General features: G+C 38.4%; 4 protein-coding genes across 6 annotated transcripts; 1 reads left to right on the top strand and 3 right to left on the bottom strand.

Annotated features, from left to right (window-relative positions):
• Positions 1-23,879: 23,879 nt before the first annotated feature.
• Positions 23,880-35,629, bottom strand: LOC121909639 (ubiquitin carboxyl-terminal hydrolase 2-like). Its single transcript, XM_042430169.1, has 12 exons — positions 35,288-35,629; positions 29,708-29,755; positions 29,471-29,594; positions 28,436-28,547; positions 28,191-28,301; positions 27,711-27,775; positions 27,514-27,617; positions 27,172-27,252; positions 26,979-27,057; positions 25,674-25,781; positions 25,432-25,552; positions 23,880-24,873 (listed from the first exon to the last, which is right to left on the bottom strand). The coding sequence occupies exons 1-12, from the start codon at positions 35,483-35,485 to the stop codon at positions 24,768-24,770; spliced, it is 1,257 nt and encodes a 418-aa protein (XP_042286103.1). The 5' UTR covers positions 35,486-35,629; the 3' UTR covers positions 23,880-24,767.
• Positions 35,630-48,100: 12,471 nt separating this feature from the next.
• tecta (tectorin alpha) lies at positions 48,101-100,116 on the bottom strand. Of its 3 annotated transcripts, XM_042431542.1 has the most exons (32): positions 100,032-100,116; positions 98,729-98,797; positions 95,282-95,421; positions 92,794-92,933; positions 90,330-90,511; positions 89,498-89,754; positions 89,265-89,391; positions 89,020-89,154; positions 73,721-73,733; positions 73,626-73,634; positions 71,444-71,608; positions 70,998-71,285; positions 69,885-70,022; positions 69,603-69,768; positions 69,047-69,459; positions 68,272-68,842; positions 67,565-68,175; positions 66,919-67,489; positions 64,988-65,616; positions 63,638-64,295; positions 62,798-62,997; positions 62,099-62,479; positions 59,210-59,496; positions 58,080-58,360; positions 54,676-54,786; positions 53,378-53,580; positions 53,045-53,208; positions 52,647-52,895; positions 50,973-51,135; positions 50,787-50,871; positions 49,438-49,557; positions 48,101-48,849 (listed from the first exon to the last, which is right to left on the bottom strand). In XM_042431542.1, exons 3-32 carry the CDS (start codon positions 95,409-95,411, stop codon positions 48,746-48,748), a joined length of 7,551 nt encoding a protein of 2,516 aa, XP_042287476.1. In that variant the 5' UTR covers positions 95,412-95,421; positions 98,729-98,797; positions 100,032-100,116; the 3' UTR covers positions 48,101-48,745. The 3 variants fall into 3 exon arrangements, with proteins under 3 accessions (XP_042287476.1, XP_042287473.1, XP_042287475.1); XM_042431539.1 differs by lacking the exons at positions 48,101-48,849; positions 49,438-49,557; positions 50,787-50,871; ... (19 more) ...; positions 73,626-73,634; positions 73,721-73,733 and adding an exon at positions 81,457-84,692 and having other exon boundaries at positions 89,038-89,154; XM_042431541.1 differs by lacking the exons at positions 48,101-48,849; positions 49,438-49,557; positions 50,787-50,871; ... (20 more) ...; positions 73,721-73,733; positions 100,032-100,116 and adding exons at positions 81,457-84,692; positions 99,889-99,989 and having other exon boundaries at positions 89,038-89,154.
• A 2,348-nt stretch (positions 100,117-102,464) lies between these two features.
• Positions 102,465-110,205, top strand: plekhb1 (pleckstrin homology domain containing B1). Its single transcript, XM_042432270.1, has 6 exons — positions 102,465-102,819; positions 104,104-104,256; positions 104,870-104,972; positions 105,060-105,099; positions 105,203-105,293; positions 107,268-110,205. Exons 1-6 carry the CDS (start codon positions 102,783-102,785, stop codon positions 107,399-107,401), a joined length of 558 nt encoding a protein of 185 aa, XP_042288204.1. The 5' UTR covers positions 102,465-102,782; the 3' UTR covers positions 107,402-110,205.
• On the bottom strand, positions 108,434-115,103 carry sc5d (sterol-C5-desaturase). Its single transcript, XM_042432269.1, has 5 exons — positions 115,057-115,103; positions 113,018-113,235; positions 112,789-112,921; positions 112,571-112,671; positions 108,434-111,616 (listed from the first exon to the last, which is right to left on the bottom strand). Exons 2-5 carry the CDS (start codon positions 113,225-113,227, stop codon positions 111,152-111,154), a joined length of 909 nt encoding a protein of 302 aa, XP_042288203.1. The 5' UTR covers positions 113,228-113,235; positions 115,057-115,103; the 3' UTR covers positions 108,434-111,151.
• Between the last annotated feature and the right edge of the window lie 8,507 nt (positions 115,104-123,610).

The following is a 123,610-nucleotide window of genomic DNA, read 5'->3' as shown; positions in this document are numbered from 1 at the left end:
CAGAGAAACGTTCCTCCTTGAGCAGATTAATGTGAAAACAGCCTTCTAGTGTCAAACTCTGCACATACATCATTCTGCACAGTGAAGCTCAAACGTCCAACTGAAGCAAACAAGAAGAAAAACTACACAACCAGCAGACATAGTGTAACATTATCATTTATTTGGAATCATGTCTCTGTCTATCAGGCTAATTTCCGATATTCATGATATCATATTGTGTCTTGACTGTGAGAGAATGAGGTCAGTTTTTATTTACAACACCCAAATGCTGAAGTTGATGGTAAACATATAGCCTCCAAAATCCCATCAAGTTTGAAAATACATTAGATGATATTTGCACCAAAAGCTGTACACAGTGTTCTCAGTGGAGGGAATGATCTGATTACAACAGAATTAAACAATTTCTGGCCACAAGGGGGCAGAAGAACTTCACAGCAAGCTGCCAGACACACAGCACAGATAAATTCTTGTCTTAAATTAGGCTATAAGCTCTTATAGCTAAAGTTTTAGCAAACAACTGCTCACTGAAACATCCAGTTGACAAGGAGCAACATTAGTATTCATTTGCAGCTCCATTATGTTCACCAGCTAGTTGCTAATATTGTCTGTCTGCTGTTTGGTGCTGGGCATGTACCAAACACAAGCCTAAACAGTGCCATAGAGCTGCAGAGTTGGGAAGTAATTGTCAATGAGTTTGCCTCAAAAAGGAGCACAGTTGAATCAACACCTCTGACACAGTCTCTCTACCTGTAGTCCATCCATGCTAAGCTGAGGCTATCATCCATCAGGTGCTACTATCAGCTGTCACCTAAACGCTCTTTTTAAAGTCAATTGACCCTACTTCTCTGGCCTTGGTGTGTAGTGTCTGATGGCAACTTGTAAAAGAGTGTCTGGCATCAAGATTCACAATGACCCAAGTAAGCTCATAGTGTAGCTGTGAGTGGACATCTAGGTTACACCAATATACCACTTACTGCTCTGAACATTTGTTGAATGATACACATTCAAATTTTGTAGTAATGATATAATGTTTTGTGAATGGGAAATCATACTATTAAAATTGTAACATTTTAGACTAATGGTGAACAGTGCTAATAGTTGAGTTAAAGACTGTGTTCTTTGCAATAAAACTACATCATAAATGTCATTATGTATACTATAATGACACTGTATACCAAATATTAAAATTAGTTATACTCTATTATCTCTGAGGTGAAATTTCACTTGGGCAATAGTGCAATATAAAGCTGCAATCGACCTAAATACAACATATGGCCAACAAACAGTACAGTGTTACATAAAGACACAATAATATTTTGCATACAATAAAATAGGAATGAAATACAAAATACTGCATATGCCATGAGGGTTAAAAGATATAAATACCTTAATGTTATAAAATGAGGAATGAAATCATAGAAACCATAAGACCATAATTCATAATACATAAAGCTAAAGCAACAGTGCCTCCTTACTTATGAGGCACTACATGATGTTTGTTTGTTGAGAAGTGCTATAGATGTAGGGAGGAAAGAAAGCTTAAATGTTTTTTTTTCTTTCATTGTGTAAATCTTTTACAAATTCTGAAACTACAACAGGTATGTTAAAAGAGAATGATAATTGATAATGTGCTTGACTGACAGTTTCCTCCATAAGTCTCTTACCCATTAGCCTTGATTGTGGAACAGTTAAAAGCAATTGATCTGAGGATTTAAGAGGCCTAGATGTGGAGTAAGGGCAGATAAGTTCAGAAATGTACTCATGTGCCAACCTATATATGGCTTTAAAAACAAATAAAAGAACCTTGTACTCAGTCTTGTATTTGATAGCCAGCCAGTGAAAGGATGCATGTATGGGTGTAATGCTGTCTCTCTTTCTAGTTCCAGTAACTTAGTCTGATAATTATTTTTACATCACTATCAGACTGATTAAACAAAGTATAAAACAGTTTATAATTCTCCACCAGGTCTTGATTTGGGCGGAACACTGTTCTGCTTATCTGGTGTTTGTGAAGGAAACAAGGAGATAGCTAAAGATATTTTATTTATTTATTGCTGTCTTCACTGGTAGAACACTCCTCTTTGTATGAAAAACAAAGCATTTGACCATAACTGTAAGCAGAAAGTCATTTAAACTCATGGAATATAGCTCCCTAAGCAATCTATAGACTTCATGTACTCCTGATTTATCCATCACAGCTCAATTATATTATTCTTGCAAACGTAGCCAGAAAAAGATGACCTGCTGTATGCACTTGCATCAAGGTTGAAGGAACCGATATGAGGCAGAACAAAACCAAAGTTGTTTGTGACTTTATTCTGTAGCAGCTTTACCCACAATGAGAAAGGGAGTATTTGTGTCACATGTCTGCTCTTTTACAATTAATATCATATTGATCAGCATCATAAAAACAGCGCCTGAAATTTACAGGGGAGTGCTGTTTACTGCACCTCTGAACAGCTCCATAATTTCTCTGAGAAGCCATGTAATTACACAGGCAACTTACAGATGTTGTTGAGACATGTTACTGCATGTGCACAACCCAATATTAACCACAGCATAAATATGAGAAAAAAGCAAACAGTTGAGTAAAGCATGTCCATCATTTACAACACAGTTCCCGACAAAGCGTCACTGGTTTACCCTAAATGCAAATCTCAGGTGCCAGTTGTTTTGGCTATCTTGACCATAAATACACAGAACACACATACCTAAATGTAAACATCTCTACCCCTCGCCAAACCGAAGACTCAACCATTTCTAATGTATCATCTGTCTAAAACTAACCTATTTAATGGCCGGATTAACCGACTACAGAGTTGGTATGAGCTGTGGGACTATTAATCTTCCCGCTTCATGTACATTGTACCAATCAGGTTTGACGCACACAGCTCAAACTTAATTAATCATATTTTGCCTAAAACCAGCTGACAGACACACAGCCCTGACATATTGCCTTACAAAGTTTGTAGGGCTTACATTTTAGCAAACAATTGCCTACACTGGAATCATGTTTTAAAGGGCTGCAACTAACGATTATTTGGCATTACAGATCAAATTACTTGTTTGTCCTACCAACAATCCAAGACCCAAAGATATCAAATATCAAATAAGGCACTATTGAAAAGCTGGGGGATGTTTTAAGTTTTTGCTTGAGAAATAACTCGATCACATAGTTGCTGATTATTTTTCTGCAGTTTGGCAACACAATTAACCTATTTTTTCCCCATTTTTTGTCAGTCAAACAACACATGATGGGTTTAAAGAATAAGGGAATAAAGATCTCATGTTTTCTTCACCACGTAGAGCAATTAATGTGCAGACAACATTAAAAACATGCTATGAGACTTTCCGAGAACTGTTTTTAAGTCTTTTGAGGAAGGACTTCATATAACGCACGTCACCACACAAGTCTGTCAAATCTTTGAATGCTAACCATTCTCATTAATGACAGGGCAATAGTTATAGTGGGTTTGAGCAGGTTCCGTTCAAAACTGTTTTAGCCACAAGTTATCAGACTTTGTACATTTGTTACTTGTCACTAAAACACTAATTCCATACCCGTATCTCTTACAGAGTAAATTTACTCACAGTGAAACTTAAAATGTAAAATCAAATAAAACTAAATATCTTCAAAACGGCTAAATTGTGCAATTATAAACTACAACTGCAAGAACTTTTGGTGGCCTAATGCTAGCATGCTGATGTTTAGCAGGTATAATGTTTACCATGCTCAATGTGTTGGTTTAGCGTGTTAGCATGCTAACTTTTGCTAAAAAAAGTATAGCTGAGGCTTATGGGAATCATGAGTTTTGCAGGTATAAATATAAATATTGGACACAATTAAATTTTGACTATATGTTGGTGTTAGATAAGAAATCACCAATGTATTTTATTCAATACATTCTTCAACTGGGGACCATGAATGTGTGTACCAGATTTCTCATGGTGGTGCTAGAGGAAAAGTTGGAGGATTACCAAGTTGGTATGATTCATCTTCTGGGGACCATAAATATCTGTAGAATATTTCATGGCAATCCATGAAGATATTTCTTTCTGAGCCAACTGATAAACGTTAAGTTGAGCTAAGTTTTCAGGTCTGAAGTCTAAAGCTTTGAAGCTTTGTAATTTTCCATGACTCACATACTGTATGACAGTTACTACAAGGACCAGTACATCTGTAACTTCAGATAAGCTATAATTATCTTGGACAGTGCCAAAATCCACGTGATCATGGAGTTTGCCACCTGTATATTCCTGTCTTTATTGCCACTGCAACTATCATAAGAGTTGGTTTCATTTCATGTGAAAGAGTGATGCAGATAAAAACTGATACTGAATCCAGGGTCATCCGAGCACAGAGCACTTTTATTCGTTGTTTCAGGGTGTGTCGATGGCAGATCAATGTTTGTAAGACATGGCCCTTCGTGCATGACCCTTCATGTGATGTGCAGTTCAGACAGTGAGCAGTCAAGTGTCTGCTCAGTCTGCAGTGGCTGAGAGAGAAAAATTAGAAAGTAAAGATAATTTAAAAAAGAAACAAGGACCTTTTACGCCCTATGTGAGCCGGAGTTCGCTTTGTTTATGTCATGGTTTAACTGATCTTTTTACAGACACATTGTTACAGTAAATTGTCGTCAGTATAGATTTTTGAGGTGGGGTGGATTACAACTACAGCTATAATAATTTCAGTGTTGCATGATCTCACAACTTCAGATGTTATCTTAGATCCTCACCCATTCACTCTGATATTAAAGGAGTACTCCATAACTCTAACATTGTCATGACAACGGACAGTTATTTAAAAAATAATTAAATCGGATACAGCAGAGCCGTAGATATTGTCTTTTTTTTTATTCAATACATTCTTCTTCCTTGTAAAAACCTGGTACCTGCATGTACATTACCCACAATGCAACTTGATTCACTTGACTGTACATATTCAGGTGTGTTTGCTAGTAGTACGAAGATAAGGAGTCGGCTACAGAAGTCTGGTTATCTCACATTTTTCTAACTCCACACCCCCAGATTTTCAAACTTGTAGTTTTCAGCCCCAGCCGACATTAGCTCAAGTGATGTCACCTATCAGACTTTGTGCAGCTCTCTCTGGAGCCACAAAAGGCCTAATACAACATTTCCTCCACATATGCAAGACCTGTAAACTGTAAAAAAAAAAAATGTTGGAGTTTCCCTTTAAAATAGTCAAAACTCCCCCAAATCAAGTAAATGCTACAGCAGGCCAGATATTAAAGCCATTTTAGAGATCATAAGTAAAGCCTTTGATTTATCTTAGAGAATTATAGACTATCTATTTAAACAAGAGCACCGATTAGTCTGATTATTTATATAATACCTACTGTAGATACATGCAAATTTGACCGATAAGAGGCCAGACTGTCAAAATGTATCAAGAATTTATGATCAAGTTACAGAAACAGCTGGTAAACTGTTCTCTTGTTCCTGTTGTCATACAAGTGCTGAATGTCTTTTACAACACAATTAGAGAAAAAGTGACTTTAGTTCTGTTGCTATTACTAGTTTTTACTCCCAATGGAAGTTTTTTATTGTCCATGAGTGTGGTGTGTCTTAGTGTAACGATGTCAAGACAGCTGCCCCTATTATTTTTCTTCTGCAACTTGATATAAAATTGCAAAATTTAGTTGTGAATTAAGGCATTGCTGTACAATCTGTCTGCTCTCTCATCTGGCTGGTGATATTTTGGGGTATTTTGAGTCTACGTGTTAGTCTCATCAATTAATTGATTTAGATCGGCCCTATTTGTTTTATTTTACTTATTTTGGATTGTTTTCAGGAGTCTTTAGGCTGTAATGTTTTATATAAATGTATTGGAGATTTTATTCATGTGTTTCAGTCCGATATTGTGATGTATTTTGACACATATTTTGTGTTTATTTGTTTTATGTGCTTGTTGTTTTGGCCTATCTTGGCCAGGACACTATTGAAAAAGAGTTTTTTTTATTCTCAATGAGGTTTTCCTGATTAAATAAATGTTAAATAAAATACAAACATATTTTTCAATGGCCATCTACTGACTATAACAGTACACAGTGTATATGATGTGTACCAGTCAGGTTCAGAGCTGAAGAAGGTCATTGACCGAAAGTTGTATATATTAAAGTATCTTTATTGAGTAAGTGAAGACAGTGTGCGGATGTCCCGTCCTCTTTTTATACCACTAATTTTCAACAGCAAATGCAGTTTAAAAGGAAACGTAAAGCTGCCTCAGTTTTATCAAAGATAATGAGGAAACATTTTAATGCAAGTTGCAAAATGTTTAAACCGAACAAATCTGCAAAACGTTCAGTCAAAGTGCTTTTGTTGCGTAAATCTGACCATTATCAAAGTCCTGCATCTTCTACACTCCGACCACTTGTGTTGGGACTTTGGCACTGAACATAATCCAGACAGCAATTACTTTTCCCTCAAAATGTAATAGGCAAAAACAAATAAGTAGTGTTTAAATGTAATTTCTAGAGAGACAGAGTAGACTGATGTACAGATGACTTGCATTTTAAGTTTTTCATGTCCTCACTGCTGTTTGTGACACAGCTGATCATAATATCTTAATTCACAGAAATCTGGTTGTTTCTACCAGGTTTTCTTCCTATGTGAACAGATAGGAGCATCTATGTTTCCACTGGTATCTGTAAATTGGCTGAAAAGTATACTTTTCTCAGGTTTTCCACAAGGGGGTCAATCCTTGGACCTTTGCTTTTAAATCATACATGCTTCCACTTCTGCTAAGTAAAGATAATATGTTCAGTTTATCAGTTATACTGCAATGGCACACATTTTCCACTCATCAGGTTATCTCTGTTGTGTTAAGAAGCTTGTAAAATTGTGCTGAATTTAATCTAATAACTAGGACACACATTTTATCACTTGAAACATACAACCGAACAAGATTCATACATCAAAAATGAAAAGTGGATCATGTGTTTATCTCGAACGGGTTAGACTATTGGAACGCTGTGTCAGCTGGATTGTTTTCTGGAGAGAACAATCACAAGCATATAGATGCACACAAACATACTGTATTATCCCTCCAATAAACTTCTGACATGCTCACTGACTACAATCCAATTCTGTCACGACAGATCTTCATGTAGTGGTTGTGGTGAGAAGATAAGAAAAGATAAGAAGGTCTGGTGAGGAAGATTTTTGTCCTATCAAAACTGTGTCCACTTTCAAAAGTATTCTGTATGTTTGATTTTACTTTTACTTTTTTGTGTGTATTTTCTTCACATGAAATTAAATTTGCCTTATAAATAAAAGCTTTCCAGATTTTCCTACAACCAGGCTACCACATATTGACTTCTTCTGCTACTTTTGCTACTTTTTGGTTTTGTACTTGTCTCCTTGGATGATGAGAACATTTAAGGTACTGCTGTCGTACTATAATAAAGATAATATCAAAAGATTTGGTTGTACTGGTTATTTGGAGAACAGCGTCTTCTGTGATACTACTCCTGAGAGTTACTATAGTCAGAAAATTTCAAATCTGTCACACAGAGGCTTTATGAAGAATTAGAAGTGCAGCAAATGGTTCACCTGTTCATTTGAATGCAACTTGCTCACATAGTGCATGTGGCAAAAATGTCTCTCCTCCTGGTTAGTTTCCATGTTATGAGGCCAATGACACATGCTTAACCCTGGGCTAAAATTAAGTTTTTCTAATACAGTTTACATATCATGTCACCAATGTGTCTTTTATATTGGCCGTCAATGTGGAAAACACCCTGCTGTGCTGTGGAGGATTTTCTTAATTGCAGGTTGGTAAGTGGGAAAAAAGTGGAAAGAGGTACTATTACTGTATCCATGTCGATAACATGTCAAGAAAAGCTGCTGTGCTAATGGCAACCGTGTGTTTTCAGCTACAGTTGGCTGAACAGCTCACCAAGCAGAACAAACTATGGGACATTCAGACAGTAACTTTGTGTTTCTAGGCTGTGTTGTCTGTCGGATGAGTCTTTTCCCTCCAAGGTACTGCTGCTATTTGGCTAGGTTAGCTCATGTTAGTGCTGCTGACTCAAGGAAAAGCTAGAAGCTAAAAGAAACCAGCAAAAACAACTGCAAGAGAAGAGCAATTCACTATGTAAGTGTTTCTAGATCCTAAACGTTTGTACAGTATGGTTTTATTGTGTACATTGTTGGTACAGCTAATAGTAGTATTACGTTCTTGTTCAGACTTTTGCAAATCCTGGGTTTGCTGGCTCTCCAAGTGAGCGAGCGGAGAATTGGTATGTTTTTTACAACATGTCTTTGAAACTAAACAATAAAATTAAATTTGAAAAAATAAAGCATTAGGAAAAGAGTGTGGTCACTGTTAAATTAAAACAATGTTGACCTAAGGACCTTATTTACAACATCATGCAACTTCTTTTGCTTCTGAGACCCCAAATTCATAATTTTAAATGGTCACATACATTTACAAGTTACATTACACGTTAGATACATAGACATACGTATACACGTTACATTCCCAAATAGAATATGTTACATGGTTGGGATTGGCAAAGATACAGAGAAATTTGGCTGACTTTTCACAAGGTATTGATCATTTTTCTTCTTGTTAAAGACATGCAGTTGAACTTGGAAAAAGTGGAATAGCCTTCACATGTGACACAAATTCACCCCACGTTCACTTTCCATCAGGCCTCCTTTGCAGTTCCTTACTACTTTGTCCACCCACAACCCCAGCTCCTCCTTTAGGAAGATTGTGTTCTTCCTGACCAATGTCTACTGAATGTACAGCAATGAGGGAGCCATAAAAACAAATATAACACTGTGGTAAGCATTAATAAACCTCTTAAATCAATACATGCATTGTCTGAACAGTGGTAATATATTACAACACACACAGATGGGAGGGCTAAAGAGGATGTGGGGGGGTGTGATAAAGGGATCATAAAAGCAGGTATCAGATAATATCCTCTGGTCTTGCATGAGAAGGAGAAATCATCCTTGACAGCCACTCAGGTGAGTAACACAGCTTTCCTCACGGGAAAATATCTGGTCTTACACATGAACATTTGCATGCTGCACAGGTAAATCTATCTTAAAACACACCTGAAAATCAATATATCTTTGTATCAGTTCTGATTAATAATGCTGCAATCATAAACATCTTTTATGTGAAACAACAGTTGTAATTTAAGTGCAGGTGATTACTTATTATTCTTATGAGTTCTCTGATATGACCACAAACATATTAGTTTGAGAGTTAGATCTTTTTTTTGTTACTATATTTATAAATCAATTATATGTCTGGTTTCTTTTATTTGTCAGGAACAGTGATTTGTTGGGAAGGACGGGATCATCAAACAGCCACCAAAATTTTCTAATTTTAAATTTTAAATTTTAAAATATCTTAGAAATATTAGTAACATATCATTTAAGTTGATTTGAAACTACTTACTCTGACATGTAGTATATGTTTAACATAAATTATGAGTTTGGGTCTGCCTAAAATGGGGCTGTAAACTCTTTTCATCGAGTTAAAAAAATGGTAATTCAGGTGTTCTTTCTCCTAAGTTTGTTTTTGCGGACATGACAATGCTGAAGTGGGTGTAAGTTTTAATTAATGCAGTTTGTAGGCAAAGAATAAATTTCCTGTTTGTGACCTAGGAACGTTAGATAACGTGAACCAGAGCATATTGCATGTGTGCTTGAAGAGAAATTGACTAAATCTGTATGTTTGTGCTTTTGTGTTTCCAGCGGCACTGCTTGCCATCCAGAGAGCCTCCTTTAAGACACTGTCTGTGTGTTTTATTCCCTGCTTTTGTGGCGCTGACACTGACACACAACGCTGCAACAATGCGAGTGACTCTTCCTGTACTGACTCTTTGTCTACTTGGCGCAGGTAAAAAAACAATTTACTATGCAGATTTTTATGTAGATTTCTTGGGAACACAACTCATAAGCATTTATAATTTTTTTTATCGTTTTTATAGATTGTAACTACTGGCTTTACAAATGGTTACTTACATATTTACCAATGATTTATATAGATCAGGGTTTCTCTTTCTAATAATCCACAAATTCTGCAGGTAAAAAAGGTTAATAAGTCATCATCAACTCAGCAGTTGTCAGTGTTAATATGTTTAGTAGATTCTGGTCCAAATTGTTTGCAGAAGTTAAGAGGTCAAATGGTCCGGTAGTTAGTTTTTAATCGATGCTCATAACTGATCGATGAATATTTATTAGCATTAATAATAAAGAGTTACATTTGCCTTATTAGAAAGTGGTAAAACATGTTTTTTTAGGACACAACATATAACAGTAGAAGCTAATAACTTCCACATCAGTGGGTTCAAACAAGTAAAAATTGGCAATTTAAGTGAGCATAAAACACTAGCAAAGGGATGATAGTGATTACTTCTTTAGACGTTTCAAGCCTTCAAATGTCGTGAAAGATGTCATAAAGATGTCCTAAAGATAAAATATGTGCTGTGCAATAAACTGTGAGGAGGAAATGGAAAGTAAGTGCGTGGAGGTTAGATTGTGGAACAGTGGACATGCTCACCTTAAACTCCCACGTGTGACATTAGTAATTGGCCTGAGCAATACAAAACGCTACCCCCAACCTGTTGTACCATCTCATGTGATGGTATGATGATTATTTGTCATTTCATTTAACAGGAGAGAAATCCATTGCATGGTGTTGACACATTTTGTGGTAAAGGAATGTAATAATTGGAGGAATGTAATAAAAATATCATGGGACACACAGCAAAATTAATTACATTTTATGAGTCTGTACTATTACAGCGAGCTAGCTTACTTTTGTTCATTGTGAAAATAAATGTATGACTTTACAATTTGCCGTCGTATTTTGACGGGATGATAGAAGGATTGGGTTCTGGACAAATGTTGTAGCATTTCAGGTGAAAATTAATCAAAGATTCAGAGTCATAAATGCTGATATTGTTGGTTAAAAGGGTTAGTCATAGTCATATATAGGCTTAAAGATTAGGTTTATTATATTTGAGACTGTCCTCTTTATTAATATACTATCTCTTACACATACAGTTAAGACCACTGTCATTACTCTCGATCATTAAATTGCCCCATAAATACTGTTGATGATGATCGACTAAAAGACTTGCATCAGGACTTCATCTGAACAGCAAACATTTCAATAGTGTAAAAATCTCTAATAAAATTTTACAAAATCAAAGTTTAGAGGAAGTCAGTACTTGTGTACAGCTGATTCCTGAATTTGTGGAATCTTGAGCTAAATATTTTAAAGGGTTAATGCAAAATTTTAATGTGTTATTTGGAACATTTTTAATGATTCTTCTTAAACTGATTTCTTTCGTCTTTTTGCTTTTATTAATTCAGTAGCTCTGAGTACTGGCGCCCCCAATGTCCAACCCCGAACTGCGGCACCCATGCCACGCACTGCTGTCACACCCGAGGCAACCGCAACTGACAAACCCGAGGTAACTGCAACTGCCAAACCCGAGGTAACTGCAACTGTCAAACCCGAGGTAACTGCAACTGTCAAACCCGACGCAACTGCAACTGCCAAACCCGAGGTAACTGCAACTGTCAAACCCGACGCAACTGCAACTGCCAAACCCGACGCAACTGCAACTGCCAAACCCGACGCAACTGCAACTGCCAAACCCGACGCAACTGCAACTGCCAAACCCGAGACAACCGCAACAGTCAAACCCGGGACAACCGCAACAGCCAAACCCGAGACAACCGCAACAGCCAAACCTGACACGGAACTTACCCATGAGCCTGAGCCAGAACCATCAGGCGAGCTTTCACCTGGGGCCATTGCCGGTATTACCATCGGCTCTCTCGCTGGGGTGGCTGCTGTAGGTGAGTACAATACACAAGCACACCTTTTACGTAACACCTAATTTCTGCTTCCTCAATAAACATTATCCTGTTATCCATTAACAAGAACACACTGGAGATTTGATATTGGACAAAGCAGGGACAAAAAGTTTTCTTGGCCCTGCTGCTCCCTTATTGATCCTGAGGATATGGATTGATGCAAATCTTGCTATTGAAATCAACCTAACAGGAGATGAACAGTCACTGCCATTTCCACAAGCAAACAGAGAAGTGAAGAGAAGAGAGGGAAAGAGCAGGACTGACACTGTAATGTTAAGCAGAGATCGGGTTGTAGCAGCAAAATATTAAGATCCCTCACTGTTCCAAAGCTATGGAACAATCAGAATTATGATATTAAGATACTAAAGATAGATTCATACTAAAGATAAATCATACTGTAATTTAGAGTCAATAAGTAAAGATCATGAAATTTCAAAAAAATTTAAGATTTCTAGTTCAAAACGACAAATTATTGCATCTTAATTGTTTACTCACATCCCTATTTTTTTTTAAGTAAATCATAATTTTTCTTAGAAAGTCAAAAATCTGACTCACTATCTCATAATTTTTGACCTGTTATCTGATAATTTTGGCCAAATTAGTTTGATTTAGTATTTCATAAATTTGACTGACCATGTGTATTTTTTATCTTTTTTTTTTTGTATATTTGTATGGTTTTTTGGGTTTTTTTTTTTCATTTCCTGGTTGTAACGAGCCTCCATATAAATCAGCTTTCCATCTGAACAATGGATGTTGCTGTCAAGTTACAAGCAAACACATGCAAACTGGCAGTGATATGATAATGCAAAGAAAATTTGCAGAAATAATTAAAAAAAATAAAATAAATAAATGTAATCATATGACACATAAATCACGGCTGATTCCCGATGGGGTGTTACATACTTAGTTTATCCATGTTTTTATATTGTACATTCACACATAAAAAAGACAAATTGAAGAATAATTAAAACACCCAAAACAGTCCAAAATGCTTCAAACTCCATTTTAAGGTGATAAACATTTAAAAAAAAACCATTTATCTGTTTTTTTCAGGTGGTGGTGTCTTTGGTGCACTGAAGTTCACTGGGAGGATCTGAGAGAAGAAAGGATCCAAATTCAATTTTGACCCTTTTAACTGGACAGTGAAAAACTTATATTGTCTGAAAGGCCCAAATCGGAATACAGATGACATCATGGGCGAAGAGGAAGACATAAAGATAAATTTGACTTTGCTATTTTAACTGTCTGGCTACAAGTCAGGAAATAATCCTTAGATGATAGAAAATGTATTTTACATTGGGGATGTTATGTTTTTTTTAATTGGCAGAGCATGTGACATAATTTATATATGATAGATATATATATAAGTGTGCTTTTTGGAAAAGTATGGAAACTGCTTGTCTAATGGAATCAATATAACCAGGTGTGTTTGAAAGCGAATTTCTCTTAATGTTAATGTTCACTTGTTGGGATTTCTGTTAAACATTAACAAGATAGATTATGTAAGAAGTATTTTTTTATGATGGCAGTACATGATGTGTGCAGTTCCTGTAATCAGACGTCAGTGCCACTATGCCAATGATTAATTATAAACTGTAAGTTGCACTTTCTTGGTTGCACTAACTCTATGGAAGTTAACAGAAACACCAGAAAGTAGGAATTTATTGTAACTTGAACTATGGCCCATTTTTTCCCCACTGAACTCAAATAAAACAGCTTATTATATCAAACACTGTAAATATTATTAACCACTGCTCAAATATTGCGAAATCGAATTCACTGTATGCAAATCCCACAGGAAATGAGTCCATGTTAGAGCAGTGCTTGATGTATTTCAGAAATTATATATATGACTTACATATATTGTGATTTACAGGAATCGTTCTTAAGCTGAGTAACTTTATGGAGTTTTTGGTATGGGCTTTTGAACCTAATTTATGTATTTTCTTTAAGAAAACACTTTCAACTCACTGTGTTTAATACATATTTTAAAATGTATGAATAAAATATTTTAATACATTTTCACACTTTTTTTTCAATTGACTTCTGTGACATCACATCTCATCTTTATTATATAATGTAACAATAGCTTAAGCCCACTGGGTAAAGTCCAGGTGTTTATGATATAAGTGCTCCCCTGTAAACCTAAGTTGTTTGTTCATTTTTTATGAGCGTAATGAGGATACAGTATAATATGTGTACGTACGTCATGAAGATGAGACAAGATTAGAGTCTTAAATTAGTTGTTGCAGCACATAAGAACTTTCTGTCTAATTGTAGACAAACTAGTGTCCGGTCAGTGCTTCAGGTCAACATCGGTAAAGACTGAGCAATAAAGTTTGTTATTGACTTTGGAAAAAGCAGTCTGACAAAAAAACCCACTCGATTCCAGGGTCATGTCTTGGTGACGGCTGTCTAAAATTGTGGTAACTTGTCAAAATTTAACATCATGGTACATGCAACCTGATATTATTATCTCATCTTCTTGATAATGTATGCTGATTGACAAAGGTCGATCACAGGACATTTACCGTTACTGTATATTGTCATGACATTGGGGAGCAGGTGAACCCAAATGCAGAGACTGGGCAGGCACAAGGAACTGAAGAATATATTTATTAATTAACACAGGAACAGCAAACAGGAGTGCAGGCAGGCAACTAAACTGAACAAATGATCCAACAAGACTGAACTGAAAACCAGAAAACCAGGACTTCAATACAAAGTAAACTAATCAGACAACAAGGAACAGGTGACAAGACAAAGGGGCAGGCTGGGAGCTGATAGGCTGGGAAAACATCAGGGAACAGGGCAGGGCTAACAAACATGATGCAGGGCATGTGTGGAGGGAAAGGAATGCAGGAACACAGGAGGTAAACAGAGCAAACAGAAAACCAAAACCCAGAAAACACAATTAGGCTCAAGAAAGCCCCAAATGCCAGCAGGCCAAATGCAAACAAAACACACTCTGCTACTGTACAGAGCTAAGTGTGCTGCAAGATAAACTAAGACATGCAAACTCCTGAAGTCCAAAACATAGATCTCTTCCACAACCCAAAAACCAATTCACCACTTAGAGTGAGAACTGCATGAAAAGCATCAAACCTGGAAGTACAGAAAAACAAGCCCAAAACACATTCTCAGGTAGTAAAACAAACAAACTCATTCTGCATCATGTTAGTATTATTTATGAAGTATTACTTCAGCGCTGTATGCTCACATGTATACAAACTTAAATGTCAGGACAAAAGTTAACTACATTAAGCAATAATATCTCAAGGGGTCCTTCAATACAATACTATCTTATCTGTCCATCTTCCACTCAGTCCAGACTTAACATCACAGTCAGAGACATCAGGTCTCTGGTGGACTGATGGAGAATGGCAGATAGGGACACAGAATCAGATTGCAAACATATTCCACTCAAGTTCCTAACAAGGTATAATATCTACATAAGAGAAAGAGATAATCATGATTATAACTGTACTATTCTGTTTATATGCCTGTTTATTTCAGTCCCCATATAGTGGTTTAGGCCTCAGCAGAACTTAATGGACTCTGCTTGTTTGCAGCATGGAGGTATTGATCAATAACCACATCTTTCACTATTACACTGTTTACTAGAAGGCATGGTCACACTGATATACTGTCAGTATCATAAACAAAGCCAAAATCCGTTGTTAGCAAGGAATAAATATGATGATATTTATAATCAGTGCTGGGTAATTTTATACAGTCGGGGGATTTTTAATTTTTGGGTGCTGTAAGTATTGCTTTGTCACTCTATCATTTTCAGAGCTGGCTGTGTTTGCTGTCTTATCTTTGAGTGGGAGGCCCGACATCTGTACATTTTCACAATAGTTTCAGAACATGTTAGCTTAGTGCGGGGAATGGGGACATAGGGAGATTTGTAACCCTTGTCAAAAACTCCTGTAGGATTTTTGTCTTTTCCAATAGAGTCCTTTAGGATTTCTATACAGTTTAAAAAGCATTCTATACCCTTTATAAGAAAAAAGTTTGGTTCTATGTATCTATTTGGTTTCAATCAGATTTTTTGGGTTTTAAATTGTGTTTAAACTTTTTCCTATTTTAATTTCACTGTCTTTATGCTTGTATGTGTATACATGTGTGTCTGTCTTTGTGAAGCACTTTGGTGCAAAAGTTTTTAAAGTTTTTTAAAGTGCTATATAAATAAAATAAACTTGAAACGTGAAACTTCCTCCAGAATTTTCACAGTCCTATTGGAAATACTGTTTTTCTATTGGATCTTAAATGTATTTGAAAAGTCACAAATATGTTCTTTAATCTTTATTACTATGAAAATTAGCAATTTCACTCTTGTTCCTTAGTTATGATGGTTCTTGGAAAATCATGTAAAGTTTTGGGACTACTGCACCTCAGCTTATGTGCTTGACTTTGTCTGTTAAGGATTAAATTTAAGATCATAAATATATTCATGCCTACAATCATCATATAACTAGGGATTCTGTTTACAAGATACAGTGCAGGTTTGGTTGAACTAGTTTTACAGTTAAATTTTTACAATAAAAGTACACATTTTTCCACATTCAGATTGCACTTTAATACAATTATAGTGCAATTACAAACCTTCCACCAAAATAGAAGGAGTACCTATTTACGTGTCCTCATAGTTCGTTAGCTAGCTGCCAGTCTATGTAGGAAGTGTTATTATGGATCCCATTGCTTTTCTTGGCAAGACACGCCCTTGAGTAGTATTCAAGTGCAGGGATTGGCCAGGCGTCCACACTCACTATTTTCCAAACTACATATAATACAGCCTCTATGCTTGGCTCAAAGTGTTAACTCGTAGTCCTTCAGAATTGGTATTTCCCATTACTCAACACCAGACTCAATTTCCAATTTCCAATTTAATTTAGCAGACGCTTTTATCCAAAGTGACGTACATCTGACAGCTGATACAACACAAGCAGTCAGGAGACAACAACACGAGTGCCATAAAGTTAAGTTTGAGTCCAATAGGATGTAGATGCCAACAGGTGGTCCACCGAGGCAATGCATAGAGTACATAGAAGCAGATTTTGGGTTTTTTTTTTCTACCTTCAGTCCATCAAATCCAGAGTGCTCGCAAAAAAGCTGGGTCTTAAAGATTGAGAGGGACTCTGCAGATTGAACAGAGTTTGGTAAGTCGTTCCACCACTGGGGATCTACAGAGGAGAAGAGTCTAACTAGAGACTTAGGGCCCTGTTGTGGTGGTACCAGGCGCCTTTCATTGGCAGAGCGTAGAGCGGGAGGGAGCATAGACCTGAATGAGGGAGTTTAAGTAGGCAGGAGCCGTTTTAGTTGCTGTTTTGTAAGCGAGTGTTAGGGTTTTGAATTTGATGCAGGCATGACCTGTGCTGTTTTGGGCTGGTTGAAGACTAGCCATGCTGTCGCGTTCTGGATCATCTGCAGAGGTTTGAATGTACATACGGGGAGGCCTGCCAGTAAGGAGTTGCAGTAGTCAATACATGATATTATGAGAGCCTGTACTAGGAGTTGTGCTGCATGCTCAGACAGGTAGGGTCTGATCTTCCTAACGCTGTACAGGGCAAACTGATACGACCGAGCGATTGGGGCCACGTGAACCTTAAAGGTTAGTTGGTCATCGATCATGACACCCAAGTTATGGGCAGACTTTGTGGGCATGATCTGGATTGATTCGAGTTGGATGCTGATGTTCTGTTGTATATAGGGACTGGCTGGAATGATAAGAAGCCCGGTCTTAGAGACTTAGAGACCAGACACCCACTGAACATACAGTTAGGAATGGAGCATGGATGCCTGGCCAATCCTAGCGCTTGAATGCTATGCAGGCCATGTCTTGCCAAAAAGAACAGTTGGATCCATAATAATGCATCCAGGAATCAATCTGGCAATCGATAAGAAAACAGATAGCAATTTACAGCAGAAGCAAAAACGAGAAGGAGGGGAAGAAGCCATACTTACACTTTGTTGGACGTGAAGAAGCAAACGCATTCATAATATTTATTTGATCATCTAGAACTATAATAGGTAGCAAGACAAATCTAAGGCATCACAAGATGATTTACTCAATAGAAAAGTAGAAATTAGTGATTTCTGTTGCATCAAATAATGTTTATTTTCTTGTCCATTAACCCCCAAAAAATTCAAATAAAACAATATCAGTCTTTGGTTGAACTAGTCATAACTAGTAGATGCTACCAGAGAAGAGGGGTCACAAGTAGACTTTGTTTTCAGGGTCACAAGCCAAAAAGGTTGGGAACCACTGGTCTAGAAAACAAATAGCAATCTTGTAGTTTAGGTCCTTTAACATAGAGGTCATTACATTAAAAAAAAGTTTAAGTGTTCATAAAAATTATTCTATATAAATGGTCAATTATCAATGTTGTTTTCAGGTACATTAAACATGTTAACGTTTTAGCATTTTAACTTATATTGTTTTTGAACTCTTGAGGTCACTAGAACCTGTTGAAACTAAGCCCTGATATGATAACCTTATAAAGTCTTCAAAGAAACAAAGAAACATTAGCATTAATTATGTGTATTGTCCACCTGAAGAAGTCCATTCATTCTCATTTTGGCTTTCAACTCTAACTAGTTTGCTGTATCCTCAGTAATCTTCCTCAGTGAGTCAATACAGCTATCACCACTGAAACCAGAGAAATGAAACTTAATTCCTACTGTGTACTTGTACGGGTTGATAATACAGCTCTCTTGAGTCAACAACTTTGTCAGCCATTTCACTCTGAGCAGGTAATAAACAATGAGTTTATCACACAGCTTATTCATTATTTTGTTGCTGAAAAGCCTGGTAAGACTGAACCATAAATCCGGCTATAAAACCAAAACAATGAGTGTAAAATAAATTGTTGAGTTCAGTGGTAAGTCTGTGGGTTTGTCACTACAACGCCTTTCACATTACATGTCATTTAGTTTATTGTTAATGTAAAAAAAAAAAGATTAGATTAGCTTGGAGCTAATAGTACCTTTAACATTGGATAGTGAGTTAGTCATTAATGTACAATGTAATGATTGGTAAAATATAACTTGTAATAAGTGATTGTTAAAGACTAATACATTCTGACAGCTGATATAAACCAAAGGGAGGAGATTGGTAGAATATAACGTGCCATAAAGAATCCATTTGTCAGAGATGTTGGGCATAATATACTGATACAAAACACTATCATGAGTAATATAAATTCAGTGCTATAGTTTTAAGTAATTGTAGGTAATTAGTCTAAAGTTGCTTTTGGTGTTTGTTCTGTGGCCTGCAGTTAAATCACGTCTGACAAAAACATGCTATTTGTAATACATAAAAACTACTAAAGACATGATTTTGGCGCTATTCTTTCAGGTGATTGACCTTTGGGCCAAACTCCCATCATATCAGAGGTAGGGCTGTACTTTAAAGTGGACTTTAGAACACATGAGGCATTCAGGGTTTTATAGTGGGGCCATTAGCTATGGAAGTGTCAACATAGGGAGCGCTTGGTAACTACACCAAAAACAACACTGCTCTCATGCAGGAAAATGACTGTTAATACCCTGAGCTGTGTGATGAGCCCATATGGTGCGCATGGGAGCCAGGGGGATGTGCATGTGTGTGTGTGTGTGTGTGTGTGCATGTTGGGGGGAAGGGAGTGTCCTATCTACATGTATTTGCAAATATGAAAATGAAATGAAAATTTAATTGAAGTACAGATGATGGTTTTTACATATTATAATATGTTTTGTTTGACTAAGCTGCCAAAATTCTTGAGTAAATGTTATCTCACAAGAGTTCATCAGTGAGTGTGCATATATTTGTAAATGTATACAGCTTGTGTCCTTACAACCAGGGTAATAAATGAACTGCATATTTTTGTATGTATCTATAATTACATCTCTCTTTATCTTGCCTCTGTTTGATGAGTTTATAATGTTCTGATTATTTTACCCATTTTGACTTACCCCATACAGAATTTGGTTACATAAACACAAACACACCCTTTGTTAAAATTGCACATTATTGACTATTTCTGACTGTTTTGGGAATGTGACGTGTTCACATTTGCACACATGAAACTTTCAAATGTCACTAAAGTGTTGATTGTGGTGTGTTGAAGCAGTCATAGCTGTGTGTGGAAAAGGGGAGCTACAGCCTCAGGGGACTGTTGCATTTATTTGAACTCCTGTTTCTGGCCACCTGATGAATATAAGTCCAATATTCCAATATATTAGCTCTGTTTTGGTTTCCACAAACCCCCCTGAGGAAAATATTTGTCTCTTTAGCAGCTAAATGCTCCGCTATGTTCATCTGTTAGTCACTGACTTTGTGTGGCTGCCATTTGTTGATGGGCAAGTAATTTGTCAGAACTTTTTCACTGAAGACAGCTGGCTGCTTCAGTTGTAAATGTGGCTGATTAAGGTGGTGAGTGTCAACCAAAAGTAAATATGAGGGCCATAAAACCAAAACAAATAGCTGAAAGATGGTGTAATGTTCTGTACAGCTGAGGGGAACTGCACTAGGGACAACCCCTTTCACCTAAGTCATGTGATCCATTGTACATATAAAAACATGGAATATAACCACTTTAACATATATAATCAGTGCACTCTGATATTTTTAAAAGCAATATGAATGGGTTAGCACTCATATGATGAGGCTAACAAAGCATAGTCTCACAGACAGGAGCTTTTTAGTGCAGCTGAGCAGCAGAAGTTCATTAAAGATCCCTTCCAAACATGTTTTAAAATGTATAAAAATACTCTTCTTTGAATAAAAATGTGTGTGTAATATGGTTTTTCCGAAAAAGAAATTCAATTACCTTGTTAAAAATGCTTAAAATTACACTAAAAATCCTGAATCTATGAATATGCAAATATTTTTCATTTCAAAAGTTTAACTGCTGGACACAAGATGTCTCCTACCTCACTGAAAAGCCTGTTCTCAGTGTATGTGCACTGGGGGCTTCAAGTTTCCACATCACACTTATGTAGGTAAGCTACATACTGGACCACAATTGGATGAAAACTAGTTGTGATGTCACAAATCCTGCTTGATGGTACACGCCTTGAACTCAGATTTAAGGTTAGCACAGAGAAACTTTCCACTTTTCCACAGATGAATGTGAAAACGGCCCTCTAGTGTCAAACTTTGCACAGTGAAGGTCGACCATCTAACTGAAGATGTAACTGAATTGAATAGATGGGGGCTGTAATGTCATTATTTGCACCTGTGCTTTTGTAAAAAAAAAAAAAAGGCCTATCCATCTAATATTTGTCAAAAACCAAATATGTTTATCATCATTAGAGGCATTAGAGGAGATGTCAGAGGATCAAGCGTTTCATACCAATCCATCCAGTAGCTGTCGGCATATTTCAGTCTGAAACAAAGTGGTGGGCTGACCGACAGACTGACATTGCCATTACTAGAGCCACTGCAATAGAGTGGCAAAAAATAATGTTTTGATTTTCCCCCCAAATAAGGTTTGTCTAGGTTTTTTTTGACCGAATCACGGTGAGTAAGGAGAAATGTACAGAGTGCTGAGGTCACAGTGGGGCTTGTGGGAACCTAATACTTTTGAGATGAAGGCCTCGTTGCTCTGGACAACAGCTCCAGATAGATCTTATACCCAGTATTTCAGTTTACAGCTCCACAATAGATCAATTAATCAATTTTAATCAAATGAACTCTTCATTATTATAATAAACTTATAGGTAAATATCAGCCCAATATCCTTACGACCCTGATATCCCACTGTCAGATCACGCTCACTATGTGTATCTAAACTATCTCAGTGTTGTGGAAGAGGCCCAGTTAGCCCTGCTCCGACAACTTTATCTTTTCTACTCACAAAATGGCCTCGACACAAACAGCTCATCTGTCTAAGCCCCAGAGACCTAATCACACACACACACACACACACACACACACAGATTTCTTTTCCCTCGGGCGTTAACAAGCTCAGTGGCTCAAGGATAAGAGTTAACTCAGAGGGGAAAGAGAAGAAACATGGGGGAGGTGGCAGTATGTGCACTTTATTAAATATCAGGTATTAGCCAGGTGGTGTTTTTTTTTACTTGATGTGTTAGGACTTCCATCCTTCCGACATCATGCCTCTGAGAATTATTCTTCTTATTTAACAGATGATAGAAGTAGCTCAACAACTTATATTAGTTTAAGTGGAGAGTTTTAGTGCACTATGAGGGCTGTTTCAGAGGCTGATAAGGATAATATTCTTTAAGAAATACTGCACACTGGGGATTCTGGGGGAATAGAAATTACTAAATGTCAATCTATTAGGTTTAAAATATCATATTATATCAAAATATCATCATCAGTTCTTAAAAGCCCTCTTCTGTCTACACGTAATTATACACTCACACCTTATGAGACAGTAACACTGCACATAGCTCCATCTAGTGGGCACAGCAGGAAACGAGCTCCTTCGTCTGGTGGCCTTGTTTTATGTGGGTCAGAGGTGTTTCTGACATAAATCCAATGTGACCACAATCTGCTCATTTAGCCTGGAAGTTCACAGCAGGCAGTGTGCACTCATTGACCTCTGCTTGTTTTCATTATTATTACATTATTCAATGTCAGGTTGCGTAGCTTTATCAAAAAAACAAACTACATTAGGACTCACTACAATCCTTGTTAAGCCTTACAACCACTACAACTTAAAGCTACAATATTTTTTTATATTAATATTACTATCAGTATTATCAAATGTTTAATGTGAAAATAATTGCTGGTAGGGACAAACTAACAGAGAAATATCACCAACTCTGCAGTCCCGCTCACCTCAAGGGAGCTTTTTAGTCTATTTTTAGCTCTTTATTTTTTTCTTTCAGCCTGAAACTTTACACAAGTCAACCCGACAGGTAATAGCGTTATCTGCAAAAACTTTATGATGAACCCAGTGACAGACAAAGTTAGTGGCTAGCTACAAAACAGATATTGCCCTCAGGAGTCAGTAGGGACCAAACCAGAGCAAGAAGCAGAGTGAATATTGGACTTACATTCATCAGGTGGCCAGAAATACGACTCCAAATGAATGTTTATGCCGCTCTGTGTTTGCTAGATGTGTAAATACGTTTACCAACTGATGATGATGATGATATGTCAATGTTGCGTTTGCAGCTTGTTCCTCTACATCAGTTAATGCAGCTGTAAAGACTGGCAATATCTATATTTTTCATGTTTTTTAAACAAATCCCATCAAAAGACCTTTCTTACCCATCAACTGTGTGTGTATGTATTGATCTGGGTGATAAGCTGCTGCATACAATTCTACCCAATTGTATTGTAATTGTAATTATAGGTAGAAATAAAGTGGTTTTGAATTGAACTGAATTGTCTGTACATCCAAATCCTGGTATAGCTTAGTCCTCTTAGTCCTCCATAGAGCTCCGTTGTTGTCCAAAAATGATTGAAAACACATCAGTGAGCCGCACCGTTGCACTGGATAACATGTTCCTTTATTACCATGAACACAGCCAGTAGTTTATTTTGAGTCAATCCCACATACACCAACCTGCTGCAGTAAATACTCACTAGTGGAATAGTGCAACATACTGTATGTGTATTAATCTGGTGCTGAAAATAGTCCCCAAGAAACACAAAATGTATTCCTGTTGTTCTTGAGTAATATTTGCTCAAGACGAGTGTCCATCCGTTTACTGAGCATTTTTTAAAAATTGAAACTAAACATTTGTGAGCTGCTTTTAAAGATTTATGTCTTAAGTCGCAAAGCATTGAGAGATGGACTAACACATTGTTGGTTTTGGTGTTTTTATGGGATTTGCTGACAATAAGAATAGCACCAGCCTTATACTTTAAGTGTCACTGTAGTATTCTACGGTTTGTGTCTAATTTACTGTATGTGATACATGAGCTGAACGGTGAACAATGCATAAAACATACAGTATTTTGATTGCCATTACGATCATGGAAGCAGTAGCCATATGGCAGCCTGAATAACGGGTTGAATATAAAATAAACACATGATGCAGGGTAAGTCAACACTGAATTTTAATCATATACAATTCAATTATATACTCTGAACAGACTTAGATGAAAAGTCAGCTACACTATTCCTGGTAGAAGTATTGTTGTATATCTTACACAGCTGCTTTGGTATGTCTGGCTTTGCCACAGTAGTTACATTCACTGTGTTGCCTATAAATACTGTACAAAAATAAAATGTGCTTTGACATAAAGCAAACTCTCTCTGTTACTAGATTTCTATTAACAGGAAAACATAAGGCTTTAAATGACACACAGTATATGCATTTTCAATTACCAGCATCATATTGAACAGAATAAATTATAACTTGCAGTCGGTGTTTGAGACATTTTTCAAGTCTCTGTAATGTTCTCTCATAATATAATAATGTCCTTAAGGTTAATAGTCCATATTTAAAGTGCATAAAAAAAGAAAAAATATCCACTCAAATGACAAGAAAGGATATAAATTTAGGTCCAGGAACAGCTATGTAAAATGTCTTTTTTGTGAGTGAAAATAACCTAAAATATATCATTTTCTAAATGCACTGTTGCATGTGTACTATGAAGAGTATGTTCTTATTCTCCGATAAAGTATTTAAAGTTTGACTTGTAGCTGAGCCTGGAGCTGAATTTCTACTCTTTTGTTCCCAGTGTCAGTTCCAGCTTTAAGTCCTTAAGCATAAATATGCCTTCCACCCTCTAACCTCAAAAAAACATACTGAGTTGAAGGTCAGAGGGTGTTTTTCTTAGCAACATGTCTCTGAACTCCGTATTCACAGTCTGTAATGGCAGGACTCTCTCCACTAGATGGAGCTCTCTTCCAGCAGGCAGTTGTGACTCCACTTACTCCATTCTTAGGCTCAGGATAGGACAGTTTATCAGTCGTCTGCAGCATCTAGAGTCGACATGTCTGATATTTGCTGTGAGGGGAGGTGGCCAACTCGTAGAAGAGGACATAGGCGTTGCTGCTGCGAACTTGGCTGGAGGACATTGGGCTCACTCTGCACAGAACAAATGGTACACAATGTAGTTGTAACACTGAAGCATTATTTCTTATAGAACAAATGCTTGCATTTGGGTTTTTAAGATGTTTTTAAAATTCAATATAGCTGCATAAGGTGATAAAAGGGGTCCAAGCACATAATTTGACATACATATATTGTACAACTTTTAAACCACAACCGTTCACAACAGATGGGCAGAAACAGAAGGATGCACACACCTTGGTGGCAGGCTGATTTGAACAAGTAACCTTACAGGGCATGACCATCAGGACAACACAGCTGTCACTAACAGCAGCTTGCACTAAACAGAAACTTAGCTTTGCTGCTTGGACTCCTACATATCGGCACTGAAATTATCTTAAAACTACAGGCACGTACACGTAATCTGCACAGTTAATTTGCCATCAGTAAATTATGCCAACCAGTTGACACAACCTTTATACATCTAGAATGAGGTCACGTTATCTTGATAGCAGGCATATAAAGTCTTCTCCTTATCTGATAAGTAGTTGTGTGAGGTGATACCACATGAGGAGTAGATGTGAGAGTTGATACCTGGAGTCGTTGTAGCTGTACCACTCCCCCAGCCCCGGGTTCCTGCAGTAGGCCGTGTAATGGCCTCCCAAAGCGTTCCCCGAGTGGTTGGATACTGCATACAGGTTATACACAGCACGCTCTGCAGGGAGAGACAATACTGTCAGTCCTTACTTATCAAAATCCAGCTGACCTTGGAAAGTACATGAGTGTTTGTCCTCCTCTCCTCTGGTGACAGTGTGCCATCTTCGGCAAATACTCACCACTGTTCTCTGAGGTAAACTCCCGCAGGTCCAACTCTTTGAGAGGGAAGTTGACATAAGTGGAGAGTTTGCTTGCTCGGGTGTTTGAGTCTGAGAAACGCTTCAGGTCTGAGAGGAACGCTGAGTCAAGGAGCCAAATTATAGTACTTGAAGTGCAAATGTGTTTATTTTATTTACACAAGTAACTTCTTCTCCCCTTTATTTCAGATGGATTTATATTAAATAGGGCTGAAACGAACAGTCAAATAATCAGTTAGTCAATCGATAAAAAAAATAATCCGCAACTATTTTGATAATCGATTAATTATTTCAGTAACTTGCTACACAGTCACAGGTTCCAGCATCTCAAATGAAACAATTTGCTGCATCATATATAATAGCAAACTGGATATCTTTTTGTCAGACAAAACAAGACATTTGAAGACGTCACCTTGGTTGCTATAAAAAGCTGTAATTGGCTTTTTTTTTTTTTTTTTAATTCATAGAACAAACGATGAATCAAAGAAATAATCGCCAGATTAACCAATAATGAAAATAATTGTTAGCTGTGGCCCTAATATTAAATATAATAAATTGTACTTTTACTCCACAACATCTACTTGACAGTTTTACTTACTTTACTATTTACGTCAAAGGTTTTACATATGACATATACAGTATGATGCTTGCTAAATATGATGCATTGCTACAGTATACAGAGTAGTTAGACTTACAGTAGCACCACGTGGACCACCTTAAACATGAAAACTCTTTGTAGCATTGCTTGCTTTTTTTTTGGCCACTTGGGGGCAGCAGAACAAGATACAAACACAACACTGACATATTATGGCCTTATAAAGTTGCTGTGGCTAACAGATTAGCAAAATGTTGCTTATTTACAAATCCAGCAGACACAGAGTGACATTAGCATTCACTTGGAGTCATGTGTCTGACCACCTGATGAGTTTAAGTCCGATATTCACTCTCCTTTTAGCTCTGTTTTGGTCTCCACCTACTCCTGAGAAAAATATCTGGCTCTGTAGCTGCTAAATTCTCAGCTATGTTCACAAGCTTGTTGCTAGTTTTTATTTCGTTTTTGTTGCTGAAAACATTATTAAAAATTGGATTGATGATGCACACACAGCTTCTTCACTTAACTGGACACTGGCTCGCTAAGCAACTATAGATGACTGTTTGAAGTCCAAGTCCACCAAACTTATGCATATTTTTATCATAAGCAGACTGTTAGCATGGTGAATGCATGTACATGCTTTAAACAATAAACAAAAGGTGCAGCTGATGTCAAAAGTGGGAAAAAAAGGATACGAAGCACAAGAATCTGTGGGAACTTCTGGATGCTGAATCTTTTGGTGCATTTCCTTCTGGCATTGCAGCTGTTGCATGTCTGAGAGAGAGTGACAATCACAGATAAGCCAAATGAGATGCTGCTGCTGTATAATCCATATATCATCTTCACAAAGGAATGTGGAGCGTGGTGGTGTTATGTGAGCCATCTTACCGGTCTCTCTTCTCCATCCAACACATCTTCCTTTGTGAAGAGTCTAAGGCAGTCTTTGAGAGTCACCTCTCCTGAGCTCTTCTGCAGAGACACAGATTATGCCCAGTCAGAAAACAGCAAAATACATGAACACTAATCAAGTCCTTTACCCCTGGAGTCTTTCTGAGTTGGTCAAAATATGATCAGATTACTTTTAGGCACACAAAAGAAAAATTTTGAAGTGAAATCAGATAATATACTGTATATTATATTCATGGTCAAGGACTCCAGTGCAAAATAATCATCTTTAAGGTCAATTTGATATGTGAAAACCCTTTACAAAGCGTATGTGTGTGTACTGACCTGTACAATAGGTATTGATAGGTCCCAGAATGGATCAAACACGGTGGAGCGGAAGCCACAGACAGTGCAGGTCAGAGAGCTTTTCAGCTGTCCGACAAACAGATCTACAGGCAGAAACACGAGATGAAGAATTACATTTATTACATATGTACGTTCAAGGATGGATGAAGTTACAGCATAGCTGAAAAATCACTTACCCACTACTTTACTGTCCTCTCTCTCCAAATACATATTCCACATCCGTTTGCCTTTCTCTTCATCCCTGCGAAGGAAAACCATGAAGTATAGCTCAAGTTAAAATGTATTTTTTACTCCTAAACCTATACATGAAATACATAATGATGTTACAAATGTTTTTAGAAATAAATCTTGGATGTTGTCAAAAAAATGCAAATCCATGAAATTGTAGTTTGGAAAAATAAATATTTTCAAGTACTGGTGGTACAAGATTTCTTAGAAAACACATCCTTTTCACATAACAGGGGTATAAGGTCAGAATTGGCCATATAACTACAAAATCTTACGGCTAATTACTTACACCATAAATGTAAATAATTATACAGTTTATTTCCAACATGGCAGCCCGATCAGGCAGTGAAGTGAAGTGAGAGATTTCAGTGACATGGCAGTTTATGAGTGACATATTGGGGGCAGAGGTGGCTGGTATGCCGACTTACGAGAGGTGGTCAAAGTCCTCGACAGATATCTTAGGTCGGACCGTCACTCTGTTCACCTCATTATGGAGGCCATCCAATAAGAAGCGCAGAAACTCCTGGGCGTCCTGCTGACTGCAGAAGGACAACTGATTCATTATTTCATTATATAACTGATACATTTCTGACAACAGCTGTTTTTTTTTTTTACAGCTACATTTAGTTAGTGTAAATGAAAAGGCTTATAGTTACAAGGAGGGAAGACTTACTTGCAGCCCACAAATTTGGGAGCGCATCTCTGGATCTGGCTCCTGAAATCAGAGGGACTGATGACCTCGTTGTTCACAGAGGTCCACAGGTTCTGAGTCAGTTTAGCGAACTCTGAGATAGCGGGGCGAAAGAGAGAGAAAGACAGAAAGAAAATTAGACCATGTTTTTGTTTCCACCAATGTCTTTTACAAAATTGCTTGAGAGCACAAAATTCTTAATACTATTTTTTTAAAGGGAACTCCGCCAACTTTAACCCTTTATTGATAAAATGAAAGTATTCTCTTTTGTGCTTATTTGAATGAAAATAAATACTATAATTTAAACCTGATATGTATGAAAAAAGTGGCCTATGTGTGGAGATTTTTTATGGTAAAGTAACAAAAAAACATAACAAAAACCTTATCCTAACCTAAACTTGTACTTTTTGGGCATGGAAGTTCACTCTTGACTTTGGGATCAGTATGTATATCCAACTCACTAGCTTTCCCAGGGCTTTCAACTGTTTCTCACAGTATGTATCAGCAAAACTTCATACAAATTACATATAAACACTAAACCAAAACTGAAAAAAACCTGGTGAGGCAACTTTTTTGTACTAATTATAGAGAAAATACAAAGTTTTGGTACAAAAAATAGTGCATTTATGTATTAACTGTTGAGAAAATAAGGATATTCTGAGGATCTTCACACATGGAGTTACAGTGGTAACTTGTGAGAACATGCTGTGCAAACACACACTCTAAAAAGCCCTGCAGGAGTGAAATAGTCTGGTGCGAGCCCAAATTCTGCTGTGAATTATAATTAGAGTACAATGTGATCTACGTGTAGTTTGATCATTTTGTTCTGGTGTGTCTGCCCCGTGAAAGTGTGACTTTTAATAATCAGGGTATTAAATTGTCAGATGTTTAGTTGACAATCTGTGACATACTGCTGAACCATAAAGTGACTTAACATTGACAAAGCATTGAACAGGTCTACAGTGTTTCTCATTACGCAGCTAACTTGTGGTTTAACAGCTCAGAGGCTCATCCTACCTTCCATAAGAGCAGCGTTGGTCCTGCAGCTGCTGTTGAGGTCTGTGCGGTGTATGTCTCTCAGGCAGTAGTCTCTCAGCTCTGGAGTGTTACTCAGACATTGTAGGATTGAGTTCATGAAACACTGTAAATAAAAACAAGACAGAGAAAACCATAAGAATTAATTAAATGAAGATTTATTTGGAGGTTTGGTGGTGATATACCAGAAAGACCAGAAAGAAAAGTAAAAGCACTTACTGTGTTACCCAGGTTCCTCAGTCCCACCAAGCCTTGAGGATTCTTGTTCTGCTCAAAGAGAAAGAGAAAGGAGATTCTAGTTCACTCGTATATTTGTTTGGGGCATGATACATTTGACAGATATCACATTAAAACTTTAAACAGCCTGTAGAAACATTTGATTTATTATTCAATAAGTTCTGAAGGAAAGATGTGAGCATGCTACAAATGCAGATTCACTTTTTTTCATTAACTTTTTAGTTTTTTCAGCCATTTTTTGACCACTTTATTCACAAAAGTGCAAAAACATTGTTAAGCAAACACGTTGTCATGGGCCCAAATGGGACTGACACATAAAAATGTTCCTATTGGCCCCACATATGTGTCTGTCAATTGGGGTCAGTAAAGGGGCCGAGATCAGCTAAAACGTTTTTTTATTTTTTGTTTCTATGTTGGGCTTATGACTGGGTCAAAGTGGGCTACAAGTGGACCCACATGGACATGAGCCAAGATAAGCTGGAAGTGGGATTTTTATGGGCAAAACTGGGCCCTTAAAAGGATATGTTTGATTATTGTATGGGTAGAACGTCAGTTATAAGCCAGATTTAAACTATAAATTAATTAATAGAGGCTGACAGTTTTCTGAGCTATTGTCCTTTGTGTTCCCACAATTATATTCACGTCAAGTAGGACTGCAGCTAGAAATTATTTTTATTATCAATTAATCTGCCAAGGACTTTCTTGATTAATCATTTGATCTATGTAAAGTCGGAAACTAGTGAGAAAGTCAAAGATGAGATGACTTTAATGTTTAAATGACAAAGAAAAGCAATAAAATCATCACATTTGAGAAGCTGAAAACAGCAACGACGATGAATCGATTATCAAAATAGTTGCTGTAATTTTCTGTTGATCGATTATTCATCCATGTCCAGTGAATACATTAAGATGTATTGACGCTAAAGAGACACATGCAGCAGTTTTCTAAAAGTGCTCATATAAATTAAAGTTTTTGGGGTACAGATCCTCAGACCGGCTGCACATCCCAGCAGAGAAACACTTCAGCCTGCACACAGTCTCAGCATGATGGAAACTACTGTATGATAGCAACCCTGTCACATTTCTCAAGTGTGACTAAAGCCTCGAAGGACTGCGTAGCACTCATCTGACGCACACCACTTGATGGTCACATTGTTGGCAGCATCGCGGCACTGTGCTGTGGATACCAGCGACTGTTCCACATGCTCTGATGAAATGTCACAGTCCTGACCTCTGCGTTACACCGATGAGCCCACCAGCCACCACTCACACCGCGGTGACATCACACGAGCATGTGACGCAGGCCCGAGGAGAAAGGCTCTACTGAGAACCAACGGGACAGGACGCGGCGAACAAGTGTTTGTGTGAAGAGTTTCACATCACCGCCCGAGTAACAGATCAGCTGGTTTAGTTTCCGACATATCTGGTGTCACATGTAGTGAAGTGTTAATCATCTGTAGGCTCAGACTGATGCACATCTGACGATAGAGTTACTTTTAGATTGAGATGGTGGATGTATGTATGGCCACGAAACGCCAGAGCAATCACAAGTGTTCAGCATTTTCTTCAAAATTTGTCTTAAAGTTAATCTTAAAGACAAAATGAAATTTAGACAATGCTGGAACACTTACATGCTGTTCTATCACAGAACTGAGTATCTTTGGGTTGCGGACTGTTGGTCGGAACAAAAGAAGACATTCGAGGGCGTCACCTTGGGTGCTGGGAAACAGTGATTGATATTTATTTGATCATTTTCAGACATTTTTTAGACCAAACAACCAACAAATTCCTCAAGAAAATAATCAACAGATTAATCAAAAATGAAGTAACTGTTAGTTGCAACTTTAAAATCTATTCTTGATCCCTCTACCTGTGCAAAAATGAATACATAAATGGGTCTTGGGTAAAGTAAAGGCTTCATATTTGGCAGTACCGGTTGGGTTCAAGCTGGGTCTTAATGACAGAACTGTAGCAGGGACCCACTGGAACCAATTTAGTTAAAAAGATTCATAAAATGTACAAAAACAATAATTCCATGCTTTTCAAGCAGTTTTTAATGTCCCCGTTGTCCTATTGCTGATAGAATATATAGCTACCAATGCTTGATTTGGAGCAAAAACAAGAAATATTATCCTAAAATGACTTCCTCGTCTAAATCTAGTCACCTGTTGCTGAGATGTTTCACTGCGTAAGCTTTAGACAAAGTAGGAGAAAATTCTAAATATCACTTCTTTAAACAAAGTGAGTTGAATAATTGTGGTGAATAGATTTTACTCTTTGACACCCGTATGTGTATGTGTAGCGACGCCGGTATCTGAGTTTAAACAGGTGACATATTGGCTTGTGACCGGTAGCTCTTCCTGAATAAGGGAACATAGTAACAGAGTAACATGATGACTCTGAGCAAGTCAGCACAGTTACGCATCAACGCCTCTGCTGACGGCTGAGCAGATCCATGTGGAAATACCAGCGTCAAGGTAGCAGCGCGCTGATGGAAGCATAAATAAAGGAACAAATGTAAACATGGATTTGTGCAGCGACCCGTATATCACATAGATATATATGTTGTAGATTTTTTGGTTGTTAATTGTACTACTTGTGAGATCTACTGTGTCTTTCTTTCTTCTTTTGCTGTTGCTGGATAAAACATGTATCTGCAAAAAAAAAAGAGTGCATGTTCCCCTTTTATTGTGCAGTGTACTATCTTTACTTCACTCTATTATCTTAGCAAATGCATTACATTTTTGCTACAGTGCTCAGATTTTCAGATACAAGGTGTGATTTAAAGCACAGAGCTAAGCAGAGAGCTTGTATTTTGATAACAATTTGCTCACACTGCGCAGAAAAGACATTTTCAAGTAACTCTGAGTAGTTTTTTGTTTGTAACAAGTCTATTTAGCACATGATTTAGTACATCCTGGAGAGTGGAGAGATGTAGCGCCTCATGATGAGCTTTTCAACCCTGAAAATAGAGCTGTGACAATATAAGCTATTAACAGCCTGTTTGGCTTACATTTCATTTATTTTTTTTTTCCTTTTTCTTCTCTGCAGTGTTTGAAGGTGACCATATGGTTTGAGCCCCAGTCTGCTGCATTGCTCCGCTGAATACTGACCAGCAGGGCTCGGCACACTCAGCAGGTGGCTTGTGATTTAAAAGACCCGTCTAAAAAACCGAGGAAGCGAATCGTTCACGTAATCGCTGCGTTCTGAACAAGAACGCTCTCCACTTGTTGGCATGACTTCAGAGAGAGAGACAGAGCCAGAGAACGTAATGTCCTAAACCAGCTATGCATGCCTAGTCAAGGCCATATAACATGTGACGAAACAAGCAACACACACATGGTGCCAGATTTGCCACTCCCTTGGAAACAGTATAAACATAAATCTCTGCTACATGGCAGCCGGGCTGGGAACAGTCCAACATATAATACTCAAGTAGAAATATTGGTACTTTCCTGAACCTGTACAAAGTAGAGTAAATAGTACTGAAAAAACCCCAAAAAACTAATTTAAAATGTTGTTAAGTTGTTGAATTCATTTTTAAATCACTGACAATTCTCAAGATGTTTGAAAAGGCAGAGAAATCTTCTTTTCTCTGCTTCTGATGCTTGTGGAAAGATGACAAAAGTTGCACCCTGACAATGTAATGTAACAATGTAACCCTGCGTGTAACGACAACACTAAGAATCTACAGCCATACATGCTGTACTTAGTGGCGCTCGAAGATGAATGCTAACGTCAGCATGCTAACATGCTAACAACGACAAAATGCTGATGTTTAGCAGGTACAGTAAAATATTTACTATGTTCACTGTCAGTTTAGCGTGTTATGATAACATTTGCTTATAAGCCCTAAACTCAAAGTACAGTTGAGGCTGATATTTTGTAATGAACCAAAGTATTAGACAAATTGAAAGTCATTAGGAATCATCCTCTGGGGATCATGAATGTCTGCACAAATCTATCCAGCAGTTTTGTTGAGATATTTCACTCTGGACCAAAGTGGAGAAATGAGGAGCGACATGGAGTGGCTGCAACTAATGATTGTTTTCATTATTTTCATTATTGATTAATTAAAGAAAAATAAAGAAAAATGCCCGTTATAAATCTCAAAGAGATGTCCTCGATTATCCTGTTTTTTCTGATAAACAGTCCAAAATCCAGATATTCAGTTTATTATCATGTATGACATAGAAGAACTTCAAATTCTCACATTTGAGAAGCTCCAACTACTGAATATTTAGTGTTTTTGCTTAAAAAAAATGACAAAAACAATTATTCGATTATCAAAATAGTTGCGCATCATTTTTCTGTCAACTAATTATTGAAGCTGTGTCAATTACATGAAGAAAATCTAGTACAATCATATTTCCATCTTTCCATAACACCGTGGCAGAACATCAGTGCATACACGTCAGTAGTGAGAGCACAGATCCTCCGTGGAGACCAATAATATCCCCTACAGTACGAACAAGGACAAGGACGTGAAGTGATCTCATTCACACTACTGTAAACACATCAAACACCATGGACACAAATATGTGCAGGCTGTGGGCATCTCTGTGTATTAACAGAATGTCCTGTGCAGACGATAAAGGCATCAGTCTGGACACATTCCTTATCAGCAACGCTCCTTCCTATTACGCAACTAACGTCCCACTCAAGCTGTTATTTTGATGCAGGCACTGCTGTTCTTCTTAACTCTGCTGCATTGTGTTCCTGAATGTGTTCTGTGTGCTTACAGCTCAGTCATTCTCCACTTCAGGGCTGATAAAAGCCTAGAAATCAGATTTGGCCCTCCATAAAGCTCTGTTGGGACTTGCATATAGTTTCAAAGTTGAATAAGATGTAGAAAACTGATTTAGTGATCATTGTGATTTTATAATTTGTTCTTTTAAAGGCTGCACACAAAGACATTTTAGTGCACAACTCACTCATCTGCCTTTTTCACAGTTTTCATTCAACAGTAAGGACTAGCTTGTATTTTATGCTGTCTTTTTTTTTATTTCCTCAAGCATCACTACCTCAATGTTTCCATGGATATGAATCATTATTTATCATTTTGCACAGAAAAACCTTTTAAAAAACATTTTATGAGTGATCATAACACTTATATGAACATAGGATACGCTTACATCAATTTTTTTCTTTATTAAGAAGTAAATATGCAGTTTTTGCCAGTTATATAATACTTGAGTGAAATATATATTTTGCAACAATATTTAAAGTAAATTTAAGAAAACAAGTTGTTTTCCCCTGACTGAAAGTAAAACATTCAAACCAACCATCATATGGTTTAAATTCTTCATGTTAAAAGACAATATTTGACAATTCAGCAAAGCTAAATGATTTAATTTTAAGGCTGTTGCAGCCCTAAAATATATCTGTGGTACAAAGTAAAAATAAGCCCATAAGAACTTTATAAACTCTGTGTGGCAGCCAGAAAAAATGGTTTCTTTTTCTTTAGAAAGTTGAACAGGATGTAAGATAAGAGGAGGATGCTTTCACACACAGTTGAGACCGACAGAAGCAGGTGTGCAGTGGTGGTTCATATAGACTCACCTTGGCCTGGTTGATGATCAGACCCATGAACGTGGACACCAGCATGGACCGGGACAACGGCGGATTCTTGCGCCGCAGGTCAGATTTGTCTACGGGTAAAGCGGCCGGTTCCTCCGGTACTGTCACCGTGTAGGAGTGTCGCAGAGACGGCATAGTAGCGCTGTTGAATGCTTTCCGACACCAGGATGGTATTGTCATCCACTGAGAGGCTCTTTATTGAAGATGTTGTCAAGGAAAAATCAATCGCTTGTCGTTTTATTCTGTATTTCGGGGCTGTCAGTCTCTTCTGCTCCCGTACGCAACCTTCCTGTATTAGAAAATAACAGAGGTGGTATGTGTGCTGGAGTTTTTACTGCGTGCAGTGAACGCCCCCTCCCACCCGGAGAAGTCTGATGCTGCCTTTAGGTGCTGTAGGAAACATTAAAACTCTTACACAGCAGCGCGAGAAGAAGCTGTTATGTAATAAGAAGTGACTTGGTTGCATTAATATTAGGTTTTAGGACTGCAGGGATAAAAGCCATGTGCTTTTATCCCCCCCAAGAGAGTCACTCCTGATTTTAATTTAAGTTAAGTAGATAAGTTAATTTCGGTTTTTTAGAATATAAAATAAATGGTTTCTTGCCAGTTCTTGTGCAGGAAAATTATCCTGAATTTGAAACAATTGACACTGTTGGGAAAGATGTGTTGACACTTGTCAAAATGTTATACTCGGGGTGGACTGTTCACTTCTTTAAGCGTTTTCTTTGAAGAGATGGTTTCAAGAACATGGTTTGTTATTTTTGCAATCAAATATCTTACAGAGCAGAGCTGCAAAAGACAAAGAAGCTTTGAAAATTGCTAAAATTACTCTTTATGTGATGAGATGAGATAGTGACTTAGTTGCCTTAATATTATATTTTATTTTCACCAATGGCTTATTTTAGGATTAACAACACCAAGGAGAGTTACTGGTCTACTGATGAGTTTTCTCTGACACTTTTACACTAAAAGTCAACAATTAGTGGTTATGTAATTAGGGAAATTAATTACATTTACTCAAGTACTGTAGTGAAGTACATTTTTGAGATACTTAACTTGAGTAATTCAATTTCATGCTGCTTTGTACTTCTTCTCCACTACATTTCAGAGGAAAGTATTGTGCTTTTTACCCCACTCCTTTCATCTGACAGCTACTAGTTGCTTTGCAGATTCAGATTATTAATACAAAATATATAATAATCAACAAATAAATGGTGAAATAATGTATTATTAGAGATTAAGCAACATAAAGTGGTTAAAATTAGCTCCACGTTTACCAGCTGCAACATTAAAGTGATACTTACACATGAATGCATCAATAATTATAATCCAACTCTTGAAATGAGCCATTCTACATAATGAGTCATTTTACTTTTGGTACTTTGAATATATTTTGATTGAAATATTCAAATCTTTAACGCAGGATCCCGCTAAAGATACTTTTGCACATTTATTATACCTGTACAACAACTGCTAGCCGCTGAGAAAATTAAGAAAAAAGTATCCAGACACTGCAAGGGTCACAGAATTTACTAGACTGACCCGGCAATAAAGACACTTGATTAATGTGCTGAAAATGTTCTTCGCTACAATCTGCTGCTGCAGCCGTGTGTTTCAATACTCATCATATTTTTTCTTTCAAGTAAGCAAAAGTGTGTGACATTCATTGTTTATCTGAGATCTGGGTAGCTGGAGTTGAGAAGGAAGTTTGATATGTCTTCTGAAGAACTCTGTCTGTCTATTGTAGCTGTAAGAATACTAGTGTTAAAATGATTTTACTCTGCAGGTTTAGTTGTTTCAGCATTTTTTTATTAGCATCCCTATAGACTACATTTGTACGATATATAACAGTTATATAAACAGATAATGATATACTTTATGGAGTGAGCTGGTTTAGTGTCAAGGACACCAGTGGCTTGGGATTGCTCAGTCAGCACTTCAGTCAGCAAATCAGTACTGATAATGGAGAAGTAGCACAAGAAACTGAGGCACTATTTGAGCAGGATCATCGTTGTGTTTCAAGAATATGTTAAATTCTCAAGCGACTGCATCAAATCAGGCAGAAATAAAGGTATCGCTGTTCATGTTTGGGTTTTTTTTAAATCAGTAATTCCACTAAAACTTCTACAATTTTCACATTTGGTTGATAAGATGGTCTTAAGAATGTGGTGCAACCTTTACAGTTTTTTTTACTTCTTAAAAAAGGCACAAAAGATTTCATATGTTGGCAGAATATAAATCTTTCATCAGCTTTATTCCTTTTTTTTTTAAAAAAACCTCAACTCCTACTTGAGGAAGTTTCTTACTTTGACTTTGATCTTTGACTGTGGTTCTTACTTATTAACTTGACACAGAAAGAGCTCACAGACTGATAAGAAGCTTGATTGCTGCCTCGTAAACCTTCAACCATCTACATTCACCTTCATCTTCTTGCTATAACAGAGAATCACTGAGCAAAGTCTTTCAGACTCACGTAAAACATCATAATCAGCAGATGAATCAAGTTTTATATTATACCAATAATTGCATATGAGGAGGGTGAAACTGGGTTTTTTTTTTTTTTATCACAGACAGTATGTCACAACTAAAGGCCCTAGCATCTGTTGAAGGAAGTGAACAACATATGGAGCTAAAAAATTAAACATGATAAAATCAAAAGTGTTCATTCCCTCGGGAACATTACTTTATTGATTAAAACTCAAGGCAGTCAATCCATTATATTTAAATATTTCTATTCTACAAGGGGAACTTGTGGCCTGATTGTGGAAGAAAGGTCAGGTGGGTGATCACATTTGCAGTCATGTCCAGTGACATCTACATTACAAAGGACTACTCTCTGGAGACTAAAAACGTGATCACTGTTATTAGTCTATGGAGTCATTTCTAAACAAACTAATGTGACCAAACTCGTCATGGTGCAACGGCGTGGCTCACTGATGTGTTTTTAATAGTTTTTGGACAAGCTACAGCACAGAGGAATAAGATATATTAGGCTTTGGATACACACACAATATCTGTAAACAGATCTATTCAAAAATTTAAATTTAAAAATCTTATGCCAGTCTCAATAGTAACAGGCTAGCGGGACATTACATTTAAAAATGCAATCCCATTCACACTTGGCTGCTACACCATGGAAACAATTAATCTTAATAATTAATGGAAACAATTGATGTGCATACAATGCGTCAGCAAGGGAATATTTCAAACGGTAGTCATATCTCAACATTGAGTGAGGGAATCCCTCTCTACAAACCCTATAATTACCACTCACATGCACAGAAGAAGAATGTGACTTGCTAACTTTATCGCATTCCAGTCATGGCTGACTCTCACTGCAAGTTCAACAAGACAGACTTTTAATGAGATCTCATTCCAGGTTGATTGCGTCAGAAGGAGCTAGTTTATGTGACTGCCTTGAGGTTGGTGAATTAAGCAGATAGTCTGTAAGATATTTGGTTTCCTTCAATCTTGGCAACTCTTTCAGACATTGGACATTGATTTGAGTGTTTTACATTAAATGTTTGCTGTGGCTAGCCTAAAAGACAAAACAAGATATGTTGTTTTAGTTTGAAAATTTTTAGTATGGGGGAATATTGTGAGAAATGAATCTCCTTTTGACTCTGTTTGACTTTTTCTTCCTATGTTCAACCATGTAAGCTATCAATAGCAGTGAGGCTAAGGATGGTCAGTCAAGAATTTGTTACTTGGGTCACTAGTCAACTACTGGCCAGATTGACAGCCTAAGATTTTTGATAACCCCATGACCTTACTTGTACTGCCGCAATCATGTCAAAATGTCTCCTTGAACATGACAAGGTATCTGAAAACAAGATTAAATTAAAATTACTTGACAATGACAATGCTTACATGTTGATGTTTACCAGGTATAATGTTTACCATGTTCACCATCTTACTTTGGTTTGTAAGCATGCTAACATTTGCTAATTAGCACTTAGCACGAAGTATATCCGAGAGGCTGATGAAAATGTCATTTGTTTTGCAGGTATTTGGTCATAAACCAAAGTACAGTCCTCGTAAAATTGAAATTTTGACTTGATGATGGCGCTAGATGAAAGGTTAGTTATTACAGTTCATCCTATGTGGATCATTACCAAATATCATGGTAATAGTTTTTTCCAATATTTGTCGAGATATTTAACTAAAAACAAAAAATGACAACTTGGTGGCTTGGTGGTCTAGAAGTAAAGTCAGCGGTTCATCAGAATGAGTGTGTTTCGTCCTCTGGGGACCAAAATGGTGGACCTTCTGACCTTCCAACAGAGAAAAAACTAATGGCTTTTTGTAAAATTCATTCTTGATATCCATCATCCCCACAGGATGAACCCACTTCATTTTGGACATTCAAGCAGTGTTCCTACTCCAGTGTAATTTTGATGACCCCCTGACCTTTCTTGAAGCACCACCATCAGGCCAAGAATTCTACTTATACTATACTGAAATAGTAAAGCTACTACTACAGTATAATATTTGAAAATTGCAGAAAACTGAGAATAAAGGGATGAAAGCAACACGCAGACTGCACCTTTTTTTAATTGTCCATTGTCCAGATTTACATCATCAGAATAATCTGAAAGATGCTAGAATTACGTACAAATTCTACACATGGGGCTTTAACTTGTAATGGGCAGATTAGTATCAAATCTAGTCAGCACATACTTGCTACCCCTGACAATTTGGACACTCAATTAGCTTTCTTGTATTAATGCTAAAATGTCAACACTCCACACACAATATCTCACATAGACAGATTGTCATCGATTCACTCACTCATGTTCCCTGTTCCCAGGGTGACAGACCCATTGCCCCCCATGGCTTTTTGTTTTAATACAACCATGAGGACAGACTTTATTGAACCACTGATATCAAAAATGACATTCACCCATATGATCCAGATAGCAGCCATGTACAGTACGCTCCATGATAAGAACTACTGTTAATAATCACCTCTCAATGTCCTGTTATGCAACAAAAACAGAGAACATGCATGCAATAAAAATGAATTATATCACAGACATACATGTTTGAGGTTGCTACTGTCTTCAGCCAGTGAGAAAATTTCTATTTCTATCTCTCCCAAATAATTACTTCAAATACACACCCTCCACTTCAACAAAGCCCATCCCTTCATTCAGACACATGCAAACATGCACTTCATCCCCAGGCAATAGCTTTACGTCAATGAGGGAATACCTATGGCTGTACTCAGCAAACTCAGGGAATCCTTTTCTATAAACTCCCTTTAGTTTACAGTGAGTCACTCAATTAGCTGCCTTTACAAAGAGAAGTGAATCATCATCATCATCACCATGATACAATAAGTTACAAGATAGTCATGGAAACCTATCTTTAGTGTGGTTCGAGCAGAACAGCAACTAATGTTATAATTTCTGATCAAGTTGGTGAAGTTTTATTATAAACAACATGCTTTGGTAGATATTCGGTATTTTTCAAAAAAAGGTTATTAGTATTTAGTGCTAACTGGTCTGCCGGTGACAACAAAAGGGAGTCTGAACGGGGAATTTATTTTTGTGGAGGGGTCCAAAACACAGTTGCCCACTTTCATTCTGCACTTTTTTTTTTTTTGCACTGGCAATAGAGCCGCTTGCAGAAAAAATTAGACAAGAGCCAAATGTTACAGGTGTCAATATAGATAAACATTACAATAAAATGTATTTATTTGATGACCTTTTGAAATATTATACTAAAAAAAGGACCAGATTGCAGTGGCTAAACACAAAAATGTGCAACAAGTCAAAAGAAAACCATTAGATATACAAAGGACAGTCTGACACACACACACACCCATAAATACACACTCCTTCAAACTTATGTAACCACAGATACATAACAGGCTAAACATTCACGATAAAGGGAGAGCAAACGAGGACAAGAGGCCATCTTGTACTTTAGCAGTGTTTTCTGTACCAACATGTCAACAGAACACATTTGAATGGCATTTAAATAATCAGGCGTCCTGGCTGCTCCACACATGACAGAACATGCCTGAATGGGTTGAAATGATTTTAACTGTACTGTCAAACATGTCCCAGCATGATCTGCTTCTCTAAAGGTACAATTCTACATTGTTGCTGAATGTAACTCAGCTGAAAAAGAGATTTTTCATATTTAAACATTCAATTTTAAATGCCCTACTCACTTTCCACTACATTTATCTATATAAAGTCTTATCAGTCGGACGGTTCACCTTCAGTGTTTACTCGGTCAACCTGCCCTTGGCAGGTGCTTTTTATTTTGTGTGGTTGTCTTTCCATTTTATATTAATTAAATTAATAGTTCATTTATTATTGTATGTGATTTTCCTATTAATAAGTTGTATTGTTAATCTTCAATATTTTAAACATCAAAAATGAAACTAAACATTCAGAACATTTTATTTCTGTGCAAAAGAATCAAAAGAAATTCAGATTTCTTAATTGTTAAAACTTACAACTCTGTCTTTGTCTTGGCGGAAGCCCTCTAGTTTTAAGGCTGAAAATTTTAATTTGTATTCAGTTTGTTGTGTGTATTGCAGTGAAAATCACATGGTATGTGTAGTTGTTAATATGGCCTGTAACTAAACTGGGTCAAAGTCTCTTTATGACTCAGTCGCACAAGTTAATTTAAGACACTGTGCAAGGTTCTTAACCCTTACATACTGTTCGGGTCAAATTTGACCCATTTTGACATTTGAAAGCAGTAGAAATACCCTAAACAACATTCTTTAAGCCTGAAATTTTATGACTTTTCTCAAAGTGGCAGCTGGTATGAACGTTTGTACACAGAAGGCATTCCAGGTCAAATTTGACCTGTATTTATTCAAAGAGATTTTAAAGTCACTGGCGGCAGTCAAATCAAGGTAAAGAGTGGTTATGTGGAATCTTAAAACGGTGAAATTACAAATTGGGATGTTTGTGTATTTCTGTCATCGAGAACTGCACCCAGGTGGGCATCTGTACCTGCAAATAAGCCTGTACAAGGCAATGAATCAAATCCATCAATTCCCAGGCAACCAGCATAGTGGTTGCCCAACATGGTCCTCCCTTTAGTGGATTGCAGCTTTCATAGGACTATAAAAAGTACCTGAGACCCTGTTTCACTGATTTAGTGGAGTGGAAGGAGTGATTTGGTGGATCTGTTATTCCAAGATGACAGGAGACGGTGAGTTGAAGAGAAAGTATTAGAAGAGGAGGACAAACATAGAGAAAATGGAGGAAAGGCCACCTTCCCCACACGCCAGCCACAGCAGCACAGTAGTCCGAATCATGCCCTCATCTGTCAGAGTCTGCTCTCCCCCTCACCTGTTGCTGTGGGAATTATCCAATCATTCAGTCTCACTCTCTGCTCTGCCACACCCCTCATTAGTTCAACCACTTTCACCTGGCGCTCCCACCTGCTCATCATCTGCAATCAAGCCAGTATATAAGCTGCCTCGGCCCACTCCCTCTTTGTCAGATTGTCTATGCTACTATGCTAAGTCATCTTGCCTTCATCACTGGACTGCCTTCCTGGTTTCTGATCAGCTTGTCTTCGACCATCGCTCCTCATCTCTGCCCCGGTAAACCCACCAGCCTTCTGTTCCTGACTCTGAGTTCTGCCTGCCTGTTCCCTGGTCTTTGTCCGCTGTGGGAGTGGAAGATCGGGGTTCAATTTCCGATGGAGCCATACTCATCAGAACTGTGTTTCTCCGACTGTGCTACTATTGCCTTGACATTGTGTGAAATAAAGACTGCAAAATTTATACCAGTGTCATTTGTGCTGCTATTGGGTCCATTCTATACCCGTTACACTCATTGATCTGCAGTCCTACAGTCAGTTGCCACAAGGGGACAAAGGAGAGGGAGATGCAACTTCTGCACAGCAAAAAGGACTATAAAAATAAGTTTTTTTTGCAGTTTTGTTTGTTTGAAATTTGTAAACCAGTTTGTTGTTTTGTTTTATGACTAATACACTCAATGCAGAGTTCAACGTGTACAGTTGACAGAAAAGGGGGGACATGTGGTTTGCGGGCAGTGTTGATTGATGGTTTTAATGGTTATAATGAAACCTACCATCCAAAAATGTTGTATTATTCACTTTCAATAAAATTAATAGAAATAATTATATTATTATGTTATATTCTCCTGTTTTAGATAACATGAGATCATAATATAGTGTAATTGTGAATGTATTTTCTCTATAAATGAATAGTGTCAAACCTAAAAACACTCGCTTTCTGAAATATTAATGCAGGATAAATCACATGTTTATTAATGACTAATAAGATAAATATGGATGACAAATACATTTGTGATTAAAAATTTGGTATAACGACTAATTATAAAGAGATACTTGAGCTGGGTCAAAAATGAAGTATGTAAGGGTTAAACATCTGTGAAATTTGGACAATGAATAAGATATAACATAAATTCCAGGTGTTTATAAATTGTAGATTTGTAAAAAAGAATAAATAAATAGTGAAAGAAAAAATGCACCCATTGTTATTTCATGTATTTGGGTATTAGTCCTTGTGAAGTTTAGAAGTGGCCACATTTACTCTGTAAAAGGTATTGACTTATAAAGGAGGCCTGAGAACTGGAACATTTTCAAAGTAAATAATTACATATAAAGTTTTATAAGTCATTGCGTAATATATTTACTCACTTTGTTTGAACATTGCAGCCCAACCTACTTTCTTTCACTTACTCTTTCATTCATCATTCAGCTACTGTCAAATGTCACTAATAGCTGATGGATGATGACAGTGTTCATAATGTAAATACCTGGAAGGCACGGCACACACTCACCTCATGTGTAAGCGTGGAAAGAATTTATTAGGGACCGAGCCCAAAAGGCAGAGGACTACTGTAAAACAGTAGTAGTAGCCTAAAGGCGAGGACCCTATTGTTTTTCATGTGTATCTTTCTTTCTTTCTTTCTTTCTTTCTTTCTTTCTTTCTTTTTCTATTTGATAAAATGTAAAAATGAACCCCTGAAGTGCCAAAATGTGCTCTCTAGCGCCACCTATGTAACAAAATGGCCACGGCCTGTAGGAATGTCGTAGAGAGATCAAACCAAAACTCAATTATTTGTCTCATCAAGACCTACAAATCTTAATGCTGACACCCCTGACCTAAATCCAACAGGAAGTCCGCAATCAGCCTTTCAAAATAAGACTTTGCCCCAATTTTGGACCCCAAACCAACGCTATCTCCTCCGAGGGCGTTAATGGTATCGGCTTCAAACTTTGATACATGACTTCTGACACTATGCTGAAAAAAAGTTGTTAAAAACTTTGTAATAATTTGAACGGTTTGGATCTAATAAGCCCTGAAAGTTGCAGTGCCACATCACCCTTACAATGTAAACCAATGGGGAGGCAGTCTATGGGCATGAACTTTGTGTCAAACAGAGGCTTCTGATGTCTAAACTATAAGTCTGACCACTTTCAAACTTGTATCAATGGATTTGCCATGAAATTTCCTACTAAAAAATAATTTTTAATGTAAGATTTGACCGAAGTCATGGGATTTGAGGAGATTTCACCAGAAGTGTACTCTAAAATCCTCCTCTCCAACTGCTCCTGGTGACGTCACTCCCTCAGTGCTGTGAAACATTCCGCAATACACACTCATTATAAAATCACAGGAGGAGCAAGAAAAGACTTTAAAAGTCAAACTCTAATATCTCAAAAACAGTAAAAGATCGAAAAAACATGTAAATTCAAGATTTGTAGGTCAAAGTCTCGTGACTCATTTAAAGTTCAAATGAAGTCTGTATCTAAACCTATGTGGAAGCAGTAAATGTTCAAAACGGTGTGGGTTCGCTCACACTCTCCATTCAAATCAAACTTTGACCAGGTCATGTGGGTTAAAAGTCTTTCCTTTTCTAAAAATAGACTCGATGAAAATTAGGAAAATTATTTGTTTTACACACAAACTCATCAAGAGTTTTCAATTTACTAATTGAAATTCAAGTGAATGGGCCCTAAACTTGCATGATTTTGATGACACAGGTGTGAGCAAGACAGACATGTCTCACCCTGCAGAATATTCTCATCCTGTCAATCAAACTTTCAAAATAAAAGCACACCACACTTGTAAGAAATATCCCTCATTTTTAAAAAGCAAAATGATCTGATCCTGACGGGCCAGGGTGCGAGGTCCCGACCAACACTGCTTGCAGCTTTAATTTAAATTGATGTTTGCAACTTTCAAGTAACCACAAGGTGTGGTCTGAATGACACCAAGCTGCGTTGCTAGGAGACAGCAAAGTTTACTTCTTGTCAGCTACTAAAACATGGCAACAGGACATAAGTTAGGACTCATTTCATTTTAGAAATATATTTCATACAAAAAGTGCTCTGTTTGGTGTGTTGTGATACAATTGACAATGTGGTATTTAAAATAATTTATGATAATAAAATATGTTTCCCATGTGAAATAAAGCATCAAATAAACTTGACTCACACTGACTTTGAGAACTTCTTCATTTATTAAAGGTAGGGAGGTGCTGCTCTCAAAGAATAAAAAATCTTTTGGTCACGTTTTAAAACATTAAAAAAAAAAAAAGAAAAAAAAAGATACTGATTATCTGAAAATAAAAGTCATCACATAAACCACCAAATTGACAAGGACTGTACATTTGTACATAGAAGGCAGCCAAATAGGCCTCCCTATGAAAAACGGCTAGTTACTGAATGACTAATCCAAAACTGAGAATTTCAGCTGGCTTCAGTAAAACAACTTAAGGTTTACACAAGAGGTTTGGTGACATATATCAACATTTATAGGGTGCCAAATAGAAAACATTGACCAGGGACCACCTACTCATCATTATGTCCTCACATATCCATCCCAAACTGGTGTTCAGAATCAATCAATATTCATGGCTGGAGTGTTAGAAGTAAATGCAATGACATGAGAACATCATAACTGATTTATATAGAAACGACTGGAATGTAATTTTAATGGCACAGCTGATTTTACACATCATGGGCAGTAATCTATTGCACCAAAAATTTAGTTTAAAATAAAAGAGTATTCATTTCACAAGCTTCTCACACATAAATACTCACTCAATTCATAAACCCCACTTTGATATCCAGGATAAATGTAGGCCACCCATTATTTGCATTTTGATTTGTAATCAGAGTTTTAGCGTCTTTATTGCCACAGGCTGATGTCGAGTTTGTTGGTTTAGTGTAATAAACACTGTAATTACAGCAGTTGGTCTGGTGATCAAACAGGAAGTAAATAGATCAGCTTTGCACTGGTTAAAGCCGACAAACAGACAGTCAGGGGAATTAATATTTTAATTCCAGACACTTTCAGAGCAAGACACCTGGTATTAGCATGCAATCTGTTACTGAATATCTCAGCTAGATAAGGAAAAACATGTAAATGAAGGAGTAAATGCAGGTTGTAATAGGAATTCTATAAAACTAGCCAGTTCAGATCTGGAGTTGTTCCAGCTTGCATTGTGATTGGACCTCAGCCACGTGGACCAGTGTGTAAGATTTAGGGGGATCTATTGTCAGAAATGGAATATAATATTCATAAGTAATTTTCCATTAGTGTATTAACACCTGAAACTAACAATCATTGTGTTTTCGTTACCTTAGAATGAGCCCTTTATATCTACATAGGGAGAAGGTCCTCTTCCACAGAGCCCGCCATGTTTCTACAGTAGCCCAGAATGGACAAACCAAACACTGGCTCTAGAGAGGGCCTTTCTTGTTTTTCGTGAGTTTCGTAGCTACTGTAGGTTCTCCTACATGCTTGAAAGGGAGAGGTTGAGGGGAAGGGTATTCAGTTGGTTGCAATCTGCAACCTCACTGCTATATGCCACTAAATCCTACACACTTCACTTTTAAGTAAAATAAATCCTAAGAAAAGAATCTACCAAATATTACATTTTGGGCAAATTAAATAGTTGAAAGATCACCTAACTGTGCCTTTTCCTGCTTTTTTTAGCTTCCCATCAAAAAGTTAAAGTGCTGTCAACATGTCCAATAGAAAAAAGGCCTTTAAATTATCAAAAAAAAAGTCAAATAAAAAACTACAGACACACCCCTCCCTCTGCAAAAAGCCCATACAGCAGCATCACTTCAGGAGACTCTTGAGGTACCGCTACAATGTGCAATATGAGGGTCACATGACCAATGGGTGTACCTGAGCTAGCAATAGTGCTCGCAAGCCTCTCCACTGGCTCTGATCCTTCTTATTGTATATGTAACGTTAGCCTAGTAAGCAAAGTAGCCCACTGAAAAGAAGCAGCACACAGATGTCTTTAGCTGCCATGTGACCTTCATCCTCCAGCCTCTCAAGACTATCCTGAAATGCACCAGCTCCACCCATGTAATTTGCATATTGAGATCCAACCACAATGGTGGCAGTGCTTAGAGAACTAGAATGTTTATTAATACCAGGTGTCATTATATGGATAATGTTACCCTGTCTCCTTTATGTTAATTATTCTGTGTTAGTGATTTAGATTTGGTGGCAACGTTCAGTTGAAATCCAGAATGTAATGTGTTGTTCATAGAGGTGTAAAGTCAAGCTGGAATTATGCTTCTCCAAAGATGTCTCTGATGCGAACACCTTCCATGTCCACAACACATCAGATTATAAAACAATAAGCCATGCAAACGTCTCCAGGTGACTCTCCAGAGAGGAATAATTCCAGTTTAAGGCTGTGGAGGTTGAAAAGTTGAATGGTTATCTGGGTTCATATATTGTTTTTTTACTTGCAGTAAACCATCTTCTTTCCTTAACCTTAACCACATGGTTTTAGTTTCCTTACAAGGGATCTCTTAATGGCCAGTATGAACAGGAGGAATGATTACAGCAAGCAAAACCTGTTTCAATGTAAACTGAAATTTGTGAACTTATCCTCTTTACCATAGCTGAAACCCACTTTGTGTAGATAACAACATTTTTTTTGGCGCCATCCAGTGGTGATATAAAAAAAGACACTGTGGCAATATACTCATTTTTCTACAAAGAAAAACCATCAGAACATTTCAAAAGATGTTATAATCACATGAATCACAAGAGGAGGTGTTCTGCTGTATGTAAATAATGAAGGAGGTGGAGGTGAAGAGTAATATGATGTGAAGTGGAGCATCAGGGCTGTCTGTAAACACCTAAGCATCATCTCAAGCCAATTAATAACCAATTTTGATACAAATTGTGAATTAGAGTAACTTTTAAACCGTATATCTTGACAGCTGCTACACAAAGAAGCTGACTTACATTTTTGTTGTTGAGTGACGTACCTTCAGTTTGCATCAGTAATATGTGGACTCAAAGATTTGTGGATGTAAAATATATTCTGTCTAGATTTTCTGACTGGAACACAGCTGATCTAATGGCTAATCAATGCTGATACTTTGTGCATCTTCAAGTCTTTTCTGTGTTTGATGTTTGCTCACTGGGTGTTAGGAGAGGAAAGGAGTATGAACACGAGCCAGGAACACGGAGATCACGGCACTGACACTCAGCAGAGGAACCACAGGTGTAAGGCTGCAGCTCGAGCTCACAGCTGGGAAAAGAAGAAATAATTACTAAGGATGCAGTTTTTCTTGTGTTACAAAATGTAATACTACTTAGTTTGTATTAGGGCTGCAACTAAAGATTTTTTAAATTATCAATTAATCTGCCGATTATTTTCTTGATTAATTGTTTGGTCTAAAAAAATATTGGAGAATAGTGAAAAGTGATCGTTATAATTCCCCAGAGTCAAAGTTGACATCTTCAAATGTCTTGTTTTGTCCAACCAACAGTCCAAAACCCAAAGATATTCAGTTTACTATCATGTATGACAAAGAATAGCATTAATTCATCCTGTCTGAGAAGCTGAAACCAGTAATTTTTTGGCACTTCTGCTTCAAAAAATGACTAAAACGCTTATTCAGGTATCAAAATAGCTGCCAATCAATACTCTGACCACTGACGACATATCAGCATCTTTACTGGATACTGGGAACTGTATAGAACTTTGGAGAAAACGCTGTGTGTTCGGTCTGGATAGTTAATTGTAACACTAGTTAAACCCGATGTGCTATATACAGACCCTTAAAATCCCTTGTTTGTACACCTGTGTGTGTTATATGTGTATGCGTGAACTCACTCCGGCAGCTTTTCCTGTCTCGTTGCAACATCCCAGTCACACAGCTGCAGACTGGACCAGTCCCCTTACTGGTGCAGATCTGCTCACACCCTCCATTCTTCTCCTCACACCAGTCTGCTTCTGAGGACACATCAGAGTGGCGAGTCATGAAAATCCCAGAGAAGCTGTGGAATATGACTGAATAACTTTGAAAGTTGAAATTTCTATTAAGTTTACAGTGAACATAGACAGCTTCATATCTGTCTTCCAAATGTTGGTCTCCTTCTGGGATGAATCAGCCAGGGGGAGATTATTTTTTTTACACATTTCTAATCAGAATGAGTTGTAATATGAGAAATTAAATTATGACTTTCTGATATGATATAATATACCTGCTGCAGATGTCAAAGGAAAACCCCTGTGTGGTTTGTTTCCTCTAGTTGCTTATTGCATCAGTGAGCAACAAATGACAAATGTCTCAATGACAATGTTTTTCACTGGGATTTTTTGCGTCATATTAGCGAACCAGAGCTGACAGTTCAAAACGTTGGTTGTAGTAAACCTTTTTGGAAATGCGAGGACAAGTGCCACATACAAATCTACCTCTAAACAGTAATTTGACTGTTTTTTTGTCCAAACCAATCACACAAAGAGTTAGAATTTTATGTTATATCCATATAACACTGCAACTCCTTTTTAGGTGATTTGGATGTTTTAACACAAGCCGACAGATTTCCTTCACTGCTGTGAGTTGAGCTTTGGAAACCCTTCAAACTCCCACTGGATGATGTCAAGAATTCATTCATTCATTGATCATAAATTAACAAATGTTTGTGTCATGTTTTGACGAACAACTATTGATACATGTACAATGTAAAACACTGAGTAAGGCAAAGCCAAAGAACGCTACGATGTAAAACAGTATTTTCACACTTTCACCACTTGCCACTTACAGTATTACAGGCTAATTAAGAAGCTGTTGTTGAATTATTATTAGTTTTATCATTTATTTTTTTGTGATTGGTTTGACTAAAGCTTGAGTCTGTTCCACCAGTGAGAGCTAACTGGTAATGTTACACAAAGCATATTTTACTGTAGTTACCTGTATTACCTGATTTAATAAGGTGATTAACTGTCGACTGCAACTTTCAGGTGTCCTCATATACAATTTTAATGCCTGAGAATTTGAAACGAGTACTTTCTATGGCAATGAAAAAAATTCAGATTTGCCTGTCACATGTATTTAATAGAAACAACGAGGCACTAAAACTCACTTCTCTATCTAAAGCTAAAACCTGTGAGAAGTGCAAAAAACTATTTGGTCAGCTCGTTAAAGCAGAACCCGATTCGTTAAGTGAGACCATACTTACCTCTTCTTCTGATGGGTCCCACACTCAATATGTGCTCTTTATGGTCACCGTCCTCAGAGTACATTCTTCTCTTGTGTGGACAGTTCTGGATGTGCAACACACATGCATTATAACACAGCAGACATGTTCCATCACCACTTTGATTTACAATGCAGGTTTTTTTTTTTTTTTTTTTAAATTTCTCACCACTTTGCAGGCGTTTGTTTCTGAGTCACACAGGGAAACGTCACAGTGGAGGTGGACCTCATCGTAATCCCCGATGAACTTGAAGACAGTCACATGGAAGCGACAGGTGAGTGATACACCATTCTCTGCCATACCGATGGTGTTGTCCTTAATGTTTGGACACCTGGAGAGATTCAAATATCAAAGAAAAAGAAAGTACTGTTGAGTGTAGGCCTTTATCAGCCACCACTTTCACCTCCTATTGCAAAAAATAGTCCCTGCAACTTCCAGGCGTGTTGTTAAAAATGCAGCTGCAAAACATTCTCATTGTTTAACTTTTTGTCAATGTCACTGGATTGTTTTAATCACCACAGACATAACTAGACTGTTAACAAAGAGCACTGGAGCCAAAAATGACAAACAGAAATTTATTGTCTATATTCTCATCACTTGATAGGAAATCTAAAAATACACAAACTTCGTGTTTTCTTTTAACCTGTAGCTGCTCTGCTCTGTTTTCACTCTCTTTATTTACATTTACATACAAGAACAAGCTACACTACTCAGAAATGCCATGATGTGGCATGTGAGTGGTACTATACATGCTGCAGGACTGTTTATATATATAAAAAAGAGGTTTTAAGCAATTTTATTGATTTTTTTGCCTGTACTGTATGTCCATCTGTTTTCAACATAAATATCTGTATATGAATGGGTAAAAGAGAGTGTCAGTGTTCCAGGGATTTAATAGTATAGTGTTGATTAGACATTCTGAGCCTTAGCTTTGTTTATTGATTTATTGATAGTTTAAAATGAAAAGATGCATTTAATAGATGTAAATTACAGTTGTGTGACACTGCACCTATGGCAAAAAATAATGATGATTAAGTGGTCAAAATCCAAATTCACCACTCTACCTCTACCTTTTTGAGCGAAGCAGTGTCCACTTGTGATCCACTCCCTGGTTTAAAGCTGCATATATTAACCAACAAGTGAATCCCAAAGATGTTTTATTTTCACTAGAAAATAGCAATAATTATAGAAAAGTCTGAAAAATAAACTTTTTGTGTAGTACAATATGTTTTATATAATTGCAAGTCAAATAAGGCTACAACTAACAAGTATTTTCATTATCAATGAATCTTTGGATAATTTTCTTCATTAGTAATCAATTAGTGGTTTCGTTTATAAAATGTCAGAAAATGGTGGAAAACGTCGATCACTGTTTCTCAAAACCCAAGGTGACGTTCTCAAATGGGGTCCACAACCCAAAGATATTCAATTTACTGTCATAGAAGATTAAAGAAACTAGAAAATATTCACATTTGAGAAGTTGAAATCAAAGAATTTGGACACATTTTTATTAAAAAATACTAATCGATTATCAAAATAGTTGGCAATTAATTTTATAGTTGGAAACTACTCGATTAATTGACTAATTAGCTCTAAAGTCAAATATCTTTGGCTTTTGGATTTTTGGTTAAGACAAAACAAGCAATCTGAAGACGTCAACTTGGGCTCTGCAGTTTTCACTATTTTCTATAGATTTTATAGGCTTAACAATTATGTTAAAAAAACCAGACAGATTAATCAATCATTTAAATGATTGTTAGTTGCAGCAGCAGAAAAGTCTGCATGTGTGATGGGTGTTGATGTGTGTGTGTTGGTCTAAGACAGAAAAATCCTCCAGCCTACCCTCTTTCTATGATGATATAACGGAGTCGGTCACTGCTGTGACGGGACGGCGTGGCCCAGCACATGTTTACTATGAGGATGAGCTGGTTTTCATCTGCCCCTTCTACAAAGACGCCCACAAAGAGAATGTCCCGCGTACTGAGCACCACCTCCCCCTCCCTGTACGGATGCCGGTACGAGGAGTTCTTATAAAGAGCCATCTTGGTGATGAAGTTTCCTTCCTGGGTTGGTAGGGTGAGGTTAATCACACTAGAGGATGGTAGAACATGAAAAGGAGGATGAGAAAAGTAGCCAGTTGTTGTGTTGAGCCATAGCATTTTTATTTATTTAAATGTAACATACTACAGTTAATCCTTTTTTTTTTTCTCTGAGTAATAAAACAGAGGTGGATGTCTGACCTGAGCATGGGTTTGAGGACAGTCTCCAGTGAGATCTTCAGGTCCAGTTCGTAGGCGCAGGAAAACTCCACATTGATGGTTCTGTCTCTGGTGATAACGTTCCCGGTGTTGTTCACACTCTCTATCCACACAGTGTTTTTGTACATAATGTGTGTGCCATTTGACTGTCACAGAGATAAAGGGATTGACCAACAGGAAATAAATATGCAAGCAATTATAATTTGATAGTACACTTAAAGTTAAATATATTTATTTACTTTCTTTCGGAGAGTTAGATGAGAAGATTGATATCAGTCTCATGTCTCTGCGTTGAGTGCACTTGAGTTCACTGACCTGTACGATGGAGCCGCAGTGTCCTTTAGTGTTGTTGATGTGGAAGGAGATGAAGTCCTCTCCCTCGATGCCATTGCAATGCTCGTCGTTGATCCTGACGTCTTCCCGTTCAAAGCCCAACTGGAAGAGCTTACACTTGGAGATAGAAACCTCCATCTGAGCATGTTTACAGGTCACCTCCGCCTGGATAATGTCATCATCACCTGCCAGAAACAGACATACATCAACACTGAATACATGTATTTGGATATTTCTATCAAAACGGTTAAACTTATTATTATACATATTTAGCCTTTACATTTAACTGCTGAATAATTTGTAGAAGTATGGCGGGATTTTATTTTTAAAAACTGGGAGAGTTTAAACAATATGTGTGCAAATTACAACAGCAGTGTGATTTTAATATGAAATATTATGGAAAAGCATCATTTTGCAAATTTTAACATGTACAAACAAGTTCACAAGCATGGATTCAGTAAAAACAATTGACACAGTGTTAATGGGTTTTAGAATTAGAAGTAACTGATCAATTACCAAAAACCTATAGAAGATCATTTGAGACAGATGACTCTAAATTTTAGATCATTTGAGATTTTTAGAAGCTTATAATGTTTAATATGGTTATTGCTGAGAATAATTTAAAGGGAAATGAAAAAAGAATTGCTCAGCTATCATCAATAATCTGGCTGAATTGCTGTTTTGTTTCACTGAATACATTCAGCCTGAAATCATCTTCATGTTAGCCAAATTTTTTAGGAGGTTGGGTATTTTGTTTTCACTTTTGCCCCCAGTATCAGTATTGAGTGATGTATCCATCCTGCGGATATGATAGCAGTTGCTAGGAGACGTTATACTTAACATTTTTCATGATGATGGATGTTCAAGAGTTACTTCCATAAGTCGACTTACAACAACTTGCACAGCTGCTATTTTATTTTTTGCAACAAAGATACAGGGTTGGAATTGAACTGCGGTCACTGTGAATATGTGGCACACGTCCCAACCAGCAGGCTACCAGGATGCACCGTCTGTCTGCATTTTTAATAGACCTGGTCTGGAGCCAGGCTACATATGAAAAACAAAGCCCAGGAAAATGCAACAGATGCTAGGTAAGGTAGTGCTTAAAATATTCAATATTACCCTCTACTCATTTCCATTAAAATCAGGCCAACAGGTATGCCAACAATAATATATTTCAGAGTTTGTTAATGTCAAAGTATCATTTACAGCATATTGAAACAGACAGGATTAAAGCTGGAGGTGGATGATATGACGTTGGTGCAATACGAAGCACTTACCTCCAGTGCTGGTGGGTAACTCAGGACAGCCACAGAGGTCGCCTCCGTTCTCCAGCTCACAGGTGAAGTTTGTGCAGATCTCTCCTGCACAGGGGTCATAGATCCATTCTGCTAAAGACAGGTCCACACACAATGTTAGCTGTCACACACAAGGCTTCATTAAACATACAGTACATAGGGTACGCTAAATAACCGGTCAAACTGTGTCTGATGCAAAAACATTGTTTAAAATTGCAGTTAACTTTTGTGAAAGTGTTGCTTATTGTAAGAAAGAAAAAAATGCTAAAAGAAAGTGAAGTAGTTTGTCTGTTATTTGAAGTAAAAAATAGAGTTTGTCCAAAAACACAATAGGCCTAACCCTTATTTTAAATCTTATGCCAAAACTAAAAAATAACATAACCAAGTGTTTGGAGAACTTGTTGAGGAAGCACAATCTGGTGGCCACAGTAGAGGCCAACATGGCACCCTTAAAAACTCAACACAGTCTTAATCTTTATAGATTAATTATTAATTAACTTTAATAAGATCCAATGATTTCACCTCTAGTAAATCAGTTCAATTCTGTATTTAGATAATACAGAATATAATATAATACATCAATAAAAGGGAAAGTGGTAACATTAATAGAGTGGAATATTCATATGTTACCTGCAGCTAAATTAGCCTGTTGCTAGGAAGCTAGCGAACAAAGCTAAACACCTACAGACTGTTCAGGTTAACTTCAGCTAAGCTGAGAGTTTGGGGCTAAAAACAAGACAGTTAACTGAGTCAGTTACTTAAATTGCACAAATTTTGTGAAATTTGTGATGCCGCTGCAAAAATAAAAATATATGTGGTCTTATTGTTTGGTTGTATTGCATTACAGCACACAAAAGAATGAATGAAGTGTTAACTACATTACACACATTGCAGTGTTAGATTCCTGAACAGAGGGCATTGAAATCAGTCACCTTTTCAGTTGTAGTTTTAAAAATGTGATTTATTGTAGGGGAGAACGGGATAAAAAGAGCCAGTGGGTAAAATGAGCCACTCCCTTTATCTAGGTAACCATAAGCAAAAGTAATCATGTGATCACAAATTAAGAAAGTATAGTTCACATCACTCAATCTATCTTGGATTCAAGCACATGGAGAAAGTGGTCAGCCAATGGTCATGCCAAGTGCATTCATCATGTTACTAAAGTTATCAGTCTTGTATCTTAATTAAAATAGATACGTTTTGGACATTATTACATGTTAATTTAAATCAGTGTGAGCTACAAAACAAGGTCATAAACTTCCGAGCCACTGTGTGAAACAGTTTTGTCAAAATGGAGGTAGTGGGGTAAAACATGCCAGTGATGTTGGGGCAAGTTGAGTCAATGGCTAAATTTACCCCCCAAAAATTATTTTCTGATATTCTAGAGACTAGAGACCCTGTTCATGTTAATGTTTGATCACTGTAACAAGTTGCGGAGGTGGGCATGGTCGGTGTTTAGCTGCAGGAGAGAGAGGTGTGGAGATGGTGCAGGAGAGCAGTGCCAGATGAGTTGATTAGCACAGCTGATGCTGGCTAACTAATTGTACTCTCCCTTTCAAATGCAGTAGCATGCTGGAGCGCAGATGGCTGCACACACACGAGACACACAGGCCAGCTGTCAGGATTTGGTTGGCGAAAGCCGGAACTATTATTTGGGGAGCCTGAGGGACTCCAGGGACCAAACTGCATGCGCCAGAGGAAGCCCGGCGACCACAGGCGCATTTCACAGTTCTCTGTGACCCACCTGTCGTATTGGTGTTATATGCCGAGGGAACCAACAGTAGCAGCAATACGTGCTACACAAGTATTACAATGTTGATGAATAAATACCTAATTGTTGACTGATGTTAAGTTTAAGCCACACGCAAACATGCTGCACATATAGACGGGTGGCAAATTAAAGGAATAGCCGACAAAGTGTCTTAGAAAGGTCAATACACCTTGGCATTGATTCTACAAGTCTCTGAACTCTTCTAGAGGGATGAACACCATTCATCCAAAAGATATTCCCTCATTTGGTGTTTTGATGATGGTGGTGGAGAGCGCTGTTTAACACATAGGTTCAAAATCTCCCATAGGTGTTCAAATAGGTTGAGATCTGGTGACTGTGAAGGTCATAGAATATGATTCACATCATTGTCATACCCATCAAACCATTCAGCGACCCCTCGTGCCCTGTGAATGGGGGCATTGTCATTGAAATGGAAACATATACACTTATGTTATTGTCTTGAGATTATGTTACACTGCCTTATAGTCAAAAGTTCATTGTAAGACTTTATGATCTCTGCTTCCCGTGTGAAAATATTCCTAACAGGTACTATCAATGGTGTGGTGTGGGACTCGGTCACTGTTACTTTAGAGGGAATATCCAGTGAGGAAAGGCAGATAAGGATTTGGTGTTCAACTGTTAATTCTCAGCAGAGACCAAAAGAAACTCCCTAGAGATACGGTGAATTAATTAGAAATAACTGTTAGGGTGATGAATATGGGATGATTGTGATGCATGTGGCTGTATATGCAAGTACCGACACTGAACTTCATTCAATATCTCTTCAGCCTTCAATATCTCTTCAGCCTAGCAAACTGCGAGATCTGGACTTGCAAATATGTATTCTAGATATTGCAATAAAACTCTGCTCTCTGTGAATTCATCTTAAATTTCCATTTCCAGGTGGAAATGTTTGATCATCGGATAAAGGTGATCACTCATAACAACTTTGTATTGATTAATAGTGATCCTTCCCTCTAAGGGGACAAGTGGACCCAAACCATGCCAGCAAAATGCCCACCACAGCATAACAGAGCCACCAGATCCCCTCACTGTAGGGGTCAAGCAATCAGACCTGGACCAGTTTTTCCTTTAATTTATCACTGTCTGTACACACAAAAGCGCATTTACACACACGTTCTTTCTGTGGCTAACACACAAAGATCACAGTTTAATTTTACTGAAAAGTATGAGTTTTTGCCTTTGTTAAATTGATGGCATTAATAAAGTACAAAATTATCGCAAATTTGTTTGATTTTGTGTCATTTTTATATCAGTATTTAATCGTAACACTATTTACCCATAGAGCGCTAAATTTACCCCATCCCCATGCTCATTTTACCCCTACTTCGGGGTAAGTTGTGCCATAGGACTAACTTTTTTTGATGGGTCATTGTTCTAAAATAATTAGATAACTTGTTTTAATTTCCATGGGCACACAACAACCTGCGGTATATATAGTAACTATTATTTGAAACAAATACACTTTCATTTTGCAGTAAAATCATCAAATGTAAAAACTGGCTCATGTTACCCCATTCTCCCCTACAGAGTCTTGCAGTGCCATGTGTGTATGTCATGTGTCTGAGAGGCTGGTGCCTCGCGGTGCCCTTACAGCAGTTCTCCTGGGTGATCCATTTGGTGGTGAGGGTGCCCATAGAGCGGCAGGCCTCGGCGTAGGCTGCCAGCGAGCCACAGACCTGAGCCTTACGGTGATTATAGCAGCCGTCCAGGTAGCAGGACTGGTAGAAGGGTCGGGGATCCAGAAGGCCGTGGCACGGCTGGAAGAAGCCCTTCAGCTGAGTTAACTTCTGGCAGGCGTCTTCACCCTGCAGCGCCAGCACTGCTGTGTTGTCACAGGACTGGGCCAGAGCCACATACTGGGTCTCATCACAACTAGAGAAGAAAGACATCCCACCATCAAAGTTAATATTTCATTTATTATCTGTTATTATTTCCTGCAAATACTTGCTGAATGAAGGCACAGAATACATGGACTCAACCGATTCAAAGGTATCCAGTGGCAGAAATGAGGAGAACTAATTATCCAGATGTGGCTTTTATGTTTTATGTTTATAAGAAGATGAAAAAATATACTCAAAATCATATGTGGGCTACCAAAATTTGGATCACAGATTTAAAAAACTATTAGAAGAATACACTTACAGTAATCACATGTTGCATTTCAGAACCGTCTATAAATTTCATTATCACAAATGTTACTTATTACAGTTCTCCTGCCTTTTTTGTCATTTATGTTCACAAAAGACCCAATCAGTGCCCAAATACCATATCTCCCTGATGTTGTGTTGGGTGGGGGGGGGGTCACCAGACTGTTAAGAAGTATCTTCTGGGGACCATGAATATCTGCATCAAATTTAATGGCAATCTGGCTTGTATTTATTGAGATATTTAGCTCTGCGCCAAAAACAAACACTACTATCATTGCTTTAAAAGTTGCATTTATTTATTTTTTTTTTTTTGCAACTTTGGGTCAAAGGAAAAAGATGAAAACACAACACAACAATGGATATATATCATCGCCTTGTTATAGTGAGATATGGTGAGTTTGTTAGCATACAATGGCCTATTTATGCATTAGGCAACACAGAGCAACATTAACATTAGTGGAGCTTTAGTGTTCTTTTAAATATATTTCAGGATGATTTTCAGTTGGTTTTACAAGATTTGTACATCTGTAGAGTAAATAGTGCACTGTACATGTCTGTGCCAAGCCTCACCCACCTGTTCTGCATACCGTTGGTCTTCCAGCTCTGGGCCAGCTCTAGGGCGCTGACAGCCGGCTTGCCCCTGGAGGTTATGTAGTCATCACTGGGGTCTCCATTGAAATTGCCACAGAGGCCACACACCTTGTTCTGAAGACGCTGACCCATTGTGATGCTGAGGGTGTTGAAACTGTTGTATCGAACTTGGATGTCCTGAGGCGTGTCGATGACAATAAAGCCTTCGGATGTGGACAGACGTGTCATCAGCCCTGTCAGAAATGGTACTGATACTGGTGTACCATTGACCTGTGAAGACAGAGGAAACAGATATTTTTTAGATATTTTTAAGATAGGAGACACACACTCACAAAGTACTATTATTTCATTCATTTGAGTAAACAGCATAACATGTCATTACATGCTAAATTCAGACATTTCTCTACTCTCACCTAAGGTTTGTCCAGTGTAGGATAGTCTGAGTTCTGTTTTGACTGCAGGTGATAATTAGAATTGTGGAGCTGCAACAATTAGTTGATTGACATAAAAAATTTATCAGCAACCGGTTTGAAAATCAATTAATCATCATGAGTCATTTTTCAAGAAAAAATGTCCAAATTGTCTGATTCCAGCTTCTTGTCATAGAAGACTTTATTAAGTCTTCTATGAAAGTAAACTAAATCTCTTTGGGTTTTGAACTGTTGGTTGGGACAATAGAATATGTTTGAGGCAATCACTTTGGGCTTTGGGAAACAATGATCAATATTTTTCACAATTTTTGGACATTTTATAGACCAAACGACTAATCTATTACTCAAGTTGCAGTCCAGTACAGTTGCAGTACAGTTGTTTTTAAGTAACCCATGCAGCATTGTGTCACAAGCAACAACTTAAAACTATATATGGCTCTATTATGTATTGTATACAGTATATATTAATCAAATCTATTAGGGAGTCAGAGAAGTGAGGATGGAAATAGTGTCATATACTCAAATGTCTTTTTTGTGTTTTAATAATGTGTATTTTTAGCAAGTTATGTTATTTCGTTCTGTAGTTAAGAATTGTAAGTCTGAAAACAAGACATTACAGTAATTTAATCTAAAGTATACCAATGCATGAATAGTGGTTATGACATGCGGCAGTGTTTAAAATAGGCAAACACTATGGAGAGGGAAAAACTTTACAGTATGTTTGTTAAAAGTGAGGAAGGAACCAAATATGTCACCTAAATTTCTGAAAGCTATTGCAATTACCAGGGTGACATGGGTTTTTTTTTGGACAATATAGAGATATACTGTATGTTTCAACTTCTGGCTGAGATGTAACAACAAAGGAAAGGTCTTTGTCATCTGCATGAACTGATTTCATATTCTCAAAAGATATAGCTGAGCGGCGTACTGTATAACAGAAAACAAAGACAGTAGCGAAAAGCAAAGACTGCAAAGACTGTGACAATCTGAGATGGTGCTGTAATTACTCTGTGTTCTGGTAATTACAGCGTGAACTACTTCAATGCATTCTCATTGATGCCAACATAATTTGGTCTTCTTCAGGCAATTTAGAGAAATGCGGTCAGTGACTCGCACAGATTGAGCAGGATTAAGATTCATTGGGAACCACAGTTAGAGGCAATCAGCAGGTCATTAACTACCTCTGTGAGTGCACTTTCAGTGGAATTATATTGTCTACAGCCAGAACTGGAGGAGCTCTAAAAGACTATCAGTGCCAAGGTAATTGGTAAATTGGACTGCAAGAACTCTTTCAAGTATTTTGGAAAGGAAAGAGAGATTTGAAATGGATCTGTTTGTTTAGTTTTTTGAGAAGAGGTTGGATAATGGTGTCTTTGACGGCAGATGGCACACAGCCAGAAGAAAGTGAGGAGATTATCAGGTAAACAAAAACATCTCCTAATAGAGATAACAGTTCAATTAAAGTGAGACTATTTGGCATTTGAAATAAGACATAAAACGTACCCTTACAAATGAAAATTTACCTCAATTGACCCGTAGCTTATAATGTTAGCTAACTTTACTTCTTTACTCATGGCACTCTTAAACTGCGTTTTAGCCTTTACTATTTACTATTGTCCTATAATTCTCACCACAGTTGTTGCTGTTAAATTACAAAATTAAGCAGAAGTGCTTTAAAACTAGTCTGGCCTTTTAAAGTTGATATGGCTGACATGCTAGAAAACCATTGTCTGGTTATACATCCAGCAGACACAGATCAACGTTAGCATTAAGTTGGAGTCATGTTTTTGGTCAAGAAATGAATTTAAATCTATTATTCATTCTTGTTCTAGCTTTCTTTTTGTCTCCACCAACTCCTGAGAAAAATATCTATGTCTCTGGCTGCTAAATGCTCCACCAGGTTTACCAGCTAGTCACTTTGTCTGCCATTTGGTGGTACTGGACAATGTAGTGTACAGTTGGTTAATCTGAGATTTTTTTGGCTAGAAATATCCACCTGCTGTGGCTGAAAATGAGGTTGATGAGAGACTGAACCAAACAGTAAAGTTGCGAGCCATGAAACCAAAACACTGAGGGAACTGTAGCTGTTAGGAAGTTCTCTGTGGCTTTGTCACTACGTGCAACATCTTTCATATTACTCTCAGGAATTTGATCCATTGGTAAAATGAAAAAAATGATTAGCACAGCTTTAAAAGTTTGGCAAGAGGTCTGACAGGTAAATTAGCTTTAGAGCAATAAAGTTCACATAAGAATTTAAATAAGAAGTCAGGTGAAGAGTGTGGTTAGCTGTTTCCTGTAACATCTACTGTAGTATTGATCTAATTTTAGAATAAATGCTATGTAGTCAAACTCTTTAGTAAAAGTTATAGCAAGGTCAGTCAGTCATTTCCAATATTTGGCTGATATACTGTCAAACTCAAATGGTCCAGTGTTTCTCTCACCTTGACAGTGCTGCCAGAGATGAGTATATTCTCCTCATTGATGTAAAGGTAAACATGAGAGATGGTGGTGAGGTTGGGCGTGCTCCATTTATCAAAGTTAGCAATGAGCTGGAAGGAGAGGTCGGGCAGCTTGTGACAGTTTGTGGACAAGACGAAGGAGCAGGAGGCTGGGAGCCGCAGCGATGCCCCATCGAAAGTCCTGAAGACCCCACCGCCAGACGCCACACAGTGCTGGGAGCGCCGTGCAAAGCAACCCCGCACTCCATACCGCAGGGTGCACTCTTCTTCTGCCTTACAGCGCCTTGGATCGCACTGGATCAGGTTTCGTCCAATGCACTGGCAGCGTTTGGTACAGTCACTGTTCCAAAACAGCTGTTTGGGCTAAAATAAAGAGAGATTTCTTCTGTTAAAATCTAAATATCTATATCTTGATACTATAATTCTGGTGCAACCTTGCAACAAAATTGATTTAACAATCCAGTCATGATATATTCATGCAAAATGTCTCCCAACTGACATTTAACAAAACTTTTCAGTTCAGCGTTTTATTGCAGATTTGTAATACCAGCCTGAGTTAGCATTTACAAAATGTTGGTATCACCATCACATAAAAGACCTTTAATAAAAAGCCTGTTTTGGCTGCATACATTTAATAGTTAGATATAGTTTATTCCATGTAGTGCTAGATGTCAGACTGACCTCATAGTACTTGCCATCAGTGTAGCAGCCACAATTTTGAGGCAGGATGCAGCTCTTGCCATTGAGCACGTAGCCCTGGTCACACTGGCAGCCCTCCACACAGTCCTGGCTGCAGTCCCTCTGGCCACGGGCTGGGGCGCACTGGGGCGGGCAAACCGACATGCAACTGGAGTAATGGCTGTTAGGTGGACAGCTCTGGACTGGGAGTAGGCAGGTTGGCAAAGAAATTAGCTAAGGATTGTACTGACTACATTGTACACACAGGAAATTTTCTAGTGTTAATAGAGTGTTGATTTCTCAGGGGTAATTATTTGTGGAAAAGTGTTGACTGGAGAGTTTGTCCATTTTTAGCGCTTATGTAGCTTTACAGCAGCTGTTCCAAGGAATAGTTCAACATTTTGGGTTATATGCATATTCGCTTTTTTCCCTGAGAGTAAAAACTAAGAAAAATATAGAAAATCGCCAGCCACATCCTTTAAAACAGTGGAGTTAAATAGAATTGTGTTTGTAGTGCTCCTAGCACTGAAAAATTACATCAAGTAATTCAACAGTAATATGTCATAGGCACTATTTCTTTGACAGAAAGTTGTTCCAGTGAAAAAAGACATGATGCTAATGATTTTTAATGTAATTTGAGCACCACAAATGAGATTCCATTCACTTCCATTGTGTTGGGATGGATGCGGGAATCTCAGAGACAGATATCTTAAAACCTGCCCAAATAAAGGATTATCTGCATGGGTAGATACCATTAGAGTTAAGTGAGAAAATATGCTTTTTATTGTACAAGAGGAGACCATTGGACCACCAAAATTCAGGTCAGCCCAGACTCGTACTCACCACATGGTGTATCACTCCTCCAGCCAGTAACAGGCACTCCTTGGGTCTGACAGGTGCTGGCATAGATCTGCAGCCAGTTACAGATTGTATCCTGAGCTCCCTGGTCCAAACAGGTGTCCTGCAGGCAGCTTTGATAAAAGAACGCTGGCGCCACCTTGCTGTGACAGCGTGCAAACAAACCTCCTCGATCCACAATCAGCCCACACAGCCTCACAGCCTCAGCATCCACAAACACATACAGTCCATCTCCAACGTGGAAACGTATGCCCGTGTTGACTTCGTTCGCCCCATCATCGGTGCCTACGTTCATGTTGGCATCAGCTACCATGAGAGGGGCATCGTTTAGCGCACTTTTCTCTCCCAGGCCACAGCGTGGGCAGGAGTCTCCGCAGCCCACCTGGCAGAAGATGTCCCTCTCTGCCCAGGCCATACCCCAGTCAGTGGTGGTGAGGGTGGGTGGGGATAAGGGCATGCCCTGGCAGAGGCCGCAGGAGGTGTTGTAGAAGTCACGGGGTAAGGTCAACACGAGGAGAGTGTTCCAGTCAAATGCTACCTTCAGGCCGAAGTCTGTCTCCAGGATGAGCTGCAAGCCCAAAGTGAAGATGTTGACCTTTCCTGGTCCCAGCTTCAGAGGAAGGTACAAACGCTCCTTATTCACCTGCATGAAGAGAGATTCAATGAAAGTGTGTCTAGTTGGAACAGGTTTAATTAACTCTAGGATCTCTCAGTTGACACACTCACATAAATCTACAGAAGCATTTTAACACCAATTTATAGTTTCTAATCCAGCTGACCTTCCTGTTTCCAAAGTATGTGGGGAAATCCAGATGACCACTGGATAATGTTAAGACTCAGTGAAAGAGTGTTTCTCATATAATCTAATTGTATAAGAGAGAAAGACACAGAGAGCGACACAGAAAATGAGAGAAAACGTGTGTGTGTGTGTGTGTGTGTGTGTGTTTGGTTATGTGTGTAAGTGTGTGTCATTTCTGTTTCTCAGATCTTTGAGGCGGTTTGTGAACCCAGTCCAAATGTCGCTCAGGGTCAGGGTTTTGTCTGAGCCAAATCCAGCCTGATAAAAGATGCCCATTGAAATTAGATCCACCTTAAGCCAGTCAAAGAGGAATTCACTCTCTGCCTGGTTATTCTATCGGCTTGATTAGAAATAACATTTCCACACAAATACAACAACTGCGACCTTCATGGGTCATGCAAAAAATTGGTCTTAAGATATAAATATTCATAGTATGAACCAGGCCTTATAACAAGTTATTCTCTTACATGAACACAATATACATACATAATTATAGCTCTTGATTCATTTACTGTTATCTCTGTTCATGCACTCACCGTGACAGTGTTTTTGTAGCTTCGAGACACTTCAATCTCGTATTCATAGACCTCCAGTACAAAGCCCCTCACCCAAATTGCTTGACCTGTGTCCCTTTCCTCATTACGAGCTGCCAATTTAAATTGAGGAAAGGCTCCACTGATGGTCGGCGGGTCCCTGCTGTCTCTTCCACAGCTGGTGGTGGCCATCCTAAGAGTACAAGAGCTCTGCAGCTCAAATGGAACGCCACCAAATGGCAGAAAATGTCCATAACCAGCCACCACACACAAGGCCTCAGTGCGTGGCTGGCAGAAATATAGGCCATCAGTCTCCTGGCAGTACTCCTCAGGGTGGCAGGGTGCGAGCTGACAGTATACGCTGTTGTCAGAGCCATTGCAGTAGCAGCGTTCCTGGCACTCCCAGTCAGTCCAGAAAGTCTGATTAGTGGCCAGCTGGCGCCCATGGCTCATGCAGCCACAGTCGCTACGTGCCACACACAGGCCATCCCGCAGCGCAAAGCCATCCTCACACTGACATCCTTCCTGGCATGGCAGAGGGCACGGTTCCTCGGGTTCATCCAAGTTGGAGCAGGTCAGAGGGCAAGCGCTGGTGCACTCATCAAAATGACTGTTCTCCGGACAGGGAAGAGCTGAGACAGAGGAGAAAGCAAAAGAGAGGCAGTGCTCAATATTAAAAGAATAGTCTACCAAAAAGCTTAATTTTTTGTATCAAACACTCATCCCCCTGTAGGATTGGTGGCTTTTGTTTTTATCTCCAATCAGCTTGGACTCCCCACAGTTACAATGGATTCCAATATTGAGGTAGTAAATGGCACAAAAATAGTAAAAATATCCATCCGTGGCATAATTCACTACTCCACTGTCTATAGGCTCCATAGGCTCAGTATGTCCCAATATTTGTCAATATGCAAACATGCTATATACAAAGTTTTTGTTTGTCGCTAGCGTGATAAGTTAGATATTTTGATTAGTAAGGACAAACATGAGCTTACTAAACTAGCTGCTAAATGCTGTGTATTTAGCAAAAATCTGTTTTTGGGGAGCCTACTTACTTACTAACAATCAGCAGAGAAGTGGATTATGCTGACGGGGTCGTTTGAGAAGTTTCTACTGACATTTTGAAACTGGGTTGCTGTTGGAATCTGAGTATGAATCCGAGCTGACTATGGCTGCTGTTTGTCAAGGAGCAAGCTTTCAGAGCCACCTTCCAAGCCTACAATGAACAGTGTCATACTCCTTTTAAAGAAGAGGTAAATATTAGTTCATCACTATAGAGCGGTGTTGGAGTAACAGCAGACTTTTTAACTTGTCAAACACAGGTGTAACTAATAAGACAAACCTCTATACTGCATTGTAATAATTGCTAAAACAGAGCCATCATTGACCTGTTACACCTGCGGTTATCTTGCTATGACAAGTCAAAATTTCTGCCGTGAAAAAGGTCTATGAATCTGATTCATTTGAGAACAATAAGGAGTGCTTGGAGACTATCAAGATTTATTATGAAAGGAAATGGACAGTGTTTTGTCAGGGATGAAAATATATATATTTTGGGCTTCCAGAGGAGATATGAAAGTAATAGTTTGGGGACCGCTTCTGTAGAGGAATTTTAAAAAATGTAAAAAATCATCTTTTCTTATGTATCACAGCCACAAATTGCTAGCCAAGTTTTGTTGAGAAGATATGCCTACTAAAAACTCTAAAGCAGTCTTGGTTCATGTCACAGTGAGAGAGTAGTTTGATTGCTAACAAGACACAACATGTAAGTAAGACAGATTTGAATTTGCTGAAGGTATATCTTTTTGTTTTTGGCATAGCTAGGCTTGCTGTTTATTTCTGTTCTGGGCATACAGAGTTTATCTTTTGTCTCACATACCAAACAACCAAAATGTCACTTCACAGCCAAATAAAGTAAAGCTATATCTACTCACGGCAGTTGGTGGCGCTCCTCCAGGAAGCAAGGCCTACTTGAGCATCCTGACAGGCAGTGGCATAAGCGTGCAGTGAAGAACACAGGGCTGAACGGTTCCCTTCCTTTACACACATGTTATACAAGCAGTTCCTGAAGAATGGTGATGGGTTGACCACTGCATGACATGCCAGAAAGGAACTATTCCCCGGATCATTGATGTTACCACACATCCACGGACTCTGGTAGAGGCGCAAGTCTGTGCACATTCGATACAGGTCATCACAGTCACCATTACAAGTAAGGTCATCAGCAATGGCCCGCCAGCTCTCTGTGAACTGTTCAGTAGACTCCGCCAGGCGTCCATTAGGGAGGCGAAAGTCATCAGTGGCATTGCTGTTGAAGACGCCACATAGACCACAAGTAATATTGTAGAAGAGGGTAGAGAGGGAGATGTTGAGGAATCCCTGGCGTGTGTAGTGGACACGAAGAAGACCGTGGGACTCCACCACTGTAGCATTGCCTGGCGCTCTGTAGATCATCATTGTCTCCATTGGATGTACATATGGGAGTGCCACTGGCTCACCATTCACCTGCAGCACAAAAGGGTATCAGCCAAATATTCAACAGCAAAAAGAAGTATTTTGCTCTGTAGAGAAAGTACTAACCTTTACTGTTTCAAGATCTATCCCTCCTATCTGAGCCTCAACGTTAGCCACAGTAACTACCACAGGTCTTTTCCAAGCAGGGCCTTTGTTCACCAGCCGTCTGCCCATCTTCACTTCGACCAATGAGCCATTTGCTGGTACAGCAGCACACAGCTTCAGCAGGTAGTAGGAGCTGTCATCTGGGAACAGCAGCACGGCGCCATCAAAGGAGGATGTCACAGAGTTCTGGGTGATTGAACACACTCCCTCCCTCCGAGGATAGCAACCCAGCAAGCCCACCTCTGCCACACACACCTCACCCTCCTTACAAGACTCGTTGAAGCAGGAGACTTCCCCTGCAGCCCCGCAGGTGCAGCGGAGGGTACATTCACCTTCTTCGCCGCTGGGGCCGGCCCAGAAAGTGTCATTACGGGGGTAATAAAGGCCGTTATGCTCACAGCCACAGTCTTCACGCCGTACGCAGCGGCTGCCACTGAGAACATAGCCTGCGTCACACTGGCAGCCCTCAGTGCAAGGGTGAGCACAATATAGGGGAGCGGTGAGGTCTGAGCAGGAAGCTGGGCAGGCGCTTGTGCACACCTGGTAATGGCTGAACTCAGGACATGACAAAGCTGAGAGCCAGTAAGAGAGAAGAAATTAGGTGAGATGACACATGAAAACTAAGTGAATTAATGTAAGTTGAAGAATCTGTGTAAACTGAATCTCACCGCAGAAGGTTCGAGATCTCCATGGTCGTACCGTGACACCCAGTGCCTGACAGGCCAGAGCGTAGGCCTGGATGGCCTGGCAGAGTGTGGTGATGTTATCCCTGTTGCTACACATGTCATATACACAGCTGTACACAAAGGCTGTAGGGTCCACTACAGCTCTGCAGTCCCTAAAAGGTCCATCGGTTTTGTTGATGAGCCCACAGTAGTCTGAGCGAAAGTAAAAGGCTTCTGTTTGTGGGTCACACACACTGCAGTTCTGGGCGCAGCCATCTGTACACCTCCAGTCTGGGTCCTCCGCTCGCCAGCTGCCCCCTAACTCCACCACGCTTTCTGCCAGGGAGCCATCAGGAAGCACAGGGTCATCAGCGGGGTCATCGTTATAGTTACCACAAAGGCCACAAGTGTTGTTGAAGTAGGAGCTGGGTAAGGAGATGGATGCATAGTGTTGGCCGTCATAGGTTACCAAGAGTCCAAAGTCTGTTTCTAAAGCAACGGCAACCCCAGACTGGTACACCCTGATAGCACCAAGCTGGAGTTGGACTGGTAAAGTCTTCATCAAGCCATCCACCTAGAGAGAGGAACAGAAGACAATTCTGAATGGGAACAATGGCCAGTTTTGAATGCTCTCACTCTTGCTATTTATCAAGACTAAATTCTCAAAACATATGTCCTAGATCTTCGTCTTGTACTTGCATCCAAGAGATAATCAGTGATCTGTTTACTGCCCAAACTACTGGTGACTCCTAGTACAAAGGGGTCAACAGATTCTCACCTGGACTGTACCAAAACTGCCTTTGGGTAACATGACTCGGTGATCATACACCTCCACTGTGACATCTCTAAGCCAGGAAACTGAGGTGACCCCCCGGTTCTCATTTTTGGCCTCCACACTGAAGAAGGGCAGCCCCGCCACCTCCCAGCAGGGCCGAGCAAGCAGGTAGGAACAGGTTCCCTGGAAGTGGTAGAGGAAGCCATCGAAGGTGTGGTAATGGGGGTCGCCAAATACCACACAAGTGCTGGTGCGGATAGGCTGACAGTAAAAGGCCCCTTCCTGCTGTTCGCAGGTCTCCAATTGCCCACATGGAGCCTCTTGGCACTGCACTTCGTTGTCAATATCAAGGCAGCGGCATCTCTGTGAACACTGATCAGACAGCCAGAAGATTTCCCCTCGTCTGTAATAACGCCCTGTAGAGGATGTGGGAAACACAGACAGAGGTATTTAAAAAAACACAGTTCTACAAGCCACTGAAGCATGTCATTCAGAAATTTCATTAACTGATAAGAAAAACAGAAACCTGTGTGGACATTACACAAATGTTTGAACTTGCCATTGTAGCTGCAGCCATTGGCAGGATCTATAAGTTCAGTGTCTACACGGAAGAACCAGCGCCCGGGAATATTTACATTGGTTGTCTGTTCAATGTTCACTACATCATTTGACCGTGATCCTGGCAAGTTGAAGAAGTGACCGATGTCTCCACCATTAAAACCTGACTGAAAAGGGGAAAGGTGTGAGGGATGTGAGGTGAAATGTTTTTCATGTTTTTTTTAATACAACAAAAAAGGATTATTCTTTATTTGAAGTTATCTTGTGGCCATTGTGAAAATACCTGAGCTGTCGTCCCACCCAGTCCTGTTAAAGGATCTCCACCACTGGCTGTGCCTGTGCTCCATGTGATTTCTCCATAGTTGAACATACTGAAGAATGCCACGCCATCTGTGATTAGTACACTTTGGAATGTGTTCACCTATTAATCAAAGAAGAGGAATAAAATAGTTTTACAAAGACAAAAAACAGACATACTGTATACATAAAACATAAGAAACAAAAATGAATAATACAATGGAGAAAAATACTTTCAACGTTCAACAAATGTCCCACTCACAGACAAAACATATTAATTTAAATGGACTGAACTCAATAATTCTTCTTCTCAATTCTCCGTTATTTGCTTAAGTAGTGGGGAAACTGGGGGCAAAAGTCTAACATTTTGGGAATTATGGTTTTCTATCAAACCCTGTCAGATGATGTAGTGTCCCCACTAAGTGTGGATTTGGTGATTTGAAGATCAAAAGATGTAGATTACAACTCTATATACAGTCACTTAGATATCTAAAAAAACTTTTTTAAATATGTATCCCAGTTTTGAGCTTGACAACTCATTGTCTTTTGATAAGCAAATCACCAAATAAATTTGTTAATAAAGTTTATAATTTTGATACAAACTAAATTTGTTTATGACATACATAGATAATAACTGTTTTCACCATAGATGATGACATAAGTGTAGAATGGAAATATAATATAAAACATTAAAGTACACAATCTGGACAAGGCAGAAATAAGACAACTTTAGAAATGTTGGAAGACATCTACAGCATGTTTTATTTCTCCTTTTTGATCGAGTTAGGCTAGCAGTTTCCCCTGCTTAGACTTTGTGTTCCGCTAGGCTAAATATGCTGAGGCTGTCTCTATACTGGATGCACAGAGTTTAAAATGGTTTTGGCCTTCTCATCTGATGCTAGGTAAAATAGAAACAATAAACTGTTCCTTCAGGAGTGAGTAGTCACTACCTTTTGCAACTGTTGCTGACCTGCAAAATTAAGTTATACCTACAAGTTTTAACACAGAAAACCTTTTTTATGTTCCAATTCCTTTCTACTTACTGTAACCATGTAGAAATGTGATAATTTTATGTGCCATAGCAGGGTTTGGACTATACCGGGGTTGTCTGGCTTCCTCCATAGAAGGTGACTTGGTGCCATGTTGCAATAAAGGTCCAGGTGGCTGTGAAGGTGGGCATGTTTTTGAAGTACTTCCGAACATCTTGTGTTGCCCTCTCCAGTATTTCTGGTTCGGTGGACTCTCTGTAGTATACATCCCCACGGATGCCGTTGTGCACATCTGCCCAAAGTGGGGCAATGAATGATCTGCTGTCACTTAGGGGAAAAGCCTCTGGTGTGAACTGGCTAACCTGCACGTTGAAGGAAATCACACCATTGTTGTTGACCTGTGTGCAGAGAGGACAGGGTTTTTTTTTTTAGCATCATAAACTGTAATATATATAGTACATTATGATTGCAACAATTTAAGAGGATGATGGATTACAGCTTTCTGTTCAATAGTAATTTAATTGATGGTGAAATGAGAGTTTTGTTCAAGGCTTACGTAGATGGAACGGTAGGGGACATTAAAGAAAACGAAGGGGATGAGTATAGTGATTTCCGGAGAGCTCCCGTCATCCATCTTGGGTGTCTCTAAATCGTTATGGCCTGGTCCATATGGATACAGGATGTCCTGAGCACTAGCTAAAATGAGAATAATGCGTAAGAGCTTGTTAAATGGCGCTACTAACAACCCTTAAATATGAAGGAATTATTGTGAAAGATGGCTATTAACATGTTCAAGGTATTTGGGAATACCAATATTTATGTGTCATACCACCTATGTGTGCAAAGATGCTGAAGACGTGGAGCAGAATAACTGGACAGCTTGGCCTGACCATTCTGAAAAGGAAGCAAATGACAAGAGAGATCACATTGAACTATTGTTACTTTACCTGTCTTACATTTTCCTTAAAGGTCATGGAAATGTAGGTGGACATGAGTCATAAGGCAACTTCTAAAAAGTAAAGAGGAGGGAGAACCATCAAACCAACATCACGTTACTTCTTTAAGATCAGGCTCCCAGGTCTCCCCTGAGGAGCCATGAAAAGGCCCTATTATGCATGCCAGAACAATGTGTCAGGATCACATTTGCCTTACAGTCCCATGTGAGCAGGAAACAGTGGACTTCGGGCCTCTCTTGCCTCGGTTCCCTGCAGCTGACCAAACTGGCCCGCACTGCTCCAGCGTCTCTGTGTCTGAAGCCGCAAGGCTGCTTAGGACCTCATTACCACTTCTGTTTGGGAGCCATCCATGCCTTGTTGGCTAAAGGGAAAGGAGCGTAAACACTGGGGCACTAATGGCTTTAAGTGAGTAGGTTTGAATTGCCAAGGTCATTGCAGTGGCCCTTTGGGGCTGTTCAGTGCCTGGCTTGGCAAGCTTCCCATTGGCAAAGTGTACAGCCAAGATTTTACAGTCACCATATTGCTATTTACTAATTGTTTAATGAAATAGATTGAAACTTCAAAAGCTATTGTCTGCACATTCAGTGAATTTACACATAAATCGACCTAAACAACATTGCCAACTTTCTCAACACAACCATGAGTTGAAATTGGTCACTTCTGAATACCATTGACCTTGGTCAGACTTGGTGTAGATAAGTATCCGACCATGCATTTTCCATCAACCAGCAGTAATGGTGGAGGACAGACAGCTAAATCTACTAAACTGCTATTACCTTTATAAAACAACAGTTGGTTTGTCACCAAACTGTTTAGATTGGAAATACAGTATGTGTTCAGTTCATCAAAACTATGCCTATTTGAAAACCCTTCGTGAAAATGTATTCCGACATTTTGTAGATGTGTCATAGGTCATCTAGCTAGCAGGCCAACTCCCGGCAAGTCAGTACACATGGTCATCCCCATGAGAACTGTCCTGTCTCAGCAGTCCTTTGGTAATTTACTGCACAAGTAGAACTGATGTCTCTGTGGCATTTTAAAGAGAAGATACAATTCCTTTTGGAAGATAAACTTTGGTTTCAGATGCAAAATCTAATATTTGTCATAGTCAAGTTGGTTTGGCCAAAGGTAAAGTTAAGGTTCATGTCTTTTATTGGGCAGTTAATGTTGTACAGTAGAGCTGCCTCTGAGTAGCTTTGGCTCCTTACATGTACAAATCATGATATACATCAATAAAAATGTGTGCATGCATGCATGTGCATGATTTTAGATTTAATTTTTATTATACATAGACATTAAAGTCAGGATCAGAGGTGTAACTATTAAGCTCATTTTATGGTGGATGCCATTGAAAGCTCAGAAAAAGCTAGTAAGTGGATCTTTGAGTTGAGATTATTTTATCACCCAACAGGTATCTTTTATTTATTTACTGCAAACTTTTTTGGCAAAATTAATATTGATTTATTTTTAATTAGTTGTGTTCTTTACAGGCAATAAATTCATTAATTAATGAATTTATTACCTGTGTCCCTATTGGGCCCCCATAATGCTGAAGTGGGATCGGGCCGAGTTGGTGATGTCAGCAAATATCATCAGTTTGGATTCCCAAATTCAACTCGCCAAGTTCCAACTTTGCGTACTCTGTATTGAAGGCCTATTAGAGTTCATGTAATGACTATAGTGATCCAGCCATCTTTGATTTAATAATTTACCAAAGTAATTCAGGAAACTTAATTCATTTCAATTCAATTCAATTTTATTTATATAGCGCCAAATCACAACAAAAGTAATCTCAGAGCACTTTTCACATAGAGCAGGTCCAGACCATACTCTCTAAATCAAGACCGTACTCTTTAAAGCAAAATCAAAGGTGGTACCCACAACCTAAACCTTTACTATCCTAAGGACAAGACAATACTGTTAATGTGTAACTGTTGATATAAGAGTTATGTGAGATCAATTGAATACTTCTCTCAAATCTCTGTCATCTCTGTAATGTGTGAATACTATTCAGCTTGGTGCTAAATTATGTTCAGGTGTGCCAAATTGAGTGGGCACTGCTGAGAGAGGTCTGGTGTAATGTCATCAGCCTCTCATCATACATTGCCAACAGAAAGATTACCACAATTGCTCTTTTGACTCTTGTTGCTCACCATCTTATCTGACTGACATTCACTCTGAGCCTTTTAGCGGGGCAATTAAGATAAAGCCCCTGGGACTTAAAAGATGGACAAGATGGGGTTATGTTAAAAGAGAGACAACTCTTACAACTGTATTTTGTGAACCGAATGGTTCCTCACAAATTCATTCACTCACTGAAGCACAATTTATTTATTTATTTTTTAGCATTTGAGGCTTAAAATGTGTGCTGTGGTGAAACAATTACAGTCACAATTATACAAGTTTAGAAATGACATACATCTAAATTGTCTATTTTTATAGTCTTGATACTAATACAAGTGGAAATTAACCTGCTGACAAGAGTAAAAATATTAGACCAGTGGTTCCAAATCTGGAGTTTTGAACCCCACAAGTGGTCCTAAGATCATTAGAAGAGGTCACAAGATGATTAAAGGGGAAAGAAACGCATAAAGTTCTGTTTGTATTTATGATTTTTCTGTTTTTCCTTTTTTTTCTGCAAAATACTAGATACTTTAAACTGTTTAGGTCCCCCTCATGACCCTCATGACAATGACTAATGATGATGTGATGAGGGGTCACAAGTAGGCTTGACTTCATTTTAAGGAGTTTATGACCCCTTAAAATAATGCTGACAAGGGAGGAGGGAACCACTGTATTAGACATAATAAAGCAATAATGACATCACCAACAGTAGCCTATACCACAGAAAAAGTTATGAAAAATGTTATCTTTGACATATCAAAAAGTGATATGGCAAATGAGGAGAGTTCAGGTTCCTTTGCCCTCACACAGTCCGGTCATAATTAAGTAAAACAATTGATGAAATGGAGTAGAGGAGGAAATGATGCACTCACCTGCCTTCAAAAGATGGACATCTAGCACTTCACTAGTCTAACCTGGCAACCTCCACACAGCAGAGTCCCATCCAGCAGAGGACCATCCACAGAGGGGTGGTGGTGGTGATGGAGGGAGTAAAACGAGGCAGTGGATGTGATACTTGCTGAAGAGGGAGTATAGTTAAGCTGGATGTCCAGATAGAAAAGTACTTTTTGTCCAATTCCAACGCCAAAGAATTATCAGCAGAAGCAACAATAGTCCAAAAAAGTGTAAAGGGGAAGTTTAAATTGGTGATGTTCTTACAGGAGATTGAAAAAAGAAACGCCTCTGTGAAAGCTGTGGAGGAAACTTTGCCTAAAGAAGCAGGTGCAAACTTTACCTGGGATAGTGTTCAACTTAATCTGAGTGTTTGGGGAAGGGGTGAGGGGGGTGTGGGGGAGGAGAGGGAAGTTGAGGGGAGGGACAGCACAGGAATCTGAGGAAGAGAGGGAGTGGAAACAGAGCAATATGTAAGAAGGGGAAAAGGGAAGGTCAAAGATCTGGAAATGATGGAGAGAAGTGGAAAAACCAAACAGAATTACTGCTTGCTCACATTATTAAATGTGAGAGGAAAGGAATGTTTTGTACAAAGAGAGGCTCTGATACAGGAAGCCTTTCTTGGGTAGGATCTGTCATTGACACCTGCAAAGGGCCAAATGATGATAAAATATGTCTATGGTGGAAACACTGTGGCTTTTATCTTTTTGGGGCAATGACAGTTGAATACCGAGGTCTTATTATTGAACCTTTCACTCACATATGAGTGATAGTATTATTTGTCCTCATTATTTGTCCTTATGTCCTCGGCAGGTGAAAAATATGGTCGACTTTGGACTCTGCCTTTGGAGTAGGCCTCAATTGCGGTATAGACGTTTCCAGAGTTCACTCGGTACAGTTAAAACTCAGGGTACCTGAGCACACAAACTAACCAAAGTAGTACAGTCTCACTCTGGGGCATTTATGGACAAAAAACAGAAACACACACACAGTCTGAAACCTTGCTTTTCAAGCTCTGTGGTAGGTAGAGTTACAGCATTAACATGAGTCACTTTGAATACTCTGTGTAACCCCTTTTTTAATTAGGAACAGCCTCATTTACAAGGTTATACAAGACACTTCATTTCCATAGATGTTGGAGAGATAGCGAGGGGAAATCTCAGGTGGATCCACACTGATAGGGTCTGGGAAGGAGAGGGCAGTCAGTTGGGTCTTTGTTGCAGGAGGACAGTGGAAGTAATTGGAGAGGTAGGGAGCAAGATGTGTGAAAGGCTCCAGGACTGAGGGCAGGCCCCGGACTCCCATTAAGCAGCACCGAGACTCTCTGCGGAGGCTTCTTTTATACCTCCCAAGTCCTGTTGTGTAAATGGACACATACTCTTAACCAACCTGTGAAAGAGAGCATCGCACAAAGAGGAACAAAAAAAATCAGCAGTTACAGATGACCCACTGGGCCTGGGGAATTCACGATAGGGTTTGTGTTTTGGGAAATGGCTGGTAAGGGATGGTAAAGTGGGAAAGATCGAGATACTGATACACCTGATATCTCGCACTTGCACTCTTCCTTTCCCGTTCACTGGCATGAAAAACAATTCATTAGGAAGAAAACATGATAGGAAATGATAACCCTTATTTTTTCTTCTCTATACTTGGGTGGTTGATTTAAAGCTCAGCTAATCAATATTTTTATATTACCATGTGAAAAGGCTGCTTGTAGTGACAAACCCACAGAGAATCAATACCAGACTCTGCAACTCTACTGTTTTATTGTCGTTCAGCTCACTGTTTTGGTTTCTACAGCCCAAAAACTCTGTACGCTACCTGCCCAGCACCAGACAGCAGACAGACAAAGTTAGCGACTAGCTGGTGAATATAACAGCTTAAGAGACAGATATTTTCCCTCAGGAGTTGTTGGATACCAAAACAGAGCTAAAAGGGGAAGAAATGTTGGATTTGGATTTGGCAGGTGGCGAGATATATGAGGCCATGTGAATGCAAAAGTTGAATGATTCTGTTGGATGCGTAAAAAAGCAATTATTTACAACTTTTTGAGGTTATAATATATCAATGTTGTGTGTTGTGTGTTTGTTATATATATATATATAAAATATCTATTTATGTAGCTTTATATTTCAGCATTAAAACCATCAACATTTGGCATAAAAATCTGTGGATGCAGAAAGTTGCTGTGTCCCACATTATATACTAATACATTACATACTATAATAATTTTAATAGTATACTGTTTTAGCAGTTAATATACAAGATGGTGTTGTACTGTTTGTATTAAAAGGACATTTTGTTTTATAATAAATGTTGTGCACCAATAGATATCAGTCAAACCAGGAATTTGGAAAGCTACAGCCAATTCTGAATTTGGAAACTTTGATAGCAAAATGTTTGATAGATTTGATACTTTTGTTTTCCAAGATGTTTGTAGAGTTCTTACAATAGTCCTCTATTTCTTTTTTTTCAATTTTGTGGTCCTCCCTGTCCCTTGTGCTATATATTGTAGGGCAACAGTGACCATCAACAGAACATTCAATTCAATCTGCATCCTGATATTTTTGATTTGTCCTGAATTGACTTCATCTTCTCACTTCTTCACACAGCTACTTCCACACCTTTTAATGTATACAACTGAGTGCAACTTCATGAATGCCTTCAAGTAGTGATCTTCCAAAAAATACTTCAAAGAGATATAAAAGACAAAAACATTTCTTGGAGAGAGATCAGGGAAGCAGAAAGTTGCAGCCAGACACCATCTGAGCAGAACATCAGCTCCCTAGCAAGGTAGACATGGCAGAGGATGTATTTCCTGTGGCAGCTGAAGAAGTTCAACCCACCAAAGCCAATAATGGTATACTTCTACACCATCATCATTGAGTCCATCCTCACCTCCTCCATCACCATCTGGTATGCTGCTGCTACTGCCAAGGACAAGGGCAGACTGCAGCATATCATTCACTCTGCTGAGAGGATGTTTGTCTGCAACCTACCATCCCTCCAGGACCTGCATGCCTCCAGGTCACTGAAGCAAGCAGGTAAGATTATGGCTGATCCCTACCATCCTGTACATAAACTTTTTCGAACACTCCCCTCTGGCAAGAGGCTGAGGTCTATCTTGACCAAAACCTCATCCCACAAGAACAGTTTCTTCCCACCTGCAGCTTGCCTCATCAACAAGGCCTGGGACCCCCACTGACATGGACTCTATCCCACTCATAGTCACTACACGTCATATTGATGTGAAATCTATAATCTTGTATTGCACATCTGTGAACTCATCACATCTAACATGGTGCACACATTACATTAACACAATTCTTTGTATTCTTTGTATTATTACACTTGCATATTACACATACTATTTATAATGTGAACATTTGCACATTCCCAGTCAATATCGTGAACATTATATTTTTTTAAACTCTACAGCTCACTTCACATAGAACATATTTTTTACTTATTCTTTATCGGAAAATTTTATTTATATATTTATACCACCTGTCTTCTGTGGTATTTGTATTTTTCTCACTTTATATAGATACTTGTTTTTTCCTTTACCTTCTATTTTTTGATTGTTATGCACCACTACACCAAGACAAATTTCTTGTATGTGAGCAATAAATCTGATTCTGATTCTCTGCAGTACTGCTTAACCATAAGTTTCTTCATGTCGATGACAGTCTGTGTTTTTTGTTTAGTATATGACAGGTTGTTGGATGGGATGATGGAGACTAAAAGCTCTTAACGACAGGAATTAATGTCATCTTTAATACTGAAAGATTGTCCAAAGCAGAGATAAGAGCATTAACTCTTTTAGCACTGCAATGTCTGAGTACAGAGTTCAACATCAAGAAGCTCCACTGAATGGAGATGCAGAGGAATGTCAGTGATGCTGCAATAGTTCAAGAAATCAACTCCAAATAAAGTTACCCCAAGGGCTTTGATCCCTAGAGAAGAGGTAACAGCAGGAGCAGTCATAGCCAAAGACAAGAAACATGTCTATGTACTGTAGAGTGATGCAGCTCTGATTTTAATGGGACTGTACTTGATCATTAATATGGGTGTAGATGGTAGATTTTCTAAAACCGCCTTTAAAATTGTTTGAAAAGATTTGTTTAACAGGAATCGCATCAATGATTTTTAAGCAGAAGGAGGGTACTGTGTGGGAACAGGGTCAAAGTATCCAGCATCACAAGTTCTGGAGAATCCATCAAGCCTGACCTTCACAAAGAAGGTCCTGGACTGGATACCCGCTGAGCTCTGTTCGGCAGTCACCTAATCCGTGGAGTGGGCCACTCTAATTCAACCCCTATGCCCAGCAGTTGGCTCTGCCCTGCCCTGTCCTCCTCTCCTTCCTTCCCATTCACAATGGTGAACCTCCTTCCAGTAACCCAAACCTTCTTACCCCAAAGACTCCTTCACCTCAGTGCACAATAGGCCCTGTTCACCCCCCTGCCCTCAATCCCACTTCATAATGCAATGGGGCAGATCAGGGGCAGATCAGAATACCAGCTGCACAGCCAGGTCCTGTTTATGCAACAAGGTGCTAGGTGTGATCGATACAGTGCAACCACATCCATCCTCAAACCCCAGTCTCATCTTGCATTAGTGAACATCTCCAAGCTCAACCGCACCAGATGGTTACGGCCACATTCTTGGATTGATGCATTATTAGTGAAACTGCAGTGACCTTTGAGAAATTCTCCTTTATGCCTCAATAGTCAAGAAACCAACACGTTAAGACTAATGCAGCATATTTGTTAACAATGGTGTTAATTCAATCTAGACACTCAATATCCATTTGGGTCTATTTCCATGTGGAACTAGAGCTCAGCATCCTGACCTTGGCCATGTTTTCACCTACGGTTTGGGCTTCGGTTGGAGTATTTTCAAATGTGATTTGGGGAAGGCTATTACATCATGGGAGCATTATGACCATGTTGTGAGAACAGATAAAAACCTCCAACTCTCCTCCAAAATTCGTACTCTTAAAGAGCATTGCAATCACCTGTACAAAGTTCAGTTCTGGATTAAAACTGTTTGGACTGTTGTCAAGTTGAACTGGAAAAAGTGTTTTGGGTTTACAAGCCATGTAGCTGATCTTCGGAAAAGGCAAACCAGTAAAACAGATAATTTATTATTTTGATATGTTATCGTGTTACTCGCTGGTAGTTAACCGCAACGTGTTTGTTGCCACTAAACCTATGGCTAGTAGAAGGTCTGAATGGCTTAGTGGCTCCTTAGCTCCCAAACTCTTAGAGGGGGGTCCTGTCGGTGACGGGGTGTTGAGGGGTGGGTGGTGGTGGGTGGCATAGATATCCCAAACAGGATTAGAGCCATGTAGTTGGAAGAAGAGGAGGGGGAAAATAGAGGGAATGCCCCAGAAACACAACACCGCCTGACACGTATGGAATGGACTCTTGCTGCTCGGCTAAAACATGCCTGCCAGAAAGAGAGAAGATCTGCAGAATCCCATCTTCTCCACAGCCAAGCATTCAGCCTGTGAAACAGAGCTGTGCATGCTGATCACATGTACATTCTGCTTGTAACATGAGTGATTTTGTCAAGAGTTGGCACACTCCATAGCTTGTCTTTCAATCAGGACTTTGAAATGGAATACAGTAGTTAATTTGTAAGCAAGCCAATTCATTTATACAATGTGTTTTGTGCTTGTACTGATTTAGTCGGAATCATTTTCATCCATGCTAGCAGTTAGCATGGCTACATACTTCTGCATTGCTTTAGCCTCAAGCTGTGGTAGCTGCTGCTCGATACCATGAGGCTGATATTAGTGAATTTGAGTGAAATGTGATAACTTTGGCAATCCTTTTAGCTCTAATTAGTAAATGTTAGCATGCTAACACCCTACACTAAGATGCGGACATGGTAAACATTATACCTGCATAACATCAGCATGAGCATTGTCATGTAATCATGTTAGCATGCTGACATTGGCATTAATGCTGCGTTTATATCATATCGGAGTTACTGTATTATAAAAACTTGCAAATAGCCTCTAAGTTGCATTTACAACTGGGAAACTGAGATTTTTCTGAAAGCTCCGATATAGTCAACTTGGCACTTAATAATACAGTAGTACCTGAAAACCAAACAAAAATGGATGCCTCATGTCAGCTAAAGTCCTTCATTCAATGTAATTAAACTTAAATTTAATAATGTAATTTTGCCAATGCATAGTATTGTAAACCCTCATATGACAAACTCCATTATCATACAACCTTCCTGAGTTGTCAGATGACGCTTGTAAGTCCTTAACATGGGAATCTTTCCGATCCTTCCCATCCATCTGATACAGCGTGAACGTGGCATTAGCTCAGCACTGTTGTGCTCAAGTACAGCCAAGAGACTAACAAGATTTTTAGTAAAAATGTAAGCTATATTTCACCAATTGCAGTAGTGGGTATGGCAAACCACAAGAGTGGGCAGGAAAGACATATCGCAAAGGGTGAGTTTGATGCACAGTATGTTGGAGTAGAGCACATCATGTGAGTATAACTGTTAGTTGTATGTTTGAACAAGCTGACAGCTTTGCTTCATTTAAAAACATTTTAAAAACACTGCACTAAGATGGAATAATTATAATTTATTTCTTTAATATAAGTGAAAGCACCACTATACAGTACAGGTATGGAAATGGCATTATGATTTCAAGAAAGAAAACTAGAATATACCATTAAAAATATTAAGATACACATAAACTACAGAAAGCAGACATGATATAAATTAAATACCATATTCTTAACAGCGCAAGGCAAAGTGTATTACAGATTAGCAGTTATCTTCTTGATGTTTACATCTGTAAATAATCTCTGCATTTGGTATTACTGGAGGATAGAGGTGAGGACGACAGGAGCACAAGTGATATTTTAAAATGTCAAAATTACAAATGCCCATAAATGACACAGTTTCCCTGAAATGACACATCTCATACACACTGACATTTTAAATTAAACATATCAAGAAAAATTCAGAATAAGCAAACCAAAACCTTACGGCAATCCACTTCACAATCATCCCATTACTTCCCAAGTAAGCACTCAATCATAACATAGTATAATGCAAGTGATCAAGACAGAAAAAACCCCAAAAGAGATCTCCAGTTATCTACTACACAAAGCAAGTCTGTGTAAGAGGAGCAATCCAGACCGCACTGCAAGGCTCCTACAGGACGACGGCACCTCAACACATTTTCACACACTTTCGGTGACAAAAAGCTAAACTTCACTGGAAGGTATAACTGGTAAAGACGTGTTTGAGAGTAACATTTTACACAGGCAGCTCTAATTACTGACTATATCATCATCACATCTTTGACACAAGCACTTCACCTAGCATGCTTCCGAACATAAACTCTTTTGTATTTAAGGTCTCACAGCATTCAAACATCTAAAAGACCTTCCTGATTTTTATTTTTTGTTATATGATAAAACGCAGTTGCTATTGACCTATTTACTGTACACTGTATACAGCTGCAACACGTGTCCACATGTTTGAGCTGTTAAGGGTCAAGGGTGCTGGAATTTATCCCAGCAAACATTGAGCAACAGGCAGAAAAAGATCCAAACAATCACATTCAAGTTTAATTTGGAGTCTCCAATCAACCTGACTTGCCTGTCTTTGGATAAGGGGAGAAAACCAGAGTGATTCTTTGTATGAAGCTATATAGTTCTCTTGAAAAGGCTCAGGGTTGGCTTAGAATTTGCCATCAAACATGAAACTTCTCCTTGCAAAAGATGGGGAGTTTACGTGTATAAAGACATCGAGCAATATACTCAAGCTCCTTAACCTCGGCTTAAGTTCGGATCTGGTCATCACAACAAATTGCACACAACAATCCAACGTTTGTGGTGAGTGCAGACTACAGCAAAGTGATCCTGTGTGGTGTTCCCAAATTCTCCCCATGTCAATAAAAAGGTGTGTAAAATTCCAGTAGGTGGGAAAGTGTTTTTCTCTCAGTACTGTATCTTTGATTTTGAAAATCAATGCCAATGTGAGCCAATGGAAAAGTTCACGACCCCCCCATACCGTGAAACAGCAGACACTAGAAGTGTCGGGTTTGTGAGACGGATGTGAAGGAGAGATTGAGGTGAATAGGTGAGGGGCGAGAGCCTGTTGGGTAAACCCATTCTAACCTAAATGCAGCGGAAGTGTCCATGACACAGCAGCTAGTGTGTGGTTACCATACAGACTGGGCCTCAACGTTTCTCAACTGCCTCTGCAGGGAGAGAGAGCTGCTCCATTCATGGGCTGGACAGCTAGAAGACCTGCAGTAACTTGAGCATCAACACTCGTTCTTTTCTCTGTCACAGACCCGAGCTCACCTAAGACTTGTCTCGTCTTTCTGCCAGGGCATCTTGACTGAACTGCAGCCACGTATTCTGTTATCCTTGTGATTTCAGCTCAAGGGTTATCCCAGGATATTTCACTGCTATCAAGAGTCATGTGAAAAGAGAGGGATTTGAGTGACGGGGGAGAAACAGGAAAAGACGTGTGTTCTTGGAAAACAACATCAGCAAATCTACTCTGGTCAAATAATGGTTTGGAAAATAGAGCCTTTTTGAGCCTGTCACGATCATAAAAATGTAAATAAAATGCAAATTATTCATTATTTTTCCTACATGAAGAGTTGTTTTTATGCAAGGCAAACACTTGGCAGTACCAACACCTATAAAATTTCACCCGAATTGCATAGTCTCGGGCAGAGAACACTATTCACACAGCTTGCTATGATCTGGTCTAAGAGAACATATAAGAGCTGCTGCTGCTGCTGCTGCAGAAAAGCCAGCAAAGTCATTACAAAAATGCAATTAATAATGAAACTACAGAACGTAAACACAGCTGCTCGTATTTTTCCAAATCCAATCTTCATCTGATGGTGTGTATTTTCTTTCACCCAATTTCAACAATTTTCACTTCTGCATATAAATACTAATACATTTCTGGATTCTTTATGCATGGTGCAGCAGTGTCACCAGCAAGTCAGACAAGGGAATATTTTTAATCCTAAAATCTTAGATCTAATCAAATACTCTAATTATAAAGTGGTTTTAGTTTTAAAAATCGATGTGCAATTTTTGCTTTCAACTGGTAACAATGGCAGCTGTTTTTTCTCTTTCAAGGGACGATTCGCACCATGTTTGTGTTTTATATAAAACTTATCATAAATGAGATGTAAACTGAAGTCTTACCTCAAGCAACTCAATCAAAAATGTGTGACTTGCACACTTAAGATAAAATCTTATCTGTGAATGTGGAACACCTATGTGCAAATATACTATTGTATAAATTTGTTCAATATGGTGGACAGCAAACACCTTTACATTCAAGGCTGCAAAATACCTTTTTTACTCAAAAAAAAAAAAAAAAAAAGGCTCAAGTCAAAGCTTAATATCCAGTCAGTGTTCATTATCTAAAATTCCTGAAGTCCCATCAATCAAAAAACCAGAGAGCCTCTTGACTCAAAGATCTGAGGAGCTGCAGCGGCTTTTGACTTTGGGCACTACTAATATCTCATCCCCATCCCGAATCCTGTAGGAGTGGAGGGCTCGGCAGCCGCACTTCAACTCCTCTGGTCCCACGACTGAACACATCTCCCGGTTAATGTAGAAGAGCCTGATCCCGTTGGTTGGCAGCTGCAGCAGAGCTTTAAGGTGTTTCTTCAGGTCTCCCACCGTCTGCTCCAGACGCAGGCTGACTGCCTCAACCCTCTCGCCCCAGCGAACATCGACCATGGTGGAGCGGGGGCTCAGGTCCACCTCTGCCAGTGGGGCCAGCTGACCATACTTGGATACAAGGATGTGGTACCTGGGAGAATGTAGGGCTCAAGTCAGATCACTGAAAGGTTTTGCTGTAAAGACTAGTGAGTGACATGTAGGTGAGAAGATCTCAGTGAAGATGTGAAAAATTCTTAACATATCTGTTCATTTGAGGGAAGAGTATGTACTGCTTATGTATATGTGTGCAAGTGTAGTTATGTTCCCATTAAAATGTTAAATACATTTTAAAGAAATAGTTCAACATTTGAGGAAATGTGCTTTGCTTTCTCTCCATGAGTGAGATGAGACATCAATATCAGTTTTGTGTCTGTGCGTTCAAAGCTCAAAAAATAAAAGTCATAAAATATATGAACCAACACCTGTAAAGCATACAGATTAAAATGCTGCACACCGTTAATTTAATCTGTATAGAAGCTCAAATGTAAAAATGACAATCTTGGCTTTAGCGTGATTTACAGTGTAATTATTTCGTAGCACACAATACCCAGACGCAGTGACTTTCTAGAGTCAGTGACAGCAACAGGAAGGTTGCCAGATTTAGCACCATTGTGTCTGACCTCTAGTGAAAACTGTGATCAACAACTGTATCTGGCAATCATGCTATAGCTAAAGATGCTGCACAGAAGATCAACATCAAGAAATGATTCCATTGTGTAACTCCTCATTTTTACATACAGCAAATAAGTATTATCTCCCAAAATGTTCAACTATTCTTTTTTTTTTTTTTTAAATTTCTGAAAATTCCCTAATATAAAATATGAATCGAAGTTTTCTCACTTTTTAAAAGGACGTGACAATACAACTTAATTTATGGAGAACACTCGCTGATAACTGATAACTAATTAAGCATAATGACAGTTAACTAATGTTTCCCACCTAAAATTACATTTGTGTGTGTGTGTGTTTTTTATATTAATTTTTTCATCCATCCTGCCATAATGGTAATACAGAGGACAGTTACATGCAACAAGGGACCCTATCTGGACTCAAACCTGGGACATTGAGGTTTACGTACACCCCTGACATCCCCCCTCCATTCATTTTATATTTTTCATCTTTCTGGTGTAGTGGAGGCCTTAAACTGTGAGTGGAGGCATTACATGTTTTGTCTACCCTAGAAGAAGCAGAAACCATGTAAAGGTATTTTTGTATGATTTTCCCTTTTTCGACATGCTGACCTCTCAGCCTCAGTCAAAAGCGTTTTTTGTATCTCAGCTTTTTCATTGAATTTCTTCTGTTTCCACTCAGGTTATTTTATGCGCAAATTAAAAATGAGCATTAAAACCGGTGTATTTAATCGTACCTCGTGTAGTGATTCAGAGGCAGAGAAACACTGATTTCTCTGCCTCTCGCTTGCCGTGAGAAAGCTCTCAACCACCTCCGGGGAATGCGTGTTCGAGATAAGGACCCAGGAACGATTAAATAAAATCCAGGAGAAAAAGACCTGCGCTTTCAAAGCTACTGTAACAGCTGGGCCAATCAAAGCAATTTCCCTTGCCTTTCCAAAACTTCCTCACAAAGCCAATCCCCTGGCCTGGGGTTTCTGGCCAAAACTTGTGGTCCGCCCTGGGAATTCTCCTCTTAGGCTGCAGTGCACAAAGTGCCATTCTGAGAGAAGCCATTTAAGCTAAAAGGCTTCATTTAAGGTGGTAAGCACGGTATAATGGGACAAATAGTGCTGCAGGTGATAACAAGCCAGCATTCCAATTGTCTTTTCCAGCATTCTCCAATAATGGACAGTAAAGTAGCAACAGAAATAAAAGCTTTTGGAACTAATACAGATACTATCTAGCCCAGTTCTTAGTTGCCTTCTCATTTGGCGTTTTATCCTACCTGATTTTCTCATTTCTACAGACCTCTTGTTGAAAGATGACCTGCTTCAAAAGTTAAAATGTTGATTTCCCCACTTTCCCTCCCCGACTGACCCTCAATATCCCCTGTTCCGGGTCCAGTCTCCTTTAAGTTGCCTTTCATTCCCTCTCTACTTATTCTACTGGATACTCTCAGATTTCTCTCTTTCCTTGCAACTAATCCTTCCTCTCCAGCCAACACATCTCTTTCTTTTTATGCCTGTTTTTTAATCGAAACATGTGGACCTAGTCCCACGAGATTTTTAGCACTGCTGAACCTTTACTGCACTCCCAGATTATCCTTTTTTTAAAGAATTTGTTTAGGTATATCATTCTCTATCAGTCGGATTTATGGTTTGAGGCTGCGTTTATGGTTACTCAAAGCCAGACCATGTCAGATCCGTTCACCTGAGAGGCTGTGACCCACCCTACGGGCTCTGATCTCTGGGGGTAGCAAGGCCACAGCCTCATCTGAAAGGAAAGGGGATAGCTTTGCGTTCGCATGCTTACTCAGTGTATCCGACAACCCCATAACACCCACATGCAGTCACGGTGATCCCCGACCTCGAAGCCTACACTGAGAACCTGGATTCGAACCAAGACTACGACTATGTGCTCATTGACAGGAGGGAAAGAAATGAAAACAAGGATTTGATGAAGTTTAGAAAAATGTCTGTAGGCCTTTTTGATGGTTGCAGTGATGTATGATGGACATGATGGCACCAGTGAGCTTCAAAGGCGCATAGCATAATCACGAAATGCATCTTGGATCTTGCAAGCTCCAGTGACATCAGAGAACAAATCAATCTCCTGACTTAAGGTTTGAGGTTGACAGAGAAGGTGTATATATTTAAAAAAAAAAAAATCAACCTGCTACCTTGTGTATCAGTTTTCCAATCAGAGAATTTGCAGCACAAAGGACTCATTGAACAGGGAGAGACTGGTGGCATTGTCTCCCAAAGGTTAGTTTCCCCCAGTCAGGGACTACACCTTCCTTCAACAAATCCCTCCCCAACATTCTGCTGAGGTTAAGTGGAATGCAGTCAGTGAGGAGCGTGGGCAATTATTTGACCGCTGTCGGTCCCTGAGGAGGGCTTTCCCAAAAAATCATATCACATACTGTAAATATATTGAACACAAAGAGTGGGTTGTTGCTATTGTTACAACTTTGTAGGTGTTCGGGTAAGAATCCTCCACGTGGGAGAACGTATCCACACTTGGTGCTTAACATTTTAGCTTTTCGCTGATGTGGGTTATTAAAGACTGACTGCAATATTTATGGATTTGAGATGCTGGAATCTAAATCTCCTCATCAAACCCTTTGATAGAAGAGATTACGATGAATCAAAATGTATCATGGCGTTAAATACCTGCATGTCTCGGGGTCGATCAAGTCTATTCTACGTCTGTTGAGATGTCAAAAATGGAGGATTAATTGTAAATGATTGTATGGATATTGATAGACATTCCTAACAAAAACATATCAAATACTTCATTAACTTTTCTGTATATTTTACAAAATGAATATTAGGGCCATTCCTGAGCTATTGTATCATTTATAACAAGCCAGGTTTAACAGTCAGCTGTCTGAGCTAAATGCAGTCTGATCCAACCTTCATAAAGGTTATACTGTTCAGTTTTTCATCATTTTAGAGGCTGTAGTTTGTGATGCTGCTGAATTATATTGTGTTATACAATATATTTAGTCTCCTCATTAATGTAAAAGCATTTTTTGCCATAAAAAGTCTTGGCTACACGGTAAAATAATTAATTTAATATGCAATATAAAGATTCTCTATTTTACCATGCACGAGTTGAATGTTAACTGTTTGTTTTATACTTGAATTCGACATGCAACATCAGCTACTTCTTGTGGCATTATGACAAAGAGCTGCAACGATTTAGTCGATTCATCGATTTGAGTTGTTTTTAAGAAGAAAAAAAAGTCCAAATTCTCTGATTCTCACTTCTCAAATGTGAATATTTTCTTGTTTCTTAACTCTTTCTATGATAATAAACTTAATATCTTTGGGTTGTGGACTGTTGGTCAGGACAAAAGGAAGACATCTTAAGCTTTGGGAAATAGTGATCAACATTTTTCACCATTTTCTAACATTTTATGGACCAAACAACTAATTAATTAATCGATAATCAACAGATTAATTGATAATGAAAACAGTTGTTAGTCGCAGCGCTACTGGGGATATCAATAATAAAAAAGCAAGGTTTTTAACAAATCTTCAGCCCTTATAAATTTGGAAACTGTTTCAGTTCGATATTTAGCCCTAGGTGATTGGTATTGGTTCTAAAAATTCAAAAAACATCCCTACTGTGTATTATTCTTCTACTTCTGGAGGTATTAAAGCACCACACTCACTGCCCTTTTTTCTGTGAACAAGTATCATCCAAGAGTGTAAAAGTCATAAAATAACAGCCCACCCATCACTAAAGATGCCCACCTTGAAATGAGGTGAAAAGTGATAAATATGTGTATGTGTATAATACATGCTTATGTTTGAGTACCTCTCAGGAAGCTCCTGTTCTGGGCAGTCCTGGTAGTACCTGATGAAGAACCTCTCAGCATCCTCTCTCTCTCCACCAGACACCGCACCCCCATTCAACACCACGACAGATGGCAGCCTGCAGGCAACAGCAGTGCAAGAATATGATAAAAGTTCATTTGTAAGTATGACGTTCAATCAAAGGTCAATAAAGATTTGATGTGTATGTGTTTGTAAGTTCAGACATACTGTGCTAAAAGGAGGCTACGTCTCTCGTGGGTGGTGTAAGGCTGCAATAAAGGAATTCCCTTTGCTTTGACTTCTTCCAGCTTAGGGAAAAAATTCAGCCTTTCAATGTCCTCCCACTTACTAAGCCCTTGAACGACAGAACATCATAGAGTTTTAGGGTCACAGTGAATACTTGTTTACACCATACACTGACAGATGAAAATGTGCACAGCCTTCATTATCTCTCTCAAGACCTGAGTTGTTGAGGTTGATGCTTCGCAGGTTGGGGAAGAGGCGCTTCAATGTTTCCTGAGTGTCACCCACACAGGCCACACTGTTATTGGCCAGGACCAGTGTGCTCAGACTGGGGTACATCTGCCCAAACTTCCTCACTTCTGCCCATTCCTGCAGCTGGTTGTCTGTGATCTGCAGCAGGCGTAGCGACGGACAAGACGTCTTGGATTCTGACACAGTGTTGTATCCATTCAGGCACAGGAAAAGCTCCTCCAGCCTGGATGAACAGGAACAGTAAATTGCTAAAGTTTGAGAAACATGCAATAGGTATAATATAAAACATTTTTCATTGAATATGTTTTCTGGACAATGCTGAGCATCTCCCGGCTCTTTGTGGTTGGCTAAATAATTTCCAAGAACAGCTGGGCACTGTAGTTTTATGCAAACACTACTTAAGGAGCAGATGCAGTTGTTGGGGACTATTTTTAGCTGCAGATGATTAATGCGCATTTTGTTCTCTGATGAGTATTCACAGTGGCAGGACAACGGTGTATGTGGGTTTAAAATGTAATTAAGGAAAATGTCACCTAGTGAAACCGTGTGACTAACTGATGTGTTTTTAATAGCTTTTGGATTACAACGACAGAGCTCAGAGATAGATCAGGCTTTGGATACACACTGGTTTTGGTCTTCCATGGGATTTGTTAACAGTGACAAATAACAGTAATGCCAGCCTTACTCTGGAAAAAAAGGCCGGGTTGTGCTGTGTATACTGGTCTACCCTTGCTTCATTGTTCAGTGATTCCATCGACATCACAACTACGGACAACATTTACATGTTTCGTCACTTACTCTGGTGTGTTTTGTGTGAGCGTGTGCACGGTGTCCCAGCTGACTTGTGTATTATTGAGGACAAGTCGTCGGACTCGGGAGAAAACCTCAGCCATGCTGGGCTCCAGCTCTACGCTGCTCAGAGGGTTCATGCTCAGGTTCAGGAAGTCCAGGTGGGGGATGTTGGAAATGATGGTGCAGATCTAAGAAACGCAAGTGTTAATATAAAAAAAAAAAGAAAAAAAAAAAGAAATCTTAGAAATTTTTATAAATAATTAAACCAAATCAAAAACTAATACACAACTCTTAACAGCATTTGGATTTTTGGAAGATGTTTTAAAATTGCGTCATCAACAGCAGTCCAAATTAATTAATTGCATGTGCCTTTACTCCTTTACGAAAAACTGTTTTTTCATCATCATGGCGACCAGCAGGTTTTGATGAGGCGTCTTCTTCTCAAGTGTTAAACAACGCCATAGATATATAAACATTAAGCTAATACAGACCTTCCTCACTACGTGTATTTTGACCTGTCTGCAAGCAAAGCACAGGTGTAACCAATAACATTAATAATGCCTATGTTCCATTTAGATGTGCCAGTATGATCAATACCAGGGGACTGGAAGACCCCCAGTAACGTAGTCATCGTTAATGTTATTAGTAACACTTGTGCTCTACAAGTTCAACTGTCTGCTGTGAATGAGGTCTGTTTGCTTCTCTCTTATATTTACATGGAAAATATAGTAAATCACAAGCTTTATTTATAGGGACATTAGTAAAAAAGAAAGATATTTCAGGGCATTTTTAAATTTTGGGTCAAACATGCACACTTTTTTAAAGAGGTCATTTTATGCCCCTTTTTCAGTTTCATATTCTCATTTTTGTGGTCTGTTTACAAACATTTGCATGTTTTTATGGTCAAAAAGCACCTAGTTACAGCTGTACAAGCCGTAGATGCAGCCCCTCTGTCTCACTCAGCCTGAAACGGTGTCTGCTCAGTGCCCCTTGCTTCTGATTGGCTGACTGTTTTGAAACACGCCCAGGGCCAACCACAGATAACACACCGTAGCACGCGGAGAGCAGAAGAGAGGAGAGATACTAGCACGACCATAACTGACAGCCTAACGCAGTAGAGACTCTTACACTGAGCTGACATGAAACGAGTGCACATAAATTAGGTAAATAACATAAATAAAAATATTTTGCTTCTTTCAGGAGGGGCGGGCTGCCGCTTCAAGGCAATGGTAGGGGAAATGCTGAGCATATAGTTGTGCCATCATAATCTTACAGAAGTCCTTTAAAGGAGCTTATAGATGCTCATTTAAAGGTATAGTTTCTAAGCATTTTGATACTTTCACAGTATTTATATAGCAGCTAGACCTGCTTTATGATCAAAAGAAAGAGAGAAATGGAAATCTCCCTTTCTACAGTATGTCCCCTTTAAATGCTTCTTATACTGTGCTATTTTTTTTACTTCCATTTTAGTCCTGAAAAGTAAGAAAAATGTTTATTTGTTTCATTCAATTTAAGTATTATCTGGTTTAGTTTTGGATTTAGTGATTAAAGGCTATAGTTTTGCTTTTATTTGATTAACAACTGCAAAAGCCACCAAATGGAAATATCCAACCACAGATCAATTAACCTGAGTGGGAACAAGTGGCACAGCGGGAGGGAACTCAGTCCCTCTCAGCCTCCAGCCAGCTCTCACCACAAAGCTGTTACATGTACTGTTTAATAGCATAATGGTATAATTCATGTAGGATGACAAGGGCCTGCTCCAATGTGGATGTTTTTTTTTTTTTTGAAAGGATTATCTGTTTACATTCAAATGATATATCTGTATTTGTGTAAACCTGTATCAACAACATGCAGGCATAGAAGAAAACACAGATACAAAAGACCTTTTTTCACTTTAGACGAGTCACAGTAGGAAAGCCCAGGTGTAAATAATAATGCCTCAATTTCAGGGTCTTGATATTGTGCATACTGGCTCACTGTGACACTGTCATGGCTTACTGGGACACTCGAATTGAATAGAGCCATCGTTATTAGAAACACCTGTAGTCAAACTGAATTTTCCATTATAATTTATTCCAAACCTTTGAAGCACAAAAATGAATCTTGGCAGCACTGTTTCTTAATTTTTCAGAGCAGCTACAGATACCAGCCACTGAAGAATTCATTATGGTAAAACTAACATGCCTCCATGCACATGTTTATTCCCTGTCCCACTTTTGGGGATAGACAAATAAGTCACACAGGCTTATTTGTCTCGACATTTGCAGAGGGGAGTCACCAGACACGAACTGCCTCCCCAGCAGCTAATATGAAGAACGACAACTGAATGACTCATAATCATCTAGTTTTAAATTCCACAGTTAATAACTCATAGTACAAAATCAAATAAAAGCTGGTATTCAAATAATGTTATCCACCACAAACAAATATATGAGATCAATGAGTCTGTCTCTGATGTGACACCCACCTCTCCCCAGTCATTCAGTTGATTGTAGGACAGGTCCAGTTCTATCACATGGGCACAGAAAGCTGCAATGTCCGACCTGTCACCGGCTTTAGTGATTCCACAGTCATTCAGAACCAGTATGCTGGGCAAGAACAGGCGATCTGCAAACAGGAAAGACATGCAGGAGGTGTGCGCTACTTTCAGGGATTTTGTCGAGGACAGAAAAAAAATGTGATGATGTAGGGTTGTACTTTTGACTAGTCATGGCAGTGCTCACTTAGCATGATCAATTAATTGAATTACATCTTTAAATCTGGACTGGGTTGCACCAGCTAACCGTAATCTTGATTTACAAAATCAGGTTGCACCATTAAAGCTTAAAGAGAACCTATTATGCTCATTTCCGGCTCTATATTTTTATTCTGGGACACCACTAGAGTAGCTTTGCATGATTCGCAGTTAAAAAAAACTCCTTATTTATCTCATGCTGGCCCTTTAAGCAGCCCCTCAGTTCAGCCTCTGTCTGAAACAGACCGTTTTAGCTCCTGTCTCTTTAAGGCCCCCCTCCTGGTGAGCCCACTCTGTTCTGATTGGCCAGCTTTCCGGTAGCCTGCTGAAGGGCAGCCATATCAGATTTGTGTTAAATTACCACTGATGAAAACCCATTAAAAGCTTTTAAATGACTTAATAACGAGGGACTTTTATTGTGAAGAATGTACAGGAAATGAAACATGTTCCTCACAAAATGCGCGGAGCTTCATTAGCGGCGCTAAAAACTGGTCAACACAACAACATATGCAGATATTTGAAGCTCTTTGTTCATATGTTTATTTCATTATTTGACACTTTCGCCACATTTAATGTGAACATCCGGCATTGCAACATTATATTTATTACTGAAAATAAGGAAAAGCATAATAGGTCCTCTTTAAGAAAAGCCTTAGCTGGTATACACTTAGGGGCCAAAAAATAAAATAAAACTAACTACAAATCCTTTGTATATAGGCAAATATAGGCACAACTTTTTTTAAAATCTATTTGTATAACTGGAGAAATATGCATGTTTGAGAATTAGTAGCATCGTAGGAAGAGGGAAATATCTGATATGCTAAACTAACTTATTTGGTCATTTGGTCTAGCTAGTTATTCTAGTTGTTGGCATTAAGTTTTGTAATTTGAGGTTAAGGGACATATTCTCTTGGAAGCGCAATGACCAGTGCAAGCAGCGCTCTGACTGTTTGGTATTTTCCTGACCTTGAAACTCACTTTGCGCACCTGTGTGGTATTTTGCGGACCAGCGCAGAGCGCACGGTGCACAGGTGGAAGGAGAGGCTCAGATAGGTGCGAGATTCATTCAAATGAAGCAGCTCAAAGACATTTGTTGTACTTTGGTTGAAATTTGGGCCCACATGTTGCCCTGAACACAGATGTTTCAGTACCATGTTTATTTGTGGCGCAACGTCAATCCACTGCTGCTTTGGTGATTTTATCAACAGGATTAATGCTTAAAATATGAACAATTTATTTCAATTAAACACCAAAATCGGCACAGAAAATAATGTTTAATGTGGTTAAAGCAGGAAAGTTTTTTACTCTTACAGTATCTGCTGTCCACAGCTATTTTATATAAAAGCTTCTCCTTCAGTTCATTAAATCCCTGCAGCATCTGAAGGCAGCAGGACTGATATGTTGATACATCCGCAGCCTCTGAGAAGTGCCAGGCCAGGGCAGAGTGCTGGTATGCACGGCCGTTCGCTGTATTTACCTTCATTAAATCACCTGAAAACAACACTGGGCTGCGACATTATAACCACACACACCTCTACACACATCAAACTGGTCGGTTATAACTCGACATTCTGCTTTTTTATGAAGGAGACGTCGGGTTAGCAGGGCTCATCAGCCTTTTCCCAACTTTCTTTTGAACAAAAGTAGCGTCTCATATTTTATCCTTGAAACACACTGCACACTGTTGTGTGACAATAATTACTAAACTATGTGACCATGTGTCAGGTGAGATACATTAGAATTACTGCTGAAATAGCAGTCTGATATAATCATATAAGTGGCTTCACAAGATGCCACACGCAGTCCATTTGCCTAAGATCTACCACCTTGCACTTGTTGTTGCACTTGCACAGTTAAATAGGGCCCTTAGTGTGTTTTTTATGTGAAACATGTCAACCATATTCCATTTTACCTCTTTTACTCTTCTGTCTAAACGGGTCAGAAATTAGCATGCTAATGTTAGCTTTGTCAGTTGGGTCATTCAGCTAGCTTTCACAACAGTTCCACCTGGCAGGTAGAAGGTGGAAATATTTAGCAACAACTAATCTCTACGTAATTGGTGCGGTGCAACTGGTTTTAATTTAGTGATGTGTAAATCTCCATTTAGTAAACACTTAGGTTATAATTAGGCTAAGTTTGAACCTCTGAACAGCTGGTGCGAGCGGCTCCTGGAGTCTGCCTGGTTATAACCCTGACATCATTCCCCAGCATCATCTCTCACCTTTGACCGGGGATCCTGGAGGGCTGGGCAGAACCACCACTCCCTGGCCGTAGGGGAAGTTCTCCGGGTTGTACTTCTCACTGAGGACTCGGACGAAGGTGTGCACCTCCTCTTCATCAGAGGACTCCATTGTACCAGTCCTGAGCAGGAATCCCAGGGAGAGACAAAGAAACAGAGGGAGCAAACAACAGTTAGTTTTTTTTTTTGTTGTTTTTTTTAGCCCTGCAGGGTTTTCCAATATTGGCAAAAAACTACTTATTTACTAACTGTGGGTTTATTACAACAAATATATCAGTTCAGTATGGTTCTGTTTCACTATTTGATGGGTATGCAGCAAATAAATAGTGAATTTATTAGGGACTATTTTCAGCTGTGGTGCTCTAGTGAGTATTTATGGCACAAAGATTAACTAAAAATAAACTACAGTTTGCGTGTTCATGGTAATGAAGGAGCGCGTGACCCAGTACGACAGTGTGAATAAGCTTTATCACAACCTACAAGCTGGAACAAGAGAATTTTAGTATTTTTGACTCAAAATAGTTGGAAATTAATTTTCTGTCAATTAACTGATCATTGCAGCTCTACTTTAAGTGAAAAGAAAATAATTTTTTTTTTTTTGGAGATATTGATTTACATGTAAAGCTGCAATAAAAGGTGACAGTAGCAGTAAATTTAATGTGCTCACTGTAACATTGTGAGGATTAACAGTGACAGTCTTAATGATTAATATCCACACAGCTGCATCTATTTAGGAGACTTGTATCGGTCAAACATGGGAGCAACTCTTCTGTTTGTTGGCATGTTTTGTGTTTTCTCCTTCAGGAGACCTTCGGTCTCGTTCTGCCTGCCGATCTCCTACGAGGTAAAGGGTCACACACACACTTACAGTACACCCTGTTGCTCAAAGGAAACTCAGACCGGCCTCTGCTAACGGCTGCTCGTGTTCCTGCTAAAAATGACTTTAGCATTTTGGGAGATTTATGCACAGCTCAGAGTGGCCCACCATAAATATATTGATCAGTTCATCTGCATTAAGAAATATCTTAAGACTTATTAAACTGCACTGAATAAAGTTGCACAGAGAGTATGAACTGACATCTACTTTGGAAAATGTTTGTTTTGTAGTTAAAAAGCCCAAACATGCAAAAAAAAACCCTTGCAGGATCATATAAAGTAACACAGTGACAGTGGAAGCAGTGTAACCAGTTTAACCAGTATAACTCTGGTTCACTGAAGCATTTTAGGGGTTAAATGCACTTCTTAGGTAATAGTAAAGTCTTTTTTTTCTTTCAATTTTACCTGCATTTCCAAGCTCTTTTTAATCAAATAATAAATAAAAACTGGAATTCTTTTTTGAGTGTGTGCTCCAAAAAAATTATAATAACATAAAGTCACACCATCCACCCTTATTTTCCCAGCCAGACAAAGGATTTAAACTGGCTGAGAAGGATTATCACTGCTGCTAATACCGGTTAGACGTAGATTTAATAGCACGAATACTACAATAGTAAAATAGTAGTAGTAGTAGTAATAATAGTAGTGTTTGTTTGATTAACTGGCAAAAACGAGCTGTTTAGATAACCACAATGTCAATGTATATTAATCTGTACTGTCCCTTTTTAAATAACCCAATTAAAAATATAAGAATAATGTAGTAGAAACAGCAGTAGTGGTGGTAGCTGCAGTAAGAGCAACTGTATTCATTTACCTGATAATTTAACAGGGACAAGACAGACGTTATAGAGGGGAAAAGGCCTCTCTGGCAAGGCCTTTGACAGCTAAACAAATAAATGGATATGAAACTCATTCAAACTATGAAGAAGAGGTATCTATGCATGTATGTACTGTGTAGGTCTTGACATGGCTGCCACGAGCAGCCAGATTTAGATCACTGTCAAGCACTTCAAATCTTCTCACTTCAAAATCACTTCACTCGGTCTGGATTCTCGACATTTTTCTTCTGTGTTCTGTGTTGTGCTGGTGTGTATGTGCTAGATAAAAAAAAGCTCTAAAAATAACCCCATCAACATCGCAGAATAACTGACAAGACAAGAGACGCAGAAACGTGAGAGCCGCAGCAGCACTGACAAGAGCAGGTGCAGAGCTGACACCAGTATACTTCTTAACGAAGCTGGGACACCTGTTCTTACTGAAATCCATTTTGTGTAGTTCTGTAATAAATGATTAGTTGACTAAGCAACAGTCAATCAACACTAGGTCTGCAATCAATTATTATTTTTATTATCAATTAATATGCAGATTTTTTTCCCCCGATTAATCGTTCGGTCTATAAAATGTCAGAAAATAGTGAAAAATGATGTTACAATTTCACAGAGCATTACAGCATTAAATCTTCACATTTAAGAAGTTGAAAACACTTTTTTTTTTTTAAATTTTTGCTTAAAAACAAAAGACTAAAACGATTATTTGATTATCTTGCCGATAAATATTCTGTTGATCTACTTATCGATTAATTGACAGATCCTTTAAGCTCTAATCAACACAAAATTAATCACAAACAATTTTGATACATGATCTATCTTTTAAGCAAAAATGCCATGAGTGAGCTTCTCAAATGTGTGGATTTCCTGCTTTTTTTTCTATTTTATGGAATTGTAACACAAATATCTTTGGGATTTTTTTACATTTACACATGCATTTTATAGACTAAACAATTCATTAACAATTAATTGTTTAGTCACATAAACAGCTGCAGCCCACAAATGTACGCTTGACACACACAAACAGAGAAAACCAGACTACAATTTGTGTAGTACCGTGTAGTAACGTGTTTTAACTATTCTTTTTGTCATTTTCGATTAACGACATACTGACTGTGGAATAAAAAAAACAACAACACTAACAACTATTATCATTGCAGCTATAAATAATTAAAATACACAGACCATTCAGTCAACTTTGGCAGCTAACAGCTGATGGCTTGTTGCCAGCTTGGCAACCAAATCTAAAGCGTACTAAAGCCCTGCAGTAGAAACAGCAGCAGCAGTGGAAAAAACAGTAGAAATGAAGGTGGTGGTAACAAAAGTATCATTATTACTGTACGCAGTTTAAGTTCAGTATGTTTTGCTGCTTCTCAGGCCAAAAAACAAACTATTTTGTCCTGCTTTTATGCATGTTGCATTAATCAATTAGTATATGATGATGACTATTATAACTGCAGTAGTATCGTTATGTGATGACATCATTCTTATCGGGACATAGCTATAACCTCAACCGTGTCTGTCCGCACACAGCATCCAGGTGCCGGGACTCACAGTCTCTCTTCAGCCCTGATCAGCCCTATCAGTTTCAGACAAACGGGTACTGATCATCTTAAACTCAGCCCACCTGAGGTGGTGTGTTTGCCAAATGACTTATCGTTGCGTCCGGACTCCGTCTGATGTTTCTATCATAGTTTCTAATTTCATAGATCCTTTTGATTCTTACCTCTGATGTAGCAGAGACCAAAGGAAAGCTTGTTTTCAACGACACATCAGATCACATGCTTTCTTCCCCCTGCGAGAGAAAATGTTGATGAGAACTTTGATGAAACAAGAAGAGGAGACTCAGAAAAAAAAAAAAAATCAGTGGAAACTCATTTATATGCATGCAAATATAAAATGTCCAAGACAGCTTTATGGTATATGAAGGGAGAAAAACTACCATGAAATACTGCCTTTGTTCATTATAAGGCTGACAAAAGAAAAGTGGAGTGACAGCTGGGTTTCAGGCAGAGTCAACGTAGACATCTTTCTAGTCTTTTAAAATGGTCTGGTGAACATATGTCAGACTTCTGGAGAGAAAACCACCCATTAAAAACCAGTCCATATAATGTTACAATTTTTGTGAAATATCTTTTTCATAAATTGGCTGTTTGAATAGTTTTTTTTTTCAGCCTTTTAAATTCACCAAACACATCAAACAGTAAGTTATTTTTCTTTAAAAGTTCAACTTCTGTTTTCTGTTCTCTTGGATCTTTAATGACTGTTTTTAGTTGTATTTTGGTGTCCTTTTGTGGTGTGTTCCTTTTGCCTTTTGTCTCGATGCTTTTAACGTTTTATGTAATGCACTTTGAATTGCCTCGTTGTTGAAAGGTGCTATATAAATAAACTTGCCTTGCCTGCTAAAACTCTGCTCGCTACTGCCCTCCGCGGTGTGGCTAGTTAAAGCATCAATGCCAAACTGATCAGATAAAGAGATCCAGTTTTACAGAAAATAACAAATGGTGTTGATCGATGTTTTGATGCCGAATTGTATAGCGATCCACATTGATTCATCAAAGATCAAAGGTCTTACTGTACTTTTTATCTACACTTGGTTAATAAGCATGGACACATTTAACTAACTGATTTTTCAACCGGGTTCAACGACAGTCTTCAGAGAGCACGGCACGCTGCGAAAGACCGAGGCCTGCTTGCGCAATATCGGTTGTGCAAAAACCAACATACTAAATAACAAACTGAAAGTCGACATTTTGACAGTAGCGGATGATACACTGATTAATTTCACGGCCATACAAGCCTACAATAGCACTGTCAACCTGGGGAAAAGTGTGTGCAACATGTTTGAAGTAGGACCAGGTCGTGCAGCGCTGTAGCTAACTTTACCTTCATAGATAAAGGAAAAAGGTGATGAGATTTCGGAGGTTGATAAACTCGAGACAATGTCAGGACCTCCCGAGCAAACAACCGCATGTAATCATATTGTGTTTTGTAACTGATACGGTATAGTTTAAGACCGTTGCACTCACCGTCACCGGAACCCCCTCGGTGTTTGTTTTTGTTGTTCTTCGGTTAGTTGACAGTTTAAGACACGCCTACTTCCCCGGAAGTGACGTTGTTTAAATGTCTTAGAGTGTTTTTTTTCGTCTTCTTTCTTCTTTATTGTGTATATTATCTTCGGTCTTTAAATAATATAATATAATATAATATAATATAATATAATATAATATAATATAATATAATATAATATAATATATATACAGTGCTGCTTGAAAGTTTGTGAACCCTTTAGAATTTGCTCTATTTCTGCATAAATATGACCTAAAACGTGATCTATCTATCTATCTATCTATCTATCTATCTATCTATCTATCTATCTATCTATCTAGATAGATAGATAGATAGATAGATAGATAGATAGATATTGATATACTGAACTCTGGAAATCTGTAGAAAAACTGCCTTCTGTGACTGGTGGGATTTGCTGGGTTTATAAGTTTTCATTTGCACAAAAGTAACTTCTGTTCTTGATAATGTAATTTCAATAAAATAACATTCAGCTTGACTTGTCTTGGTACTATTCATTTCTCCGGTATTATAAACAGTTGGGAGAGGATAGGATGGGTAGTAGGATTTTATTTTTCAAAGGAGGGTATGACAGAATGACAATGCCTGACAATGCAGCATAACAAGATAACTTTAACATTTGCAGATCTACGGTAGACATTAATGCACTTTCATCCAACACAAGAAAGTCAGCAAACTGTATCATTGTTTATGGTTGCATTGGAAATACATTTCTGCTTAAAACACAAATTTAAACAGACAGGCCAAATCCAGTCACTGAAAGTAGCAATAAATAAATAAATAATTCCAAATAGCATAAATCTGAATTTTATTTATTTGATTTTGCATGAAGTACAAAGGGGACCTGTAGATGGAAGCTATAAGGCTTTTACATTGATTTTTAATCTGGCATACAACATGAGAAGAGAAGAAGCTGGATAAACATATTTCATAATTTGATCAAACACAGAAAGATATTTATTTGTATTTGTGTTCTTCTGTTAAACTTAATTAGTCAAAGGTTCTTCTTAATTTAGAATATGATATGCAACAGAAATATTTGACAGTGGTTTTAATGGAGTAGAATAGGCCTACCACATGCTGCCACCAGATGGCAGTCAAACATATACTATGGTTTACATCACTTTTTGTGTTCTTATTAACTCTACATTTAACAAGACCAGTTTTCAGTTGTGTGCAGCCAGCGGGATCAGTTGATTGTCCTCTCTTTTATTACTATGGCAAAAATGTAATAGATTACCTTATATGTGGAGACTCAAATTTCAAATTCAAATTCAAATTTGCTTTATTGGCATAAATGTCACAACAACAATATTGCTAAAGCATAAAGAGTAACTGAAACAAAATAGCATTAACATAACATTAAGGTTCACATATATTAATTATGTATATATTATATATATGTATCTCTCTATCTATCTATCTCTCTATATTTAATGTTTTACATCACCTTATTGAATGTTTTACATTGTAGGAGGAAGTGCATCTCTGTCTCAACCTCACCTGTCGAACGGTGACCAATTATTCTGTTTTCTTTCGGTTGCCATGATTTTTTTGTGTCGTCCTTTTTTCGATTGCCAGTTTGTGGTCACTGAGCCTCTATTTACTGTCTCTGTATGATATGGTTTTCAAGAAGTCTGTCATGAAAATCTGTTGCAGTGTGTTTGTGTTATTGCCAACTCACAAAACAGGGGCAGAGATTTTCAGGGCTTTAAATGATTACATGAGGGGCAATTTAAACTTTTCACTCACTGCTTTATTCACAGGGAAATGCTTGCCAGTCGTAAGTTGTCATCCAGCCTTAACAGCTTACTGAGTGATCTGATCAAAGTTGTAAATCAAGACAAATCACATGCTATATAGGCCTACCAGTCTGACATAACTTGCCACTGTCATGGAAAACATGAAACTATGGCAGAGGAGGGTTAAGCGGGGGGTGTCTTTGACCTGTTTCACAGTTTGTCACAGTGCTTGGAAGAAAAGTTCAAACATGTCAGAGCTGGTGCATGATCACTTCAGTGGCTCTCAGATGAGTTTGACCACTATACCCTTACAGACAATGACCATAAATGTAAGAAAATACAGATTCAAATTAAGAATTTCAAGCAATAATCAGGTGAACCAGCTGTCCAGAAGAGACCAGCGTTTTTTCTACAAGCTATAAAAGGAAATTATGTCACCAGCCTGCAGACATCTTGAGAGGACTCTCATAACTGACCTGGTAACTGTTACAGTTAGGCTAATCTCATGTTGTTATTTCGGTGCTTGGATTAGCCTAACACGTGAAATCATGCTACATATGCTGCATAAATTAGTGGGAAGTTGAAATTCATAAATTAAGAGTTAAGTTTTTTTTTTTGTACTAAGGGTATTCAACAATATAAACATGGTGTGGCACGTGGTGTGAGAGTCAGAAAAGGAAATCATTCCAGAAAGAACGAGCAAAATGAGAAGGGACTAGGGGGGGGGGGGCGTTGCCAAACACTCCTAATCCAGAGTGATCCTGTGAGTCAGCCTCAGACCAGAGCCAGATTAAACTACCACTTCTTCACTGCCTGTAGGACAGAAAGAACATAAACAGAAGCAGAGGAGTCCAAAACAAGCTGTTGGATACTTAAGTCTTGTAAATAACAAAAGTTAATTTCTCCTTTTGCGTCTATTGGATTATCAAAAATTGGACAACAGCTGGCGACATGGCGCTCCTGAGGTCAGGCTGGTTGTGGAGACAGAGTGAGTTTTTTACAGCATAAAGGGGGGAATAATAGGTTTGTTATGATAAGAAGCATAAACTCAAGTTCTGATTTACTTGAACTTGTGCTCAAATGATGAATTGATTAGCTGACCAACAGAAAAGTTAGTGGTAACAATGTTTATCATCAATTATTCTTAATGACCAAAAGCATTTGTCTATCATTATTGACTTAGATTTTAAAATAAGCAATCGGAAGGTGAAAACCTTGGGCTCTGGGAATTTGTGAGGGACATTTGTCCTTATTTCTGACATTTTGTAGACTTAAGAAACCCAAAAAACAATAGATTAATTGAGGATGTAAATAATCATAGTATTGAAGCTTTAATCTGAACTGATAAAAAAAAAGCCTGAACACTACCTTTAACTGAAATAGTACATTAAATACAACACAAATAAATGATCGGAATTATATTTTTCTGTCTAGGTGATGAAAGCATGTCACCAAAATAAACTTTTCAATGGTTTCTGGGATTTTTTGTAAAGTTAAAACGTATGGATCAAATTATCTTAAACACATATTTAGCATTTCTGTACTGTGACTTCTTTTAAGATCATAACGGCTGATATATTAGCCCAACCAATTTATCAGTCTAGCTCTGAAATGTGCTACTCTTTGTGTCATTTTAAGATGTTTCCACACGCAGTATATTATTTTAATATAACATAAAATCCTCACCAGAAGACCATCATTAAATATACATTGAGAGGGGGTTTTGTCCTCTGAGGACAAACATGATTTGTTTTCAACCATGAACATTTTCTAGAAAGTGAAAACTGTACCTGTTATGAAACTCTAACCTTATAATCCCATTAATTGTCCATGGCCAGGTCTTTAAGTGGCTTATGAAGGCTAGTCAATGGGGATGTATCTACTGGAAAAGTCTACAGCGATGCTAGCAGCTCTGTGTGGTTGTGCTGTGAGTGAAATGCTAACATCAGCATGCTAACATGCTGACAATGACAATGCTAGCATGTTGATGTTGTGTAATGTTTGCCATGCTCACCATGCCAACATTTGCAGATAACACAAAGACATTTCAGTTTGGACCAACTGACTGAAACACAACTACAAAAGAAACACAAAAAGTTCAAACTGATAATGGGCTTACTGTAGAAGGATGTTTAATTAATGAACACTCTTTGAGATTGCTTTTAGCTTAGCTTATTGAAATAGGGTGACACAATGCAATTTAACTTGTCCCTTTGTCCTGTAACCCTCACACCTAAATGACTGATAACTGTAACATATGCCTTTTCTCTAGCTTGTGTCCTAAAACGCTGGAAGTTAAATTGGTGTGACCTTTGGATAGACGGGAGTCTTTGCTTCTACAAGACTGACAGCAGGCGAGAGTTGGAGCACCGCGTCAGCCTCAAGACAACATGTATAGATGTGCGGTCTGGCCTGGAATGTGGAGGTACAACACAGTGCCATTTAGCCTTTTTGCTGGGTCCATTTATAGGGAACAGGGATCACTCAAACCCACAGACTTTCATCTGCACTAAACAATGTTTTTATATCAATAATAGATCAAATGACAATGTCCTAATGTGCAGGGTGTCCCTGGTAGTGATGAATCCAAAGAAAGTTATCACCAATTCTATAGTTCCTCTCAGATCTACAGAGTGTTTTAGCCTCTTTCAGCTCATTGTTTTGGTGTTCTGGCCTGCAAACCCTTATCAAACCTGTTTTCAGCAGCAGTAGGCTGGAGAGAAAAGGCTCTGATGAAGTCACTGAACGCTACCTGCCCAGTACCAAACAGCCAAAGTTAGAAACTTGCTTAAGAGCCAGACATTTAGCTTAGCAGCTTAAGAGCCAGACATTTTTCTCAGAAGTTGGTGGACACCAAAACAGAGCTTAAAGGAGAGGAACTATTGGACTTGTATTTGTGAGGTGGCCAAAAACATGACTCTACTGGCTCCAAATGGCAAAAAAACCCAATTAATACAACTTTAAATTTAGAGTACTTCCATGTAGTGAAAAACTTGTACTGTACTGTAACATGTTCAACTCCTTTAACTTGGCTGCAGGTGTGACTCCACCAGAGAGCAATCCAAGGGAGAATCTCATTGTGGTTCAGCTTGCAGATGGCTCAACAGTCAACCTGTGTGCCAACAGTGAGGATGAATCTATGTAGGTATTCTCCCTTCACTTGTGGCTGCTCAACCTCCCTTCGCTAGCTGTCCATCAATTCTTCTTTCCTTTTCATTTCTTTGTCAGAGCGTGGAAAATGACTCTGCTAGAGACCAGGAGAAACCCGGTGAGTGATCCATACTGTCTAAGAGCTGACACACAGTCAGTTCATTCTCAGTTGTATGTTGCATTTCCGCTCTGGTGCTCAAGGCTTTCTTTCTGTACTGTAGGTGTTCACATATGACCCATATGATGACTCCTACCAGGCCATCCCCCTTAACAGCTATCAGACTGTCTACATCGCACCTGGAGCAGGACCAGGTATGTATAGTGATGTTGGAGCCTGCACTTGAACTGATTCGGTACTGTTCTGACCAGATTCTGCTTTCACACAGGTTTCTAGCATTATTATTATATTATTATATCATTTTATAGGCTGATCCAGTATCTTTACACTCAATATATTTAAAGTTGACTACTAAATAAGTAAAGGATTCAGTGTTTTTCCTCACCAGACAGTGTGGGCTTATAAGCAGCATTCAGACCTTCATGTTGGGAAAAAAGTACAACTGCACAAATAAAATATGAAAAATCCAAATATTTAAATCATTTTAGAGATTTTTTATTCAATTTATCTGCTTCGGAGGAACTTGGACTTATTCATAACATCAGTATTTGCAAATTCCTGGCTACAACCCTGGTAGTGAGTAGACTACAGTCTGGCAGTTCTATTACAAAGGAACTTTTTGAAAGCTTTTGCAAACAACAGAAAATCTGGATACAACAATCGTCTACCTCAATGGTATTAGAAATAATCAAATATGCAGAAAACTCATGGATTAAACAAATAGGCAATGACCAACAACCAAGACACCACGGCAGATGCTACATGCATAAATACATTAATGAAATGCAATTAATAGAACATTAACGAGGGAGAAAGTGTGTAGGCCCCTCGCCTCTTGCTGCTAGATCTTATGTTATCTCCCAGTATACCTTACTGATAATGTGACGATGCAGGCATGCATAATGTAATAATCCAGTCGAATGCAATGGAAAAAAAAATTTTCCTCCTCAGACCACCACATTTACATTTTCTTATGCGGCATGTTTGACAAACATTCCTCTTTCTTTCCACTCATTTTTAACTCACCTGCTGAATGCGTAGCTTAATTAGATTGTGGGAGTGGTCGATTTGGGGCAGTTGGCCTGCTCATCCTAAATTGAGCAACCTTTTTTTTTACTATTCTAAGGTACAACAATAATAGTAATCTGTATCATAGTTTAATTTATTTGTATTGAGTCACCTGTGGCAGGAACAAGTTGATAAACCTTCTCTGCAAATGAGCCCCATAGCAGCAATTCAGTCCAAGCTAAATGTGAGAGGCCTACTATAGTCTGATTTGTACATATGAGTCCTTTGAAAACAGCTGAAAACATTTCTGTGTGACATTTCAACCTGTTTTGTGTGAAACAAGATCTGGAGGATTTCTGAGCTGCCTGGTGACCTATAGACAATAATGTTCACAGTAGGCCTACAAGTCCAGCTGGGGACCTTTGTTACTTGTCATGCCCCCCTTCTCTTTCTCTCTTCTTGTTTTTTCTCTGGACTCAACTGTAATATCTAACAAATGTACAAAATGTCCAGAAAATACTGTACTTTTAAAAATCTAAAATACTTTAAGGCATCTTTGTGGAAATAAAACCTGGATGATGGTGTAAATATTACGCATCTTTGTCAACAATTTAAATTGTGCAGCATGACACAGATTTTCAAAACTGCATTTTAGAACCTTATTTGTGATGTTCATCTGCTGTATGTGAATGTTTAACTGCCTGAGAAGTATTATGTAATGGATTTGTGGCATGGCCCTATTACCATGACCATTTAGGGGCAAAGTCTAGCTTTGGGCCCCTATCGACTTCCTGGTTCCCAGGTTTGCTGTGTTTAATTGGTTTGTGGTAATTGTATTATAATATGCAAATATGTGTCATGTAAGCACATTGAAGCTAGATCTTGACACAGGATCCCTCTATAAGACAGGATAACAGGATTTATAGATTAATAAAAACACAGGAGCCACTTTATAATTTCAGTTTATACTCAGTGTACAGTCCACCACATTTGATGTAGGACTCAAAGGTGGAGGAGACTGTTTCAGAGTAGCATTTTGCTGCCCTCTGGTATTCAGAGTTGACAACTATGAGTTCCTCCTGTGTAATTTGTCAAACGTGGATCAGCCAACAAGTTGACCGTGAACATTAAATGTGTCTCTCCTCTGTGTTTTCTCTAAGGTACCCACCAGGTGGTTGTTCAAAGGGACCCGTATGATACAGTGGCAGAACATCTAGCACTGGGATTACTGACAGGCTTGGCAGCAGGGGCAGCCATGCGATCCTTCCTCTGGATGCCCTTCTTTTTCTGCTGAGATGATCATAACTGACATTACAACACTGCACACTGTCTGTCCCCACAGACAGGGAGCATGACACCAGACGAGCATGTGTAGAATGGCTTTCTCTAGGTCAGCCTCCCAAAACCCCCTCATCTTTTGTATCATCTGTTTTCTTATCTGCTGTAACAAGCAGCTGGTCTTTTGGTTGTTCAGTTTTTTTTCATATGTGCAATTTTGCACATAAAATGTACAAATCTGTTATGTTCTTCCTGCTTACAACACACTCGGTTTACTCATGAGCATTTGCAACAGGAGGTCAATTTTGTATCTGAATGTTCTTTTATCTGCTGCCTGAATTTTACAAATTACAAAGCTTAAGAAAACTTGTAGTTTGTAAAGTATGTAGTCAGTACTAGATAATAAATGGATGTATTAAAATATAATTAAGGGTGATCTTAAGTTATTGTCTGGTTGCATACAAACAAACCATACCAATTTTTTAACTACATTGCTCTAGTTTGAACAAAAAAATCCTTTTTCTGGAGCTTTCAACCATGTTACAGAGCTTGCTCTGTTGTCACAGAGATGGATCTGTTGACGTGCAAACTCAATAGCTGTTACGATTTCATCCATAGCACTTTGAGGACCTCTCATCCATGTTAACTTAAAAGTTAATCATGCAAAACAAGCTCCCTCTGCTGATAAAGATCATGTCATATGGCATGAAGCTCAAGAAAAAGCTAGTAAGTGTACCTTGAGATGGAGCTGTTATGTCAAACTATTATTTCCGAGACGAAGAATGAACTTTGGTGGTTAAGGTTTAAGCCTACCCAGACTATAAGTTATAAAAATGCTTAGATGAAAACAGCTACAAAGCTCAGTTTAAATAGATCCATCTCCATGGTAACCAAGCAAGCTCCATCCACTGATAAAGACCATGAGTTGGGGTCAAAAGATACAGAAAAAGCTAGTAAATAGACATTAAAAAATTGTTTTTTGTCAAACTGCGTTTTCCACAGTGACAATGACCTTTTTGTATTAATACAGAACCAAACCACAGAGACATTTGAAAGTGGAAATACAGTGAATAAGCTGCATTTTTGTTTTTATTAGTCGTTTATATCCAAAAAGTATGTCAACTCTGTACCAACGTGTTCTGATTAGTAGCAAAGGTGTTTTCTTCTCATACTAATGATGATGCAATCACCTCGAAATCACCTCAAGAGACAGAGAAGACATGAACTGTGAAAAATGTTATCTTACATTATTTGCATGATCCAGTGTATAATTTTGTGTAATGGTTAAGAAAAACTGAAACTACAGTAACTTAAATTAATGTAATTTAAGGAAGCATATCCCAGCTGTCCCTTATAACCAGTATTACTGAACAATTCTTGCAGAACCTGAAACCAAGGAAACAGGAAACTTCATTCTTTTCTTATATAAAAAAAAAGGATTCGTAGCCTCATCATACCAAGTTGACGCCATTAGGGGATCACTGGTCTGCTGAGATAGGCCAGTGTAAAGTTTTGCTTTAGACTAGTCTAATGTGAGTGAAACAGCTTGAGAACGTTTGGTTACATTGTAACCTTGGTTCTCTGAGTAAGAGACTATCTCTCCACTCCGTTACATATTGCATATGTACGGGGATGATCCCCCTGCTGTCAAGGTACATGGATACTTCTTTAAGGCACCAGCTTGCCCGGTCACGCCCCACAGCTTACCTATAAAGCACCTGTGCTGGCGTGTAATCACTGATAGTTTGATCGAAACGTGTCTCCGAGCGGCCTCAAGCTGGAGACATAGTCTCTCACTCAGAGAACAAAGGTTACAACGTAACCAAACGTTCTCTATCGTATCGAGACTATCTCTCCACTCTGTTACATATTCCATATGTACAGGGTAACTCTTTAAGACACCCTGTGAGGAGACAGTGCAGCCCACAAGCCCAAAACACCGATATGTGACAAACGAACTATTTACAAATGTACACTATTCACACACCAACCACGTCAAGGCCCCACAAGACGCAGAGGCCAAACATGTGGACATAGCAGCCACTCAAATCAGCCCGCAAGACGCAAAGCTGACGTAGGGAGACAAACAAAAGAGGCCCAGCCGGCTACAGAGGAAGCAGACCCAGCACCTGTTCCCTGAAGCGGCAGGGAGGCTGCCCGTAGACAGATGCTTAGCTACAATTTATGCAGGTAAGCGGACGACAAGCTGCAACTCGCACACTGTCCTTCACTTCTCACGCACTTTCAGAAAACAGACACTACACCTTGACTCAGGTGGAGATCAAACAATAAGTGATTACACACCAGCACAGGTGCTTTATAGGTGAACTGTGGGGCTTGACTGGGCCACCTGGTGTGTTTTAAAGAAGTATCCACGTACCTTGACAGCAGGGGGATCATCGCCGTATATATGGAATATGTAACGGAGTGGAGAGATAGTCCCGATATGATAGAGAACAGACAAAGTAATTTTAAGATGAATACGTCAGCAGCCCTATTACAGTAATATCTCAGAAGCTCTGTGTTTCCAAGGTAAAAATTACTGTGGCACCATTGTTTATCCCATAAAACTTTCTTTACATCCCTCAAAACAATGAGCCTGCCCACCATATGTTGGAACAATTTCTGATGTCTTTTAAAAGCTTTTCTGATTACCTTTGACAATTGTATTGACTATACATCATTTAAACACTTGACTGTGATAGCTACTTCTAATAAATTATTGCTGCTATTGCTACAGTTCATTGTCTGGTAAAGTGGACTTATAACTGCTAAACTGTACAAGAAGGGAAAAAAATTCTGCAAAAGGGAAGAGAGTGGAGTACCTTAAAGGAAAATTCTGGTATTTCTCAACTGAGTCTTGCTGCTGGTTGCCCCATAAGTAAAACCCTATGCAGGCTATAGCTAATCCAGGGGGCTAATTTTGTCTTGTCTTTCAGTTGAATTTAAACTGAAATTATTTCTGTAAAATTTAAGTTTATTTTGGAAAGCTTTAGGAGGTCCGTACTGCTTGCTTCAATATACTGTACACAGTTTTGCTTGAGTTGTATGTTTGTAACTGAGGAGTCAAGTGCAAAGTTAGCCATAGCCATTAGTCAGAATGGCCATAATTATGAGAACTGTTGGAAAATACCATCATTTTTCTTTCAAGCACTTGTTGGTTTGCCATGTGTTTCAGTCTTAAGTTACAATGCTGAACTACACGTTGAATCTAAGTTTAAGTCAAGGTCGTTTCTTGTGAAACCACACCTTGTTCTTGATCATAAAGCCAAACTTCCATTCAAAGTTAGTCTTTCACTGTAGAAGTGTAGTGCAGTGTAGAAGCTCAAGTAGCTCCAGCGTTTTGTTGCTCCTCATGTCTCTTGGCTCTGTCATTTCATGATTTTCAAAAAGCTTTTTCCTCTAAACTCTTCTGTGGCATACGCAAAAGGGGTCACTTTATCATTCCCTGCTTCAATAACAAGCCCTGCAAGACGACAGACCCAGCTCCTGATAGTAATCTGCTCCTTGCCTATTGGCATGATTGGTATGTCAGAAAATGTAGTGATCCCAAAGCTTGCCTACAGTGATGTCAATCCAGGGGCAGCCATTTTACATGTACCTATTTCACTAGAATTTTAAATCTCACAACGGCTTATTTGGCAAGAACAGGAACTCAAATTATTCTCCAATATGTCTTCCAGTTAAATATGGGTGTCTCACATTGTCTTTACAAAAATAGTGATCACTTTCAGAAAGCGCTGATTAATCGTAATTTCCCCTACTTTTACTCCTCCTTACATGTGACTAATCTCTGAGCATGTCTGTTCACTTGCCCTTTAGCCTTCACTCTGTCATCTCCTAACTTTCCCTCTGCCTGAAGTTTCCGGATCAGATCGTGGGGACCCTTCCCTATCAGAGCTGACGGGTGCCTGTAGGAGCCTCCCAGGCGGTCCCACAGAGTGAAGTATTGGCCATAATTGAAGTCGAAGAAGAGGTGGTGGTCAGTGTGGTGAGCTGAGCCATTGATGACACTTGTCAGACCGCTGGGGACACGGTAGTCGCCGTCGTGGATAGAAATAGTCCAGATGTTGACGAAAATGTACAGGGCCAAGTAGAGCACCTTGTGGAGGGGGAAGAGGAAGGGGTAGATGTGGTATGGGAGTCCCTGCATGAAGCCATCTACTGGATGAAAGGCATGGCTGGCAAAGGGGGTGGGGATCTTCCATAAGTGGTGTGGTTTGTGAAACAGCTGTTGGAGACAAGTGAATAGAAAAAAAGAAAACAGAAAATGACACATTTTATATGCTCTATATCTGTGATTTGTGTTGACACTACTTTTTAAACAGCATTAACCCTCCCAAATCCCAAAAAAGTCTATTTGTTCATAAGAATTTTACCTCTAATTGAGGTGTAATTGTCTAACTGAGATCAAACATAAGTAACTATGTAGGATAACAAACCGTTGATTTATATGTCTGTGAGGAATTTTTCAAGCAAAGTAAAGAAATATATACAGTATTTGTCCATACATAGAAAAAAATAACATGTAAAATGTGAAATATTTACTCAAAATATACTCAAACTGGCTTTATTCAAATGTGGAAGCCCTGTTTGTGGAGAAGACAAGTCTTACTGCTTCAACACATTTCTACATTTTGGGTTTTTAATAATCTCGGAAGAAAAGAAAAAAAAAACATTTAAGGTAAAAAAATAGTTGATTTTGCAATAAATATTATTTTTACACATACAGCAGTGGTGTTTGTGGGGGCCCAAACAAGGAGGAAGTAAAGCTAATGTCATCAAAAACAGGGTTAAATAGGGGAGAGTAGCATTGATACATCAACTGGGCTAATATTATTGTCTGCTATTATTTTAATACAGATTTATTGGTATTGGCAAACATGTCAGCTGAGCACTGAAAACAAGAAATTGCAGAAATGAAAACCTGGAAAAGGAGGTTTATGAGAAAATACTTTTTGAAAATTGGGTGAACTGATCCTTTACATATTAGGAATAGCTTATTGTAGATATTACGATATTAAAAGAGAGAAAAATAGTATCAGACTGATACTATTGTATTGGGAGATAAGTGATTTAGAGCCATGTCTATTTTTCAGCAATTACTGTATCAAATTAATGAAGTGTTAAAATGCATTAGAAAGCCACCTCATGACTTATAATGAAAAACCGCGATTGAACTCACCTTATAAATAAGCTTATGATGTAGGAAGCGATGAATCCAGTAGATACACATGTCAGTGAAAAACAGGAAGGAGATCATACTCAGGAAGAGCCCAGGCCAACCTGCAAGCACACATGCCATGTCACCACTAAGAAATTTTCATGTTCAGGTCTAAGCCTGATGACACATGACAAGATAACAGAGCAACTGAGAGCTGGTGAGGACATTCTTTAACTCACCCAGCGGAGATTCATCGACCCTGTCGTACAGTTTGCTGTATCCTCTAACTTCAGCGAAAAACAAGGCCACTGTAGGGATGCTGATCCAGGGCAACGAGGTCATCGCATATTTGATCTCCCTCTTAACCTGATTCTAAATAGGAGAGAAGAAATATAGACATTTAAATATATATTCACTTTATTACTGCAGCAATCATAGAATAGAAGATAGAAGATATAGGCCTTATACCTCTAAGAAGTGCGGGTGTTTCATCAGATTGTGGTCGAAGATGAAGAAGTAGCTGATGGCTCCCAGGCCCAAGTACAGGACCGCAGCCCCGAGGTTCGTCAGCACCAGCAGGCTGATGATCTGCCGCAGTGCCCCGTCCTCAGGCCACGACGCAGGGTACACATACGGCGTGAGGACATAATAGTCAGCAACGTTCAGCACAAGATCCATGGTTAAATCTGTAGAGTGTCGGACAGAGAGAGAAACTAATCTGACATTCGAACATCACAGTAGGACACATTATAAAAAGATACTATGTACACTACATTTCCCAGAAGCCCCTTTGCTTCCTGGCACTTCTTGTATGAATCCTTCCAGACGTGTTTTTGGTAAAGTTCAACATAGGAGCCCTTCAATTTGAGACATGTACTATAAGACTTCTGTGAAATAGGTGCAATTCATTGTCATTATTATTATTAGTTTACAAAACATTTTATTAATATTTTATGGACATTTTATTATTCCACTCTAACACTTTTAATAAGCTTTGAAATAGAGCTGCAATAATTTATCGATTAGTTGACTGAAAGAAAAATTAATCAGAAACTATTTTGATAATCAATTAATCATTTTGAGTCATTTTTTAAGCAAAATGCCAAACATTGGATGGTTCAAGCATCTCATGTGTGATAAATTGCTTCTTTTCATTTTTTTTTTTACTTTATAGTAAACTGAATATTTCTGAGTTTTGGACTGTCGGATAGACAAAACAAGACATGTGATGACGTTAAATTGTGACTGGCATTTTTAGAAGTTTTCGGATGTTTTATAGATTGACTGATTAATTGATTAATCAAAAAAAATAATCAATATATTAATCTATTAGGAAGATCATTGTTAGTTGCAGGCCTTTTTTGAAGTGATGTGTTGTTGTAAAGTGATTCTTTGTTCACATTCAATAAGAATAGAAGAAGCAAACAGCAAAAAGTAGTGGCATTGGTATGGTATATGTATCGCAGCTGGCCTCAGCATTAAGCAGTTTACATCCAATATGAAGGTCAATTTCTCACACTTCAAACCTTAAAACAACTACAATTCAACTATTTATAATCAAATAATAAACTACTGACAAGACCTCAGAGTGGGACAGCAGTATTTTATGAGCTGATTCCAGTATTTTAAACTCAGTATCTTTCAATAGTTATAGGCCAACAATAAATCCAAATAAAAAGGTGTCCATATTTGCCTTTCACCATTATCAAAAATCCAAATAAAAATTAAAGTTAATATCTTCTTTTGAGTTTTTTTCTGATCAAAAATTTCTGAGGCGGCTAGGAAACAACATTGGGGGACTTTGATCTCTGTATATCTAAAATCCTAACACTTTCAATAGGCCAATGACAAAACTCTTAGTAGTAACATAATGTCTTTCTTGTTGTTAATATTTGATAGTAGTTGTTATGTATAGACACACACACACAAAGTATTTAAATATTACTCTGAACATTCATACGCACGATTTCTCTGTCCAATATGACTACGAGTAGTGACCCTCCTCTAACATATGTTGCGTTTTTTGTTTCCCTAGACAGTGAATGGAGGTTTGTGTATTGTATGTTTTAAGTATGCTGTTTTTTTAAATTAATGAGATGATGGACCCTGACTGGACCTCTGGATCTGGCCCTCTGACCCAGATCTCCAGATCCACATCCTGACTGATTTCTATCACGCTACATTAGATTTCTGCATTTTTTTTTTAAATATAATTACATCAAATTAAACATGAGGTGACACATCTTGTATGCACATTAGATAATCTGAAGGTTTTTTTTTCAAACCATACATTTAATTCATTAATTCTGCGTAAACACGTAGGAAATGAGGTGTACACTTTTATGTAACTGTTACTATCTAACACACCGTTATGTGTAACAACGTCGCAAAAAAAGTCCATATTTTGTTGCATTAACAGACACAAAAAGCTGCATTACAAGGTTATATTAGAGAGCAACATCATATTAGTCACATAAAGTTATCTGTAATTTTAAAAGGCACTTTACCTTTCGTATGTTGTTCGCCTTCCGGAACAACAGTGGAGGGATCTGTACTAAACTAAAGGCAGGCGAGCAACCAATCAGCGCTGACTTACCTGTTATGTCATACAAAGCGCATCCAATGAGCGCGTAGTATCTCATCACGGTACGTTTGTTATGATATCCTATTGGCCAATTGGAGGATCTGATCATGGGGCTAGGGGAACAGCGTTACTGTGGCTATAGAGGGTGCAGCTGTTGAAACGCCCCCAAATGTTGCTACATATCCAGATGGATGCTTCATAATCAGCGCCAGAAGTATTCAGATCCTTCACTTCAGTAAAAGTACCAATAAAGAAAGAAATGTAAAAAAAAAAATACTCCATTACAAATAAGTCCTGCATGAAAAATCCTACCACAGTAAAAGTACATAAGTATTCTCAGCTTGATGAAGTTAAAGTATTGCAGTAAAAGTAGTGGTTTGGTCCCTCTGACTGATATATTATTATATATGACATCATTAGATTATTAATACTGAAGCATCAGTGTTAGAGCAGCATGTTACTGTTGTAGCTGCTGGAGGTGGAGCTAGTTTGAACTACTTTATATACAGTTAGCTAGTTTAGTCCAGTGGTTCCCAAACCTAGGGGTCGAGTCCCTCTAAAGGGTCAGCAGATAAATCTGAGGGGTCATGAGATGATTAATGGGAGAGGAAAGAAGAAAAAACAAAGTTCTGATACACAAATCTGTTTTCAGTTTTTGGACTTTTTCTCTAATCTTTGATTTTTGGTGAAATATTGGATAATTTGAACATTTATTGAAATGAAAGCATGTGAGAAGTTTAGAGGGAAAAATCACTATTTGGTAGAGCTGTTAACAACTCATAGACATCTGAAATGTGACCCCGACTACACACTGCTTTTTGTAAGACGTCAAAAGCCAAAAAGGTTGGAAACCACTGGTTTCATCTTCAACAATGTGTTGTATTTTAAAAGCTTGTTATATTATCCATTGTGTCAAATCTTCATATGAAGAGTAACTAAAGCTGTCAAATAAATGTAGTGGAGTAGAAAGTACAATATTTCTCTCTGAAATGTAGCGGAGTGGAAGTATAAAGCAGCATCAAATGGAAATACCCAAGTAAAGTACAAGTACTTGTAAATTGTAGTGAAGTACAGTACTTGAGTAAAAGTACATACCAGTCCAGACCAGTCAAATCAGCAAGTCTTAATACCTACTGCAGTGGGACAAACAGATACAAACAGACATTCTTACTTGTACAGAGACCATGACACTAAACTCCCTTTAAAAACATATGAATTTAAAATTGTCTGCTTCTCAACTACATGTATTGACATAGCAGAAAATAACGTCACAGGTCACACTAATCTTTGGCATTATTTACACAATAAACTTTGCTTCATACCATAACAATTACATAATGTATTATAGCAAAGCGAAATTTTGAAATTAACCTATTCTCAATTAATGCTGAACTTCACAGAACAGAATACTTAATTGAAACAGAGTTCTGTAAATGATGTATTACAGCAAATTAGCAAGGCACAAATATTTTTGCAATATTCTTAAAATGATTGGTGTGGAGGATGACTGGTAATGACTGGTTCAGCACAAATGTATTACTGAAAGTACTATTTTTGCTGCCCAAATATGCAATACAGTTAACCAGTAGGCCCGTATTATTAGACTATTTCAGTTGTGAGATTCTGCCATCATTAACATTTATGCTCTCCTGCCAGTCTTTCACTGCCAGTAATCTTGGGTGGATATTTTAATTTAGTTTTTATTTTAATGGGAGAGATGGCAAACTGCTTACATCCTGCTGTTTAACTGACACCCATCCAGCCAGAAGATGTCGCCAGTGCTCTAAGGGATGAGAAATAGCAGCATCAGCATTTGGTACACTGCATTAGGTGATGGGACATAGTTGGAATGTATAGGAATATTATATTGATAACTCTGGATATAAGCTCATTTAATATTATACAAAGACAATTGGCTCATTTCCATAATAAGGGCAGGCATTGGTTTTATAATCTTCATATGCTCCTAATTAAGAGCGAGTACACTCTGCTTTGTCCAGTAGTGCGGTGCACTTTTTCTATATATCTACATGTCAATGGGCCACATAAAGAGGCTTTTAAATCATTTGGCCTTTCTGTAGGATGTGATTTTATTATTGTTTCTAAGAATGGGTCTTGTTTTTCTGCTCTTGTTCCTTTCTTTCTTTATCTAGTTGTTTTTTCCCCTCCAGTTTCATTCTTTACTCTTAAATAGAAGCCATTGCCAATTTTCCTACTGATCAATTTTCATTATCGTGCATATATTACCACCAGGGACTGCCAAAGATTTTAAATTAATCTTCCTCTCCAGCCACAGCCCTTAAATTGCCACAGAGGGCTCTCAATCAACTTTAAGCCCTGTAAATAAAAAGGTTTTGATCTTCTATTCACTTTCAAAAGTTGCGTCCTTGGAGAATGTCAGGATTAATGCCAACTGGCATTATAATTTATTCCCATTTTCGAAGAGGCACCTTTCGACACTCGGGACAGTTTTATGTTTATTTTTAATGGATTGAGAGGTCATTGAGAGGTAAGCAAAACTAATGTTGCAAAAGTGACTGACAATAGAACTATTGTAAGCATGATTCTCCACACAATAGCTCTGGACATCACTTTATATTCTTTTTTGCCTCCTTTTTTGGACAAACAGCAGATTAACTTATACAGCTACCTACTGCAAGTGGTGATAAGTAAGCTACCCTTGCTGCTGCTGATGACATGTCAATTTTATGTCATACCTAAAAGAACAGATTCAATATTTACACAAAAAGATAATCAAAGAAAAAACTAATAAAAGAAAAGATTTTTCAGCACCGTTCAAGCTTTTTTTTCTGCCCAGATTTCAGAGCCCTGAAATTGCACTTGTTTCAGCTGACTGGCCTCACATGTTTTCAACACGCTTCACAATCACTGACTCATCCACAGTTGTGTGGCTGGCACCATCCAGTCAGATTGCCTCTTTCTTATGTGGTGTTTCATACTGTTGATTTTACCTAATATTTAATGTTCATGTATATTTATTAATGGGCTTAGCTCTAAGCTCCTCGCTGCTTGGATTCTTTGAGAGCTCCCTCAAACAGCAAAGGCTTTTCCATCAATTCTAACCGTATAATCATTTGCTATAAATGGTCATTTCTTGACATGTGTCTCTGACTGAAATGGAGATTAGTTAGCAGTAGTAGTAGTAGTTAGTTAGTGCTGCTCCAAGCGTCACATTGGCAACATTTAGCTACACTCTGCCAGCCGAATGTGGAGTTTGAAGAGTTCACATGAAATGTAACAACCATTGCTATGGTAGCTGCTATTTTAGTTTGTTAACATGGGTTTCAGAATGTATCCAGTGTTTTCACTTATTCATATTTTGTGGAGTCATTATTTTCAAAGGTTCTACAATTATATGTACTTTACTTAGCAGAAAACACACAATACCAAGGTTATGGTCACAAAATATACAGAAGAAACCAAAACTTTCTCAGAGACTCACAGAAAATGACATAACATAAGGCTTCTAATGCATTTTTCCTCCATTGCTGCACTAAATGAAAAGTTTTTTTTTAACATGGCTTGGTGCCACCTCTACACAAACTTTGAGAGATGTTAGCTTGCCACTGGCAGTGTCAAGATGTCCTTCCATTAGCATGACATGCAACAAGCCTGCTGCCCTTTTAGCGTCACACTCTTCTCAGCTGCTCTGGTTTTGGTCCTGGAAGGACAGCAGATGGCCACACTTTGTGTTTTTTGATACAAAGCTGTAAGCTGTTTTATGTCATAAATATGACTCCCTCTGTTCATGCAATATGCCTGACATTTGGTATCCTTATGTGTTGAGTCTGAAGTGATTTAATGACCATAAATGTAAAAATTACTCAACTACAAAATTTTTGTCTGTGCAAATAAAATGATAAAAGAAGATTTGTATAACCTTTAAGCTCTGAAAAATAAATAGCCACCATTCCATTATGATCCCAAACCAATCCACCTGAATAAATAGCAAAATAGATGAAATGGGTATAGCATAGTCAGTGTTGAAACCACACATAATCTATAAGATCTATTTGTTTTTCAGTGGGTATTTCCTGCTTGTACTTTAATATTTAGAATACTGTTTTATTCATATACTGAATACAACAGTTGTTAAAAATCTTGTCTGTATGGAGACAGAAACCCTGTTCTTTCAACAGAGATTGTTTGTGGAAGCTTGACTGGAACCGCCTCTACTTTAGAAGAAAGTTGGTGTTTGAATAGAGCAGGAGCTGTCTAAGAGTCTGTGGAGGCATCTCCCTCTGTGTGCAGAAACACATCAACCAATCAAGGTATCTGCAGAGAGGCAACCCTCACGCTGAGCCCCAGATAACCTGCTGCTCGTCATCTCCTCAGTAGGCAGCAATTGTGGATGTGTCGCTTTGGGAGATGTAATCAAAATCTGGAGAAACTTGTCGCAACTGGAGACGCAGCCACTGTTCATCTTTTTAAATCATCATATATTTTATTATTGTGTCACTGGGTTGATGTGACTTGATATGACCTTTTTGATTCACACTTCTCGAGTTACAATGCATATGTGTATAGGTGGTTACTTATCGTGTCATGCATATGCAAATGCATAGCCAACATGGAGTTGTAAGACAGACCAAAAGTTCTTACATTATAATGCAAACAAAGAACTTTGCCTTCTGTACCACTGTATCATTCATTCATCAAACATCCAATCTCATAAGAAATTAAGGACAAATAGTTTATCCCTTATTCCATAAAATGGTGTTCGTCTTCATTCTCACCAAAATCACGCAGAAAACAAAGTCTTTTATCTACAGGGAGAGCAGTAAAGCTGCCTGTTTCAAACTCAAAACAACTTTATTAATTTCACTAGGGGCAATTAGTTACAAGCAGCTTTTTGTACACAGAAAAAAAAAAACAATAATATACAACAACATACAAACAAACACATACACCAAGGAGCTAAAATGTGGAAATAAAAAATATAAATGATGTTAATAAAAAAACTTGATAAACACAATAAAAGATCAGATCAAACCTAGCATTTAAAAGTCAGATTGCAGAAGGGATAAATGATTTTGAATGGCGGTTAGTAGGGATGTGCAGAGATCCCAGTATCTGTATTTGTATTTGTATTTGTTGAGTCAGTAAAAATTATTTGTATCTGTATTTGAATAAAAGTGGAAAGAGGCTTAAAAATCCTGTTTTTGTTTTTATTGCACTTTTAATTTTAGAAAATTATTATGATTACTGAGCTAAAACTTTACTCATCACCTCGTTGCAGACAGACCTCTACCTATTTATACACCTATAACACAGAGACAGCACACTGTGTAACGTGTAAGGAGGAACTTCAAAGGTGATTCTTGCTTTGCACTTTTCATTAATTGCCTATCTTTTAGAAAACCTAACTTTGTGGAAAGGAGAAGGGGAACAACAGGTTATGGGGAGTCTTTAAGAGCACTTTGCTTGTGTCAGTAGCTCAGCTTTATCTCTGGGGAACACCCCCAACAAATAATTTTTAAAATATTTGTATGAAATAAATATTCATATAAAACCCACCATTTGTGCTTTGCCGAATAATGTATTTGTATTCGGGCACACCCCTAGCGGTTAGTTTTGCAAGGTAAAACATAACGAAACCACTTGCAAGAACATGTCCAGAGGAAGCCAAAATACTTGTTGCTTTCTGGAGGATTTGTTGGTTGCAGAAAGAATTTAGGTCTTTTTGTTTCAGTCCGATGATATTAGAACAGATTTTGTCTGTCCTTTACTGTGAGGCTGTCAAACCAGCAGATAAAAGAAAAACTCAGATGACTCAATAAAAGATTGATAAAAATGACAAAGGTTGACGGGCCAGACAGAAAAGGAATTTAGTTTGTGGAGAGGGTGAATTCTCTGTTGCCCCCGCTTCACAATAGCCTCAGTGTTCACATCTAATTTAAGATGGTCATCAAAAATAATACCTAAATATTTGTCTGATGTGACAATGTCCACACTTTCATTATGTATGATGCACTCATCGACTGCAGCTCTGTTCAGTCTAAAATTGATAATCAGTTCCCTGGTTTAAGATACATTTAAGTCTAAGTAGTTGTTGTCACACCAAGAAATAAAATCACTGAGAGCATTCTTGTGGTCTGATTCTGAACCTCTGAGAAGGGACAACAACACAGTGAAGAAATGTGACAGAAAATGTGACCAAAAAGATGCCCTCCTGAGTGCTCCTGCATCTGTCAGTGTAGATAATAAAGAGTAAGGGTGAAAGGGCACAACCTTACCTACAGAGTCTGAGAAATAGCCATTTACAGAAACCCTCCGCTCTCTGTCCAAGATGTCCATAATACAAGCTGGTGAGATAAATTAAAGTCACATAGCAACCTTTCTATTAAAAGATGTGGCTGCATCTCGTTGAATGTCGATGAAAAGCATGGGCTTTTTTTCTATAGCTAACACTAATGTACCTGAATGTCACACAGTGACATCTTTGACTTTTGGATAAATTCTGCTTCACATAAGGCTTCACACTGTAGTTGTTTTCCATCGGAAAATATGTTCTTAATTTAGGTTTGTATCAAACATCAACAGACTATCTTTCTTTGTACATCAGGAACAATTTGCTTCTAGGCACCATGAGTATTACACTGTAATCTATTTTGGAAAATAAAAAGGGAATCAATCATACAAAGTAAGGATTTCATCTCACTAATCCATGGATGTCAATACAAAATGTCTCAGTTATATTAATATATAATTGTCATAATTACTATAAGTAAAAAAAAACATTGCACTCACCAAGTTAACTGCTGAAATCTGGAAATGCAGCCACGCTAAGAAGAAATGCAACAAGGCAAGAAAGATGAGTAGTCACTCCATCAATCAGATAGTTTCCATCATCTGTCACAGTGTAAACCGACTTTCCTTCTGCCATACCTGCCGCAGTTGTGTACGCACACACCTTTACAGTAAAATGAGGAATTATTACAGACATTTCTTGTTTAGCTAATCTGGCTAAATTGTTGGTTTGCATACAACATGTCGGATCATCTGACCAGATCTTAGCAATCACTTTGGTGAGTACAATGTTACCATAACTGACAGAAACGACGAACAAAGTACAAAAATAAGACCAAAGTTAATAATAATAAACCTTACTTCAATCCTTTAATTTTACCCAGAAAGATTACTTACACTCACTTTTTCTGCAGCTCCCAGTTTCATATTGATAGTCTTTGCTCATGCACACCTGGGTGCTGCTGAGCACAAACTAATTGACATCCACATATTTCATATTGACACATTAGAGTCATACTCTCTCAGCAGCACCACTAAGTATGAGATCCAGGCCAACACATGCACATCATACCATTCACAGTTAATTGGCAAGGAGATCGGAAGACACTGCACTTGTAAACAAGATAATTCAAAATCCTGCGTTCAGTCGGGCAGGATCTTGGTCGTCCTGGTCCTGCGTATAAGCCAGCCAGCCATGAGAACCACTTCACCTCCTCTTTGGTTTTTGGATGGTGTAGGACACAGCTGCTGCTGTTTTGTCAGTTTGGGACTGGGGCTGCATCTGCTCATAAATAAGACAGGCTCATAAAATTTCATGAAATGAGAATTAAGTCTGAAATGCAGATTATGTTGTGTAAATGCTGCAAACATATTTTCCATGACCATGAGTGGATTTACGTGACAAAAGCACAAATTGGATGGCAATTTTCTGTCGTCATATGAGAAGTTCAGAAAGCAGTTCATAATCTTACGACTTTGGTTTAAAGCTGTATTAACTGTAATATTTGTGGCAAACAACGTTTTTTTTTTTTTTTTGAGAATACATAAAAATACAGCTCCCTTCACCAAAACTCTCTTGTAATGTCATTTTCCCACCATTTTAGTTGTAATCACTGCTGTATAAAAACTTCTTCACTGTTCAGTCCTCTCTGTCTTCTCTAGCGGCGACCCTTCAGCTCGCTCTTGGATCAGTTGTCGAGCCTTGATGTTTAACTCGAGCTTTGATATTTAACTCACGATGGTATTTGTAAGTTTCGGTTTCATTTCAGCTCTCTAGGCCTTTGATTTTGCAGCTGAACTGGGGACACTCGTAAACTGAATAAACATCACAGAGTTATGAACTGTTACATAATCAATTAACACTAATCTTTGACCTGAACTGAACAAAACAAAGGGATTTATATTTTCCACCTCTACACTGGAGCCCCCGTCATCCAACATTAACTGGTGATTTAGCTGTGGTTTGGTCTGCCAACTTTTGCGGAAAATAACAAGCTCTCTGCCTTGTTCAGTTATTTATTGATCTGACAAATGAAAAATACAATTTTAGAAAGTTGTATTGAATTTTTACAATTTTCTGTAATTTACTTTTTATATAGAAAATTGAACTGATAATTGCAAATGTTAAACTGTTCATTCTCTGGTCAGAAAACAAATTTAATGCTGCATGTATAATATTCCTGCACATATTTGAAACTCAGGGTTTC

Source organism: Thunnus maccoyii, chromosome 13 (assembly GCF_910596095.1).
Source record: "Thunnus maccoyii chromosome 13, fThuMac1.1, whole genome shotgun sequence".
Lineage (NCBI taxonomy): Eukaryota > Metazoa > Chordata > Actinopteri > Scombriformes > Scombridae > Thunnus > Thunnus maccoyii.
The sequence above is the reverse complement of the archived record's forward strand: the minus strand, read 5'-3'. Positions and strand labels throughout refer to the sequence as shown.

What these genes read in the sequence shown, in the direction of transcription:
- LOC121909639 (XM_042430169.1), bottom strand. Translation starts at nt 35,485, where the DNA reads ATGACAATACCATCCTGGTGTCGGAAAGCATTCAACAGCGCTACTATG. An exon ending in TGGATGGAGAAGAGAGACCG is followed by an intron (nt 27,058 to 27,171) that starts GTAAGATGGCTC and finishes ACTCTCTCTCAG; the next exon opens with ACATGCAACAGCTGCAATGC. An exon ending in CCCACAGATTCTTGTGCTTC is followed by an intron (nt 25,782 to 26,978) that starts GTATCCTTTTTT and finishes CGTTCCTCTCAG; the next exon opens with ACCTGAAGCGTTTCTCAGAC.
- tecta (XM_042431542.1), bottom strand. Translation starts at nt 95,411, where the DNA reads ATGGAGTCCTCTGATGAAGAGGAGGTGCACACCTTCGTCCGAGTCCTC. An exon ending in TCCAGGATCCCCGGTCAAAG is followed by an intron (nt 92,934 to 95,281) that starts GTGAGAGATGAT and finishes TCCTGTTTGCAG; the next exon opens with ATCGCCTGTTCTTGCCCAGC. An exon ending in ACTGCGGCTCCATCGTACAG is followed by an intron (nt 53,209 to 53,377) that starts GTCAGTGAACTC and finishes TCTCTGTGACAG; the next exon opens with TCAAATGGCACACACATTAT.
- plekhb1 (XM_042432270.1), top strand. Translation starts at nt 102,783, where the DNA reads ATGGCGCTCCTGAGGTCAGGCTGGTTGTGGAGACAGA. An exon ending in GTCTGGCCTGGAATGTGGAG is followed by an intron (nt 104,257 to 104,869) that starts GTACAACACAGT and finishes ACTTGGCTGCAG; the next exon opens with GTGTGACTCCACCAGAGAGC. An exon ending in TAGAGACCAGGAGAAACCCG is followed by an intron (nt 105,100 to 105,202) that starts GTGAGTGATCCA and finishes TCTGTACTGTAG; the next exon opens with GTGTTCACATATGACCCATA.
- sc5d (XM_042432269.1), bottom strand. Translation starts at nt 113,227, where the DNA reads ATGGATCTTGTGCTGAACGTTGCTGACTATTATGTCCTCACGCCGTAT. An exon ending in GGTCGATGAATCTCCGCTGG is followed by an intron (nt 112,672 to 112,788) that starts GTGAGTTAAAGA and finishes GTGTGCTTGCAG; the next exon opens with GTTGGCCTGGGCTCTTCCTG. An exon ending in ATCATAAGCTTATTTATAAG is followed by an intron (nt 111,617 to 112,570) that starts GTGAGTTCAATC and finishes TGTCTCCAACAG; the next exon opens with CTGTTTCACAAACCACACCA.